Below are 125,611 nucleotides of genomic sequence, written 5' to 3'. Positions count from 1 at the left end.
TGTCTTCTTCATCTTCAGTCTTGCTCACCACCGCTGCAATCTGTGTTCTTGTACCAACCTAGCTCTGATACCATTTGTTGGGTGGATGTCTGGCCAGGACACCTCCTTCCAAGATCTTTTCAGTACCATGCGATGCAGCAGGAAGAAAGAAGAAACAAAATAAAATAATCAAAATACGTGAATCAGCCACAAAAGGGCTCGCCTCCACGGGGCATGCAAACTTCACTATGAAAAAAAAATTTACAAGAGGAGACTTCACCCTCAACTCTTGTACACCCAATTCTCCCTCACTAGAAATTTCCCTCTCAAAAGCTCTCTCTCTTGAAAGACCCTCTGAACCTCTGAAGTGATCGATGTCCGCTGTCCAGGAGCCTCCTGCTCCTTCTCTCACAGCATACAGCCTTCTCTCTCTCCTTCACAGGCCTCGATCTTCTTTGGTTTTCGTGCGAACACAGCCCTCACGGATTTTCGTGAGATAAAACCAAGCCGCCTACTCTCTATTTCATCGATCAATCCTATTTAAAGGGCTTAAACCTGATTAGAGAGGGATTAGGAGTCCTAAACAAAGCCAAATAACCCCCTGGACTGTCGGATCAAGACCGGAAGCCACCCACGCCGTCCGATCGCGCTCCGGTCTACAGAATAGTGCCGTGGACCATGAGAAACGTGTGAAAAATGCCCACGCAGTCCACAGGTCCAGTCATGGACCGCTCGGTCCACGGTGGATTGGGGTACAGGCCAGGCAAGGCGCCTGGGCCGGCCCGCACGCGCGGGCCTGCGCACGGGCTGGGCCGTGCGCCCGCTTGGGCCGCGCGCCTAGGCCGCGTGCCCGGCTGAGCCGCCCACTCGCCTGGGCCGTACGCCTGGGTCGCGTGTCCTGCGCATTGGCCCCGCCTGGGCCGTGCACCGCCGCCACTCTGCCGACCGCTGACGGTACTCCACTGTCTCAGATCTCGTGCCGATTTCAAAAGCTCATATCTCCTCCATCCGAACTCCATTTGGAGTGATCTTGATCTCGTTGGACTTCATTTTTCGCCGCGAATCTCGCTGTGGGCTCAATCATGTGGGTTGAATCTCGAGGTGTCAAATCCTAACATCATCATAATCAAAGAATGCCATATTTCATACAAAAACCATCATGTTATTGGATCCCCCTATGTGGACTTTCACAATGAAAATTCTCATAACTCTTGAGCCACCAATAAAACTTATTTACAATAAAAACATAAATAAGAAAAGGGATAAAAAAAACTAGCATCTTTTTATTCTTTTTATTCCAGTCGGGACCATGATTACATGCAATATCCAATTGATAATAAAACTAAATGATGATGACACAACGAAGTAGAGATATTATCTTCATCCCAATATACCCAAAGTAAGAACATTCAAAAGTACAACAATAACAAAATCTACATCAGGAGAGGCTCTAGAATCTCGACATCACTGGACATTTGAGGCCTGAATTTTGGGTTATGGCTCAAGCACTGGTCAACCACAGCAGGTTACTTATGAGCGCCTTTGGTGGAGCACTTGCCCTCGAGGCCTTAGGGCCCATCTTGAGGCCAGGCTCCTGAACTTACATGGTGAGGAAGAAGACAACGCCAGGGGAGGCGGGTACTGGAGGAATAGGGTTGCAAGGAGGGCCACACCGTGCTCCTAGGCTTTGGTGGTGAAGTGGTGGCAGAAAGGGCCACGCCCCACTCCGCTCTTTGCCTTAGCACTACACGGGACTAAGGCTTGGATGGCTACTAATGCTCGGTGTACAGCCAAGAAAGACGTGCCGGTGCTCGATGTTCCGCCGGAGAGACGGGCAACCAGAGGCATGCTGGTTCTCGGTGTATGGCCGTAGAGAGATGAGCATCTAAAGATGTGGGGGATTAGGGTCACACGAAGAGATAGGGCTTGGTCGAGGTTCATTTTTAATTCTTCCGACCAGAGCTAGAAATCGGTTGGGAGATTGGTTAAGAGGATGATGTGGCGATGTTTTATTGGCTTAATCTATAATTGACGTGGCATCTTTTTGTCCTGTCAAAAAATACACGTCTTCCGTGCAATTTCGTTTAGAGGTGCAAGTGGATTGAAAAAAATCTAAAATCTAAATCGATCCGAATCGAATCAGATGGATTTGAAGTCAATTTTTAATAATTTTAGATTTTTAACTTGAATTTAAATTTAATATTATAAAATTTAAATTCAACCCAAAATTGAAATTATGATCCAAATCAAATCTAACCTATTTTTCTAGTTTGAATTATATATATATATATATATATATATATATATATATATATATATATATATATATATATATATATATATATGCGTGCACGCTTCAAGTTTCGTTTCTTTTAAATGTCATAGAATTTATTATATTTTGACGATGTAATTTTTTTGAAAATATAGAACGTTATATTTTTGACATGATGCTATTATAACGTGACTTGTTGAGACCCTTAGTATTAAAATTTTTATTTTTTATTTTTTATTAATCACTATTATAATATTAGTTGTTAGATGTAGGATAATAGTGTAGAGTACCTATAAGTAATATATGTTTCGAATTCATATAATTTATTTTTGAATTATGATCCAAATTACATTCTGATGTATGTAAAAGTTCAAAAATTCAGGCCAATTCATTCTGAATTTTTTAGACTGAATTGGATTGGATTAGTAGAGTGTTTGGTTCGATTTTGGAGTCAGATTTTCAAATCCAAAATATTTCGGATTGGAGTTGAATTTAAGTATAATCTAATCTAATCCAGTCCATTTATATTCCTAATTCTATTTGAGTTAACGGCATTGAATTAATGGTGGTGGCTCGATCGAAATATTTTTATGATATCATATATAAGATTGCAACTTGCAAAAGCTTAGGGACTCAAATAATTTTGAAACCAATCGTTAGGGACGAAGTGAATAATTAAGCCATCCGATAACTATCACACATATATGTACGTAACATATTAAGCATTATCTGATATGACCGGATATTTAATGATCGTTTGAGATTATCTCTTTAATCACATGACACACATAAACTGTTACAACAATTTTACTATATATATATAATCATTTATCTTCCCCCAAAAAAAAACAATTTTAGACAATCTGCTCGATGTGCATCCACTGCTTCATAGGCCGTTATACCAGCTACCCACATTTTTTTTTTTTTTCTGAAAAAGTTTTCAGCCCAAGGCTTGGACAGCAGACAACCGCCATTATCTACCTTGGTTCAGCGGCCACTGGTTTTCCGCACATGCCATGCACTGCACGTGAGGAAGCATGGATGCCTGCGCAACTCCCTGAGCTAATTAAGGTTCAATTGTATCGCAACCCGAAACCACTCCAAAAGTCACTCGGCTATTTTAAAGCATTCTTTTTGCTGCATTGTGTTGCACAAACGATGAGGGAGAAATCAGATTACAACGTACCAGCTGATTGATTTTTTGAGTTACATTATTTGGGGCACTAAAGCTTTTCTATTAATCGATAGAGTTCCGAGCAGCCCAGCCCGCAGACCCAGATGACCAAATCAGTTAATTAACGGCTTCCGAATTCGAAAATTCTGGAACCTGAGTCGGCATTGAATCATCGGTACAAAAGGTTTCAAAAAAATCAGTAAATTACTATTATTCAAATTTTCTTGGTAACGACCTACCATAATTAGAATACACACACATACGAAGCCTATCCATCCTAGACGATCTTTTTTGGGTAAATCTATCATCATGGATGGTGAAGATATGTATGCGAAGCCCAAGCCGAGTAGGGTCAGGATTTCCAATTTTCCGCTCCAAAAGCTGCTCTCCAAGAGAAAGAAGGACTTCCAAAAACAGAGGGCCACAGCATTACATATATTCTCAAGAAGTTAGATAGGGTGCAGTAGCCGGAGGTCAAGATCAAGAAGAGAGATGACGTTCACGTGGGAGAGAGGAGCGATGTTGGGGAGAGGAAGCTCTGCTTCGGTTAGCTTGGGACTCCTCAGAGACGACGAATCCTCCTCCCTGGAGAAGATAATGGCAGTCAAGTCCGCACCAGTCTCCAATTCCTCCATCTTGAAGCACGAAAAAGAGATCCTCGATCTCTTACAAGGTTGCCCCGAGATCATCGGCTGCCTCGGCGACGACGACGGCGAGGCCACCTACAGCCTCTTCCTTGAGCTCGCAACCTTCGGCAGCCTCTTCGACATCCTCCGATCTTCCCACGGCCCCTTCTCGGAGCCCGAAGTCCGGCATTGCACCAGGTCCATCCTCAAAGGCCTCGCCCATATCCATGCGAAGGGGTACGTGCATTGCGACATCAAGCCACACAACATCCTCGTGTCCGGCTCCGGCGAGGTCAAGATAGCCGACTTCGGGCTTGCCAAGAAAGCCGCGGAGAGGTCCCAAGGGATCTTTATACGCGGCACACCACTGTACGTGGCGCCGGAGGGAGTGGCCCGGAACGAGTACGAGACGCCGTCGGATATATGGTCTCTCGGGTGTACATTGATCGAGTTGGTCACCGGCAAGCCGGCAAGAAGGTTCCCGGTCGACCTCGAGCTGCCGGCGTTGTTGTTTCGGATCGCTCGTGGCGATGTCTTGCCGGAGATACCGGAGAGCCTTTCAGCGGAGGGGAAGGATTTCTTGAACAGGTGCTTAGCGAAGGACCCAAAGAAGAGGTGGACGGCCGAGATGTTGCTGGATCATCCCTTCGTGTCAGATTTTGGGGAAGAAGATGATGGACACGGTGAAACACCATGCGGAGCCCAAGAAAGAGTTCTAGATTTTATTGTAGGGTTTGGAGATGTTTTGAATGTCGCTGCTGGGCAGCAAGCCCTTGTAAATTGACTTCCTCTTGTACACTCGCTCCAATCATATTTTATTATTACTTTACGATGAACATTTCTTGTTTAATTTGGTTGCACACGTATGGTGGGTCCACCAAGAGTTACGTAGCTCAGAGGCGCCGCGACAAAGCCACGTTGGACCATACCCTGGCTGGGCCCTAGCTCGAAGTCGATGTGGTTAAAGATTCTTGAACCGGTTCTTATCGATGGAAGAAACTAAGTTCTCAAGTACTTTTTCAAAAATAATAATGTTGGTAGATGAGGTTAGTTCGTAATTTTGTTAATGGTCCGGAACAGGGCAAGCACAACCCTCCCCAATAAATGATGCAGGATTCTTTCTCAGATACACTAGCAAAAGATTTAATTTGCCTGCAAGCTAGTTGGCAACTTTATTTTTTTTGAGTGCAAGAGCTCTTTGAAACTGCTAAGATAATATGAATCTTTGAAAAAAGTGAAGTAATCGCTGGTAATGTTACTAGTTACGAGTTTCAAAATTCTTCTGTGAAGCCCCCCTTGCAAAAAGTATTCTGCATATTTTTGACTAATTCTGACTAAACAGAAGCCCGCTTGGGTCCCACGAACTCCTACCATTTAAGCCCGGGCTTTGTTGTATGACGAGGATCCAAATTCATGGGTCATAGTTTTGCTGGACTATAGTTTAGATCCATAGGTGTTTTTCTTTTTTTTTTTTCCTTTTTTTTTTTTTTTTTTTTTTTTTTTTTTAATGTGTGTGTGTGTGTGTGAAAATTGCAAGGACACCTCCAACACTTTGGGTCAATCTCAAAGACATCCCTCTACTTTAAAAAGTTAAAAAAATATCCCTTAAATTTACAAACTATTCCGATCTAGTCCGGCCGTTAATCTTCTTTAACAAAATGAAGTTACATGACCATCACATGGTGATATAAAATTATTGTTTGATCAAAATATCCTTTGCATCTTAAAAGAATCCCATTGTACAGTGACGTCAGGACTTCCTTTCCTTTATACGAATCCACCATAAGATCATCCATCGCATTATCCAAGTGCGCTAAACTTCTTTACTCATCCATCTGCATAGATCATAAAGTAAACAGTACATGACCAAGATCATCCATTTATTGACACAACTGTCAAAGCGATTAATGAATGACTATAGATTATTTCATAAATTTGCATAAATTTTAAAGCAATCGCATAGATGATCCAGATTATCGATCCTTCTGCCAGGATCTCAAAGTGATCATTTGATGATCAACATATTCCCCTACCTCCATGGATCTCAAAGCAACCACTATGATCCAAATGTATGTCCTCTCATATCTCAAAGCAATTATGGGTGATCTAGATATTTATCTATCTTGACAGATCTCACAGCAATCATGGAGAATCCAGATATTCATCGATCTGCACAAATCTTAAAACAACCAAGGATAATGTGAAAATTCATCCTCAACCACATATGTCAAAGAAATGGTGGACAATCGAGATCATATTCATATCCACTTGCATAGATATCAAAGCAATCATGAATGACCCGAATATTCATTCACCAACATAGATCTTAAAGCAATCACGAATGATCCAAATATTTATTTACATACATAGATTTAAAAATAGCTATGAATGATCCGGATATTCATCTATTTACATAGATCCTAAAGCAACTATGAATGATCTAAATATTCATATATTTGTGCAGATATCAAAGTAATCATAGATAATCTACATATTTATCTACCTGCATAGATATCAAAGCAACTGTGAATTATCTAGATATTCATCGATCTATATAAACTCAAAGCAATCATAGATGATTCAAATATTCATCTGCTACAGATTTCAAACCAACCACGGATGATCCAAATATTCATCTATTAGCATAGATCTAAAAGTATCCACCGTTGATCCAGATGTTCATCAACATGAACGGATCTCAAAGCAACCATGAAGATCTTGATTCTCATTCAAGTGCATAATTCTCAAACTGATCGATAGATCATCAGGATTATTCATCTACCTACATAAATCTCAAAGCAACCATGCACGATCCAGTATTCATTTGTTGCTTTGAGATCTATATAGGTGGATAAATATTTGGGTCATCTATGGTTGCTTTAAGATCCATGTAGATGGATAAATATCTAGATCATCCATCTTTTCTTCGAGATCTGTGGAGATGAATGAATATCTGGATCGTCAGCGATTGCTTTGAGTTCTGTGTAGGAAAATGAATATCAAGATAATCTACGATTGTTTTGAGATCTATACAGGTAGATGGATATCTGCATCATCCATGGCAATTTTGAGATCTATACAAGTTATTGAATAAAATCTAAATCATCCGCTAATCACTTTAAGATTTGTGCAAATAGATAAACATTTGGATTATCATAGTTGCTTTGAGAGCTGTATAAGTGGATGAATAGCTAGATCATTTGTGATTGCTTAGACGTATATCCAGATAAAAGAATAATTGGATCACCTGTGATTGCTTTGAGATCTGTACAAATGGATAAATATTTAGATCATCCATAATTATTTTGTGATCTGCAAAGGAAGATTAATATCTAAATCATCCACATTTGTTTTGAGATCTGTGCAAATAGATAAACATTTGGAGCACCATAGTTGCTTTTTGAGATCCGAGCAAATGGAAGAAAATCCTGATCATCAATTGATTGCTTTGGGATCTGTGTAGAAGGATGAATAATCTGGACCATATATGCAATTGCTTTGAGATTTATGTAGATTGATGAATAATCTTGATCATCTATCAATTGCTTTTATATATATGTAGGTGGATGGATGAGCCTAGTCATGCATTGATTGCTTTGAAATCTATACAGATGGATGAATAAAGAAGTGTTGGGTGGATGTCTGGCCTGGACACCACCTTCCAAGACCTTTTCAGTACCACGCGATGCAGCAGGAAGAAAGAAGAAATAAAACAAAACAATCAAAATACGTGGATCAGCCACAAAAGAACTCGCCTCCACGGGACATGCAAACTTCACTATGAAAAAAAAATTTACAAGAGGAGATCTCACCCTCAACCCTCGTACACCCAATTTCTCTCTCACCTGAAGTTTTTCTCATAAAAGCTCTCTCTCTTGGAAGACCCCCCTGAAGTGCCCGATGACCGCTGTCCAAGAGCCTCCTGCTCCTATCTTAGCGCTTCCACCTCTCTCTTCTCTCGGGTTCTGTACGGCTCCGTACGGCGTATCCACGGAGAAAACTCGAACCACCACCACTCTCTATTTCACGTACAGGCCTTTTAAAGGCTTAAACAAGGTTTAAACCTAATTAGATTAGGTTTAAGAGTCCTTAATCAACCCAAATCAAGTCCCTGAACCGTCGGATCAAGACCGGGAGCTCCCTGAGCCCTCCGATCGCAATCGATCCACGAAATAGTACTGTAGACCGTGAGAAACGCGTGGGAAATGCCCACGCAGTCCACAGACCCAGCCGTGGACCTCCCGGTCCACCGTGGACCGAGGTAAAGGGCCCGGGTAGGGTGCCTGGGCCTGGGCCGGCCTGCACGTGGGGGCCTGGGCCGCGCCCGCATGCGGGCCCGCGCACGGGCTGGGCCGCGTGCCCGCCTGGGCCGCCCGCATGCTTGGGTCGCGCGTCCCGTGCTTCGTTGCATGCGGTCGCGCTGCTGCCGCCCGCCACCGACCGCTGGCGGTCCTCCATCATCTCGGATCTCGTGCTGACTTCAAAAGCTCGTATCTCCTCCATCCGAGCTCCGTTTGGGATGATTTTAGTCTCGTTGGACTCCATTTTTTATCGCGAACCTCGCTGTGAACTCAATATGGACTGAATCTTAAGACATCAAATCCTAACAATATCTATCTCGACTCGATATTCGACCTCCTCCACACTCCGAAAGCTTCTGGATCTCGCCCCCATGCCTTGGAACAATCACCTACTGATCATGGATGGGCAAACATGGGAGTCGAGCCAGGCTGCTCGATCCCATCTCCATCGTATGCTGTGCTCCTCCACCTTCTGGAGCTCCACCTCGTTCTGGGCTCCACCTAGCTCCTGAAGCTCCACCTCGCACTGGGCTCCCCGCCAGATAATAATATCCTCTGCTCCCCTTCTTCCCCTCCAGCATAATCCTATCGCTGCATAGCACCCTCAAGATTCCTCCACCAGCTACCGTCCTATAGCCTCTCGAATCCAGTCTGCTAAGTGAGATAAGATTTCGTCTGAAATTGAGAATATATCGAACCTTCCCCAATCTCCTCACTGTTCCGTCATATGTCCTCGAGCTGACCGTCCCAATGCCTCTAATCGCACAATTCGATCCATCCGGCAGATATACAGTGTCCTCACTGTTCTCTAGGGAGTCAAACTGCTCCTCTCTGCAACATACATGATAAGGGCATGCAGAATCTAATATCCACTGCTGTGAAGAAGTAGATACCTCATCAGATATCTCTAGGACATCTCCATCTGAGTCGCTGCCGGCCGTCGCTACAGCAGCCACCGTCCGATTTTTGAGTTGAGGACAATCTCTAGCTAGATGCCCCAACTCCTTACACCGGTAACATCTGATTTTGCTCAAGTCCCTCCTGGACTTAGACCACCCTCATTGCGATCTCCTGTCATTTCGTCTACCGCCTCCTGCTCCTTCAGAAGCCACCAAAGCTGAGCTACCGCCACCTGAGCTCAAAGCTGAGTTTTTCCTCCTAAGAACCTCATTCTGGAGTATTGCCGCGGTGACCTCGTCCATCTTGATAGTGCTCTTCCCCACAAGAAGAGCAGTCACCAAAGATTCGTATGAAGGAGGAAGCGACGCTAGCAAAACTAGCACCCTGATGTTCTCCTCAACATTCTCGCCAACGCTGAAGAGGTCGGTGAGGATCTTCTGAAAGTGGCTGAGATGCTCCTGCACGCTTTGTCCCTCAACCATCCACAGTTGGTAGAACTGCCTCCAAAGGAAAAGAGTGTTGGTGAGAGACTTTGCCATGTACAACTCCTCGAGCTTCGACCACAGCACCATCAAAAAAATCTCGCTTAACACATGGATCACCACCTCATCCGTCAAGTACATGCGGATGGTGCTCACCGCCTGCATCTGTAGCCATTTCCAATCTCGCACCTCCATGGTGGTCGGCTTCTCATCACACAAGAGAGCATCGATCAACCCCTGTTGGATGAGCACATCCTTCACCTTTGCCTGCCACAAGGAGAAATTGCTCTTACCATCAAACTTGTTGATCTCTATCTTGATTGTTCCTATCTTCTCCATCTTCAGTCTTGCTCATCACCGCTGTAATCTGCATCCTTGTACCATCTTGCTTTGATACCACTTGTTGAATGGATGTCTGGTCTGGACACCATCTTCTAAGACCTTTTCAGTACCACGCGATGCAGCAGGAAGAAAGAAGAAACAAAACAAAACAATCAAAATACGTGGATCAGCCACAAAAGGGCTCGCCTCCATGGGACATGCAAACTTCACTATGAAAAAAAAATTTTACAAGAGGAGATCTCATCCTCAACCCTCGTACATCCAATTTCTCTCTCACCTGAAGTTTCTCTCACAAAAGCTCTCTCTCTTGGAAGACCCCCCTGAAGTACCCGACGACCGCTGTCCAGGAGCCTCCTGCTCCTTCTCTCTTAGTGCTTCCACCTCTCTTTTCTCTCGGGTTCCGTACGGCGTATCCACGGAGAAAACTCGAACCACCACCGCTCTCTGTTTCACGTACAGGGCTTTTAAAGGCTTAAATGAGGTTTAAACCTAATTAGATTAGATTTAAGTGTCCCTAATCAACCCAAATCAAGTCCCTAAACCGTCGGATCAAGATCGAGAGTTCCTTGCGCCCTCCGATCACGATCGATCCACGAAATAGTACCGTGGACCGCAAGAAACGAGTGAAAAACGCCCACACGGTCCACAGGCCGAGTCGTGGACCGCCCGATCTACGATGGACCGGGGTAAAGGGCCCAAGCAGGGCGCCTGGGCCTGGGCCGGCCCGTGCATGCAGGCCTGGGATGCGCCCGCATACAGGTTGGGCCGCGTGCCCGGTTGGGTCGTCCGCCCGCCTTGGTCGCACACCTGGGTCGCACGCCGCTGCCGCCCGCCGCCGGCGGTCCTCCGCCACCTCAGGTCTTATGCCGACTTCAAAAGCTCGTATCTCCTCCATCCGAGTTCGATTTTGAATGATCTTGGTCTCGTTGGACTCCGTTTTTCGCCGCGAACCTCGCTGTGAACTCAATATAGGCTAAATCTCGAGGTATCAAATCCTTATAAGAAGTTTAGAGCATCTTGAGATTTGTACAATGGATGATCCAATTATTCATCCATCTATATAGATATCAAAGTAGCTACAAAACCGATCTGAATACTCATTTGCCTAGATAGATCTCAAAGTAGCTATATGGATGATCTGGATTATTTTGCATAGATCTTAAAGTTAGAATAGGCTAAAAGAGAGAGAAGATATTTTCATCAATTGAAATAAAAGATAAATGTGATCAACTGGTCAGAGAGCCAAAGGACCAATTTGCAACGATTTACAAACTTTAGAGATCTATTCGAAACGTTTAAAGCTAAGAGGTGTCTTAAAGATAAGCCTAAAGTTGAGGAGTGTTTATGTAACTTTCTCTTTTTTTCTTCAAATCAGATTTTTATCTTGCCTTTTTTTGGTTGGGGGGTTCGGGGGAGGGGGGGTGCGGGATGGAGGACGAGGGCCGGTTCGTGATCTAATTAATGATAATAATATAAAACATAATTTTAAATAAATACTGAGAAGATGCATTCTAGTATGAATTAATTGATATCTAAGCTTCCTACGGTGTATATTAATTGAGATCTAAGCTTTCTATATTTGTTAATTTTTTATATTTTTTATCATAAAAATTATTTTGATTGATTATTAATTAACTTACTAGTGTGTTTGGATTTATTCGTTGTATATCCAATAGTGACGCAGGTGAACGCCAACTATTTGCGCCTTTGAGTACAGTTTTTTTTTTTTAATTTTCTATATTTAATTTATCTCTCTTCCAAGTGTCCAATAATATGTACCATTTATGGATATTTGACTAGTTTAAAATTAGAAAAAATATTTGAAGGTCTATTTAAAAATTAATTATCTAGTTCTTTTTTGTTTGGTACTGCAGTAAACAAATCATTTTTGTCCATTTTTATACCATTTTGTAATTTTCAGGTTAAGTACGTCATTGGATGAAGTTAATTAGTGTTTGTCCTTTTCATACAACATTATACCTTATGATTAAGAACTTATTTTATTGGATAAAATTAGTGTTTGTCCTATTCCTACAATATTGTACCTTATTAAGAACTTATTACAGAGTAAACTATTTTACGTATGCTGTTGATTACAAAACATAAATTTGCAATTAGAACACCTTGAGCAATTTATATTTTATTGTTACTAGTGTTACATCTTTGCGCACATATGTGGACGCCCTTTCTTACAATAATGGATGAAGAACCAAAAAATTATCAACATTGGTGCATTATAGCATATCTTTCTAAATATAAAATAAGAACTTTGTTGTCTAATAGGATGTAGTGATTACATTTCTGATGAGTGATTGTAGTTGTTTATCTATGAGGGAAAATTTGTAAGTTGGGCCACTTAGGTAATGCTAATTTTTGTGGACAATGCATAAAAATGTTTATTTATATATTATTATTGTTGTTGTTTGCATTGTTGCCATCTCGTAGTTCTGTGGATTTACTTATCACAGCATGAGCACTCATGATCAATCCCACTCCGTGAGCATTTCTATGTGACAAAACTCATGATTTGTTTGACTGAACCTATTGTTATGAAAGTATCCGATTAAATTTTTGTCATATACCAGGGGGATGTCTTACATAGGTGAAATTAACTACTAAAAAAAGGTGATTTATCAAGAAAATTTATCGAAAAAAAAATTCCCTCACAATTCCGATCGATTTTCGAACAAAAAATATTAATTACAAAAGTTTTTGAAGAAAAAATTTTTTCTCTGAAAATCCCTCGCAAAAGTAATTTTCGAGGGATTTTTCCCTCGTAGATGAGTTCTTAGTGAAAAATTTTTGATGAAAAATATTCTATCAGAAAATCTCTCGAAAATTACTTTCGTGAAGAATTTTCTAAGGGATTTTTCCCTCACAAATCAGTTTTTAGTGAAAAATTTTTGATGAACAAATTTTTCTCGAAAAATCTTTCGCAAAAGTAATTTTGGAGGAATTTTTCCTTCATAAATGAGTACTTTGTGAAAAATTTTGGATGAAAAATATTTTCTCAAAAAATTTCTCGAAAATAATTTTTACGAGAAGTGTTCCAAGAGATTTTTTCCTCATAAATGAGTTCTTAGTGAAAAAAATTTAATAAAAAGAGTTTTCTCAAAAAATCTCTCGCAAAAGTAATTTTTGAGATATTTTTTTCTCATAAATTAATTTTTAATGAAAAATTTTTGATAAAAAATATTTTCTTGAAAAATTCTTGAAAATTACTGTTGCGAGGGATTTTCAAAGAAAAATTTTTTCCTCAAAAATTTTTTGCAGTTTATATCTTTTGTCAGAAAATTTGTCAGAATTACAAAACATTTTTTTCCTCAGCAAATTCTCTCAATAAATCACCTTTTTCTAGTAGTACAAGTTCAGATTCAAAGGAATTAAAAGATTTCGGCAATTTCGAAACTCTAAAGTAGTGATGATAAGAAATGAATGTTGGTTCGTTCAAGCTTTTATGAGCACGAGCAGATTAAAGTGTTCAAGGCCTTAATCAAAGAGAAATAGATGTCTTCAAATTTAAGTGATACATTTTTATATGCTTTGATCCAGTGTCATACAACACATTCTACCTGCAGTTTATCTCCCATTTTCTATATATCTTCTACTCTTTTTTTCTTTCTATTTTTTGAAATAAATGAAGTAAGTAAGGTACTTCCCATGAAGTTATAATTGGTAGTCTTTTAGATTGTGATTTTTGATTGTAAGAACTCGAGGGAGAATTTGACATTGTCTTCTAACGCATAATCGTATAGCTATGCAACTATAAGCCTTTTAAGAGGATCAAGGACTAGGTTAAAATGCACATGATCCCAACAAGAATGGTCCTGATCATAAATGGTTTGGCTGGAGTTTCTTTCATCCGTGCCAACGCAGAGAGAACGAAACTACATAGATTTGATCCTCATAATTCTTCTTTTAAGGTCAGTTACCGGAACATTAGCTTGCTTTTTTCTTTTTCTTTTTCTTTTTTTTTTAATGTTTTTTGCTGTTTGGTTCTTGGGATTGGTTTTAGGACATCCATTGCTGTTTGGAAAGTCAGGAAAATCACTCACAAAATAACTCTGCTGTACGTTTTCAGCCATTCACTTCGCTTCAATACGTGGCACAGACGATATCTCAATTCAAAGGGAACAAATAGAGTATAACGTAACAGCTGAGTTACTTCTTATTGAGTTATATTATTTGGGCCACTAAAGCTTTTCCATTAATCGATAGAGTTCCGTGCAGCCCCGCCCGCAGACCCAGATGACCAAATCAGTTAATTAACGGCTTCCGAATTCGAAAATTCTGGAACCTGAGTCGGCATTAAATCATCGGTACAAAAGGTTTCAAAAAAAATCAGTAAATTACTATTATTCAAATTTTCTTGGTAACGACCTACCATAATTAGAATACACACACATACGAAGCCTATCCATCTTAGACGATCTTTTTTGGGTAAATCTACCATCATGGATGGTGAAGATATGTATGCGAAGCCCAAGCCGAGTAGGGTCAGGATTTCCAATTTTGCACTCCAAAAGCTGCTCTCCAAGAGAAAGAAGGACTTCCAAAAACAGAGGGCCACAGCACTACATATATTCTCAAGAAGTTAGATAGGGTGCAGTAGCCGGAGGTCAAGATCAAGAAGAGAGATGACGTTCACGTGGGAGAGAGGAGCGATGTTGGGGAGAGGAAGCTCTGCTTCGGTTAGCTTGGGACTCCTCAGAGACGACGGATCCTCCTCCCTGGAGAAGATAATGGCAGTCAAGTCCGCACCAGTCTCCAATTCCTCCATCTTGAAGCACGAAAAAGAGATCCTCGATCTCTTACAAGGTTGCCCCGAGATCATCGGCTGCCTCGGCGACGACGTCGGCCCCGATGACGACGGCGAGGCCACCTACAGCCTCTTCCTTGAGCTCGCAACCTTCGGCAGCCTCTTCGACATCCTCCGATCTTCCCACGGCCCCTTCTCGGAGCCCGAAGTCCGGCATTGCACCAGGTCCATCCTCAAAGGCCTCGCCCATATCCATGCGAAGGGGTACGTGCATTGCGACATCAAGCCACACAACATCCTCGTGTCCGGCTCCGGCGAGGTCAAGATAGCCGACTTCGGACTTGCCAAGAAAGCCGCGGAGAGGTCCCAAGGGATCTTTATACGCGGCACACCACTGTACGTGGCGCCGGAGGGAGTGGCCCGGAACGAGTACGAGACGCCGTCGGATATATGGTCTCTCGGGTGTACATTGATCGAGTTGGTCACCGGCAAGCCGGCAAGAAGGTTCCCGGTCGACCTCGAGCTGCCGGCGTTGTTGTTTCGGATCGCTCGTGGCGATGTCTTGCCGGAGATACCGGAGAGCCTTTCAGCGGAGGGGAAGGATTTCTTGAACAGGTGCTTAGCGAAGGACCCAAAGAAGAGGTGGACGGCCGAGATGTTGCTGGATCATCCCTTCGTGTCAGATTTTGGGGAAGAAGATGATGGACACGGTGCGACACCGTGCGGAGCCCAAGAAAGAGTTCTAGATTTTATTGTAGGGTTGGGAGGAGTTTTGCATGTCGCTGCTGGGCAGCAAGCCCTTGTAAATTGACTTGCTCTCGTACACTCGATCCAATCATATTTTATTATTTCTTTACGATGATTATTTCATTATTTCTCGTTTGATTTGTTTGTTCACGTATGGTGGGTCCACCAAGAGCTACGTAGCTCAGAGGCGCCACGACAAAGCCACGTTGGATCACAGCCTAGTTGGAGCCCTATGTCGAAGTCAATGTAGTTAAAGATTCCTGAACCTGTTCTTCTCGATAGAAGAAACTAACTTCCCAAGTACTTTTTCCAAAATGGTAATGTTGGTGGATGAGGTTGGTTTGTAATTTTGTTCATGGTCTAGAACGGAGCATGCACAACACTCCCTAATAAGTGATGCCGGATTCCTTCTCAGATACACCAGCAAAAGATCTAATTTCTCTGCAAGCTTGTTGGCAACTTTATTTTTCTTGAGTGCAAGAGCTCTTTGAAAATATTGGGGGTATGAATCTTTGGAAAAAGTGAAGTAATCACTGATAATGTTCTTAATAGGCAGTTTTCCTTTATTGTTTTTTTTTTTTATAGGTCATCCATTTTTTTTACTTTTATGATGCATGCTTTCTAATTTCATTTATATTTTATTTTGTATAACAATTTTGTGTTTTATTCTAATCTGTTTTTGTTATTTTCATTTTCATTTTTGATTTCTTATTATTTTTATCTTTTCTTATTTATATATCTATTCCAGATAAAATAAAAATATAACAAATAACTTATTATCTTTTTTCGTTATTATTTGTCAAGCACACATTGCACATGTCTATTTGTCAGTTCTTATATATTGCTTAAATAAATTGAAGAGTTTTAAAGTTATGGTAGGATGCATTTGCTTGTAATGAAACCTGCAAAAAAGGGAAAGGGAAATTAAAAATTTTTTGTCAAGAGAAAATTTTTTTGAAGATGCAATCATAAACTTTCCAAATTATCAATTTTTTGTTGGAATATAGAAAGATAACTTTCTAAGGAGAATAAGTTTTTCACAAAATATCTCATGCAACCAAACATATCCTTATTGCAAAATCAAGCAATTAAAAAGAATTAAAAAATTCTTTATATAAGATATTTTTTACATTCCAATTTTTACCAAACTGTGTACACACTTGTATTGTTACTTGCTTAATCGCTTTTATTTGCACAACTATCGTCAATCAACAGGTATCATCTAACACCAATTCTATGCTATTGGATCACCCACTATGGATTTTCTGTCATTTGATCACCCATTTTTGATTGTAAGGCTCCTTCAAAGTATAGCAACCTAAGATTGTATGGTGACATTACATGACTAGAATAATTACTTAGCGTTAGCTCGGATAGTATACCATCTTGCCTCTAAAGCCACACGTTGGATATTCTGGTCTTCAAAGTGGTGGTATCCCTCGAGATTCAACCATGCTTGGGAAAGTACTACCGTCATAAAAATATCCCGACCATCGGGCCATGTGGAGAGGAGTCTTAGGCAACGCAGGTACATTACCCTTTCTGCGGGTTGGCTCTTCCTCGAGCTCACAAAAAAAAAAAAAAAAAAAAAAAATTATGTGTATATTTTTATAAATATTTAAATTTATATAAATATTATTTTAAAATTAATATTTATATATATATATTTTCATAAAATATTTATTATATATATATTATTTTTTATTTATATATATATATTATTTAATATTATTAAAAAATTAATAATTTAAAATTTAAATGACTTAAATATTCTTATGGATAGATATATAAAAAAAAATTATAATGATACATATATAAATAATAATTTCATAAAAATATTTATATAAATTTAAATATTTAAAAAAATATATGTATAAAAAATTTTAATTTAATTTTTATCTATTTCATCTAGATAGATTTAGGTCCTTTTGCTCTATAATATAGTAACATATTACATAATATAACAATACGATGACGATATTATATAATATTTTATATATTAAAATATTATATTATATTTTATTTTTATGCAAGATGGGACGATTACGTCCATCTTATAGCAATATAATATACTTTATATATTTCATAAAGATATTTTAATAAAAAAATTTAAAATAAAATATAATAAGATCATAAATTCTTATTATTACAGTTCTCAAATCCATAACTATATCCATTCGATGCAAATGTACAAGCTATTTATATCAAATTTAGATATTTTTTTAAAAAGTATATTATTATATATTAGAGAAAATATAAATGGTTACGATCTATTTATTTTTTAGATAAAATTATTTTAATCTATCATTTGATAAAATAATTATTTTATCTATATAAATTAATAAATTAAATAAATTTATTATTTTAATTGTACATATTAATTTTTTTATTAAAATTAAAAAAAATTTAACAAACAAAGAGAGATATATTTATGCTAAAGATTTTTTGCGTGTATAGCCTTTCAAATATTCAAATTTGTATGAATGCCTCTATAAAATTACTATTTACGTATATATCCTTATAAATTTTTCTTTTTGCATATCTATTCATAAAGATATTTTAATTTTTTTAATTTTAAATTATTAAATTAATATAGGTACATATGTAAAAAAAATATTTTATGAAGGTATACATATAGATATCAATTTTAAAAAGATATTTATATAAATTTAAATATTTAAAAATATATATATATAAAAAAATTAATTTAATTTTTTAAAAAGATATTTATATTTTTTTTCTTTTATCTCTTTATGTACGATCCAATCATCGCACGTGGCGCATAAAGAATTGCTCTCTTTTAACAGGATTTGGGCTCAGGAGATATTGGATTGATGTGGGCCTACTCAAATAGAGTTCACACTCTATGAATCCAAAGGAAAATCTAATCCAATGCTGTTCCATTTTCCAAACAAGCTCTTTGGAGGATTGAAAATAAATGCATACATACGATGATGGCCAATTATATAAAATACATTTTTATGGTACAAGACTGTGCAAGTATAGATAGAATGCTTCCAGACACTGTAAATCTGATTGCAGCACATATAGTGCAATTTATATGCCAGTCTTGGGCTTGTTCTCCCATTCATTTTTAGAAAATATCCTCCATCTGAAAATAGTTGCTGCAAAACTTGAAAATGATTTTGTTATGTCTTGTATATACAGAATTTACTTGATCTTAAATAGAGTTTAAATTCTCTCCCATTGAGGTTTAAACCAAGAATTTTAGTTTATTAATTACAAATGCTCGTATATTGTGCAATGACCTTGATTAGGAGGGTTCCTTGAATGCATGATGGACTGCATGATGTTGCATGTGTCCCTTCCAATTATGATTGCAAGAATAAGACTGGTAATGATAATTGATCGATTGGACCAACCTAAACTAGATAGGATACTTATTCATATTGATCTTTTCTTCTTTTGAGAATATGGAAGAGCTAAGATGCCTCCCCGATGCTATATTAAATAACTAAATAGTACAAGCATAAAATAACGATACAGCTGAGCATCCTCCTGCACTCTCTCCGTAGTGCATCTTAAAATAAAGCCTTAAAATAGAAATTCTTATCTGGTCAGAAGGAAGATATTTTAATCCATCAAAGCTTAAACCAAAAAAATCAGGCCTATATCACCAGGCCAATAAGGAACAAAAACATCACATAGATTTTATTAACTAAATCGCCCATGAACGATGTCTTACTGTTTAGCTGTTCTGAACACCTAACCCTACTGACCACTCTCATAAAGAAAATTTATCAGAAGGCCTCTTTAATCTTTAACGTCCTGAAGTTTCTTAATAGTCAACATAGTGTAATCTGCAACGAAAGTTGCTTGCAAGGGCATAGAAACGAAGCGACACCACGAAGCCGACGTCCACTCAATGAAATGAGAGACAATCATCTTAAACACCACTAGATGACCAATATGTGCTACAAATTGAAAAACATCTCTATTCATATAGATCTCGACATACTAGCAATTTTGACCATTCATTTCTATGTGTCCATATAAACAATCATGGAATGATGTATATATAAGGGCATATTTAAATGAATGGAGTTAGACTCTATAATCAAGTAATTTTTATTTTAATTATTTGGTTGGAAGGAGTTCAATTTATTTTTTAATTTAAAAAAATAAAAATATTTTAATTATTTAAAATTTAATTTTTTTTTTATAATTTAAATTTTATTCTGATTTTATAATTCTAATTGGATCGAACAAATTCGAAGATATGGCATTTCAGTTTTTATTCCAACCTATTCCTTCCGATTGCTGCAACACGTATAATCAAAATTTATGCCAGAGACACGGCAAAAGTATTTATAAATTTACACAAAGGACCGGCTTCAATTTTCCCATGGTGGATTGGTGGCATGCGGATTGCTACGTCATATCTAACATTTCACATTTTTATCATTGATATTTTAATAATAAAACTTCCTACGTGATTGCCGTCCCTGATGGTCCAACCTTTCCGCAACTAATCCAAGCACAACGTATATAATATCCTTCCTTTCTTGGGGTTTTCCCGTTATCCAGAATCTCGATGGATATCGCCCTTCGCGTTCGATACACGCCATGGTCTCGGATCCCGAATATGTCCGTCCATTAAATCACCTTCTGTGCCGGGCTCCACTGTAATACTCTAACGGGCGGCTGGTGATCGAGGAAGAGCACGTACAAAATATCCATCGTCACTCTGATTTAACCGTTATTCAGAATATCCGTGGACAACGCGCCCGCGTTTAAGCCACGCCATCGGCCGGCGCGATCTGATTAGATCACCTACCGTCCAACCAGTTTGGCTCCACCGTGACAGCGAAGGGACGGGTTTGAGAGCCTCGACTTCTATAAACTCAGGTTAAACGGCGCACTGGAGAAAGAAAACGACAAGGACTTTCTCTGCCCTCCCGTGTTTGGTTCTTCCCTTCGTAAGGGAACCCCAAAAAAGAATTATAGTAGTACCCAACGTTTGTCGCCATGGTCGCTCTCCTCCACTTCAAATACTCCACTAACCCTCTTCCCTTCCTCTCCGGTGCTCCCCAACACCACCTCAACGCCAAAGAAACCCTATCTCTTGGAGAATTCTCCTCCCATGGCGTGGTCCCTCTGCGTGCCTCCCCGCGTCTCCGGCGTCGCCCTCGACGCCTTCGACCTCAAGAGGAACGCCTCCAATTGGAGGGAAGTTCCATGGACTGCGCCGCTGAGGTGCAGGAGCGGTTCTTGTTTCCCGTATCTTGCGGGTTTGAAGAGAGTCTTGGAGACTCATCGATCGGCGAAGCCGGGTTTGGGGTCTTGGGTTCCTAGAGCGTCGGTTGGTGCTGGGGCTGCGGTAGAAGAGAAGAGGAGGGAGGAAGAAGAGGCGGAGGGGAGGCCGTTGAGGGTTGGGCTGGTGTGTGGGGGTCCGTCGGCGGAGCGTGGGATTTCCTTGAACTCCGCAAGATCCGTTCTTGATCACATACAGGTGTGTTTTTTTTTTTTTTTTCCTGCGATCAAGATTCTAGCTTAGTTGATTTCGTTCGTTTTGGATTCTGATTTTTGTTTTCAGGAATCGAGGATAGTGTTAAAGAATAATGAAATTGCTGATAATTGTCAAAAAGTTAGAATATTGTCTTTACATAAAATATTTTCTAGTAATATATGTGAACTCGATTGTATTCCTTGGTTTCGCGTTGAAAACAGAGGTCTTTTTCAAGATTATATTGCTTTATTTCTGGAATTATTGTCGGTTAGGATGCCAACATTTAGGAGGTTAGAATTTCTGATTTTGAGTTTGATATGTTAAATTAGAGTTTGGTTGATGCGCTTTATGGTGTTGGTTAATGGGAGTCCCGTTGCATGTCTGTAGTCTGCAAAACGTTGGTAGTGAGTCCCAGTTTCAGATATTTGACAAGACAGAAGCAAGATTCTGGTGGTGGCAGAAACATAGTCAACTATGGTCAATCGTGGTCTGAACATGTCAGTTATAGTTGATGATATGGATAGTCTAAAAATGATTATTGCTGTAAAACAGGCTTGCAAATACCCAACATTATCATTTTTAACTTGTGAGCAGTGACACCAAATACTTACTGAGGAAGGAAAGCTCGAGTTACCATACTGGCTTGGTTGCACATGTTTAATTCCCGGGAAATGGGTTACCAATATGACTTACATGACTTCCAGCTCCACTTCCTTGCGATCAGACAATTAGCATAAGATTGATCTAGAGAATGCTTTAAATGGTTGCCTTCATCTACCTTCTAATGATTCATCTCAATTTGGTGATCTCACTGGAGATTATGCATTGGTTACTCTTCTGACGAAGGTAATAGTTATCATTATGAAACATAACATGTGACTGTGACTGAATATGCTCTCTCTAAAAATGGCTGTGAAATTTCTGCTTTGTGTATTCTTTAGAGAATTTTGTGGGGTTTGCATTTATATTGCTTTCTCTTTCAGTTGTTTTAACTATAATACCTATGCCTATTTTGACAAATATTATTTTCTCTGTGCATATACAATAATCTGGTATCATTTTTCACTTCTTTAGGCTTTTATTGAATCGAGAAAAAGGTTTGATTTTGCATCTTTTTGATATATATAAGGTATCCCCCAAGAATTCTTATTATTTTGAGTAAATTATAAAAACCTTCTTGAGATTGGGGGTAAATTACACTTATACCCATTGGTTTGAAAAACCTATGCTTACCCTCCTAATATCTATTTTTATCCAACACTTTAACCCATAACTTAATGCTAGTCAAACCATTAACCTTAGATAGGACTGAAATGTCACATCAGAAAAAATTTCAAAAACGACCGAAATAACCTTAAGTGACATAATAGCTATTCAAGGACATAAGAAAACATATGTATCCTCTTCTCCACCCAAGGGCAATTTCGACTTTTCATATAAGCAAACAGTTTTACCAACGCCATTAATTTAATTGGGTGTAAGTGTAATTTTACAAACTATTGGATATAAGTATAATAAAATTAAACTCTGGGAGGATTTGTAATTTACTCTATTATTTTTTGTAAATAATATTGAAATTCATGTTCACATTACATGACAGGGAGAAGATTTGCATGTCAGCTGCTATTACATTGACTGTGATCTCAATGCATATGCAATATCACCTGCCCAGGTTGGTATACTAAATCCCAAGTTTCTAAGTATTTAGTCACTTTATAATGTCCTTTGTAATTTGGCTGATAATGGCTGTGCACTGTTGAATACTGTATTTGGTAATAAAATTTCCTTGTATACAATGTGAATCTATTGTATAAGGGTATTCTCTAGCTTTGGTGAACATGTGGGCCAGTCTCCCAAATCCCATTGGTCATTGCATTAACTTGAATTATTATTACTTAAGTTCCTTGGAATTGTAACATTATATATGAATCATCACATATTTTCAGTGTTCATAATGCCTGGTCATTTCGCTTAGTTTTATTATCTAGCATAGTTATGCCAATTTGTAGCTAGTTCTATCAGCCATGGAAGTTGGATAAGTTTGATGTCTGATTGTTCAAGGGTACCTGTAAATTGTTTTTACTTTTGTCATGAGTACTTTAAAACTGTTTTTGCACATAGATGTCTGATAACTTAGCTGTACAGATGATTTAAATGACCAAGGTACTTGGCATATTTTATCATATTTTCTTTCTGAACCACTTGTAGATCCAAAACCATGTATTTCACTGCATATTTTTCCTGTTATGTCTCTCATGCAAGTCAGTAATATGATATTATTCCTGTTTTACCTTTTTCACAGTTGTATTCAAATACTCCTGCAGATTTTGATTTCAAACTAGAGAGGTTAGCCTTTTGACTTCAGTATGTTTCCTTCTTTGATCAAATTAGTATATTTTGGATGATACTTTTTTCTGGTTGATTTTTTGCAGCCTTGCCCAAGGTTTTCAGTCATTATCCGACTTTGCAGCCCATCTTGCTGTCTCTGTGGATATAGTGTTCCCAGTTATTCATGGTCGTTTTGGTGAAGATGGTGGCATCCAGGTTTGCATTATGAATGAACAAAACTCAACTCAACAAAATGATACAAAGCCTTAATCCTAGACTAGTTGTGGTCGGCTACATGAATCCTTTTTCTCCATTTGCCTTTGTTTAGGGCCACACTTTGAAAGATGTAGTAGTGTTATGAATGAAATGAGAGACGATATAACAGTATGCCTCATTAAAGTTAAATGCTACTCCTAGGGGTTGTGTGGTTGACAAGCTTTAGAAAATTGGTTTATTACAATATAAAAAATGAATGAGTCTTATGAAATCATTTGTTGGTTGTTCTTCGTAAAATAAGTTTAATACAAATTTATGGGTCCTAAAATCTCAAAAATGTGAAAAACATCCTCTCCTGTGCTCTTTTTAGATAGAATTGGGTTTAATTATCTGTATTTTTTTTTTTTTGGGGGGGGGGGGGGAGCGGGGGTGCGAGGAATCACATACTATCGAACAGCCCATTAAGAGGAGAGTTAAAGTGCCATGATTGTCAATGCCCTTTGCCTTCATACACCTAGCACTACATAACTCTCCTTATGTTGGTGATTTCTGTTGTGGAACCTATGCACACAACAGGCAACTTTGTTTGGCTTCACATATACTAACTTTTAGCTCCTTTTTTTTTTTTGTGCAATCAAATGATCAAATTAACATCTCCACCACTCATGTTTAATTTTCCAGGAGCTGTTTGAGAAAGCAAATGTGCCATTTGTTGGTACTTCATCATATGAGTGTTGCCAGGCATTTGACAAGGTAATCCATCAACCTTTACTTCTAGATCATAACAATTTTAGGTATTGTCTTGCTGCTTCTCTTGTAAGCAACTATGCATGCTTGTTCAGCACTTGATTCATTGGCAGAAAGGTGGAAATTGCCATCTCTATTCCATGTTAATGGGTCTTCTTGGTAAAACAAGGGGTGTGTGTGTGTGTGTACACTTATGTACATATAATATAGGTAAGCTAGGATACACTCAAGTGTATCTCCACTCAAATCTGGCCAGATCATCATTGGAGGATGGAGGTCCAACATTGATGATTTGGGCTATTAGATGTAATATACTACATGTAAACTACTTCGATACCAATGATCATATGATTTGGGGATCCTTAGTTTACGCATCAAGTGGTCAAAAAATATTATGTAGACTATCCATTTTTTGACCACTTGATGCAAATGCTAGAAATTTTCAAATTACATGATTTTTTTGGTGTGTAAGCAATTTAGAGGTTGTAGATCACATTCAATGGCTTAGGTCATCGACTTTGAACCCTCATCATCCAATCATATGTTTTTATCCTAGTCTGCCTCTCTCTGTGTCTCTATATGCGCGCGCGTGTGTGTGTTTGTGTGCGCAATCTAGACTCCATTAACAACCAATCATTGTAGAATGAATATATATTAGTTATTGGAAAATATTAGATATTGTACTTATATTAGAAACAAAATAATAACTCGTTACATGAACGCTTGAATTGGTACATCATAGGATTTCTATGATGGAGTGTAGCTTGATTTGGATGCGCCAAGTCTAGAATTGATTTTTAGACCTTGGGAGGGGTGTGGTTCGCAGAAGTTTAATCGATCATATGGACCATACATGGTTAATAGTTGAAATTTAAAAGGCTAGAAGAGCTTGTTAAGACCATCTAGATCAGCTTTTCAAGTCCTGATCTGTCAATTGTTCTTGTTAGGGGAAGCCTCTGCTTTTAAAGGTTAAAATGTCATGTATGGCTCATAATACAAACTTTATCAAAATATAGGTCCCGGTTCATATCCCAAATTTGAAGCTAATTAGATCAAGTTTAGCTTAAACCAGACGTAGACATTTTTTGTTTCCCCTATTTTCGCTACTAATAGAGGGTGAATTTATTGAGAAAGGGTCTATTGTTACTTTTTCTATCAGGGAAAGAGATAATAAATGGTATTCAGATAACAAAATCCAAATATCATGAGGTCTGAGCTAAAACTATTTAGTTAGGCTTTGGGGCTATAGATGCAGAATCAAGAACTAGTTAGTGTTGTCTCCATATAAGACCTGAACCCAACCTGATACATTGCACACCTATCTTTTCCCAAAAGCAGAAGGCAAATGTAAAAGGGAAAAGAGATCACTGCTACATTTTGCCAAAGAGAGGTAGTGAAACCAAGAAATTAAGGTTCCTTTTTCTCTCATGGAAAATCTTTGATAGCCTGTAACAAGTATAGGTATGGTTCAGACTTCAGAAGACAAGCTTCAAGCCTATGTTGTGTTGAAAATTAGCACATGTTTCAAGCCCAGGGTTGTCTTCTTATGATTATGGAAATAGTACAATGGATTTTTTTTTTTTTTTTACATGGAAAGATCTTTTTTATATCAAATAATAAATTGGGTGATTGTGTCTAAACATGCACAAGCATGCATATCAGTGTAGAAATTAATAAGGTACTTTATGTCAAGGTAGAATTATCATTCTAATAATATAAGTGATTATTCTTAACTATGGTGCTGACATGGTTCCTTCAAAAATTATTATGTACTATAGAACATTAACAAATCAAATAATACCTGGTAAATCCCCTATTCTAGTTAGTCAAAAGTATAGTTCTCATTCATTATTATATCCAAGGTTTTAAATTCTGTGGGACAGGGCTGTCCTGGTTTTCTCATGGAACAGGATGCGCTGTCATCCCATCCCATCCTGACACTTGGGATAGAGGATGTCTTAAGACGTCCCGATTGAGATGTTAGGACGTTGGCGGGATGGTCCTGTCCTGACACATGGGACGGTATCCCATCCTGGTGTCCCGTGGACGTTCTGTTGGGACCTGAATCATTAGTTATATCTACTTGCTTCGTTGTTTAAAATACTTGCAACATTTACAGGCATCTTAGTTTGTCGATTGAGTATTGTAGTACTAAAAGAACAGGAGATCTTTGGTTAAACTGGTTTAAGCCTATTTAATAAAATTATAAAAAAACTGAGGAAATGCTAGATGGTTGGAGGAGAAGCATATAACTGTTCATAAGAATAAAGGTGATGTGCAAGACGATTTAACTATCAGGGAATCAAACTTATAGAGCAACATTAAGGCCTGCAACATTGTATAGCTCAGAGTATTGAACAATAAAGAAAACTTATGAAAATGAATTGAGTACAATAGAAATGAGACTTAAGATGGATGGGTGGTAAAACTAATAAGTATGGATTAAGAAATAAATATATTAGAGGAGCTGTAGGAGTTGTACAAATTGAGGACAAAATGATGGAAAATCAGTTGAGATGTTATGTACATGTACAACAAAGATCTAATGAGGGCTCTTGTAAGGAGAGGTACTTTAGTTTGTATTAAAGGTTGTAAGAAAAGAATAGGAAGACCTAAATTAACATGGATGGAGGTTGTGAGGAGGGATATGGAGAAACTTGGAATAAGATCACGGGTGGCTCCATATAGGAATAATTGGCGAATGAAGATCTATGAAGCAGACCCCAAATAGTTGGGTAGAGGCTAGATGATTATGATTACGATTAGTTTGTTAATTGAGAAACAAGATAGACATGGGCAGCAGCTTTATATGACTTAATGATCAATGTGTACAATTCATTTGATGCATATAACATCCATAAATAATTCTGTGTGTACTTTGGCTTAAACTAAATCTAATTTCTTCTTAATATAATATCTAATGGTATCTTTTATTTTTGTTTCCATTTCATTGGCAGTACAATGCATCCTTGGAGCTCAGCAATCAAGGATTTGTGACGGTACCAAGTTTTCTCGTACAGGTGTAACTCTTAATTAACTACTTTATTTAATACTTGTTATATTGTCATCCTTATTGTTGTATTACATAGTATATGATTGGTTACGATTGGATTTTCTTGCCTGCTGCATATAATTAATTAAAAAATCATTGTATTTTTGTATTGTTCATTCATAACTTTTTTGTATAATAATATGTTCGTGATTGGTATTATATTTTGAAAGTTGAAGGAAAGAAAAATAAAGCATAGGCCAAATCAGACACATAAGGTCTATCCCAATGCCAAGAATGCTAAGGAAAGATGGAGATGATGCTTCTGAAATTGTACGAGGATTATGCTTGATTGCTTTGACAGTGTACCCGATCATATAGGATGCCTATACCAGCATGACATGTGCTTTTAATTGGGTTTGTTTGGTTTACATATCTCTTGATGATAATCCAATGCTAGTGATAATGTTGGTTGTTTGTGTAGTCCATATAGTTCGAAGCCTGGCACACGGTAGCCATGATACGGATGCAGATACATGGTTGATGCCTATCAGCCATAATGGGTTCTGACGAGCTATTGTAATGGTCCTCAATCTGCGTAACCGACCATGGCTGAGCATTTGAATATCTAGGATGACAAACCTTGTGGAGAGCAAGCGTGAATGTCCTCAAAGAGCTCACACCTGAAACCAACACACCCCCCCGACACCCAACAACTCCTTGTCTGCCCCCCACCCCCCGAACCCCGGCCTCAACCAAAAAAAAGAAAGGAAAAAAAAAAAAGAAAAAGGAAAAAGAATATTTGTTCATTCCTATTTTCTGCTACAGTATTCAGAGAGTGATGAGGAGAACAAAATGGAGACAGATAAGATATTCGACTAGGATATCATACTATGGCACTAGACAGAAGCTCCATGGACCTCCAAAGCAAGCATATATGATCTGTCTGCCCTGTGGAGTTCAGATCTGCATGAATTCAGAGGTGGAAAGCAAAAGGGAATGATAAAATAGTATTTGTATAAATATTGGAATTAAGAAGTAGAAACAAGGGAGAGAGTAAGCATTGATGTCCTCAAAGAGCTCCCACCTGGCAACCAACCACACCCCATCCCCTGCACGCCAACCAAAAAAAGATAAAGAATAATTTTCAGATTGGTTCACCCCTAGTTTCCTGCTACAGTATTCTAAGAGTGATGAGGACAACACAGTGGAGAGATATATGACGTTCGACTGGACTCTCATACTGTGGCACTAGACAGAAACTCTGTGGACCTCTAAAGCATCAGATCAAGTATGTATGACCTGCCTGTCCTGTGGAATTCAGATCTGCATGCACTCCTTTAAAGGTGTAAAACCAAAGAAAGGGAATGATGCAAAGTATTTGTCTGGATATTGGAACTAAGAAATATAAACAAGGGAAGAGACGAGATAGAACACATTTGTAAACTTGCAATACTTGTTTAGCAAGCATGCTTGCCCAAAATACGTGCAGAGTGTAGTGGTGCTGGTTTCTAATGACTTAATTACAATACGTCGGCAATGTTTCCAAATTTGCATGTGGTAACTAATGTGCATAAAAACCATCTGACTGATAACACTTGATGAACACACTTAGCAGCATGTGAAAGTTGGTAAATGTTTAGTAGGACCTGCATGTAGTGCTATGAACTACATGAAGAGCTCTTTTCTTTGCTAAATGTACCATCAGCATTTTTCTGAAACCATCAAAACCAGCTTCTCTTGTTCTGTGGATCAATGCATCAGGATTGCAGAAACTTCCAAGCTACGGATGTTGCCACAATAGTAATTTCAAAGAAATACTGAGATTATGCTAGGGTTTGTCCAATGTACTAGTGATAGTGATATCTTGTTCGACGTGGTCTCATTTTAGCTTATTCTATTATCAGATTATGACATTATTAATTTTTCTATTTGTCTCATTTCCATACATCAAAACAGTTTCAGGATATAAAATTTTATCCTGGTCATCAGCTTGCTCTTCTGTTGTCTCTTAGGTGAAATTCTACCTTTGATGGGTTTCTACCATTGATAATACAACGACAGTTTCAAGAGTCCTGAACATAGTTCTGTATTTGGATTTCCTGTTTTAATCTAGAAAATTGATTCTTCCACATATGCAATGTGTAAATTTACTCTTCTGCATTTTCCTAACATTGAAACAATATGAATTATGAAGCATTTGATTTTTTTTCTTTCCTCATTGTCATTTTAAAACCTTGCTTCTAGGGGTGTGCATGGTTCAAGTAGGGTCGGTTTAGGGGTATTTTTGAAACCGAACTAACTTAAATTGGTTTTCCAAAACTGAAACTGAAATTGGACTCACCTAATATGAAAACTGGTTCAAACTAACCAGAAAAATTCAGTTTGGTTTATCAGGTTAAATTATAATAACAAGGGAGCCATAAATAGACCAAAAAAGTGTTCAACCAGATGGGAGAAAAATCTAAAATAGACAGAATCATAAGAAAGGTATTCCAGATTTGGGGGTTGGGGGACGGCAGTCTCGGACATCCAAGGAAGGATTGAGCAGCGTAGGCTCGTAAGCTTGGCAGGGCGAAAGCTCACAAGCACCCACTGCGAATGTTTTGAGAAACAAGCCTTTGGATTTATCATCATCAGCACAGGCATCCACTACGAATGTTTTGAGAAAGAAGCCTTTGGATTTATCATCATCAGCAACCAGTAACTAGTAAAAAAACTCTATAACAATAAGAAGAGAAAAAGAGAAAAGACAACACCATAAATACATAAAGAAGTAAAGTTTCAACCAAATGGGAAAAATATAGAGCTACATGATGGAATCGTGAGAAAGGAATTTCAACTGAAGGCAATCTTAGACATCTGAGAAAGGATTGAGCAGCAAAGGCTCTCAAGCCCGGCGAGGCGAAAACCCTCAGGTGGCCACTGCAAATGTTTTGAGAAACAAGCCTTTGGATTTGTCATCTTCGATGCGCCTAGAGAAAACCCATCTCACAATCCATAAAGAATCCTAGGATGAAGAAAGCAATGAGTAAACAGACAAGAAAAATAGAAGACCTTTTACAGACTCCAGCAGTGGAGGCGTTTGAAGGGAGAGGAGGATTTCTAGCTGCTGCTATTGTGATGGACAGCGGAGGACAGGATTTAGGGTTTCAGAGGATCAGAAGAGAAAAAAATAGGGCACACCATGGCCATTGTGTTGGGTGTGATGGGCTATATACAGTGCTTCTTAATAGGCTTGGGTGATGGTTGGCTGTTGATATTTGATCGAATGAAGAATCCTTCCTAGTTAAAGCGCGAGAACTTATAACTCGAGCAGGGTTTGCCGGTTTGGATCTCAGGCCATGCTGGATTTGGGTGCAACTGGTGTGCTGGGTTGGCTCACCTATTCCAAGTAAGATAGTATATATGCTAGTCAGTTCCTAAAAAAAAAAAAAAAAAAAAAAAAAAAAAAAAAAAAAAACTGAAACTGAATCCATTTTCTGGTTCCAAAAATTTCCAAACCAAAATCAGACTGTATGTTGAAAACCCAATCTAAACTGAACTGAAATAACCATTTCGGATTGGTTTTGTGGTTTGATTGGTTTTGTTGCACACCCCTACTTGCTTCTTTGCGTATGCAGCATATGGCATTACAATTCCATGTAGCATGAATAGAATGAAGCATTATGCATATGCAAACATTAATGCTCGATCTTCATGTCAGTAAATGTGTTGTTAAATCCACTTCACCATGATCTTTTGTTCTACTAACTTGCTCTGTGTTTGCAAGTCTGACTATCTTGTCTAGGTTGTTAATATGCTAAGCAACAATGTATGTCTCAGATGCTATCTCTGTATCTTTGTTGTCTCTACTATGGATTTCTTGGGTGGAAAGCAGCATCTATCTTTTTTGCTCCATTGGAATTAATTTTGTATTTGTGAAAATTAGGACAATCAACCAGACAAGTCTGAATTAATAAAGTGGTTCCAGAGCAATCATCTGGACCAAGAAAGAGGAAAAGTTGTGGTGAGGCACCATTTGGTCTTTGTTAAAATGTTGTGAAATGAATATCAGTATAGTCATGCTTGACATTTTTGGTTTTGCAGGTCAAGCCAACAAGAGCAGGATCAAGTATTGGTGTTGCGGTTGCTTATGGTATTGATGATGCCATTGGAAAAGCTACTGATATAATATCAGAGGTAATTACTTTCACTGATTTTCTAATAAAATACATTAGAAAGGAAAATAATGAAAAAGTTCTGCATTCGACTGAATGTTTCCTATGATCTGCAGGGCATTGATGATAAAGTTCTTGTTGAAGTTTTTCTAGAAGGTGGGAGTGAATTTACAGCCATTGTGATTGATGTTGGGACAGATACTGATTGCCGTCCTGTTGTTCTACTTCCAACTGAAGTTGGTTCCATCATCTTTTTTCATGTTATATTTTTCGGAAACATGAATACTTTTCCTATTGCATGAAATCATTTGATTGGTTCTGGCATATTATTTCATATTGCTCATGATATCTTGGTATGCATTCTAAGATATTTTGTATAGAACCAACCAGCTTCAAATAGTTGACTTAAGGATTCCTTTGTTATGCATATATCGTGGCTATATATTATGTAGTTAGAAGATGCCAGCACTGATGTTCATGATTTTGAAGCTAGGTTGTGGACCTCATTTGCCGTGGATTAGTGAATCCTATGATTCGAGGTCCCCTTACTAGGTCAATTCAGAAGCTCCAACTGAAAATCTGAAATTGCTTGTAAGACCCATTAACCGACTCCCAAAATGAATTACATTTGTCAACTGAAAACATTTACCTAGAAAGAAATCCTACTTGGCATAATAAATTGATGTGTCATAGGCTACAATACACTGCAAGATCTGAGGGGACTGGATTTGATGACAGCCTTGCATCTTTGTCTGGTCAGTTTCTCTCCATGGAGCACCTTAGAATAATGGAATTCCTTAAACTGGACTAAATTGGCTTTAAATAAACTGTTGTGTCCAAGGGGAGAAAAGATTCTTATAATATTCAAGCACAATTTCAGCTGAACCAAGTTGGTAAAGACTATTGGTGGTTGTACCAGAGATCTGGGTTCAAATCCTGCCTTCCCTAGGGTTTGCAGGGTTAGGGGTATTTGGGGAGGGGTATCCTCTACTGTGCCTAGGTCCCTGCTATCAAAAGAAGAAAAGGACATAATTCCAGCTGTTTGTTAGAGGGTTTATTTTTACTTTTTTTATTTTCATCTTGGTGATTGTTGATGTCTTGCATCACTTACATCTAAGGCACTTTTGTTATGACAAGCCAATATTTCTGTTCCATCAGTTAATATTGTCAAGTTCATATCCTTTGAAATGAGCTCTATCATATCCTTTCACTATTTTTTGCCTTGTTTTCTACTTTGCATAGGCCTCTCTTTTCTGTTATTAGGAGTGGACAGTTTAAAAATTTGCAAGCCAGAAACTAGCAGGATCACCACTAATATATGCTCCCTCAATCTTAATGAAAAAGATAATCACCAGGGTGTAGTAGAAAATTGAGTTGATCAATTTTGAACATTTAACTTCATTGCTGGGTCTAAACTAGTGTATTTTCACTTTGTAAATAGGCTTCTTGAGGAAATTTATTTCTGATCTCTAGATGGATCTACAAGCAATATTGCAGGTGAATGAATGCCCAGATGTTGGAGTTTTATACTTACAAGGTCAACTTTGAGTGTTACTGTTGATTGGTGTTTCATGATACAGTGACAGAAGTTTTTAGGATCTGGTATAAAGGTACAATTGATAATCATTTTATCTCATCCAATGGCAGGTTGAGCTTCAATATTCTAGCAAAAATGATGCAGAAGATACAATATTTAATTACAGAAGGAAGTATCTTCCAACAAGACAGGTACGAAAAAGGTGCATCAGTATATGTATGCCTTTCTGGATATATGGTCAGATATTTGCTGAAGATCCTAGATATATGCTGCCTTCTGTTACCTGAGTACTTGCAGCTATACCGCTGCAACATGGAAACATTAACATGCACCGTAGAGTTTGAAATGTATAGCATTATGAAACGGAACTCGTGGACTTTGGCATTACAAGGAAAACCCTCATCTTGTGACACATAGCTCAAGAGATTGTTCTTAGTACTCACAAAATTGTGCACGTTTGAACACACACACACAGGTTTATAGACATGTATGTTGTAGACACATAAAACAAGTACATTAACCAAAAGTGGAAGAGCAATTAACAAATAGCATAAATTAGACATGGAAGAGTATCTGATCCCAAACATTTCAGCATCGGTTAATTGCCATCCAACAAATTATTGAATAGTCGCCTGTATTCTATCTGCCAAGTACCCAGGATTGTCGACTCAGAACTGGATCCTGTGCTAGCTGGCTGGTGGTACAAGTTGGTATGCCCCGATATAGGACCATACCGGGCCCGAACCGATACGGAAATGGGGGATGAACCAAGGAGGAAAAGAGAGAGAAAGAGAGAGTGGGGGAGGGAGCAGGTGGCCAGCAGAGATGCCTGCAGTGGCCACCAAGGCCTCCTAGGCTCGGTGGTCCTCCACGAGAGAAACTGAGAATAGAGTGAGAGATAGAGAGAAGGGGGGAGGGGGGGGAGAGAGGGAAGAGGAGGGAGGGGAAGGCGGTGGGGAGGTTGCTGGAGGGTCACCGTGGCTGCCGGGCAGCCCAAAACCCACCCTTTGTGGCCACCGCAGGTTCAAAAATGGGGCTTTGACATGTTTCATCGGGTTTTAAAAAAATCTGACATAGTGAAGCCGGCAATGGGTCGGATTTTGAGCCGCAAGGGGTTTCCTCCCTGCCATCTTCCCCTCCCTTCCCCCCCTCTCTCTCGTCTTAGTTTCTTATGGAGGACTGCAAAGCCTTGGAGTCTCGGCAGCCTCAGCGGGCCACTATATGACTTTCATAATACTTAAAATGTTGAGATAAATAATAAACACTGAAAATCCAACTCTAAGTTTTAAGTCTTTGTGTAGGCATTAGTTTTCAAGCCACTAAGACTGAATGACATGTAGGTTGCCAAATAGTTGAGTTGGTTAAATCTCTTGTCTTGATAATAGATGTGGGTCTGATTCACACCCTCATCCAATGGAAATGGAGGGTTTTGCACCTCTCGCAATCTCAAAAAGAGAAGGAAAAAAATCAAAAGAAAGACAAGAAGCCCATGTAGGCATGGAAGAACAAAATACATGAAGATCTTTTACTAATTTTTAGAAGTAACTTATATGCTTACTGAATGACAGTTTGGTCATAAGTGAAGTAGCTTCATGTAGTGATTTCAGAAACTCCTAATCACAATATTATATTATCTCAGTAGTAGCAACTAAAATTTTAGCAGTGTTAAGCGGTATTCACCATATAATAAAGTCAGTCTTGAGCTTTATTTATAAAACATGAACCATGAATGGAAGTGTAAGAAAATAGTTTAAAGAACATAAATATACAATCAAAAGCTTTTTGCTATAATCTTGATTTGAACATTTATATGGTACTTCTTTGCTGATGGGAAGAACTGTACAAATTTATCCTTTTTATAATTTTTCTAATTTCTTAGTTTAATAATGTTTAGTAGTTAAGATCCTGAAAAGTCTATTTTTGTGTTTATTACTCATTTTGTACCAGAAACTGGACTATATGTACCAATATTTTGCAGTACTAGCAGCTATATTTCCTTGAAATGCTTATTCATGTTCTTTTGTGTTTAGCTGCATCCTTGTTATGATGGCTGTAACTCAAATGGGCAAGTCCGGTCATTGTTTTCGGTTCCTTTTTCTTGAAAGCCATTACTAAATTATGTTTAGGAATCCTGGCCAGGCATACAGACATGTCCACGTGTTCTACCTAAACTCGCAATATGGTTTTCTAAACTTTATATAAAGTTTACCATCATATTTTTCACAGGTTGCTTACCACACTCCTCCACGCTTTCCAATTGAAGTAATTGAATGTATCAGACAAGGAGCATCTTTGTTATTTCAACGTCTCCATTTGCGTGACTTTGCCAGGATTGATGGCTGGTTTTTACCTGATCATGTTGATGTGCTATCATCAGCGGACAACCATAATAAGTTCGGATTTACTAAGTCGGGTGCAATCATATTTACTGATATCAACTTGGTAAGAGACAGGTTTGGTTATCTGCAGCGTTCTTATTAATTGTTATCTGTTTGATTTACCCTCATTAATTTTTATACGATGCTTACAAATTTCTTTGGCTACTATGCTGTTGTTGCCATTTATTTGACCTAGATAAGTGGGATGGAGCAAACCAGCTTTTTATTTCAGCAAGCCTCAAAGGTACCTTTATCTATTACTGTTGATATCTGTCAACATCCACTTTGGTATTACTAGTGATATTATGGTGATATGTTTACAGCGATAGATTTTTCTGAAATTGCAAAGCCTCAATCTTATACATATATATGGTGTTGTTATATATAAATTTTTTTCCATAGACACAATGGAACTGTACTTCAGGCGATCTTGATCTGTGGGTGGCTGGGTGCTGAAGCTCCAGTGATGATCTATATATGTATGTGAGAGAGAGAGAGAGAGAGAGCTTGTGCTGTTGGTTATATTTAATAAGATAGAACCTTTGTACACGGGAGAATGAGCGTTCTGGCTTGTGTGATATAAATTGCTGATTGATTCAAAAAATTTTCAGTTGTGGGAATGCAGGCTGACATTAACACCCATAATTTCACTTTTCGTGATGCAGTGTCTATTAAAGAAGCAAAATTTAGGTCTTGCATTATTAAAATTAAATTTGGAAGAGAAGGGTAACATTATTAATTATCTTTGTCGAAGTATTTATTTTACTATCTCATGACGGTGTATATGAAGCTGGGGCTTCATTGATTGCAATGTGATGCTTTAAAGAAATACTTTTTGTTAGCTTAGCAACATTGAGACTAGGATACTAATAATAAAGCTAGCCAAGTAGTTGAGAGCAGAGTTGATCATAAGCCGAACCTCAGACCTAGACTATATTCATTTTTTATCAGGTTCCAGGCTGGGCCTTTTTAAAATTTGATATTTTTTGTCCCCAAGCCTGGCCCATGATCAACTATAGTTGAGAGTTATATTGAGCTGTTACTGAGATGATGGAAGATCTTGTATTAACATTTAATCAGGGAATGGGTGGACGGTGAATGGGTTAAAACACCACTTAACATAATGGAAAGCATTACCAACTTGAACCGCTTAGTTCAAGGGGTACTGACTTGAACCGGTATGGTGTCGGGTCGATTTGGCTGTTCGGTCCGGTAAAGGGCCCGAATTAGTCCCAACCAAGTGAAACCGCCACTAATTTTGGAGTAGTTCGGACACTTATTTTTCTCTCCCTTTTTCTTACTTTCCATGTTTCTTTTGTTCCTTCCTTTCTTTTCCTTCTCCCTTCCTTTCTTTCCTTTTTCTTCTCTTTCCTCACTTTCTTTATTTCTTTTTTCTTTGCTTCCATTTTCTTTCTTTTCTTTTTGTTTTTTGCCCTTCCTTTCTTTCTTTCTTTCCTTTTTCTTTCCTTTCTTTATTTCTTTTTCTCCTTCTTTCCCTTCTTTCCTTTTTCTCCTTTTTCCCTATGTGGATGGATAAAATTACTTACATCCACAAACCTAACTAGGTCCTTTGAACAGTAACCAAGTCTTACTTGGGTACCCTAGAAGTACACTACAGTACTTTTAAACATCCATAAAGCTTAAAATAATCCTTAAAAACAAAAAAAAAAGTCAAAGAAATGCTGTAGCCGTACCAAACTGGTACAGATTTGTGTATTGAGTGTCGGTATGGTATAGTTTAGTATCATACCAGTACAGTGCCTGATGCCACTACGGCACCTTGCTTAACATTAACATAGCAACGTTGAGAATGTTAAGCTATTGTTGCAAAAATTTTGGAAGAATGCATTTTTAACTTGTAATCGTGGAGTGGGTATTTAAGACTAGAAATAGCTGGTGATCTGAAGCTTGCTTATTTGATATTCTTGCCCAAAATGTCCATCGGTTCATCGAGTTATTATGACCAAATTCGGCAAGATAATCACTACAAGAACCAACCAACCTTAGCCTTGTCTTAAGTAGCTATGCCTCTCTCCACTTGGGGGTGGTCTAGAGTTCAATCCTTGGTGGTGTCCCCAATGTATTTCTTCTTTTTGTTTAGAAAAGGACTGCAAGAATTTACCCTTTTAAGTGATTAATAAGAAGTATATGTTCTTTTCAGAATGCAGAGAACGTATGAGTGCTGAGAGAAGTGCTCAAATGGTTAATATTATGTTGGAGAGTGGATATCATTTGGGATCTAAAATGAAGCTTTTCTAAGGTCCTTCTAGGATCTTGAACTTTGACAGCCTAAAACTGTTGAGGCAAGTGTTTTGGTACATGTAATGTATCCAACAATCTACTCAAGGTTCATCAAATTGGTATCGGAGGGGGTACTAGCCAATGATTGGTTCAGCTCAGTCCGGACTCAAGTATTTTGGTGGATGCGGTGAATCCAAGAATCTACTCAAGGTTCATCAAATTGGTACCTAAAGGCAAATTGGCCTACAATCATTCTGGCATAGTAGGCATTGGTATTGTGCCATTCCAGAGTGTACCGAAAAAGGTAGAACCTAGAGAGGGAGGGGGAGAAGCAGAGGGAATGAGGAAGAGGGAGGGACGGAAGGGCTGCCTTAGCAAAACCTAACCCTAACCCAAGCGAGAGAGGGGGTGGGAGGGAGGGACAAAGGGGGTGGGTGAGGGAAATCTTAACCCTAACCTGAGCAAGAGTGAGGGAGGGAAGAAGGGACTTACACTGGACCCTCAAGCGTGGGCGGCAGTGGGGTAGACCATCACAAGCAGTCGGAGGGGTTTTTTTTTGGGGGGAGGGGAATGTAATTGTGAGTTGGCGGAAGGGGGTTTAAGTGAACCGTGTGGGCAGAGGTTCCCCTCTCAGTTTAATAGCTTGAAGTGTGCTAGTCCCCGACTGGTCTGATTTGATATGCCCCAAAGTGCTAGTTCAGCATGGTTCTGCAAACCGTGAATCTACTGATAAGGGGGTTGTCTAATGTATACAATTAGAAGGGGGTTGTCTAATGTATACAATTAGAATCAGCTCTTATCTCCTCAATTCCTCATACTTAGCAGGCACGCCTATTATACAAGCATATCATGCATCTCCATACTCCATATGACTACGTAAAATCTCCAATGTTTCAAGATTCTTAATTTGCTAGTATCGTGCACAATTTAAACAAAGAGCAATCTGCTTCATTTAGGACATCGTACACCATTGCTGGAACTATTTAATTCAAATGCTACATATATTACAGTATGCATTCATATCACCTGTTATTTGGATCACATTTTTCTGTTCTTAAAGCTAAATCATCTGTGAAAGGGAAAAAAATATCTCCATTTTGATTCAGATAATGAAGTCAGTCTCCACATTCATAGTCTATATTTAATAACGATATCTGTTTGTGGCAGATATTAATTGTAGAATAGTTCTTTGTAATTTTTAAAATTGATTAACTGCTTTCTGCATTTTGTACAGTTGCTATATAAGCCCTCTTTCAGTGTGCTGAAGTAATACAGAGATAGACACCAACAATTCTTGCCCGTATTCCATCTGTTTTTATCTCTCCTTCTTATCGGTGTTTAAGGCTATTTTTGGATGCTTGAAATTCAAAAATCAGGAATTTATTTTCTAATGATTCAAAATGTTTGAATTTTAAAAAGTTAATTTTTTTAGGCAATGCTTGTTTGTTGGATAGAGAGTTCACAACTGGAAAGCTTTGAAGACAAGAATGAGAGAAACATGAATGTTGAAAATTGTACTCAAAGTAGAAGTTTTTAATTTCATGATTATAGGTGTTTTTGAAAATTTATCTGACAACCATACATTTCACATTACAAATTACTATTAGTAATTTCAAAAATCTAAAATATCATGATTTTGAAGGACATCCAAATGCACCATTAGTGTTGTATTGAGCAAAGACACTTTTTTTTGTACAGGTTGGATTTTCTCATTCAAACATCCTTCGTACCATTATCCAGCATGCTTGCGTGCGGCTCCCTTCTCTTGTACCATGCAGAAATTCATGGAATGCATCTTTTAGAAGATTGCAATCTGAACATCGTGCAAACATCAATAGAGAAAACAGAGAAGCTCAAAAGGTTTTTGTTATCTTCGGAGGAGAAACCTCAGAACGCCAAGTATCTCTCATGAGTGGGACAAATGTCTGGCTTAACTTGCAACATTTTGATGATGTAAATCCCACAAGCTTATTAATAATTGAATCTAATTAATGTGCAATGTTGGATGTTAAAATTTGTGGTGTTAATTGTTGAAAATATTCTTTTTCAACTACTTTTCATTTTGATATTGTTAAAAAGTTCAAAACCATCTCTACATGAAAGTTTGACCAAGATTTCTTCTATTTACCTGGACTCTGTGAAATAGTCTCCATTTGCATCATCTAAGAAATTTTTATACTTTATAAAATTTTTTTTTGAACCCGTAGAATTCATTTTTTTAATTATATTGAGATATTCGTTCCTCATCATCATCTGTTGGTGATGGTACTTGTTCTATTTATTTCGATTGTATGTGATTTTTTTTTTTTCTCTTTCAGTCACCAATTTAACATTTTAGCCTGAAGTACATAAAAATGTAGTTTTCTTTGTAGTATAACATAAAACATCAATTTACATGCATACATTCATTTATGTATGTCAATTTTCATGTAATTGCAATGTATGTATGTTAATGTTCATGTAATTGCAACCATGAATCCTCTTTTGGAGTCTGAAGCATCAAGTTCGGCACACACCCAAACTGGTATCTAAGCAACTTGATTTGCATGCAGCATACCAGTTCATGATATCTTCAAATAAGCACGTAAATTTTAAGTGACAGCCATGCCTTCTTTTGGACATTGACGTCAGTGTATGTAGAGTTCTCCCCCTTATCTTGGCTTCTTCATTTTGTGAATTTTTTCCCCTTATGATCATGTATTTAGAGTATAATTCATTGATTCAAAGTAGGTTACATGTTACCTTTCTGGCCTTCGAATTTTCCACAGGGTCCTTTTATATATTCCTATCTGTTCTAGTGATAGTATCCGTGCTTGCCTCTAGAATTTTCTTTGCTCCAAAGGATATGGATATTAGAAATTATAACTTTGAGATTTACATGAAATTCTGTCATTGTTGTTGCTTGCTCTCTAATTGTTTCGGTAGTTTCAGGTTGATGTACTTCCATGTCTACTTGCTCCTGCAAATGGATATTTGTCTACCCAGAACCAGGATGAAGATAATGATGCCAATTCAAGAATTGTTTGGTCTTTACCGTAAGTGTTCTTTTTTACATATATCTACATGATTCATGACAAGTAAACACTTGCTACTTAAATATTGAAACCTTTAACTTTAGGCCAAAGTGTCATGCTTGTTTTTACTGCAAGTTGTATAACCTTGACTCTTCTTGTTATTGTCACCATTTTAAACCAATAATGTCAGAGCTCTCATATCATGTATTCAATGTGTTCATTGGAAGTATTGATATATAAAAATTATGATATTTGATCAGGGGGTCTGTTTGGTAGCATATCTTTGTGCATCATTATTTTTTAGGTTGTTTCAACATATATTACTCAAACCCATTTTTCTGCTACAGTTATTCCCTAGTTCTGCGCCATACAACAGAGGAGGTTTTTGCTGCTTGTGTTGAGGCAATTGAACCAAGAAGAGCTGCACTGACATCTCATTTACGCGAGCATGTCATGACTGAACTTGCAGAAGCTCTAAATAAACATAGTTGGTTCACAGGTTTTGACATTGTTGATGAACCTCCTGTGAAATATTCACTGGAACAGTGGATTGAGTATGCTAAAGAAGCTCAAGCAGTAGTGTTTATTGCAGGTTCCTCCTCAATGATACCATATTCAGTAAATTTATGTTTTGTGATTTGTTTAATTTTTGTTTGTTTACAATTTTAGTTAGTGATGCTTGCTTCTTTTTTTATGGCTGTGGAGTATGCGTATCCACATGAGCATGTAGATTGAGACACACACACACACACATGGTTTGCTATACTGCTCCATACTGCCCGGTACGAGGCGTATCATATCATACTGGTCACGTACCATACCGACACTGGGTAGGTATCTTGTATTGTGTCAAACCACATACAAACATTGTAATAGGATAGTACTTGTTGGGGTCTGGTACTAAGTTGGCAGACCTTTCACACACGCATATATGCACTCGTGCGTGCATATGTATATATGTGTGTGTGTGTGTGACATGTGCGAATGCATGTGAATTCTCACATGCATGTGTTTTGTTTGTTTATTTGTTTATTACATCTATTCTCCCAGTTGGTAAATTGGGCAGAGAGAGAGAGGGGTGGGGTGGGGTGGGGTGGGGAGGGGGGAAGAGTGTGTGTGTGTACATGCATGTGTTTTGTTTGTTTATTTGTTTATTACATCTATTCTCCCAGTTGGTAAATTGGACAGAGAGAGAGGGGTTGGGTTGGGGGGGTGGGGGGGGAGTGTGTGTGTGTTCGGCATGGAGCATGCTGGCTACTGGCCAGCAGCCAAGCATTGCATGTGCTGTCTGTTCAGAGACAAAAATAATGATTTGATAGGCCTTTTTCTAGCTAAAAATATCTCAAAAAAATGCCCTAGGAGGTGCTGTGCTGACTTGTGCTGGGTCCTGGTATTTGCCTTGTACTGGCACAGGCCGGCATTTGAGATGACAATGGTATAATATAATTTCCTGACTAGGTTAATATCCATTTCCCTTACGTATGGCAAAATAAGCTAGTGCATTAGTCTATCTTAAAGTAAGATCAATCAATGATAGGCACGTGGTCAATAGTTTTGTTTGCATACTGCTGATCAACGAGTGTGACTCTGTTGATTTGGTTATAGTTTATAATCAGAATAAATTCAAAGAAACTGAACTTCTGCTGTGTATTTTGATGCCTTATTTTTTGAAGGGTTACTTTAGATCTTTTGATTATCATTATTTGCCATTATCTACAGTGCATGGTGGTATTGGTGAGGATGGTACCCTTCAAGCTTTATTGGAGGCTGCAGGAGTTCCTTACACAGGTTTGAGCTTTCATGATCATTTTCTATCATCTAACTTACAATCTTTTGCTAAATAGCTGGGCTTTTGTCATAACCGTTCATTTTGCAGGTCCTGGACCCATGGCTTCCAAAATTTGTATGGACAAAGTGTCAACATCTCTAGCCCTTAGCCATGTATGTTTGCAATACTTTTTAAGAATGAATATGCATAACCATTAATTTGTTCTAATTGAATGGTTTTATGTTTCTCAACATTTAATATTGACATGAAAATGGCTTTGGTGTCAAGTACATTCATTATGAGTTGAAATAGCCCTATTTATGATGCTGAATCATAGAATAACTTGCACAAGCTACTTTATGTAGGTGTCTTGTTTCGATGTTTATGTTAAATGCAATGATTCAAGTTTTAATATGGGACGAACTGTTAAACTCTTAAAAATTTGTAAGAACAAGATTATTAAGCTCAAGATAGTGTTGTGAGTAGCTCATGTTCCACCCTGCTTCTTCATATAGGTTTTCAATAACGAAGGCTTGAGGCATGTTTCAAGCTGCATACTTTGCTCTTAGCCTCTTGCAATGAGTCACACCAGAAAGCAATGCACATACTTGATTTGACAACACACATACTTTAAAGTAGTGCCTAGGAAACAACAAATCTCAGGTTGTAGTGTTTCTTCTGGGTCTGCCTATGAGTCACATCAGAAAATCTTTGAGTTTCCTTTATATGTGTATGAAGGACTTAAGAACCATGTGGCATGCGCACGCCATATTATATCATGCCAACTTTTGGCATGAACCAGTATGCTTTGTTGGTCAGCCCTATTTATTTCTTTTGGATAATGCTGTTCTTTTATGGATTTATGCCCATCAACTATGTGAATGAGACCTGAGATTATGAATTTATGATTTGGCTAAACAGCTATCTAGATTAATCTTTTATTTTATTATATGACATTTATTATTTACATGATCAATATGCTAGAGTTTGTGATTCTCTCCACTTCTGAATACAGCTGACAAGCTTGGGAGTGCTTACCATACCTAAGGATGTAAGGAGTAAAGAGGAGCTACTAAATTCATCTCCTCTTGATATTTGGCACAACTTGACAACAAAGCTCAAAGCTGAAACATTATGTGTGAAACCAGCTCGTGATGGATGCTCGACTGGCGTTGCTAGACTACGGTATGTCAATGGTCACATCATTGTGACTCTCCATATGTGCTTTTGTTTGCCTGAGATAAGCATGTTGTTTAAATAGTCTGCATCTGCATGAGTTTTGATGCACCAATCACACTGTTTTGCAGCACCGTGGAGGATTTGAAAGTATACATAAATGCATTGCGGAACTTTCTTCCACGACTTCCAGCTAATAGTTTGTCAAAGGTCTGCAAACTCCTACATTTAGGTTTTTGAGACATTGTGGGTAGGAATTTGTCTTGTAAGTAGGCCCTTTGGTTAAAGGCAGAAATATAATGCCAATGGAACTTAAGTTTTCTCCAGTCATTCATTTGGCTCCTTATGGTCAACTCATGAAATGGATATTAGTCAGAATATGCATAATCATACCCATATCTGTCTTTTGTTTTAATGTTTACAAGTACAAATGGAGATATCAGTTGAATTATGATCTTAATTAAGCATTCAAATTTGGCATAAAAATGCACAAATGCATATCAGATATGAAGAACACATCCCTTTTATCAGGAATACAAGGTTCAAGTGTCTGCTCATGCCATTATGTGCTGGGCCAGTATCAACATTTTGCACTAGGTTGGCACTGGGGTACCAGGCAAGCTGCTTGTTATGGGGTTGATACTGCTCGGTATCGGTCATTGCCCAGCCTAAAGGGCTCTTACATCCTCTTTTTTCTTGGCGCATGGCATATATCATGCATGCAGGTGGTATACTTAAATCCTCAGTAGCATCATAATATGTTTGCTAGTTTATTTATAGTTCTTTCACTTAGATTAATCTGCATTTGGGTTTTAAATTAACATAATGCACAGTGCATAAATCTCTCTTATCTTCAGGATTTATAAGTTTATTTGTCATGATACGAGACACATTAAGATGATCTACCTTTCAATTTAACCCTGGCAGGGAAAGCTATGTTATAGAATACAGGGCAAGGTGTTGTTTCCTCATGGCAGTTCATGATATTTATATATGTTGAAAATATTTATCATCCCGCACATGACCTCTAGATATTGAAAAGAGTTTATCATCAAGTGCATCTTTTTAGACTAAAATTTGCTTATCAACTTCTTTTTTATTTGTTGGAAATACTTAAGAAGTTATTCTTGGATAAATACATGGCACACTATGATAATAAAATTAAAATATATTCTTCTTGTCCAATCAAATGCAATTTTCAAAAGTTCCTGTTCAATTGTATGTGCTAGGCACACGGGGTGATTGAGATGCCAAATCCTCCTCCACAATCATTAGTTTTTGAGCCTTTCATTGAGACGGATGAAATAATTGTTTGTTCCAAATCAGCAAATGATGGTGCTCATAGTCTAATATGGGAAGGATGCAACGAATGGATTGAAATAACAGTTGGTGTCATAGGTAAACGTGGAGAAATGCACTCACTGAGTCCTAGCATTACTGTTAAAGAAACTGGTGACATCTTATCGCTTGAGGAGAAATTTCAAGGTATGTTTTCCTATGCCTAATCAGACAGACAATCATGGTTCCACAGATGTGGTCTGCTATTTTTAGCTGGTCAGTTTAATTTTATAGAGCAGCATTATATATGTAAATTGTACGTTTTTCACATTGCCCATTCGTTGAATGCTTTGCTTTCTTTTATTTTTTTTATTCTTATTGACAACTGTGCTATAATAAAAATAACTAGGGCATTTCCTGTGCATCAGACCATTAGTTCTAGGACCTCATTTTAGTTTATGTACCCTGTAAGCTATATTTCAGTTCAATAAAGTGGGAATAGCAACGAAGATGCGGGACCACATATATAGGTCTCTGTATGCATAAATACATTTTAAGTATTCCACTTGAATTGGACATGTAGGCCTTCAATTGAATTTAAATATTCTATATATAGTACAGGTGTGGAATGATGTGTGTTATGTCATGCTTGCAAGTTGCAATTGCTACTATAATTTGTATTGACTGGGTCCTCAGTAGAATATGATATTAACAATATTACTAGGTAATTTTTCATCTCAGAAAAAGTACTTTTTTTTTTTTTTTTTTATGGAGCTTGGGTTGAAGTATAAGATCTCAGGGAGCACATGTTAATGTTGTAATGAGATATTCATTTATTTGTTATAAGAAAAAATTATAGGAGAACACTTATGGACATATTTTTCAGGCCTTGAATTGGAATAAGTGATGAAATGTCATCATTATCGATTCCTATGTGTGTGTATATTGTGCATATCCTGGATATATTATGTATATATAGTATAAATAAGTGTTATGTATATTAATCCAAATACATATACATCTAACATGAGGATTTGGAGAATGAGTCTTGAAATATTGCACCCACTGGTTGTGATTTGCTGGGTACATAGCCTTCATAAGTTTCAATGATAAGTTATGAAAGCGGAAAGCTGGAAGTCATTCTGTTAAGGAGGTTGGTGTACTTCATTTGAGTGCTCAGCAACAACAACTTGGTCCATATTGTGAGTGCTTGAAGCATAGCTTATGTGGATTACTTTAGGAGGAATATGGTCTGGTGACAGGGATTTTCCAAGCCTATCACCATATTATTATTCTAGGTGGGAATATTGAGCGACAAATATTAGGCTATAACTGATTCTATTGTGATAATGTAGTGTGACTGTATGTAAGTTGGTATTAGTAACCATATTATAATCCTTTCACCATCTCATCAGATTTTTTTCTAAAAAAAATTAGCCCTTCAATATAGGATTTTTTTTTCATTGAAGGACCATTTAACTACAACTAATATTAGGGGGGAAAGTAGACAAATTTGATAAAAAGCCATCTGTTTGAGCATAAATAGGTGACTAATAGATTCAAGTGAGCCTTTAGTTCACCCTGGGCATGCATATTGAGATCCCAAACCCCCACCATACAACCAGGCAGTTGAACTGATTTTCTGTCTGAATTTGCCTTGCTTTCTTTTATCCTTAGTGTACACAAGGTTCTCTTCCACCTTTGTCATCAACAAGACTTAAAAACTAGACTCTGCTACTAAACCTATCACCTGGGATCTTGACCAAAATTTAATTAGATGAACACTTTAAATCATGTAAATTCATGATTATAAAACTTAATTTCAAGTGGACAAACCGACAAAGTATCAGCAAGAAGGGTCTCAAATGTAGGTGACGGTGGCAAGCTAATAATTTGGTTATAGCCTGGTCATGAACTTTTCTGTAATATTGTTAGAGATGTACCATGCAATGTTATCATAGAGATTAGTTGCATGAATGACAAAACATAATATTCAACTATATATGTTTCCTTTAAGTTTAATGATATTGACTACGAAAACTGACTGTTTTGTAGGTGGAACTGGCATCAACTTGACACCACCTCCAGCAACAATTATGGGGTTTGTTTTAAAATCCTTTATCTTACCTATATTTTAATTGCTTCTAGAAGTCGGTTAAGTGGTTTGGGGGGCTGTACAAAAAAGTGGTTTGGATGGAGTTTTGTATCTCTAACTCATTTTCTAATTACTTTGAGGCATTGTATCTTTGTGTTCACTGGATGGTTAGGATGCATGACATTATGCAGGAATATGGCATTTGGTTTAATCTCTAGATACTATCACCCAAATGTAAGTCAAGGAAATCATCAATGAGTCAACTTTAGTTATTGAAGTCAGCGTGGATAGGTATTTCCTTACCAATATAGGTTGAGTAGGGTCCACAAAGGCAACTCAAAATATTTCGGACAAGGCTTGTAGATATACCATGTACATGCATGCATGTAGGCATGTATGTATAAGCAAATATGTGTGCATTACAAACCTTACTATTTTATTGTGCTTCCTTGCTAGTGTTTTAGCACTTCAGTCTAGTGAAATATCATCGGTCACGGAGAGTCTGCATTCCTTTGAAATCTACATATAAACAATTCAAAAACATCTTATCAAGTTCCCTGACTTGGACGTGAATGTATTCTGACAATATAAGAAATAATTTCTCCATCTTGAAATTTAATTGATAAGAACTTAACATAATCAAGAGATATTGATTTGAATACAGAGAGAATGGCTTGTATTGTGTGTATAAAATGTGGCTGTGCAGTTTTGATGGCAGTTTTGACACTGGATATAAAATGAACTAAGTTTGCCCACAATATTTGCGCTTTGCTGAGATGGAACCTTGATACATGATAAATGGCATGATCAATGTGCAAATTCTGTCTGAAGCTTTGACACGTGATGACGGAGTATAATATTTATCCTTGATTAAAAACTTTGGAAAATCTCAATTATGTCATATTATTGGGAAGAAACTCTGGACTATGTAACAGCAGGTAAGGAAATCTTTTCAGATGTGGTTAAGTAGGTGGGTTGAACATTCTTGATGTTTGACAATCAGAATCATGGTACTCCCTCTCGAATAATCACATTGGAGGCTTTTTAATTAACAGAAGTGCACTCTCTTGATGCTTCTAACCGATTTCTGCTTGTTGTGGGCATGAACTCACAGATTGTGTGCTAATATATTATATCATGAATTGTGTAACTAATACTCATTGCTGTAACAAATCTATCATGAAGTTTATTATTTTTATCTCTTTTAAATGGTGCAACTAATATGCTACTGACCAAAGGGAGCTTGATAAAGTAACATGCATTGAGACTTTCACTCACATGCACATTTTGTCTTCAAAAGAACCTGTACTGTATCATCCTTCTCAGGTGGTTGTTTGCTCATTTTCTTCAGTAGTGATGCCTTGCAAAGATGTAAACAGCGGATTGAGGCAATAGCAAATTCTTTGGGGTTGGAAGGTTTTTCACGAATTGATGCATTTGTGAATGCATATAGTGGGGAGGTAAGCTGATCTTCTCAATTAATGAAATATTCTATCCTCACTTTCTGACTTTTATTTTGGGTATGAACTACTTGGCTTTTCATATAGTGGTATTATGCTAATATTTAAAGAACCTAAGAAAAGGAGTTTCTTTCAAAATTAATAAGCTAAGTTATTGACTATATATAGGGCTAGAAGTGGGCTCGGGCCAGCTCGAGGCCCATTGAGCCTGGCCAGCTTCGGGCTCGGCCCGAAACCATTTAGGCCGGGCTCGAGCCCAAAAATTTGGTTTCGTTTTACTTTCGGGCTGGGCTCGGGCAGACCTTTGGCCCAGCCTGAGCTCGGCCCGGGCCCAAGCCCGAAGTCAGGCCCGACCCTTCCGCCCTCCACCTTTGCCTGGACTTCGATACAATCAAAAAGGATCGGAGTGGGAAGACGATGCGCCGGAGGGAGCCGCTGCTGGGAAAAGATGATGCGCCGATGCCGGAGGTGGAGGCGGCGGTGGACTTGGCTGCGGGAGACGGCTGCTATGGTGGAGGGGAGTCAGAGGCGTTGATGGTGGCGGAGCTCTTCGATCATCAGCCCCAGAGGTCCCAATCTCGGAGCGCCTTGCCTGGATCCTCTCGGAAGAGGTTCGGAAAGACGACCAACTTCAGATCGCTCACGATCTGCGACAGATCCTGTCGGAAGGTTGTCCCATATGGGTTCTGTCAGCATGTTGGGTGGCAATCCGAAGCCATCGGCCACGATGCCGCCGCGGGAGCTCTCGGCGAAGGGGATGCTCGGCGGCACGGCAGTGGGAGCTTTTTGGTAGGCGGCGTTCTCCGATACTCCATTCCCCCCGCCGATCTCCCTGTCCTCCGCTTCTCCCTCCTCTCCCTTGCCTCTGACTGCCCCCTCATTGGGAGGTCATCCCCTCCTTTCCTCCGCAACAAGCTTGCCTAGGCTTGGTTGGGTTTGGGCTTGATTCGGGTTTGACGTGGGCCGGCCTGATTGGGTTCGGGCCAGTCTCGGGCCCGGCTCAGGCCGGGCTGAGCTCGGGCTCGAGCCTGTATTTTTTCAAAAAAATTGGCCTAGCCCGGCCCAATTCCAGCCCTATCTATTTATGTTTTCTATGTCAGAAACAATTGGTCTTAATTGCAAGTGTACATGGCTTTTGTGCATGTGTCTGGTCGGCATTGGAATACTTATATATAAGTTAAACAACTTATTGTGATGACTCTACAGATTCAAGTTCATTCTGACCCACAAAAAATGAATCTAAAGTTAACACTCTTGTTATAACAGAATTATGATGCCATAAATGGATAGAATAGATGTTCAACAGTACGCTGGAGTACTGGTTATAGAATAGTTACTGTTAGTGTAGGAAGCTCAAACGCATGTGTACACAAGATATCAGTGTCCCAGGAATTTGGGATCGACTCTACTGGCTCTCCAATCCATGGTACTCTCTCTGCCAACTCGACCCACTGTTGTACTTGGAACTTCCAGTTACACTTCTTGCTTAACCTGGGCTAGCATGCTGGTAGTGTAGTAGTGCATCCAACACCTCTTAAAAAGATTTACATGATTTATAGTCATGGAAAATTCTGAAATAAATTAAGTTTCAACCAAGGTTTGTTTTAGTTAGAGAATACATGTATTCTCAAGTTTATTTACCAGTGCTTTTTCTTAATTAAAATCCAACAGTACAAGTATATAAAGTAGGTGGCTTTAGTGTAAACTGGAGACCACCAACTTAGTTATACCTGATGTGTGTGATAGGACATACAAATTAATGACCCATTGCACTCTTCATGATCAATAACATCCTAAATATCTAATTACCTATGAATCAAATGATCATTTTAAATGAACAGATTTCAACAATGGAACATGATTGTTTCAATTAGTGGTTGCCAAACAACCCGGCTCACTTGAATGTTGGTTGTCTTTCAAAATATGGGGAACAAGGGGAACCATGTGGATCATTGACCTGGACGATGCATCATGTGTTTGGCAAGGAACACAACTAAATTTGTTATCCCTGGAAAATGTGTCATGCACAAAAATGGACAAATGTATTATATCTGTTTATTAATTTATTTATATGTTAAATGTGGCTCTTTCCAGGTACTGGTGATAGAGGTTAACACGGTACCTGGGATGACTCCATCCACTGTCTTGATTCATCAGGTAATAGTGAAATCCTTAATAACACCAGCAGCATCCTGGATATAATGCTACCATCTGAGGTTCATTGGTTTCTGTTCTTTGCCATTTCAGGCGCTTGCGGAGGAACCACCAGTCTGTCCCCAACAATTTTTCAGGATGGTTCTCAACTTGGCCTTTCAAAGATCTAAATAGATTTTTAACATCTGCTCATCCCTTTATAAGAATAAGAAAAATGTATGTGAATAGATAAATACTTCAAGTGGTAAGCCAATAATGTGGTGCTAGAAAGACTGCCATTGTGATGTCCACTATAGTATGACGGCCAACTGATGCTTTGTTTTCGAAAGTATAGAACCTTCTCTCTCCAGGTATCATCATTTGAGTACCGTGGTATTCATCCCCAAAGTCAGTTGCGCCACAGCAAGTTGTCTGTCTGTGCTAATCATGGTGGCTGTTGTATAGACCTTCTGAAAATCTTTTATTTGCTATTTCTTTTTCCTCTGTTCCTGTTTGTTCCTTTCTGTAACAGGGTTATGGACTCTGAAGTTGCGGTCAAGACTTATTGACTGCCAAACAAAAGAAGCCTATGGCTTCCTCAGTTGTGACTGCATCAAATACAGATCAAGGTTTGTAAAGTGAAGTTGGGACATTGAAGAAGAAGCAGATATGGAAGCACATATAACTTACCTGGAAAGGCTAGTTCATGTTACAATTGTATGGAAGTGGGATTGGGCTAGGCTTGCTTTGAAATAGAAACTTCATTTCAGCATCAGGAATTATTGCAATACGATGTACATGCCCAAGGCTGAAATTATGTGGAGTGTGATTATTTTTTATGTTCTCATAGACAGGTTTATCACAATAGTGCTTCAAATGACTGGATCACATTCTGCCCTGAAACGGATGTCCTGCAACCCTGTGCACTGTCAGCTTAAAGTTCATTTTTACTTAGTCTGCTTTGTATGTTGTAATGTCAGGTTGTCATGGTGCAAGCTGCAGCTGAACGCCCAATAAATTGGTTAAAGTAGGTTATATGATCTTTGAAGATATATTTACCTCCCACTTGGTGCTCTTTATAGGCTTCTCTAGAGAGCAGCTCTGAGATTTGGGAAAGGTTCGGAGAGGAAGGGAGGGAGACTAAGACGCGTTCCGTTTGGCCCCCGCCCTGCAACTCTTTCCTCTGTGGCCTCTTCCTTCTCCCCTTTTCTTGGCGATTGGAATCTTTTGCCCTTCTATGCCAGCAACTATCAATGGGCACCATAGTGGACATGTAGTGGAGTAGAGCCCTCTTGATGAAGCTAAGTGGTGGCAGCAAACTCGGTCAATGGTGAGGAATAGACTGTCTTCATGCTGCAAGCAACAAAGTGGTGTGGGAGGCGGTGAGGATGAAGACCGGTGATAGAGGTGCTGTGTGGGTGGGGACAAAAATTGGTTGCCGTAGCTTTGGTGCTTGAGGGTGATAGTTAGAGGTGCAAATGAGAGTTGCTTGCGAGTTTTTCGAGTTCGGTTCTAAGTTTGATTTGATTTAATTATTTTCGAGCTCGATTAGCTTTTCAAGTTAAGTTGGAGTAGCAAGATACTTGTCTGAAAAATTTATCGGTCTATTCAAATTCATATATATTTTTAATAATATTATTTATATATATAATATATATATTAATATATATATATATTATTAATAAGTTAGTTTAATTTCGAGCTTGAACTCGAGTTCGAGTATAGTTCGATTAGTATTTAAGGTGATTTGATTTCAAATTTTATTTATTTTTTATCAAGTTGAGTTCGAGCTTGAAATATTAAGATTTGATCGATTTTGAGCCGAGTTTTGAATCTGAGTATTTTGAGTTGAGTTGAGCTTGAGTCTTTAGCTATTCGATTCGGTTCAGTTTGATTGCATTCAGGATTGGGTCTGATTTCAGATCAGATTTTGGGTTAGGTTCAATATAGTTCAGATCGAACTTGGGTTTATTTATAGAGTCTGTTTATTTTTCGGATTGGACTTCGATAGTCTGGCTCGGATTCGAGCCTAAAATTTAGCCTGCAAGAGTTCGGTCCAGTCTCCTCTCTCGAGCCTGTAATTGGAGCACATCAAATTTCACGGTGGGTAACATGCCACACTACCCCTTGTATTTCACTAATTCACAACTGTGCACTATCCATTGTGCGTATGTTTCGGGATTTGCCTTAGTTAATCACTTGCCATCCATCAATGACCCTGCATATGCCTTGGTTCACTTCAACCTGGATCTAGACCCGGTGTTGCCTTTTCGTAGACTCCAAGAGTCCCAATCCCTCTTGACCTGGTGCCTTAGCCACCCTAGGACCTCCTTAAAGGCTCTCATCAAGGAGGCAAGGTAGAGTGTGTCCGCTCGTGGTGCCCTCCATCTCACCTGCTTCGGCATTCTTGGAATCCCAAATTTCGCAAGCACGTCTTCCACCACCTAAAAATCATCCCCCATGATGACCCCGCACCTCCTACCTCCCCTGCACCCTTCGCCCATCCTCATTCTCTGGAAGAAAGACGATCATTCTGGACGTTGATGAGACCTTGATCCATGCCAAGACCAACCCTCCTCCCGAGAGGTATGACTTCACCGTCCACTCTGTAATCGATAGTCAGATCTCACCTTCTATGTTCTGAAGCGTCGGGGGATCGACGAGCTGCTTAAAGAGGCTGCCAAGGCCTTCGAGGTCATCATCTTCACCGTGGGGCTTAGGGAGTATGCATTCCTCATGCTCGGCCACCTCAACGCAGGAGGAGAGATTATATCCCACCGCCTCTATAGGGATTCCTGCAAGGAGATGGAGGGGAAGCTTGTGAAAGATCTGTCGATGATGGGGAGGGATTTGGATTGGGTGGTCATTGTGGATGACAACCCGAATGCTTATGCATTCTAGCTGGAGAATGCAGTCCTAATGGCCCCTTTTATCAATGCTTGGGCTAGCCCAATCGGATTCAGGCCCAAGCTTGGGCCTTAGTTTTTAAAAAACTTTCGAACTTAAGCCCGATTCGAAACCCAAAAAAAATCAAACTAGGCTCGAGTAAGGATGTGGCCCAGCCCGACCCACTTCCAGCCCTAATTACACCCCTAGCGGTAGTAGCCCAACCATAGAGTGGAGATAGCGATGAAGTTGAATCACATAGGTGTCTGAGGATGCTAAGAAAAGGCTGTGAAGAAGTTGCCTGAGAAGCAGAGCTCGACGAGGATGCTAACGTAAGAAAGGGATTGCGATGAAGTTGAATAATGAAGGTCGTGGGACAGTAGCACTGAACTGTTTAGCCTGGTTTAGGCTGGCTATGCTAATATATAGTATTGGACTGTTCCATGGGCTGGTTGGGCTTGTTGGTTCGCTCATTTATATCTTTATTTTTATTTTCTTTTTCTATTTGCTATATTTTTTTAAAAAAAAAAATTTCTCTACCACCCTCGATGGTGAATATGTGCACTATCCAATCACATTGGGCCACATAGCGTAATTAATAATGAGGTAGATATTTAATGTAACTCGATTTTTTTTCTCAAATTTTTTCTGATGAAAATATCCTTTCCCTCTATAGAACAGAGATATTATTATTTCTTGATGCCTTTATGACTTTCTATAAGTATATATGATATCTTAAATAATACATATTATTTTTTATATAATTTTTTATTAGTTATTATAACTTCTTATTATCTTGTATGATTTTTTAAACAATATATATGACTTTCTATGAATATATATGATATTCCGAACAATATATATGATTTTCTGTATCTTTATATGATATCATGTTGGTTATTATAACCAACAGAAAGTTATATAAGTATCAAGAAGTCATAACAACCATAAAAAATTATATATATTATTCAGAAAATTATATATATTGTTCATGATGTCATATATATTTACAGAAAGTCATATATATTACTCAAGATATTATATATATTTATAATAAGTCATATATATTATTCAAATTGTTAGATATATTCATAAAAAAATATATATATTATTCAGGATGTCATATATATTCATAGAAAATCATATAAGGCATCAGAAAGTTAAATATATCATTCAAAATATCATATATATTCATAGAAAGTCAGATATATTATTCAGGATGTCATATATATTCATAGAAAGTCATATATATTATTTAACATATCATATATATATTCACAGAAAATTATATATATTATTCAGAATGTCATATATATTTACAGAAAGTCATATAAGATATTAAAAAGTCTTATATATTATTCAGGATATCATATATATTCATAAGAAGTCATATATATTATTTAGAATATCATATATATTTACAGGAAGTCATATAAAGCATCAAGAAGTAATAATATTTTTTTGTCTTTGTTATATGGAGGGTAAGGATATTTTCATCAAAAGAAATTTGACAAAAAAAATTGAACAATATTAAATATCTATCCCATTATTAATTGTACGATGTGGTCCAATATAATCGGATGGTATATTTTTTCTCCACTGGAGGTGGTGGACAAAGAATTACTCTTTTTTCTAAATTTGGGTTAATCTAAAAAGACCTCCATTCTTCTCAGAAAGATTATTTACTTTTTAGGCCATGTAGCGCAATTAATAATGGGGTAGACATTTAATACAATTCAATTTTTTTCTTAATTTTTTTTCTAATAAAAATATTTTTTTTCTCTGTAGAATAAACAAAGAACAGTATTATTATTTTTTGAGGTCTTATATGACTTCTTATAAGTACATATGACATCCTAAATAATATATATGATTTTTTATATAATATTCTATTAGTTATTTGACTTTTGATATCTTGTATGACTTTCTGAATAATATATATAATTTTTTATGAATATATATTATATCTTGAATAATATCGATGACTTTTAGTATTTTTATATAATATCTTGTTGGTTATTATAACCAACAAGATGTCATATAAGATATCAAGAAGTCATAATAACTATAAGAAGTCATATATATTATTCAGAATATTATATATATTTACAAAAAATTATATATATTACTCAAGATGTTATATATATTCATGGAAAGTCATATATATTGTTCAAGATTTATATATACTTATAAGAAGTCAGATTAGATATCAAGAAGCCATATACATTGTTTAGGTTGTCATATATATTCATAAAAAATTATATATATTATTCAAGATATTATGTATATTCATATAAAGTCGTATAAAGCATCAAAAGGTCATATATATATATTTTATAGGATGTCATATATATTTACAAGAAGTCATATATATTGTTTATGATATTATATATATTCATAGGAAGTCATATATATTGTTCAAGATATCATATATATTTATCAAAAAATTATATATATTGTTTAAAATATTATATATATTTATAGAAAGTCATATAAAATATTAGAAAACTATATATATATTATTTAGGATATTATATATATTCATAAGAAACCATATATATTGTTTAAGATGTCATATATATATTTATAAGAAATCGTATAAAATATCTGAAAATAATAATATTATTCTATAGAAGAAAAAAATATTTTCATCAGAAAAGATTTGAGAAAAAAAATAAATAGCATTAAATATCTATTCTATTATTAATTGCATTAGTGACCCAATATGATTGAATGATGTATTTTTTGTTCATCAGAAGATGATGGACAAATAATTATTTTTTTTTTTAATTTGAATTAATCTAAAAAGACCTCCATTTTTCTCGAAAAGATTATTTACTTTTTAGGCCACAAAAAACAGCTCTTGGTCTGAATTTATGCTAGGGGATCTTGCAAAAGTAAGGACTCTATTTTCATTTTTGTGAGTAGATTTGGGAGGAGATTTTTTTTTTTTTTTGGTTTTTCTGGAGGCATTGGTGCCTTGGAAATATTTTATTTTATTTTTTTATTTTTTATAATGTGTCTTGTCCGGTCTTCGGAGCGCAAAGGCGCGGCAAGAGAACGAGTGGCCAACAAGGTCGGTCCAAATTCTTCCTTCTCTGGAAGCCCCGCCTACTGTTCAAAATTCTCATACTCCGTGCTTTTGACGCGGAGCGGAAGGTTCCCGTGGCTTCACCTTCATCTGTTTTCTTTCCGCCTTCACCCCAGTAGAAAAAAGGGAGAAGAAAATTAAACATGCGAAGCTTTTAACGCGCTCCCCCCAAAATTTTTCTTCCCTGTTTCCTTTTTTTTTTGCTCACCTTTACCCGCTTTTTATCCCTTTAAGCTTCTCTACACTTCAAGTGGAGGAAGATGAGGAGGGTCTTCCCTGGTTTCTCGCCTCTTTCCTGAAATTAGGGTGCGTATTCTTTTCTGCTTTTGAATTAGGCCTTCTTTTATTTACTATGGTTCGATATTCTCCAAGCTAGCTTTCCGCATCAAAATTTTAGCTAAAATACAGAACATTTTGAATTGTTGGGGATAATATGCTTGCTTGTTTCATGGTTTGTTGCTTGGTGGATGACTTAAAATATGGATCGTGCTGCACATCTGTACGCTTTGGTTACGAAGTGTAGAAGATCTGTTGTTCTTTTCATGTGCAAGTTGTTTAATTGGTGCTTCTAGCCTTAAGTCTAGGGCTTCCATTGTTTTAAGGTACCGAATTTGTGTATAGAACTATTGAATGCTACGGTTCTGTGTTCGATATAATTAGATCAAACCAAATAATATTCATGTCTTTTGTTTTGAGTTACCAGTATTATTAACTCTTTGCAAGCTTAGTTTGGGTTGTTGATGGTGAGTACCATGAAAGAACATTTTTAGTAGTTAATTTTTGACATATTCGTTCTTACAATGATAATAGTATAGCTAACAACGTGGGTGTATAATTTCTTTTTACGAAAAAATGGATGACATTTCGTATATTCATGTCGGTGTTATTCTCTTCATTACAGTTGACTTCTATAAGCATAGATTGCTGCAATCATCAAATCAAAATTTACTTTAGGATTCTATGATTTTTTTTCCCCCTTTTGATGTAAGACAGAACTACTTTAGGAATCTACGGTTAACTTTCTGAAGAAAATTCAGTTGATGGCTGATAATTTGGTAGCCTTGGTTGATGATCTTAAGAACAAAGATTTATGAAGCCTTGCACTGATTAGGAAGTTACCAATTGCTAGTTTGAATGGTTCAGTTCTGGTTATTCTCTCATGAAGGGAAAGATAATAAAGGATAAATGAAAATATGATATACTTCTTCTGTTTTTACACTGAGATTAAAGAGCAGGTAAATATATTGCAGATCTTATAGTCAGAAGGTCTAGTTATTGTCAAGCCACAGAAAATCCCCAGAAAACATTCACCAGAAATCAGGCTTTCTGTTACCAAACAAGAGAATGGTTTCAAGTGGTTATGTGAAGCGCACAGATGAAATTCAGGAAGAATTTGAACCAGCAAAAACACCCAGTGATTATGAGACAAAGGATCATACCTCTATTCACATTAGTACATCTCGAAGAGGACTTTTGGATGAGAAAAGACACGGGAATAAATTTCTGAGTGCGGTAGCAGCTTTTCCAGGTAAATCCATGTTTGTGAAACTTGGATCTTCCAGTAGGTTATCTTCTTCTTCATCCAAATTCCGGCGGATTGCAGAGGAAAGAGATGATATTCCACATTCTGTTCCTTCTCCTGTTTATCATAGTCGTTCCAAACGTTTCCCTGTGCCCTTTGCCAAGAAAATCAACTGGGTTTCTCTATGGAGAATGTGTAAGGAATGGATAAGAGATCCCCTGAACATGGCACTGTTTGTTTGGATTGCCTGTGTTGCCATCTCAGGTGCTATCTTGTTCCTTGTCATGACTGGAATGTTGAATGGTGTTTTACCAAGAAAATCCCAGCGAGACACCTGGTTCGAAGTCAATAATCAAATCCTCAATGCACTATTTACCCTTATGTGCCTCTACCAACATCCCAAACGATTTCACCATCTTGTGCTTTTGTGCCGATGGAGACCAGAAGATGTTCTAACGCTTCAAAAAATATACTGCAAAAATGGAACATACAAGCCTAATGAACGGAAGCATATGATGATCGTAGTGATTCTTCTTCATATCAATTGTTTCGCTCAGTATGCCTTGTGTGGTCTTAACTTAGGATACCCCAGATCCAAAAGACCTGCTATTGGAGTTGGTTTGTGCATTTCTGTTGCAATTGGTGCACCAGCAATTGCCAGTGTGTACAACATTCTTAGCCCCCTCGGGAAGGAATATGAGACAGAAACAGATCAGGAAGCACAGGGTCAGACTAGTTCTGCTGTGGATCACAGACCTGCTCATCTTCGGCTGAAATCCTTAGAAAAGAGATATTCTTTTACAGTAAGTAATGGAAACAGGGTCGCAGAAAGTAGTCCACGATGGGTAGGGGGACTGTTTGATTTCTGGGATGATATTTCTCTGGCGTATCTCTCAGTGTTCTGCAGCTGCTGTGTTTTTGGATGGAATATGGATAGGCTTGGATTTGGTAACATGTTTGTTCATATAACAACTTTCCTTCTGTTTTGTCTGGCTCCTTTCTTTATCTTCAACTTGGCAGCTGTCAATATCAACAATGAGGCTATTCGAGAAGCATTGGGAATCACAGGCTTTGTGCTCTGTATCTTTGGTTTGTTGTATGGTGGTTTTTGGAGGATTCAGATGAGGAAGAAATTTAACCTTCCTGGAAATACCTTCTGCTGTGGTAAACCAGCAATTACAGATTGTTTTCAATGGCTTTGCTGTTGCTCGTGTTCTCTTGCTCAGGAGCTGAGGACAGCAGACTACTACGATGTTGTGGAAGATAAATTATACTTGAAGGAAATGAATAATAGCACTCCACTCATGCTGTTCCCTCTGCCTCGTGAAGCTGGGTTTACTGCCCTCAGATCAAGCCCTAGCTCTTCACAGGGCAATTCCAATCGATCCCTCTTCAGGGTGGACAATTTAACAAGTCCTATCAGATCTTCAGGTGTTTTAGCTCCGGAACAGCATTTGCCTATTGTCAAGGACTCATCAGTATGAGGTAAAGATGCAACAATGAAGCCACCTGTCCTATCTGTGATACAAAGAGAAGATAATATGTTATCATGATGTATGGTGTGCTATCCTAGCCAACATATTCATTTTTTGATGTCTCCACTTGTGTTCACAGAAATTGATGTTGATATAATTTTTTTCTACTCCTGTCCTTGGTGTAGGGATGGGTGATATCCAATTTGTGCATGCAATTATCATCTTTTATGTGAATGCATCCATAATTACCTTCCTTTCATGCGAGCAGAGCCAAATCTTTTGAGGATCTTATCTTCTCCATATCCACCATCAATGAAGTTTGGTGCCTCGCTTGTCAAATGTATATTATGCTGAAATGAATGTCAAAATTCTTCAGCACCTTAATCACCTGCAAATGAAGTTTAAATGCTGAATCAGCTGTGCAAACAATGCTTATGAGATGATCTTAACTTCATGTTCAAGATCTCTCATTTTTGCAGGAGCTGCTACATTTGGATGAAATTTAACTAGCTTTGCTGGTAAAAACTTATCATATCTTTCTCCTCTTGTTTGTATTATAATGAGTATTATCACTGTCATTTCTGGAGTCGGGAGGTCCAAGCCAACTGATTATCTGGGGTAATGATTGTGAGCATTGTGGCTTCAAATTCTTCCAAGTACTTCCGGAAATATTACCCAAAATAGTGTTGTATCACATGCATTTTCTTGAAGGACTGGTCCATGTGCTGTTTGCTTCTCAAATTTGATATCCGGGACAAGATTCTATTTGAGTTGCATCCTATCTTGTTACATCCCTGTATTATGCAGCATTACAATGGCGTGCAACCAAAAGGAAGCTGTTCGAAGAGGTATCATATTCTTGCACCAATTTTCCGGTTTTTCATGTCAGATTGGTGGAGTTCCATTTCTTGTTTGAATTCTTGCCTGATGAGCTGCAAGGCATGATCCCAATTCGGTTGTTACGGGACCCAACACATGGACTTCAGAAACACAACTAATTGTCTAAAACTTGCAGCTAGAGATGGGCAATGGCCGTGCCTGGCACAGCACGGCCTAGGGCCATCGGGCCACAGCCACAGATTTAATGGGCCGTGCCAAGCACGGCCCATGTAGTAAACGAGCCATGCCTGCCGCAATCCGTTTAAATAAAACCTCAGGTCTGATACGGCCTTAGGCCCAAAGCGGTGGGCCGTGCCTGGCACGGCCCATTAGCTTGTTAGGCTTGCGGGCCTGATGGGCCTAACGGGCCTTTTTTTTTAATTTTTTTTAAAAAGAATTAGCCGTTACAGATCGTATTAGGCATGGTCCGTTTGGAGCTATTAGGGATCTGTATTTGATTCACGTGTTAAATTGAATAATGTGCAGATTTTACTTGATGCATATGATGAAAACATGCTTCAAGATGCCGAACCCGCTAAAGTTAAGGTAACTTTTTTTTTTGATATTTATGCTTTATATGATGAAAATGTTCGTGGATCTAGATTGCCCATGTTATCTTCACAAAGCTCCATCGGTAGTTCTTATTCATCATCTATTTTCTCATTCATTGCACATAGAAAACATGCACATGCTTTAAGTTCATCTACATCTTTATCTTTAGGTAGTGAACTTGAATTTTATTTACGAAATGATCTTTAATCTGCATACGATGAAAATCAAATAGAGTCTGGATGTGTTGCCTAATGGAAGTGTTAAAAATTAATATCCTGTTATATCTATCATTGCATGTGATATCTTAGCTGTGCTGATGTCCATAATAGCATCAGAATCCACTTTTAGTGCAGGTCAATGTATTCTTGATGAAAAGAGAAGTAGGATGACCGGCGACACAATTGAGATGTTTCTCTGCTTCAAAGACTGATTGGATGTCGAGGCGTGACTTCAAGATAAAGGTAAACATAATATAATATCCGATGATGACAACATAAATACTATCGACGATTAGTAAGATTTTTATCAATTTTTTCAATTCATAATTTTTTATAATTGTAGCTTTTTACATTTTAATTGTTGAGGTAAGACACATCTATTTTTTTTCTTTCCGTCATTATATTCTGGAGGTCAGGCCTAGCCCCCCTCCTTTTCTTATACTATTTTAATTTTTATTAATAAACCAGTAAGAGTCCACATCAAACCCTCTACCATTACAAGGTGGTTTTTTATTTTTACAAAAAAAATCCACTATCCCCACATCTTTTATATATTTACTCTCTAACTTTTTTTAATTTATAAAAAAATATTTTTTTAAATTAAAAAAATCAGGATATAAATCGGTTGTGCTAAGGCAGAACCTATCTTAAGGGCGTTGCACTATCACGCGGCTTGGCTGTGCCTGGCCCATGGGTTGTCCCAGTCCAGGCCCTTATGGGCCGTACCAAGCCTGGCCGCAGGCCTCAAAACTCCCAACCAAGTCTAGTTCGGCCCTCTTATATGTGTCATGCTCGGCATGATCTGTTATTATAGCAAGTGGGCTGTGCCTGCCGAGCCAAACTGTGTAATGGGCGGTCCGATTCGATGCCTATGTCTACTCAAAATAGTGTTGTATCACATGTATTTTCTTAAAGGACCGGTCCATGTGCTGTTTGCTTCTCAAATTTGATATCCAGGACCAGATTCTATTTGAGTTGCATCCTATTCTGTTACATCCCGGTATTATGCAGCATTACTATGGCGTGCACCCAAAAGGAAGCTGTTCGAAGAGGTATCATATTCTTGCACCAAATTTTCAGGTTTTCCATGTCAGATTGGTGGAGTTCCATTATTTGTTTGAATTCTTACCTGATGAGCTGCAAGGCATGGTCCCAATTCGATTGCTACAGGACCCAACACTTGGACTTCAGAAACACAGCCAATTGTCTAAAATTTGCAGCCTCAGGTCAAAGCCACCTCGTGTACCACTTCCTAATTACTGAACCATTGAGACAAGGACTTTGGAGCTCTCAAATTAATTTTTTTATATAAAGCCTAGCAACCAACACGAGTTACGTGTTCTGCTCCTACCACTTTACTGTGTTGCTTGAATGGGCTATGACTACATGGTGCCTGCTGACTGGAAGCTTCTGCTCTAAAACCTATGGTTTTGTGCAACGACTAACCCGAGTCTCTGAATGAATTAGACGGCAGCGGTTTCTTAAACGAAGGAACCAGTGATAGAAAAGGAAAAATGGTTGGCGTTTCCAAGTCAAGTATTGCAAACAGGACCAAACTGATGCTGATGTCCTACAATATCTTATTCCGGGTTTGACATGGTCATGATTTGCTATTCCCCGTTCCCAAATTCCAAAGGTGGATTCCAACGTTCCCATTTGTTTGTCTCAAGGGCGTCTGGGACCATACGACGACTACGGAGCAGGCATGGGAGGGCATTGCCGTAATACTGGGGAAAGTGGTGACCGAGCTCTCTTTTGGACCCGACGTCAGTTGGAGCGTCTGCTGAGCTGGACTTGACCGTTTCTTGCCGCAAAGGTGATGTTGAAGTCTTCTCTTCCCAATTCAAGGGCCACCAAGAAGGAAATTTCTCTCTTTCTACAGCTCCTTGCTGTGTGATTTGCTTTCATGCCGGGAAGACCGGAGGAGTTCCGATGCTCGGTTCTCTTGCCGGAACCATGGAAAGTAAGCTCTGTCATCTTTTGTAAGGATCTCTGCGGGTATGTTTTTAGCCCCAGATTGGTTATTTATTGGATAGATCTTGATCCAAACTTCAATAATACTTCTTTTTTTTTTTTTTGTTCCCTTAAATTCAACTCATCTTCTGGGTGATTCGAAGATCTCCGATTTTTTCCAAGAAAATAGAAATCTTACAACATAACAAAATGATTTTTCACTATTGCAAAGTATTTTTTCATGAAATCGGAAAAATTTGCGACCTCATGCTGATCTATTGAACTTCATAAATCAGAGAGTTATATTTTAGAATAAGATCTCTGTCGAATTCTGTGTTATGAGAGAGGTGGTGATGATAACTTCATAAGTGCTTTTTTTTTTTTCCGGGAAATTTTGATGCGAGCCCGACTCAGGTTGTCGAAATCCTCTGCAGTATTCGTGGAATAGTCGCTTGTTCACTTCTTTAGAGGGGACTCGACAACAGTGGCTAAGGATTCGTGGGTGTTTTGTGTAATTGAACAGAGAGATGTTATCAAATGGCAACAAGTCCACCAAAGAAATCCTCACTGAACTTGAGTTGGATATGGATCCGAATGCCACCGAACTCATTGAAAGCATTCATATTTCCATTCCATCAATTGAAACAGAGCTAACATATCCAAAAAATCATAAGAGGTTATTTCTTGATTTCTTGAAAGCTGATCTCTCAAGAGCCTGGTTTAAGAAACTAAGATTCTCTTCCCCGTTAACTATCTTCCAGCGAACTGTGGATGAAAGAGAGGAGATTTCACTTTCAGTCTCTTCTCATGTTGGTATGCAACAGCATTTCCATATCAACTTTATCAGGAAAATCAAATGGGCTTCTCTTGTGGATATCTTCCAGGAATGGATAAAACATCCCATGAACATTGCTTTTCTTATTTGGTTAGTATGTGTTACCATCTCTGCCTCTATGCTGGGTCTACTCCTGCTTGGACTACTAGATAAAGCATTCCCCACAAAATCCTCAAGAAATCATTGGATCGAAATCAACAACCAAGTTCTCAATGCTCTCTTCACGCTCATGAGTCTATATCAACATCCAAATCTGTTCCACCACTTTGTTCTTCTATGCAGATGGAGATCAGAAGACATCATAAAACTTCGAAGAATATATTGCAAGAGTGGAGCTTACCGACCTCATGAGTGGGCTCATATGATGGTGGTTCTTGTGCTCCTCCACATCACCTGTTTCACTCAGTATGCCTTGTGTGGACTCTACTGGGGTTATACGAGAACACAACGACCAGAGTTTGCCGAAAATTTCTTCGCTGTTCTTGGGACTGCAACGCCTATCTTTGCAGGTGCCTACACTGTTTATAGTCCTCTTGGCAGGGAATACAATTCTGATTCGGATGAAGAATCACCGGGTCGGAATTCTAATGCTGATGTCCAGCACCATAACATGGTCGGTTTGATGTTGAATGATCGAAGGGTTGTGGTGAGCAAACCCGAGTGGGCAGGGGGACTATTTGATTGCAGGGATGATATTACTGTGGGCTGCCTTTCCTTGTTCTGTACATTTTGTGTCTTTGGTTGGAACATGGAAAGGCTTGGATTTGGAAACATGTATGTTCATGTTGTTACCTTCCTTCTCCTGTGTGTTGCTCCATTCTGGATTTTCAACATTTCGGCGCTGAAAATTCATGACAAAGTTGTTGGTGATATGGTGGGGATTGCAGGGATCGTTCTCTGCGCCTTTGGTTTGGTCTATGGTGGTTTCTGGAGGATCCAGATGAGGAAAAGATTCAAACTTCCTGCGACTACTCATTGTCTTGGCTCCGCCTCGCTGACCGATTATGCCCAGTGGATGTTTTGCTGGGCTTGTTCTCTAGCTCAGGAAGTGCGTACAGGAAATTTATATGATGTGGAGGATGACAGCCTCTACAGAAAGCACTTGGAAGGTGACGAAGAGAGTAGTCCTTTTCTATCTCCTCTACCTCGTGAGAGTGGGTTAGGTACAAAGTTTAAAACAGATGGTAGCTCTCAGTTTCCAATCTCCTTCCCTGCTAAGTCGCCAAATTTGACGGGGTTGGGAGAGGAGCATGGTATTCAAGAGAATGAGTTGCATGGGAGACATGTGGAGTCTTCTATATTAGCTTCTGATGATGCAATGAGACCACCTGTTCGGCCATTAATACAGTTGTCGCATAAAGTCAGTGATGGTGGTTCGATTGCACCACCACATTAATTATCCCCATTTACAGGCACCGGCTGATGCATGAGCTTCCACTCAGAATGGCTGACTGATGTTTTTCAGGATTATGTTCATAAAATCTTTAGGCACTTGGTGCCTATTGCATTCTCAAAGAAAATTTTTTGTGGTGTAGCTTCTTTGGTATCACTTGCTCAAACTTATAAAGGAAAAGTTTCTCTGTATATATTATCCTTTCCAAATTATTCAGAGACAAGTTTGTCTTCTAGATACACTAGTACCAGATTAACAATTCCTCCTATGAAAATAGTTATATTGACCAAAAATATCAGTATCTATACATTTTAGATTTCTTCTGGGTGATCGGTTAGTATCATAATTCATACTTGGACCATCGAGAAAGGGAAAACTTTTAGAACAAATTATGCAGTTTGTTTTGTTATACCTAATTCTTTAGTCCCACATTGCCAACAAAATGTTGTCTTGGAAGAATACCAGAACTTTACAGATAAAATGAAAATCAATTGGTACGGGTCAACCTTGACATTATGTAATATATTTGAAACGAGGGAACTTTTTCTTTTCAGGCAATTTGGCTTTTGGGATGGATATCAATTTGTAAATAGGACGGATAAAATGATACAATCCAATATGCAGATAAAGACTTTTATTTTTAAGGCAGAAGATCTGTCAGGTTTTATTTTTTTAAAAAAAAAAGGTGACTGGATGAAGATAGAAAGATAAAAAAGCTGATATTTTTCATGGAGACAGACTTTCTTTTTTTTTTTTAAAGAAACATGAAAATTGAATTTACTAAGTAACACTATCAGAAATCTATTTTTTTGTGATGAAATTTTAATGGTGAAAAAATTTTTCATTGCAAAAAAGTATATTTTTACGATGAAAAAAAAATTTGTTGCCAAAAATTACGTATGCGATGAAAAAATTTTCGTTGTAAAAAATTGAATCTTTTGCGATGAAATATTAATTTTCGTTGCTAGAAGTAAATTTTTAACAACGAATTTTTTTTTATCACTAGAGTTTTTATTTTTTTACGATGAAATAAATTTTTTATCATCAAAAATTAATTATTTACGATGAAAAAAAATTTTCGTCACTAAATTAATAATTTGCGATGAAAAAATTTTTATTTTTTTGCGACAAAATTTTTTATGTTTGGAGACGAAAATATTTCGTCGCTAAAGTATTTTTTGTTGAAAAAAAAGAATTTTAGGGTAATAAAAATTTTTTATTAAATTTTTTTTGATAAAATATTAATTTTTGTTGCTAGAAATAAATTTTTAATGATAAATTTTTCATCATTAGAATTTTTATTTTTTTGAGATGAAATAAATTTTTCATCATCAAAAATTAATTATTTGTGATGAAATAAATTTTTCATCGCTAAAAATCAATTATTTACGATGAAAAAATTTTCATTACAAAAAAATATTTTTTTACGATAAAATTTTTTATGTTTGGCGATGAAAATATTTCATCGTTAAAATATTTTTTGTTGAAAAAAAAGGAGTTTTAGGGCAAAATCGTGCCTTAAAACCCTTCATGCAGTCTCTCTCTCGCTCTCTCACGTCGTCGAGCGTGCCATCGACCGATCGATTGAAACCATCCCTTGGTCGGTGTTGTCCCTCCATGCCATCAATCGATCGATTGAGCCCTCCCCAGTCATCATCCTCCCTCCATGCCACCGCACCGATCATCGTCCTCCCTCCCCAATTTCTCCCTCTCCCTCCCTCACTTTTTCTCTCTCTCTCTCTCTCCATCTCTTATGGTTTTTGCTTCCCCTAAGACCGCCACAGTCGTTGTCGCTCCATCTCTGCCACCGTCATTGTCGCTCCGCCTCTGCCACCATCCCTCTTTGAAGTCTGCTGGGATCTCTCCCTCTCCCTCAGGTACGACTCTCTCTGGTTCTCTCTCTGGCACTCTCTCTAGCTCTCTCTTTCTCTCTCACAGTCTATCTGCAGGTCACCGCCATCACCATCACCGTCACCGTCACTGCACAGCCACCGGCATCTGCTTCCATCTCGGTGCCTATCTCTCTCTCTATTTGTGTGGGATTTATAGGAGAGTTGGAAGATCAACAGGCCATAATTTTTAATTTTTATAATTTTTTTAATTTTTGTTCTCCTTTTTGTAATTGATTCTGTCGGTCTACTCTTTATATGAAGCATAGTTCACAATCTAAAAATAGTTTAAAAATAAAAATAATTATAATAATAATATATTAATCTTAGCATAACAAATATATAACCTTAGAATTTTCGTTCGAGGATAGCGTGCATGAACCAATATTTATCTTTTAATAAAAAAAAATATCAATATTGTACACGCTATCCTCGAATTATCCTTATGGACAGTTTGGGCACGTGAGTGAATTTTATATTACATATAATATGTTTCTACATTGGAGAGTTTCGTCGGTATTTTCGGTCATATTCTCTGGGTACATAGCACAATTTTAGTGTTTGTGTATCTGGAGAACTGCGTCGAAATGCTGCCAAAATTTTTTTGATGTAGAAGACATGTATGACAATGTTAAATTCTTGCGTTCCTGAATAGGATAGGACCACCATCCTATAGGTAGGGGATATAAGGCGTTAGTCAACTATTATTACATAAGATTGACTGTATAGTTTGCATCATAAACATGTAGGCATGGATCGTAGTTGGATGTCATTGTGCGATAAATTCTGTCCTGAGTATATTGCGGGGGTGACGTCTTTCATGAATGTGGCATCCAATCACACTAGAGAAGATGGAAAAGCTCATTGTCCATGTTGTTGATGTAGGAATTTATTTTGGTGTACCTTATCAGACATTCAAAATTATTTATACGAACATGATATAGATGTGACTTACAAGAAATGAACTTGTTATGGTGAAGATTTGCCGACTGACTCGAGCATGTTGCTCAGAAGTCCCATAAATGCATTGTCAGTAGGTGGATGATTCAGTCATGAAAGGCAAACACTCGGTGCAGAAGATAGAAAAATTCTGGAGGATCTCCATCCAGAGTTATTTGAAGCAAATGTAGAAGCGAGATCAGAACATCAGCATCTCATCCCGAGATAAGAAGCTGAGGAGGACAGTAACATGCCTGTGAACGATAGATTCGAGCATCTATTAAGAGATGCGCAAAGTGACGTTTATCCTGATTGTAAGAAGTACTCTCTGTTGTCCGTCATAATAAAGTTATTACATATGAAGATACTTGGTAAGTAGTCAAACAACTCATTTAATTGGTTGCTCAAATTTTTGAAGGACCTACTGCTTGAGAGAGAGTTACTTTCGTCAAGTCATTACGAAGCCGAAAAATTATTGAAAGGACTCAAGTTGGGAGTTGATAACTTGGGCCTATGTTGCAAAAAGATACATGCATATCTGAATGATTGTATTCTATTTCGAAAGGACAAAAAAATCTACAAGCATGTCTGATTTGTCATTCAAGCAGATGAAAAGAAAGTCATGGTAAGGATAAAAAAGAATATTGTGCAAGATTTTGCAGTACTTTGCAATTACACCATGATTGCGTCGATTGTTCATGTCAAGGTATACTACCTGTGATATGTGATGGCATAAGGAGGAAAATAACATCGACGATGATGTCATGAGACATCCATCAGATGGAGATGCGTAGAAACATTTCGATCATGAACATCCATGGTTTGTAGCTGAATCACGAAATGTCAGGCTAGGGTTGGCAACAGACAGATTTAATCCATATGGTAATCTTAGCACTACATATAGTATGTGGCCTGTTATGGTGTTTTCTTATAATTTACTACCTTAAAAGTGCATGAAATCACTTTTTAATCTGCTGGCTTTATTGATCTCCGATCTCCGTGCCCCTGGAAGAGACAGATATATTTTTAGAACCATTGATCGAAGAGTTGCAATACTTGTGGGAAGAAAGGTGTGAAACGTATGATCATATCGCAAGAAGCATCTTTCGTATGCATGCTGAACTACTTTGGACAGTTAATAATTTTTTCGTATATGGCGATATTTTTGGGTGGTGTACCAAAGGGTATAAAACATGCCCAATTTATAACAATGATATTACATCGGACTGTATTCGTGAAAAGATTTATTTCACCGACCATCGATATTTTTTACCGGATGATCATAGATAGAGGAGAAGTCTTAAGTTCAATGGTAAGCATGAACGACATGCCCAGCCAAGGTTCTGGTCTACAGATAACATTTTAAATCAACTACCTGACCCACAGGATATCATATTTGGTAAAGGTCCGGCCAGCCAAGTAGGCGTGCGAATAAGTATTGAAAATTAGAGAAAAAGGAGCAAATTGTTCGATCTTCCATATTGAAAAATGCTTCTTCTTTGATACAATCTTGACGTCATGCACATTGAAAAGAATATATTTGATAATGTATTTTATACCATCCTCAATATCGAAGGAAGAACGAAGGATACCATGAAGGTTCGTTTTGACTTGGAGGATATATGGATTAGAAAGAAATTACATTTGATTCGACAGGGAGATAGACTGGTGAAGCCATTAGCATGTTATGTACTGAACCGAAGAGAGAGAAATCAATTTCTCACATATCTGAAATCAGTGAGGTTTCCCAATGGATAAGCCTCAAACTTGAAATGGTGCATCAAGTCGAAAGATGGAAAGATCGTTGGGATGAAAAGTCACGATTGCCATATACTTCTACAACATGTGCTCCCAGTTGGTTTGTGTGGATTGTTGCCGGATAATGTGTGCGATGCATTACTTGATTTGAAAACTTATTTTCGGAACTTATGTGTGAAGATGTTAAAGTGAAGTCAAATCGACATATTAGAGAAGAAGATTATTATTACTCTATGCAAGCTCGAGATGATATTCTCTCCCACCTTCTTTGATATCATGGTGCATCTTTTAATTCATCTTCCACATGAGGCTAGACTGGGTGGGCCAGTACATACAAGATGGATGTACCCAATTGAAAGGTAATTGCATGATATTGTAAAATTTATTATTCATTTTTGTAAAACTTATTATGTATGTATATCAATTGATAATTTATTGGATAGGAAGATGCGAGAATATAAGAGTACCGTTGCTAACAAAGTACGGTCCGAAGGTTCAATAGCAGAGGCACATATAATGAATGAATGTCTGATATTCTACTCTATGTACCTTCAGAGAGTGGAGACCAAATTTATGAAGCTGCAACGGAATGTCGATGTTGACGATATTCTCACCGATGGATTGTCCGTGTTCTTCAATATTGCCCGATCATATGGTAAGACAGATTTTCGAATGTTGATACCACAGAAAATGGAGGACATGCATTGGTATGTGCTAAACAATTGCAAGGAGCTGGAAGCATACATGATGTGAGTATACATTTAATTTTTGCAATGTTGATATTGCATGAATGTACGTACTCATAAATTCTAAATTAAAATATACATATTATTACTGTATCACTTCAGTGAGCACGAAAGTGAGCTCAGAAGAATCAATCCTACATCAGCAGCGGCACGACATAGGAATCAATTCGCATCATAGTTTGACGAACAGATAAGCTATGTTAATGTTCACCATGACTTAAAGGTTTATTTATATAGTATTTATTTTGTCAAACTTAACCTGCTTATTATTTTTTTAATTGTAAGTAGCTCAGCTACGTATAGATAATTCTAACTGTATCAGTGATGACTTAGCCGCATTTGCACAAAAATCTGACAGACATATATCGGTATATTCAGCATGCATAGTCAATGGTGTACGGTTCTTAACAAACAATCGCAATCGAACCATACAGAATTATGGAATAAGCGTGGAGGACGAGCACAAGGATGAAATAATGAATTTTTTCGATGTTCTGTATGAAGTTATAAAGCTGAGATATAGTGATCTTCGGCGGGTCGTGTTATTCAAGTATTGATGGTATGATTTAGGATGACACAAGCCAATTGTTATGACCCTCAGCTCGTCAGTGTCCACACTAGTCACATGTGGTACGAAAGTGATTCTTATATTTTTGTAAAGTAAGCAAGACTAGTGTGGTATGTTGATGATACCAAAATGAAAGAGCCTTAACGAGTTACAATAAGGACTCAGCATAGATATTTGTTCGATCCCGCACTTTTCACATGCTCGAATGATGAAGGTCTAGAGAATGAAATCCGTGCAACTTTTGAAAATGAAGCATATCAAATGCAAGCACCAAATAACATATTAGTGTTAGATGATACGGTCGACATAGGACAATTGCAATGAGATAACTGCGAACCTGAGGATGTTCTTATTCTTGGAACATCGGTAAGAGCATGGGCACAGGCACGATCTAACAATAATTTGGGATCACATTCACATGTGGATGATGACTTCATCAACGACGATGATGATAGCACTTCAGGATCGATGCCTTCTACGAGTCCTGTTGAGGACGACTATATGGATATGAGTTCAGATTTTGAGAATAATAATTAATATGAATAAGTCATTTAAATTTTTTTATTACATCATGTAGTATTTGAGTTTTTTTGATTACATACTGATTTGAATTATCTTAATCATTACAGTATCATGGCTGGTCCTGCATGTGGACGTTTGTGGGATAGACAGTAAGCTCTACTTGATGATACAGATCCTCATTTTAGCATTTTGCACGATAAGTCAGAGGACTTAGATGGGACTCAGCTATCTAAGTCCATGGAGCAGACTAGTGCTCAGCCAGAGCCTGCCCAACCGAAGGTCATGGCACCGCAGCATCATCTCCCTGTAGGTACATCTCTATCAAATTTATAAACTATATACATTTTTTAATTATACACATCCACTGGTAGATAATATATGTTTATTTCATGAATTTTCGTATGCAGGAACAAAACAGTGACACACAGTGTGTGGTTCTAATAGGGGCCTCATTTTGAAAAAATACGTGCATACGCACAATGAAAAGCCAAAAGTATATATATATATTTTGAGATCATCTGGTTGGCACAGAGGCTAATATAATCGTCAACGAGATTAGTCTGTATACGTGGAATCATTTTTTGTGGGCCATCAAAAGTTTCAAGCATGTCATCCCTCGATACCACGATACCCTTATCTCTCACATCAAGGTAAGAATTAACTTCGAATGTCTTGCACATCATTACATGATCCATATTATCTTTTCTCTAGTCTCTTTTGTTACACTTCAAGAATGTTACACGAATAATTTTTTGTTATATGGATAATTCTTTATTACATGAATAATTCTATATTTTTGCTTCTTGTTATGATGAATGTTCATATGTGCATGATAATATTAACTTCGAGAATTATACCGACGAACAAGTAACGGCATGTATTCGCAAAATGACTGCAAACAGATATAGAGATCGATGATGTAGGCTTCATAGGTACTGCAATCAGCTGCAAGCAAAGGGGATTGACCCTATGACCTAGTCTTATAGAAATTGGACTGGGTCTAGTGACGATTGGCAGTGGTTATGCAAACATTTTGAGAGTGAGGCATACAAGGTATGTTTAGTATTTCAAGTTATTTTAATATTGTCATGCCCTCTATTGGTTATAATTGTATATATTTTTTAGCGACGATCGGAGGTGAATAAGGTGAATAGGAGTAAGATTGATTCTATTCACATACAAAGAAGTGCTTCTTTTGCCTAAGGAATGAAAAGGATGGTACGTAATTACATTTACAATTGCATGCTGTAAGTTCTTATTGAATATTTAAATTACTTTGATGTCTTTTTTTTTTTTTGTTTGTTTGAATAGGGACTATCTGGGATCGACACCTATGGTAAATTCTATCAGAACAAGAGTGGCGAGTTTGTGACTGAGGAGGCAAGCTGCGTCGTGTAAGTATGGTACTACATTTTGAATGCTTTTAAAGCCTTTGAAATAAATTTATGATATTATTTGGTTTATTGTGAAGAAAAAATATTACAATTGAGAGAGCAGACGTCGAGGGAGGTTGGATCTGACAGCGATGCTGGATCACAGTCCGTTTGTTCGATGATAGATGATGCGATCCTGGATGCCATCTTCAGATGATAGCTAGGGTCTGGGTATAGCATGCGCTCAAAAAAATTTCGTAGTTCGTCATCTGGCCGGTTTGATGATACACGGTGCTAGAGGCAGTCAAGACATCAATGAGCATGATGCAGGATCAAATTATTTATTGGATGAATCGCAGTTAGACGCTCGAGAGGATAGTGATTGCGATGGCAGGATGGCTTGATATCGATGCCTCTAAGTTAGCACCTCTATAGCCGCATGATGCCACCTCTGCACAACCATCGCGACACACATCGGGCCAGGGTTCAACGTCTGGAGGAGGGAACGAGGCCAACGACTTTGATGATGAATAGTTTGTAGTTTTTTTTAATTTTAAATGGCATATGAACTCATACTTTTATATCTGATAATGATAGCTATAAAATTTATTGTTATTTAAAATTTGAATATTTTTATTGTGTTCCTATATTTTTATGTAAAATATATTTGATCTGATAAAAATTTACATTTAAATATGTGCTTTCATGGTAAAAATAGTAAAAATATTTTATTTCATTCATAACTTAATTTAATGATGAAATATTAATTTTATCATAAAAAATAATTAAAAAATTTTGTCACTCTAAAATATACGAATTTTCATTATATATTGTGACGAAATATATTATTTCGTTAATAAAATTATGATGAAATAAATTTTCATCACTAAAAATATTTTTTTCATCGTAAATTTTATTTTTTTTTATTTTTTTTAGCGATGAAATTTTTTTCATCGCAAAAATTACGACGAAAATTTTTTCGTCACAGATTTATCGACAAAATTTCATATTTCATCGCTAAATTAGTGATGAAATTTTTTTCGTCACTAAATTAGCGATGAAATTTTTTTTCGTCGCTAAATTTTACGATGAAATTTTATTTTTTATCGTTAAATTAAAAAAATTTAATAAAAATTTCAAACGAATAATATTTATGTTTGACGATGAAAATATTTTTTATCGTAATTTTAGCAACGAAAGTTTAAGTTTTTGAGATGAAAATATTTCGTCGCTGATGCTGCAAACTTTTTCATCTTGTGGTTGATTATTTTTTATGACGAAATAAAATTTTTTTCGTCACTAAGAGTTTTTGCTACGAGACTCTCTATAAATTTTTAGTAATAAAAATTTTCATTACTAATAATTTTAATGATAAAAATTTTATTTTTAATGATAAAAATATTTTATTATAAAAAATTAAATTTTTTATAATATAATTTAATTTTGACCGTTTTACACCAAAGAGATTAGCAACATTTATGAGGTAGCTTCTTTCCAGATGCATAAAACCTTATGTTGCTGGAGTAACTGGAGATTAGCAACATTTATGAGGTAGCTTTTTTTCCAGATGCATAAAACCTTATGTTGCTGGAGCAACTGTGGATGGTGAAAAGTTCTCTCCAGACAGTTCTGTGGTTAGTTCCTCTCATTATATTATGCGCTTCTCGTCTCGTTGTCTGTTGTTGAAAGGAGCTAAAACTGTGTTTGATTGAAATGAAGACCCAACCCTTGCTGCCCGTATCGTCCGATTCGACTTGTGCGACGTTTCCCAGGTCTGAACAACTGGACGACAATTATGTACCAAAAAAAAAAAAAAACAACTGGACAACAATTGCAATAATATCTAATCAAAAGTCAAGGTCAACCTTCTCTCGTCACCCATTCATAAGTCAAATTCTAACCGTTAATCCTGCCTTGATCTGCATTCCAGCAGATGGAGCCGGCCATTTTCATAATAAAATATTAACGGCTTTGTGGTAGAATAATAACGGTTTTTTTGGATCAATGAAAGGCGCGAAACAACACAAAAACAAGCATGATAGCCGTGTTTGCAAGCATTCTATGAATGGTTGAGAAATAATTTCATACAATAAAATTGGAGTGCTCAGTGACGAAAGAAACAACCCAACGCTTCATATTATTTTTTTTACGATAAGCACGGGAGATATGAAATCAAATTAATTAATGTTGCTATTAATATGTCAATCAAAATTTCTACTTGTTATTTTGTTATTTTAAATACATGTTAAATTAATAAACTTTAAATTATTTTTTTTCTTGACCCTTTTATTTGCCCTAGAAATGATAAATTGACCTTATGTGAGTGCAGCTCTTTCTGATCCACTGTTGAGCTCATCCTTGAAACGTTTTTTTTATTAAGATAGAGATCCTCTAAATCTGCCCAACCTGTGGTTCATGCCCCATTTGGCAAGTTCTTTTCTTGTAGCTTCAATACTTAATATGTTAAAAAAAGGTTTTAAAGAATGAGGTCAATCATTTTCTCATCAAATAGAATAAAATGCTATCATATTCTATCCTGAAACTTGGGCTAAGGATGTCTCAAAATACTTTGATCGAGATGTTAAGATGATAATGAGATGATTCTATCTTGAAACTTAGGATGGTAACCTATCAAAGTGTCTGATCGGATGTTTAACCTGAATATGAAATCATGCAATCATGTGTCAAAGAGTTCAAGTAACTACTTGGTGTTTTGATGGTTACATGGAATGGTTAAAGTCTTTTATGGTGACACTGCTCCCCTAAAACCTCAGTTTTGTGAATAAAAGTTGTGACATACTACAGTCTAAAAGATAGAAGTTAAAAACTAATGGCATGCTAGAGCTTAGAAGATACCTCTGTCCCAAACCTACCTCGCTAACCAAGGATCCAACAAAATTTTTAATCACTACTTTTAACCAAATAATTTGAGCATTAAATACAATAACTAAAGCCAAGTAGCAGCTATAGATAGTGGCTAATTCTATACACCTAGTGTAACTCTTAATGGAGTTATACTTTTTTTTTGAATTGAACAATGAAGGTTTCAACTAGAATTATTGAATATAATCTATTATTTTTAAGTTACTTACGTATCCAAAATTATATATTTAAAAATTTTTAGTCTATACAAAAAAAATTTGAATAGAAAATGAGCCCTCAATTTATCTATCTAGATTTCATGAATAAATATTATTTATAAAAAAATAATTTATTTATCTAAAAATATAAAAATATAAATAAATAAGTTTATAAAAAAAATAATTAATTTTTTTATAATATTTATTTATAACAAATAGATTCAGAGGTAAATAGAACAAATCAAACCAACCGTTGATTACGTCAAATTGTGCCGCCTTCCTTGACAGATGAGCCGGAAGGTCAGAAGTGGGTGGCGGTGAGGTTTGAAGTCTCCTTTCCGATAGCCAGCAGGATTAGACCTTGGAGTCTGGAGTTCGTTATGAAGACTTAAGCGCGACGCACGGGGCTCGATGGACAGCCAATGTAATAAATGTTTTCTGCTCGTCAATGGTCCAAAAGACATGAAAATTGCGCATCAAAACCGTGGCATGCATACAATTAATAATTTGGACACGGAACAAGCAATACCGTATTGCTATCCACCTCATCGATCACCTGTCACAAAGATCCAATCTTCAACTCACGAGAGAGCACATCTGCTCTAGGTCTAACGAAAAATCTTCAACTCACGAGAGAGCACATCTGCTCTAGGTCTAACGAAAAATTATTATATCACTTGTATTTGACTATTTTATTTCTTGTATAAATTTATTTTGTTCTTGGTTCGGTTGATCGGACCTTGCTCTAGTCTGTGAGATGTGTCTTTCCCTTAATCACCAAATTTCTCTATAAAAAAAAAATAAGTAAAAAAAAAAAAAAGAAAGGAAAAAGCAAGGTTGATATGACAAGAATAACAAGTTCTTTAGAAACTCCATGAATATATCTCCTATGGTAAACCTAACCTTAAAGCATAGTTACCAAGTCCAGATTGACCAATTAGACCAAAAGATTGGTAAACCAAAACTCTAGATAGTTCGTTTTTATAACAATATGAGAAATGCATTTGAACTGATAAATCGTCTAGTTTTAGAAGAAAATAGTGACTGAAGTGAGCATGAATTAGATGAATTGACTTTTATAGAGGTTGACTTATGCTCAACCTAGTCTTTAAAATATAGTCATTAAAATTGAATTAGATCAATATCGATGGGAGGGACCAAAAAACCGGTGAACTATCACCCTAGCCAATCCAATTTTCTTCCAAGATTGAAATTACATTTGCATTGATAAAAAACTATTGATGAAAATGTGTTTGAACCAGTCGGTGACCACTGGATTATCTGATCTTTGTCCAAATATATATAAATAATATCTCAAGCAGGCAAAAGTCGGTGAACTAAAATCGTAGCATATCCACTTTTTACTATAAGATTGAGAATGTATGTGAATTAGTTGAAAATCACCAAATTTAAGTTGAAAATACATGTGTACTCATCTTTTTTTTTGTATATTTTTAAATTTATTATTTATCATGTTGAAAAGTCAATAAGTTCCATTTATTATTCTTACATTATATATATATATATATTATAATTTTCAAAATTAAATGATTTATGATTATTTTCTATTTATGGTACAAGCAAAGAATATTATAGGATGCTGGCCATTATGACTTATAAAGTAGTATATATATTAAAATAAATAATAATTATATACTGGGTTTTATATTTTTATATATTTTATTATATATATATATATATATATATATATATCTAGTTTGATTAACCGATCTAATAGTTGGACCAATGACTTGATGATGCAGATCCTTGACCAAGTGATCCAATTACAAAGAAAGAAAAAATTTCTCCACCTATTCAATTCAAATCTTTCAAAAGAATTAAAAGAAATAAAAAAATTGGTGAAAGCAAAGTTTAAATTCTTTTTTCTTTCATCAATCATCATGACTTAGATGCATTACATATTTAAAAAAAATTGAGGTCCACCCCGACATAATTCATACAAAATATATCGAAGTAGACTATCACCTTATTCATAAGCAAGTTATATACAGTGATATTCAAATTTTTTTATTAATATAATTAATCAATTAGCTGATATATTTATCAAGAACTTCAAAGATCATCTCAACTTCAATCCAAACTTAACATCATTTATATATCATTTTGCTGGCATATATTTTTTTTATGATAAAAGATATAAATGATAGCATACAAAGAAATAAATTAATCATATATTTTTATTATATTACTATAATTGAGTTTATAATTATATAATCGGTTTATAATCAATTCTTTTTTAGATGCAATCGTAAAGCTTTCAATGCACATAATTCACCCATCATTTAATGCCCTTGACATATTTTTCTTCCTTCTCGTCTACTAACTCCTAACCTTCTCAGTGGTGAACACCTTTGTTTTTCCCCCTTTTTTTTTTTTTTCCTACGCTCGGACGGCTGCCATAATTGAGCGTCTGGAAGCTCCGGTTTGCGTGACCCACGTCATCATATGCCACAATTGGGCCGTGCGAAGAAATTATTGCATGGACCAGGTCCAGGTGGACCACGGCAAACCTCGGAGCATATATACGGTGGATAACGCGCAATCGGAAATTAGTGAGATGCAAGGGTAAATGCGGCGTGTCATCCACCGTGGGATTTGGCGTGGTCCATTGGACCTGGTCCAAGTAACAATATAACGTGTGATGGAGCGTCCCCGGCCCCAACGCGGCAGCTGACCGTGTGCGGCCGGTTAGAAGCTTACCCTGACGACCACGTCTGCTCCTCTTGTCAAACAACCAACTAACATTTGAACGCATTCCCTTTCGGCCTCTCTCTCTCTCTCTCTCTCTGGGGATCTCAACCGGCTTCTCTGACTTCTTCTGGTCTCCCTTCCCAGTCCAAAGTATTTTATGGTTTTCTCATCTCCAAGCACGAGGAACAAAGCAACATTTGACCAAATTATTGGATCTTACGATACTCTGTCAACAAAGTCATCCAGAGGCAGGGAAATGGAAACACAAATATAGAAATAGATATAGAATGGCCTTGAGACATCGGATGTCCCTCTCACCTCGTATCCTTTTCTGTGTTCATATACAGGTGGAAGAAATATCACTATTTTGAAACTTCTTCTCCACCATTTCTGTGGTCTCCTGGCACTCGAAACTTGGGAGCAAACGCAAGCGCAAGAGGATGGATTTCCTATCTACCCTCAACCTATGAAACGAGGTATTGCTTCTGGCTTATCCTCCTTCGATGAACATAAGAGCTGAATTCAAATGTTTTCTTTAGCAATTATGGTTCTTGTTATACGTCTTTCCTCAAACAAAAACAATTGTTTAGTTTGATCTGGTTACCTTTTGTTCCAACTAGCTTTTATGACAAATGCAGAGTTAGAATTTTGGCTTAGGATGCTGGAGGTTTTGGGTATCATAATATTATTGTGAGCTTGCCTTTCTTGTTTATGGAATTAAAACATATCTGTAGAAATCAAAACAGTGGTCATTTTTAACTTCTTCTCTTTTTTTTTTTCCTTAAAAAAAAGTAGATCTTGCAGTTAATCATCATGTAAACGTTCATTGGGTATGGTGATCTTGAGTCCAATTTGCTCTATATTTTTCTGTTTTACTTCATTGGGTAGATTTGGTCTTGAGCCATATAGATAGCGCTGAACGCAGGATACTCGGCTAGTGCGCATGAAACAAAAATTGAAGCGAGTTTCTCGTTGAGCGAATAGCTTTTATTCTGTAATTGTTGCTTGTTATGCATTAACAATCTAAAACGAGATCCAAGCAGAACAAAAAGGGTATCCAGAATATTGGATTTATGTCCTAGAAGTTGGATGATGGAAGACTCTATTGGAGATGAAGAGGAAAATGGAAAAATTAAATTTATAACGAGAAAGCGAGAATAGGATTGATGAACAGGGGAGGAGAAAGAAGAAATTATCTAATCGAAGAGGAAAAAGAAAGAAATCCAGTTATGAGAGAGAGACCCAGAAGGTGATGAAAAAGAGGAAAAACAGAGAAACTCCGTGTGGAGCAAGCAAGAAAATAGAAGGATGGCGAGCGAAGGGGATATAAAACATATGGAAACAATCATATGAAAGGAGGTGAAGACTGCATAGAACATTTATTCCCGGGGTTTCAATTATTCATAAACTAATTTTTAGCTGGCCGGAATTAAAAACTGGTGGAGTTTTTCTCAAATACTATGGATTGGTGGAATGAGGACTCTTGCCTTCTTTTGATTGAAACGGGATCAGAATGTTTTTTTTTTTATTAAAGTTGGATGATATTTGTGCTGAAAAAAAATGTGATGATGATTCTTGAAGGCTGGCGAAGTTTTACTTTGAATGTTGACCTCAAATGTTTCCAAGTAAAAAGAAAAAATGAATGTTGACTTGAACCAAATCTGGATCTTATTTTGTTCTCCTGATGTTGATTTTCTATAGTAGATAATCTAGCTTTGAAATTGTACTAATATAGATTCTATTATGGAGTTCCTGCAGGTAATTCAGGCACCAATCAGTTTATAGATTAAATCTATTGAGAGAACTAGGTAAACATTTGAAGGAGATCCAAGTATTGGGTATTAATTATAAACACACAATGACTTCAGCTGAGAATGGAGAGTCCAACTATGAAATCCAAGAGGATCTGGAGAGAGAAACAACAGGAACCAGAATGAGGCTTATGGATTACATCCCCATCTACATTCCAACAGTTGAAAAGGGACTCCTCAATCAAAGCCGGCATGAGAAAAGATTTCTAGATTTCCTAAGAGCCCATCCATCCAAAGATTGGTTCATTAGGTCTGGATTTGTTGGTAGACTGTCTCCTTTCTCCTTCTTAAGGCGAAATGGAAGTCCAGGAAATGAGTCCTCTCCTTCTGATCCAGCTCATGGCAGCACCCGACGACGTTTCCGTGTGCCATTCGTCAGAAAAATTAACTGGGCAGCTTTGATCGCATACTTCAAGAACTGGGTAAAGAATCCTGCGAACATGGCTCTTCTTGTTTGGTTGATCTTTGTTGCTGCAGGCCTCATCATGCTTGGTCTGCTCATGCTTGGAATACTAGATGGAGCAATACCAAGTAGCTCCCAAAGAAAGAGATGGACCGAAGTCGTCAATCAAATACTAAATGCACTCTTTACAATTATGTGTTTATATCAACATCCAAAATTGTTCCACCAGCTAGTTCTTCTGTTCAGGTGGAGAACGCCCGACAAGGTGGAGCTAAGGAGAGTCTACTGCAAGGATGGAGCACAGCGACCTCACGAAAGGGCTCATATGACGCTAGTTGTGATCCTCCTCCATATCACTTGCTTTGCTCAGTATGTCTTGTGTGGTCTTTACTGGGGATACACAAGAAAGACCCGACCGGACTGGGCTGAAAATCTCTGCATTGGTATAGGAATTGCAGCACCAGTTATTGCTGGTGTGTATACTGTTTTTAGCCCTTTAGGTCGAAGATATGATGAGTCCGAAACCGAAGAAGAATCGCAGCATCAGGCAGCCACCACTACCCAACCAAATGACACTGAGCTGAAGATATTTAACCGAAGGGTTGTGGTAACTAGTCCGGAGTGGATTGGGGGACTATTTGATTGCTGGGATGACCTCACTGTGTGTTATCTTTCCTTCTTCTGTACCTTCTGTGTCTTTGGGTGGAATATGGAAAGGCTGGGGTTTGGCAATATGTATGTTCATATGGTCACTTTTATATTACTCATCATTGCTCCTTTCTGGGTCTTTAATGTTTCTGCCCTCAATGTTGATGATGATACTATTAGATACATAGTGGCGATATCTGGCATCGTGCTGTGTTTCTTTGGGCTACTCTATGGAGGATTTTGGAGGATTCAGATGAGGAAGAGGTACAAACTTCCAGCCAATCCTTTCTGTTGTGGCTTTCCATCAGTGACAGATTGTATGCAGTGGCTCTTCTGCTGGTCATGCTCACTAGCTCAGGAGGTGAGGACAGGAAATTTTTATGATATTGAGGATGATAGCTTTTATCAGAAGGTCACCGATGAGGGCGGTCGGCCGGTCTTGGTTCCTTTGCCCCGGGAAGGAGGGTCCGGAATGTTGATCACATCGAGCATGGATTACCCTCTCCGTAGCTACTCTTGCCCACCCAAAATTGAGCCAGCTGATCTACAAATGTCTGGTGATATATTGAAGAATGGCAGTCAAGATGGGATTTCAATTACCATTGAGAGATCATCTACATGTGGGAAGGATTATGCAATGAGACCACCTCTTCCACCACTAATTCAACTGGAAGACAGCTAGCTTCAGAAGAAATAGTAGTATTGGAAGCAAATGGTTGCGCAAAAACATCAAAGTTAGCTCCTATTTGAGGTAGGAGAACGGATCTCCCTTTTCCCAGGAGAATTTTTTGAAGTTGAATAATCTCACAAATCTCAAAAACATTTCATGATTCCTTTATTAATATATTGATATAAGATGGATTTGTAAGGTGTTTTATGCATATAGTTGAAGACTATGCATGTAAAGTGTATTTTAGTTGCAAATCAATTATTATATATACTTCGTCTGATTTGGAATTTCTCTTTTTTTGGTAAATTATGGAAAGTTTATAATATGTATTTAGGCACATACACATGTATGTGTGTATAAACCTAGATTTATGTGTTGAGTTTGTATGGAAAATAATAATTATTATGCATAAAAATAGATCACTTTTTTTTGGGTGAAAAGCAGTGAATAGATCACTTGATCACAACTACACTTCTTTTGCTTGTAATAACCGTATACCATTATCAGACTGCTGGCACTCCATTTTTCAAAAATTCAACAGCTGGTGGAAGAAGTTTGAGAATTGATCTTTTTTTTTTTTCCTTTTAAAATCACTTGCTTTTATGTCTTCATTCATCATTATATAGTTCTAAATTTCTGTTGCAACTTCAAATAGATGCCCTGTTAAGAAGTTCAATTCATGAAACATAGCATTGCAGTATACTTAGTAGCTTACAGAAGCATAATTAATCCACAGCCTACATACCATGTATTGCTAAACCTAGTGTGTGCTGCTCATATTTTCAGCTGGTTGATATTTTAAACTCATTTCTTCATGTAATGTATCAAGAAATTATACCAAGGATAACTTCAGGCATCTATTCTTCTCTCTCATGCTGAAAATTTGGCTTATCTAATGACTAGCCTTTCCCTCATGCTTTGAGAGCAGGCAGTGGAAGAATTTCAGTAGTCATTTGGAGTAAAGAAACATGATAAATTGCTAGCAAAATATCGGATGGCACCCTCTTCTGCTCATGGTTTACGAAAATACTTGCCTGAATGATTTCAATAAAACCTAGTTTGGAAAAGCTGATAGGATAGAAAACCTAGTATGAGTTTTGAGATTTCATGTGATTTAATTAAATAAAACAGACAACAAAACAGCCCCACATCATGAAAATATTCCATCGGAAGTTCACATGAAAGAATAAAGAAGGGCACATGAAAGTATAAATATCCTGGTCTCTTTCTTCTTCTTCTTCTTCTTCTTCTTCTTCTTCTTCTTCTTTTTCCTTGGACCTGAGCAGGAACCAAATTCTTAAATGCACATAGATATGCCTCTAGTAACACATTAAAGAAGACACATGAAAGTGCAGGAGTTGCTTGTAGTTCATTGAAGTATCACATACACAGCTCTAATATCGAACCTCAATCCATGGCAGCATGTTGTCATAGAAATCAAAAACATAAATGGGCATAGATATACCTACGGTGATGCACTAAAGATGGCTCATCAAGGTATAGGAGACGATGTAGTTCATCAAAGTATAACACAACTTGATATCAAGCCATGATCCATGTCAGCGAGATTGCCAACAGAAATTTTCTTTTTCCTTTATTAAAGTTTTCCAAAAGAAATGAAATTAACGAAATATACATGGAAGGTAGAACATGGTAAAGAATATTAATTGCTAGAATATATTATGTTAACATATATGTATATATATCAATATCTACTTTTATATCATTTTGTATTAATCTAGGATATGATTAGATATGATTAGGATTTGATTTGATTTGATTTATTAGAATATATTATGTTAATATATATGTATATATATCAATATCTATTTTTATATCATTTGGTATCAATCTAGGATATGATTAGATATGATTAGGATTTGATTTGATTAGGATCTTCTCCCTTGTATAGTCTTCTCCTACCCCTATATATAGGCCTTGTATTCTCTTGTATTGTTGGTAAATAACACACAACTATTCTGTTTCTCTTTCTCTCTCACTCTCTTTTACTCTGTTATAATTCTGATATAGTATCAGAGCTTGTACACTTGAGGTTTCTTCATTGACAACCCCTTTGTACGTGGTTATTGGTGTTTCCTCCCTCTCCCACCTTCATATTGTTCTCAACTTTTGTCCTCTCTAATTGTGCTTTTTGATCAAAACCTGCCGTCGGCACATGTATCTAGTGCCCGTACGCAGCTCATGTGTTCCACATGCACCCGCTCGCACTGCACGTGCCCACACGTAGTCGGCATGTGGACCTGACGCGCCAGCCACCTCTCCGCATGTGCCAACACCCGCCTCGGCTTGGCTCCTGTCGCAGCTCCCGAAGCCACTCCTCTCCATACTGGCTCGGCTCGGCTCTCGCATTAGTCGGCTGGCTTCTGCATGAGCCGCTGCTTGTTTCTGAGTCGGATCAACCAAACTAACTTCTTAGACTAGTTTTCAACAGCCAAACTTACCGTAGGCCTTCTCCCAATTGGTTCCCATGCTTTCAAACCGATTTCAGCTGATTCTTTTTTATTCTCTTGGTGGTTTCCTCGATTTTTGGATGGATTCTCTACTTGGTGGTCTCTTCTTCACTCTACCAATATTATAGACAAGTCTGAGCCCACTCACCCTATTGCTACCATTCTAGATTGCTCCAACTATATTCTCTAGAGTCAGGAGATGTCTAGTTTTTTCAAAAGATGTCAAGTATGGGAGTATGTCATCGGTGATGAACCTGCACCCATCCAACTTAAGGATGAAACTGATAGAGCACTCCTTAAGCATAAACATGAATGAGTTGGGAAGAATCACTAAATCATTATTTGGATTCACAACATCTGCACCCTCACTGTTCGCACTCAACTTGGCACTTATGCTATAGCTAAAGCAATATGGGATTTTCTTGCCACTCGTTTCGTTATCATTGATCTGTCTCATCCTCTATCGAACTTTTCATTATCTTCACTAAGCACCCAATCAAACTATTAATGCTTTTCTTGCTGAGATTCATCCCCTTTGGGCTCAACTTGATCTGGTTTTACCTAAGAATGATATACATACTATTCTCTAACATTATTTGCAAAATCATCTTATTCACTTCTAGATAGCGCTTTCTGATGACTATGAGCCAGTTCGAGCCTATTTGCTCAACCACAGCCCTCTCCCTACCTTAGAGACTGCCATTACTGAATTTTTATTGGAGGAGACACGTCTTGGTACTCCTTGGGCCTGTCCTACTAATCCTTCACTTGCTGCACCTATTCATGATATGGTGGCCCCCGGCTCCCGCTCTTCATCTGGGCCTCTTAAGTGCGACTATTGCAACGAGATCGGCCACACTCTTTGGACCTGCCCTACTCGTAAGTGTCGCCACTACTACAAGGTTGGCTCTGGGCATTATCAAAATGAATGCCCGAAGGCTCCTCCTCCTCAGCCTTCCAGCCCCACACCACCTCTTGGACGGCCTCCTAGATCACATGCTCCATCCGGCTCCAAGGCCTCTACTGCCGCTCTGTCACTGATGAGTTCTCTCCATCTTCATATGTCACTCTTTCTCTGTCTGATCTACAGGCACTCTTTGACCAATACAAATTTTAATCCAACACATCTCTTTTCACTGTTATGTCTACTATATCAAATACTTCTGATTTATATTTGATTTTGTTTTTAGTAATTATATGACATTTGATCCACGTCTCTTTCATATTAAGACTCTTACTCCTTATGCCCCTTTGATACACACTGCTGATGGCACCACTTTATCTGTCACTCAAATTGGTTATGTCACTATCTCTATCTATCCTTTCCTTACATATTTTTGCTTCCTAACCTTACTCTCAATCTCATTTCTGTTGGACAACTTTGTGAACTTGACTATGATGTTTTCTTTTCTCACTCTAGTTGTCGTGTGTAGGATTCTCGAACAGGACAGGTTCTTAGGACAGAACGTAGGGATAATCGCCTATTTGCTCTCACTTGCCTCGATGTACCCTTGTTTGTGCCTCCAGTTGTCTCTGCTGCATCTACTACCTCCACATCCCTCAATCGCTGGCATTCTTGCTTTGGTCATGTCTCTTTTAGTTTTCTTCGTTCTTTGATTTCTAACGGTCAATTATGATCTGTCCACAATGATACTACTCAATGTATGTTTTGTCAATTATCAAAACAACCTGCTTTATCTTTTAATAACAGTGATTCGTATGCTAGTACCTTTAATCTTGTTCACTCTAATGTTTGGGACCCTGCCCCTCACCCCACCAGCGGTTGGTCCCACTATTTTGTTATCACTATTGATGATTAACTTTGCTTTAGTTGGCCTTATCTGTTTAAAAATCGATCTGAACTTTATCAAATTTACTCAGATTTTGCGGCAATGGTTCACACACAATTCTCTTGCCACATCAAACATCTCCATTCTGATAATGATGGAATATAGGGACTCCTTCTTTCATCTCTTACGCCAACATGGCACCCTTTTCTAGTATTCTTGTTCAGGCACCTTTGCGCAGATGGTCGGGCAAAGTGCAAGCATTGTCACATTCTCGATATTACTTATGCTCTATTTCTCTCTACCTCTTATCCTGAATAGTTCTGGGGTGAGGCTGCCCTCACTGCTATCTATACTATCAATCATCTTCCCTCCCCTGTCACTATTCATCAATCTCTGTATGAGCATCTCCATGGTTGAGCCCTTGATTATTCTACATTCTGGATCTTTGGTTATGCTTGCTTTATCCTTCTCATGTCTATGAGCGCAATAAGCTTTAGAGTCACTCTCGGCTCTGTTGCTTCTTGGGCTATAGTCTAGAGTACAAGGGCTATCGCTGTTGGGATCCTATGTCACAGCATCTTCATATCTCTCGTCATATTATTTTTTGAGAATATGCGATATTTGTTTTATTGTCTCAGTTCCACCCCTCTATCATTTGCTCCCCTCCCTACTTCACTTCTTGTCTCCTTGATCTTTTTCCTCCTGAGTCTCCCGAGTCTCTCGAGTCTCCATCATCTTTTTCACAAGTCCCCTTACGTCCTTTCCACACTGACTTCATCATTGAGCCTTTTTCTCCTTACAGTGCTGTCACCCCTACACCACCGCCTCCTCCCCCCGTGGGCTAGCCTCTCCTCAGGGATTCAAGCTCCATACTGTTCGTCGATCCACTCATCCCATTGAGAGTAATCCTTCCTCTTATCTCTAGAAAAACTTTCATTATTATTCCACTATTTTGATCTTTCATGAGCCTCGCACCTATCGTAAGGCTTGTTTTGACCCACGTTGGCAGCAAGCTAAGCTATGCAGGAGGAACTTCAGGCCTTAACTCATACTCACATTTGGATAGTTGATCTACCTATAGAAAAGTCCACTGTTAGATGCAAATAAATCTACAGGGTCAAAACCCACTCAGATGGGTCTCTTGAGTGATATAAGGCTTATCTTGTGGCCAAGGGCTTCACACAGGAATATGGTGTAGACTTTGATAAAATATTTGCCCCTATTACTTGTCTTACTTTAGTTTGCTCTCTCATTGCCATTGCTGCACTTCATCGTTGGCCCTTTTTTCAAATAGATGTCAAGAATGCCTTTCTCAATGGTAATCTTGAGGAAGAAATCTACGTACAACTACCTCCTGATCTTGATGTCCCCTTCAGGCTTTCTATAGGCTCAAACAGGCTCTTCGGACATAGTTTGCTAAGTTCAGCAGTATTGTTCATAATCTTAGTTTCTCCTTCAGCCCTCAGGATCCTGCTCTCTTCGTCTGGCACTCTTCACATAGCACTGTCTTACTTCTTCTGTATGTTGATCATATAATTATCCTTGGTGATGATGCTGATGGTATTTCTGATCTTAAAGGGCATCTCCAACATCAGTTTGAGATGAAAGATTTAGGCCACTTATACTACTTCCTTGGCCTTGAGATCACTTCTGACTCTACTGGTTATTCTCTCTCTTAAACCAAGTATGCCTCTGATCTTCTTATCATGCCGGCATCACCGATACCAAGGTTGTCTCCACTCCACTAGAACCACATAGTCATCTCAATTCTACTGATGGGATGCCTTTTTTCGACCCTACTCGATATCACCAGCTGGTTGGAGGATCGGTATATTTGACTTTCACCCATCCTGACATTGCATATGCAATTCATTTGGTTAGTTAGTTCCTTGCTGCCCCTCATACTTATTATGCTGCTATCCTCTGGATTCTTCGTTATGTATGAGGCATCCTACACTATGGTCTTCATTAATCTGCCCAATCTCCATTTGTGCTTGTTGCCTACTCTGATGCTGATTGGGCTAGTGATCCTACTGGTTGAAAATCTATCATTGATTTTTGCTTGTTTTTGGACACCTCTCTTATCTCTTGACGGAGTAAGAAATAGATGAAGGTTATCCATTCCAATGCCGAGGCGAAATATCGAGCTCTTGCTAATATAGTGGGAGAGTTGATTTGGCTTCGGTGGCTTCTCACTGATATGAGTGTGGTTCATGATGGCTCCACTATTCTTCATTGTGACAATCGCAGTGCTATTGAGATTGCCCATAATGATATCTATCATGAGCACACCAAACACATTGAGATCGACTGTCATTTTATTCATGGTGAAATCATTCATCATACAGTTCATCTTCATCATATTTTCTTTGGGGATCAAATTGCAGATATCTTCATCAAATCTCATCCTCCAAGTCGATTTCGAGAGTTAGACATCAAACTCAAATTGTCATCTTCCGTGATTACTTGAGTTTGCAAAGAAGTGTTAGAATATATTATATTAGAATATATGTATATATATCAATATCTACTTCTATATCATTTTGTATCAATTTAGGATATGATTTGGATTTGATTTGACTTGATTTGTTAGAATGTATTTTATTAACATATATGTATATACATATCAATATCTATTTTTTATATCATTTTGTATCAATCTAGGATATGATTAGAATTTGATTTGACTTGATTTAATTAGATTAGATTAGGATCTCCTTGTATAGTCTTCTCCTATGCCTATATATAAGCCTTGTATTCTCTTATATTGTTGGTAAAATAACATACAGTTATTTTGTTCTCTCTCTGTCCCGCACTCTCTCACTCTCTATTATAATTCTGACATTAATTAACTAACAAACTGAGTTGTTCACTTGAAACCGAACAGATTGGATAATGAAAACCAATCTGAGAGGCAGAGGCCGCACGAATGCTTCGTCGAAGTAGTGTCAGAAAACACACGTCTCCTCTGGTACGTTATATGCATCACAGCAAGTCGGCCCTAAATGGCCCCATGCAACCATGCTTTTGATGGGCTCTTTGAGGCCCAAGACTTAGTCCTCAAGCTACAGGGCCTCACTGGCGTCCATGTTGGAACGAGAACCACCTGGGCAACCAAGGGTCAAGATATGATACATACTTCCACCCTGGAACATAACTTCAAACTAATTTAGAACCCATGCGTGGGATGCAATTTTTCTAAATAATATTTAATTTTATTTATTTATTTTATTATATCTATTCTATAAATATTTTAAAAATATCTCATATATCTTATATATATAATAGTATATATTAGATAGTAGATTAGATTAATAAATAGTGAATCATTGATTATAGGGTGACTCGCGAAAATTTTTCATTTAAATTTAAACTTAAAAGTATCTCTCCATTTAAGTTTCACTTAAAAATAACTTCCCAAATGACATGAAATGATTATATTGCCTCTGCAGTTATAAAAATAACACCAAAACAATGCTGTGATATTATAAAACAGTACAGTCTTATTATAATATAATATTATTTTATTATAAAAAAATACTATCTTACTATAATGTAAGGATATTATAAAATAGTATTATCTTATTATAAAACGATACTGTTTAATTATAAAACGGTACTGTCTTGTTATAAAAGAATACTGTCTTATTATGATATAATAGTAGTATTGTCTTATTATAAAACAGTACTGTCTTATTTTAAAATAGTATTATCTTATTGTAATGTAATGGTATCATAAAATAGTACCATCTTATTATAAAATAATACTAACTTATTACAAATAATATTATTTTATTGTAAAAAAATATTATCTTGTTATATAAGCATCATTTTAATTAAAAATAAAAAATTATTTTTAATTTATATTTAGAATAAAAAATTATTTTTACGTATTCTAAGCGGAGATCTGTTTTTAATTTGCAAGTGGGAATGGAGAGTTTTCATTAGTTTACCATTGATTATATATATATACACATATGCTCCTTGCTGGTGATCCTCAAAGTACGCGACATATTCATACATTTATCAATTTTCTTAATAATGAAACCCAATTTCTTTTCTTATCGATTTTCGAGTACAAACCGAAGTAATTCCAGCGGCAAAGAATGGCATCGGCCCGGCCCTCCACCACCAGCATCGGGCTACCCCTGGGCAGCACTGTAAGCCTCCGGAGGCATGACACCATACACCACCGACACATTAACCCCAGCCTTCTCCCAAACCCCACCATCCTGCAGCAACCGGCGGATGCCACTGCCTACTCCCGACCTCGACCACAAGTCCTCCTTGAACCTCCCTCCGCCGTCGGCCGCCTCAATGGCGGTGTAGACCTCGTCCTGTGCCTCCCAGATCATCCTCTCAAAGCGGGCCCGGACAGAGGGTGGGGTAGCGAAGACCGAGGAGGAGGGATCATCGGCGGCCCGGAGGAAGCTCTCCGGTCGCTCGTTCTCCGGGGTCTCCTTCTCGATGGCGACAGCGGCGTGGACGGAAAGGGCCCAGGCGAGCCGCAAACGGAAAGGCCCCGGGCGAGCCGCGGACAGGGCGGTGCCCAGAGAGAGACGGAATGGCAAGTGATTAGGGTTTGGAAGGGGAGAAACACAGCCGAAGGGAGAAGCTCCAGTTTCCGCCGGAAGACGCTCCGCGACCCACCTCCTTACTGTTGCTCCACGATGCCAACATCGCTTCGCGGTTCTACCCCACCAACACCCTCACTTCCTTCCTTCCGGCCTCTTCCTCCGCTTCATCCCCATCTTCCTGTACCCTAATATTCTCAAGACTCTAACCGGGCTTCGTCCTTGTTGACGGGCCAAGTCGGAGATAAAACTCCCTTAGGTGGGCCTATCAGGGAAAGAATTGTGATCAGACATACTTCGAAAATATTCACGATGATATATATATATATATATATATATATATATATATATATATATATATATATATATATATATATATATATATATATATATATATATATATATATATATTAAAATATTAAAATAAATAGATAAATAAATTTTTAAAAATATTTAAATAATTTAGATAAACATCACATAACCGTTTTTTTTTTTTTTATGGAGTTCCAATATATGCAGATGATAACGATCCGACCATAATTTTTTTCATAATTGATCCGACTATAAATATTTTTTTCTCAAGTCGGAGCATGTGGGATTTAAATTTTTTTTTTTTCTGTTACTTTGCGATTTGTGCTATAGATTTCTCAATGCATTGGCAAGTAGAGATGGCAATCAGATCGGATCAGATATAAACGCGTCGGGTCAGAAATGGGTTGACTCAAAAAATTATGAATCCGAACCCGACCTATTTAAATAAACAGGTCAAATTTTAAAACCCAAACCCGACCTACCTAATAAATGGGTTATCCGATCCGATTTGTTTACTACCCATTTATAATAATTTATTAAAAAAAAATCAATCGGATCAAGACTAATCTGGCAACCCATTTAAAAAGAAAATAAAAAATAAAAACCTGAGAGCTTTGCCCTGCCGAATCTCCACCCGACCGTCCTCTCGCTCTGCGCCTCCGTCCGACTACCGTACTGTCCCCTGCCTCCATCTCCGTCCGACCACTGCGTTGTCAACCATCGTTGAAGCTTAAGCTGAGCCCTTCTATCTTGATGCCCGAAGACAAGTTCCTGATGGCCGACAACGATGAGGCCATGGCCAATCTCCTCGAGCTCTAGATCTGGCTCTGGTAATCAGAGGAGGACGAATAGGAGCATGAGGAGAAAGCGAGGATGAGCAGTACTGTCATGGTGGAGGAGCAAGGTGGCGATGAGAAGGTCTAGAGAACGACTGACGGAGGAACGGGGGGCCATCATTGTCGCGGGCTTTCTCTAAGGAAGAGGAGGAGAGAGGGAAGGAAGGGGACATCATGATCATCGTCACCGGTGCGAGTGGTGGAGTGAGCAACTGCAGGGGCGGCTCAGGCATTGCAAGGGCGACTGCGTGAAGGAACTCGCCCGCCGGCACGGAAGAGGGAGGCGATGGAGGGTGAGGCAGTGGGAATTGAGAAGTATTTAAGGATTTTAAGTTTTTTGGAGAAGAAGAAGATAAAAGGGAAAGCACGCTGGGCCATTCAAAATTTTTGGAAAAGGAGATCAAACTTGAAGCGGACCGTCCAAATTTTATCAAAATTTAAATATTTTAAATAAAAAATATAAACAGATTAAATAGGTTGGATAGGTTGGAAACTTTAAACCCAAATTCGATCCATTTAATAAATAGATTAAACAGGTCGATCTATTTACGATCTAAATCCGTTTAATATCAAATTTAAATCTGTTTATAATAGATCGAACATAAATCAGATTGATGGATCAGATCATATTTTACCATCTCTATTAGCAAGTTAGAATGTTGTCTCGAGCACTATTCATGGAGCGTAGGGTGGAGCTCTTTTTTTCACTTTCCCAAGGCCCCATGCGCTGCCTCCCCACTTTCCCATGACCCCAAGCGTCAAACTGAAAAACTTTTATTTTAATATATATATATATATTAATTATTACTTAATGACTTAATCAGGAATTAATCAGGAATAAGCAAGCTGGTCGTGAAGGAAGATGGGTAATTATGGAGTCATCCCTTGAGGCAAAATTATTTAAGAATGGATAAATCCCTTCAGTCTTTTGAGGCTAAACATATATTTTTAAAGAAGCTAATAATGCTGCCGACCGGATGATATCGTATGCTGCTGTTTATAGAATATTGAGATTAGTTTTTAATGTTTGTATATACAAAGGGTTTAGTAAGGTAAGGTGTGTAGTGAGTCATCTTATCCCATTTTTGTAAGCAGCTCATGTTACAACATTCCGGTAATTGCCTGTATTAGGTGGCGCATGTTATAACATTCCCATTTTTGTAAGCAGCTCATGTCACGACACAACGAGGTGGCGCATCACCGACCCACTTGGATTACCGTATTGGGAGAAAGACAACCGCTCTATCCTTCCACTGACAATCGTGCCTCTTGATCGATATTTTCTAATCTTGATAATTTGAGTCCGCTGATCAAGTGGACGTTCTTTTCCAAACTTTTACTCTGGTGTGCTCCGAAATCTGTTAGTCCCAACCGCTCCCACCATACCATCCCATATTGGCAGACAAGCCGTTGACTTTACAAGAGAAAAAATGGAAAGGATGATTTGCTGAACCAGCACTGCATAAAGATGAATCAAGGTATCTAGATCTCTATGTAGTGGTGGGGTGGGGGGGATCTAGATCTCTATGTAGTTGGAGGGGGGGGGGGGGGGGGGGGGAAGAAATGGATCGAATCGGTCATAAATAGATCGGGTCATAAACGGATCGGATCAGAAAATAGCCAACTCAAATCCGATCGATTTATTAAACATGTCAAAAATTCAAACATGAATCCGATCTATTTATTAAACAGGCAACCCGATCCGACCCGTTTATTAAACAGGTTAAATTAGGTTAAACGGATTAAACAGGTTAAACGAGTTAAACAGATTAAACGGATCAAGTTAAATAAGTCAGAAACTGGTTAAATAGGTTTTAAACAGGTTAAACGGGTCTTAAATGAGTTAAACAGGTGAAACAGGCCGGGTTAAATGGATCAGAAATAGGTTAAACAGGTTAAATGGATTATCTGACTCAATCCAACCTAAATATTAAACGGGTTAAACGAGTCAGATATCTAAAATCTATATCCGATCCACTTATTAAATGGGTTAAACGGGTCGACCTGTTTATGATCCGAACCCGTTTAGCCTAAACTCAAACTTGTTTATGGCAGATCGAGTACGGTTCGGATTGGTGGGTCGAATCATATTTTGCCAGCCCTATCTCTATAGTGAGAAGTCAAGACCAAGATGTACGAAGGTCTTCATTTAGCTCGACCAATATGATAAAGGAAAAATTAGAAAGTCTCTATCAAAGAAGAAAGAAAGAACGAGCGAACCAAGATTTTTAAAAATCTTATTTGATATTTTCAAGATCTTGGACAACATGAATAAATCTAAATTAAAAACTACCTGTTGCGGCCAAATGCTCATGGCTCAGCATATGATGTATTATCTGTTTGGATCTATGGATTTCATAGTTTTGTCTTTCAAAAGATACCTCACGTAGGAAGAATAGTCCTTTTCTATATAAACCAGAGTCTCTTTTGACTCATCACTAATGTGAGACTAATGATATCATTTTTTTTACACCACAATATATTCCCTCAGTCAAGAGAAGTCTATATATAGATGGGAGGTGCCCTCATCTTTATTTTCACTACAGATTGGTGTATGGGCGTCAAGAGCTTCACAGTTACAGGGATAGTCCTCTTCATGGCATGTCATTATTGCAACCAAAGGCTAATGGCTCGATACGTAAAATGTTGTTTACTCTAGCCTATGAGTCTTACGGTTTCTAGCCTATGAGCCTTACAGTTTTGCCTTCAAAATACGTCTCATGTGGAAAGAATGGTCTCTTTCTTTATAAGTCAAAGTTCCTCTTAAGACTCAATCAGTGTGGAAATAATGATGCCTTTCTTTTTACATCATAACACTAGCTATATGGCCATGAACGTTCCTTTCTCCTTTGCTGTAGGACACTTGAGAGTTGGCTAGTGAAGGTACTGCCTTCATGGCCATATATGTCTACCGAGAGACAAACATAATGGCAAATTAGGTTGCTTCTATTTTCGTGGAGCCTTATGGACTAATTGGATGTCAACCTAGAGGATATGAGGAATATTTTGTTTTTCAATTTTCTTGGATACTATTGCAGTAAAGGGTACTTCTATTCAGATGGATGGGTTGGTCTTCACTCCCACATGCATGAGATATTGTCCCCTTTGATCTGCGCCCTACAGCCCAGGTGTTATATGGGTTGTCTTGGGCCTTACGACTTTGCTCTTTAAAAGACTCTCATAGGGAAGAGAATGTTTCATTCCATATGAGCCATACTCTCTCTTAACTCACAATCAATATGGGACTAAAGCTATATCCTCTCACAACCGTAGCCTTTCCTTTAGTTAAGGGAGAGTATGTGTGGGGTAAGAGGTGAAAGCTCCGACCCTTCCTCTAGATCAAATATTGCAATCCAAGATACTCCTGGCTTGGATGGATCGATCTTCACTTCCATATGCATGAAGTATTGTTTGCTTTGATCTACGGCCTACAGCTTAGGGGCTGTATGAGTTATTTTGGATCTTACAGTTTTGTTTGTTAAAAGACACCTCATGGGAGAGAGAAGGTCACATTTCATATAAGCCATACTCCTCTTGACTCATAAGTAATATGGGACTAAAGCTACACTCCCACAACAGATATACTCATATTAGATTGGTATGAATAACCATCATAGCTAAAAAAAACAGAAAAAAATATTTTTAAGATTTATTTGACTAACAAATCTTATTTAGGGAAGTAAAAAAAATAACCTTTATGAATATATCACTTCAACTTCAACCAGTATCTTGGATTTTATCTATCTACATCAGCTTAGATAATTGAGCCAAAGATTTTTACTTCTATCACACTTGGATGTGCCTAATACGAATACAAAAATGAAGATTTTAATCAAGATAAAAATCTTGAGATGAATGTGTAGATTGTCCATGCACTTACGATATATCCCTTAAAAGAAGTTGAAACTAATTTGCTGTTTGGAGGGTATGACTAAGTACACGTCAAACATTCAAAAAATTGACACAATCTATTCAACATAATTTGAACTACGCAAATGTTTATAAATATAAAATTTCAAATATTTCAGAAATAATTATCTGTGTATTAAGTGATCACTAAATGAAAGATTCAGACATTGTAGAAAAAGGTTTTGATATATCATTGGAGATTAAACAATATGTAATTTCATTTTTATATTTTTTTTAAACTATGTAAAATAGAATGAATAGCATGGATCAACAACTTGGATGGGCCTCCAATCTCATTGAAATGACGAATACATAAGTAGAGAAAATCACTGGTCATACACAAATAAGTCAAACCAATACACTTACCTAATCACCAACCAGTAGTAGCCGAGGAAATGATAATTTCTCTTATGCTCTTCCACTCATAACGGATACTGACATGCTACATAGGCATGGAAAAATAAACTCCCTATGAGTAGCTTCTTTCATTAGTTTTTGGACGTTATTAAAATAAGATTTGCTATGGAGACGATGTCTTGAACTCCTTTGCCGGCCCACTAACAACCATGACGCTGCCCATGTTTCCAACCATTTGATACAATTAATAATTTGCTTCGGCTCATCAAAAAGTGATAATATATGTCTATATCCCAATTTTCAATCCATCGTTTTAGTAGGAACCGAACTCTAGCTTAGGCTCTGGCACAAGTGGAGATGGGAGGTTTACCTAAAATTTGAAAAAAAAAATAGTTGGACCAAATCCACCGTAGACGAATCCAACCAGAAAGCAACATATGATAATAATCTTATTATTATTATTATGTGCAATAACAATATTTTGTTAGGATGAATTTATTAGTGGTTCATAATGATCTTGGTCCAACTAATAATTTCCTCTGAAATTGACTTGTTGGACCTGACAGCAAAGGTAATCTTGGGTAGAATGAAACGGAAGTTACACGGCTTAACCTGTCAGTGGTTGGTCATTGTGGACATCCATAACTTTTCTTTTGAGAAAAGACATCCATAAGTTTCCCAGGCACAACTTTTCCAAAAGAAAAAGAAAAACTTTTCTAATCAGATGGAATCAATTTCGCACTTAGAAGATTTTGTCTTCGCATTATCCGTCTAAGAGCATTCTGTCTTCTTAAAACACTGAATTGACTTTGAAAATATGGAAAGCAAAGATTCCCTCAGCGATAAGAATCTACTAGTAGATGCGTTATCCAATTCCCTGTAGTAATTGGGAATGCATTATAGTAGTAGAATTTTCTAATCGCCTGGTAATTAAGAAGATATGATTTTGGCGTATACGTCGAGTTAGACGAAAGACCAGCTAGAAGTAACGTAACCCCTAGCAGTCCAGCAGTCCGAAGACTAGACCCTACTGGGATATGACCGAAACAACTGGAAGGCCATAATGGAAAGGATGGGCATGGCCAAGTCTTAGCAATGCTGGACCAGAAAGCTTAATGAAGTGGACCACAAGACCCTGCTCCACATATCTATATGTTATTGGAGCTTAATCTCATCAGATTCTACGAAGAGCGGAGATCGTTCGAAAGCAAAATCCAACCATTTGATAAACCTTCTTTTTCTTTTTTAATGATAACCGTTTGATCCTGTAAATTTTAATCAAGGAAGAGCTCATGTTCAACGTAGCTTTTGCTTACCCTAGGATCCCAAGGATAAGGAGGGGGTTCCATCAATGGAGGTCCCTGATTGCTTGATTTGAGTAGACTGACAAGGTGTGCCATCACATTGGTTGGAGGAGCCCAGTATGGGCTGGGAAAATAAATTGGAAAATGACCGTATGCAATGAATTGAAAAAGGTGGAAAATACGGACAATCTCATACCAATTTTCCTAGTTAGGGATGGCAATCGGGTTGAGTAAAATAAGATACGGCTTAGATCAGATATATTATAGATCAAAAATATGTCAATTCAAATCTAATATCTTTATATGTCACATAATTAAATTGCTGGGCTACACAACGTCAATGGGACCTACATGGACGGCAATATCCTCCGTTAGTCATGCATGAATTTTGGATGTTGTTATCTGCAAGACTATGACCATACAAATATGGCATGACTTCTTGTGATCTTAAATTTCTACCAACTTATCTTCAACGGAAGAGCTTTGGTGCTTCTCTCGAACTCATTTTTAATCTTGCATTGCGTATTTTGCCCTCTAAGATTCGTAAATCTGGCGACCCTTTTATCGTTTCAGTTTTGCCACCATCATTATTTATTTCTCTTCAACCAAAGCAAACTTCCACAACTTTTTCTACTGATGATTTTTTTCTAGTTGTGTTGACATCATCACTCTCTTTTGTTCAATTGTTCTTATCGCTCCATATTATGCTGAAGAAAAATTTAATTATGATGTTATTATACTAGAATGTGCAGTTATAATCTCATCCATCTATTCCAATCGTACTATATATTTCTATTCATGTCGTTTTGCTTCCCCTATAATGCATTATGCAATAAAAGGGTTTTTTTTTTCTTTTTTTTCTTTTTTTTTTTTTCCTGAGGGAAGCATTATGCAACAAAAGTTATGGAAATCAACCGACCTTTATAGATAAAACTGGATGATAAAAGATGTCTTCCACCTTAAGTGCATGCAATACAGATAAAGAATAGCACCAGTCCAATTTTTGTGCAATGAGGAATATATCTGGTGCAACCAGCTAATAATATTATATATATTGTGGGATCTTATCATCTCAGCCAATGTCTTTAGAACTTATGCTCAAGAACTATCGAATTGACAAAAATATCGATGTGAATCTTGAAGGCCAACCTCATCAGAAGGCCAACTTCATCAGAAAATCAAGATTGTCAGAAAGCCGACCTCATCAGAAGACTGAGATCATCATCATCTGGACACGTAGCAGTAGATCATTATCTAAGTTAATGACACTCTCTGATTACATCAGACTCTAGCCGACCTGACTCTTCAGTATTATTTGCTAAGTCAGCTTATTCCAGAACTACTAGTAAGCAAGACGCTCACCTCGATTATCTGTCGATCTCCTTCAACTGAATCAGCTTACGTCAGTTTTTGATCGACCTAATTGCTAATATTCAGGCATGGCACCCAGTTCATTTACTTATATCAGTTATTCCACATCGATCTCTTACCGATGTGCCACTACATCTATATATGGTTATCTGACAGCTGTCATACAGCTCAATCATAACTACCTTTCAGTTGTATTCCAGCTTATTGGCCATTTAAGTAGCTGCCGCACAATCTCTACACAGCTAGTTATTCTGTTACAACAACCCAACAACCTAACAGATTTCTAACGGCCTAACAGATCTCCAATCGCCTAACAGTCTAATAAATTTCTAATGGCATAACAGTTTTTTCTTAAGGCCTAAGCAAGTTCTCTCTATAAAAAGGACAAGGTGCTCTTCGAAAGATAAGTCCAAATCAAATCAAGTGAGGTCAAGTCCAAACTAAGTCTGAACTCATAGAGACAAGATTATGCTAAAATTTTCACTGAGGAACCAGAGTTCTCTCTATTTAGAGTTTATTCTACTTCTCTCCACTCACAAACCTTCATCTCATGCTTTCTACTTTTCCATTTTCACTGTCTGTTTTCAAGATCTCGGCTAATTTAAGTATCGAAAGATCTAAATTCGGAGGGCATCCTATGGTTTTGGAATTTCTTTTGCAGATTTTGCTCACAATTCACATCGACATAATTCTCAGCTCTCCAGCTAGGTTTAACACCGACCTCACCTCCAAAGCTTTGCAGCAATATTGTATATAATTACTTGCCCCATGTCAATGGACGAACAAAAACTTTCTTTGGGTGGCCTCTCCTGGCCTCCTGGTCTTTCCAAAAATAGCAATGGACAAACTAAGATTTTCTAATAAGCAACGGATGCCACTAGAGAGAGGATACCGTATTTTAATACCAATGAATCAATGCAACTACGTATGGACCATTTCATAAGCAGAATGCACTAGTAGATAAACTAGTCAGTAGAATGCACTAGTTGATAAACTAGTCAGTAGAATGCACCAGTCGCTTTCTTATATGCGAATTAAATTGCGATCTACCTTCCCTGCTTAGCATGGCTCAGGTTTGCACTGCAAGTGATAACAAGGACAATAACAATAATTTGTGGCATGATGTCTATTCATTCAACCAAAAGTTAGGTACAGATTAAAACATTAGTGCCTTTCCTAGTTTTTCATTTTTAAAAAAGCTTTTCCCAAATCAACTCCTCAGGAGGGTTAAGAAGTGGCCAACATCAAAGAAAAGCAGTCAAGCCGATGATGGTGACACGCTAGTGCAGTATGCATCAGCAAATACACATGCAAGCCAAACGATAACGAGGACAACATGCTGAAACCAATCGCCACCTCTACGTCGGACACCGCAGGGATACACTGCCCAATATCTTGTACAAATCACTTTTATCCTGTATAAGAACGGGTTCGAGCTGCATCTTTCTTGATCTTCTTTCGTAATCTCAATTATTGGATCATATTTTGGATATCCTTGAAAACATTATAATTTTTTCCAATCCATCTGCAGATCACAAAACCTATGTCATGCTTTAAAAGATATATAAAATATAATTCAATAATTGAGATCGATCACTAAAAAAGATTAATCATTTTTCCGCACGAAAGATACAACCGGAGTCCCATAAGAACCGCACACTAAGCTGCCTTCCCCGCATGGCACAGCCCAGATACGCACAAAAGCCGACCCACGAGCGCAAGCAATGGGTTCCACGCCAGCTCACACATATCATCAAACACCTTGTAACACCTAACGCAAACCAGTAATTGGCCAAACTAAACCGGCTCTACTTTGGTGTGGGCCTCACGGAACCGACCCCGGGTCCCACAATCCACACGCTTGCCCTCTGCCCTGCGTTCCATGCCCCACACCCCACATCCCACACCCCATCCAGGGATCGACCCCACGCTCTTTCATTTTTTGCTCTATAAAAGCCCATCCCCACCACCCCTCTTCCTCGTCCCTCATTCGTTTCTTGCTCCCTTCTCCTCTCTCGACCGAAGCCTAAACGCTTCCATACCTCTCTTTTCCTTTACACTTCGTCTGTGGTTGTTGGTGAAGCTAGAGCCGAGGGGCTCGTTCGGAGCTGGCTAATCAACACGAGATAGAAGTTGTAGAGACGGAGGAGGAGAGGAACAAGTGGAAGGTGCGAGCCCTGTATGAGGCCTTGAACTCGTGGGACGTGGAGAAGGTGCAGGAGCTGTTGGCTCCGGACATCGAGTGGTGGTTCCATGGCCCCCCTTCTCACCAGCACATGATGCGCCTCCTCACCGGCGCCTCTCCCGCGGAGACATTCAAGTTCGTTCCCCTGTCCATCGAGGCCTTGGGCTCGACCGTCCTCGTCGAGGGCACCGACCCCGCCCGCTCCGTCTACTGGGTCCACGCCTGGACCGTCAGCGCGGATGGGATAATCACCCAGGTGAGGGAGTACTTCAACACCTCCGTCACCGTCACCCGCGTCGGCTCCGGCGACTCTTCTTCTTCGACTTCCAAGGTGCCCAAGACTCACTGCCTGCCCGTCTGGCAGAGCAGGCTTCCCGACCAGGCCCGCAAGTCCCTCCCTGGCCTCGTCCTTGCCATCTAATCACGATAATATCATCATAACTAGTTAAGCTGGTGGAATAATAATAATAATAAATAATAAATAAGAGCTGGGTGAAGCCCTGATTCTGGTGGTTTTTTTTTTTTTTTTTTTTGGGTGAAAGCCTTGATTCTGGTGGCTGCTGGATGGGCTGAGGTCTGGGTGTGTCTCCCCACTTTCTGGCTTTAAATCACGGGTTTGGTTAGATTTGGGAGTGCCTGAGAGCTTAAAGTGCCGAGTTTGTATCTTGTGTATGTGTTTCTAGAGATGAGGAAGAGAGATTGTTTCTCTTCTTCCTCTGCTGTTGATGCCTGCTGGTTTGATTTCGTCTTCAATAAAAGAGGCTTGTGTCGTCATTTTGATAAACAAACTGGAGTTTTCATCAAAAAAAAAAAAAAAAACAAAGTGGAGTTGTTTAATTGTTTAAATATGAATAACTTTGAGAGGCCTTGGCTGGACGGCAAAGCTCCTAAGTGAGCTGGGAAGCCGCTAGAAGCGGTTTCTTTTAATACAAATTTGGTAGAAGTAGGTGATGGTTTTGGAATCGGAAATCTGATGTTTATTTTTTGCATTATGCCGAATCGGACGGGAGGAGAACGTGATAAGTCCAGAGAGGAGAAAATTGTAACTCCGTACGTCAACCGGCGGTAAGTCGGAACCCCTGCCCCTGGGAGGGGTCCTGGTCCAAGTGATCATTAGGACCTCCGAAGTGATCTGACACCTATGGGACACGTGCACGGTAATGACTCGACCGCACGCCAGCTGTCGAATTTATGGTTAATCGTGTGAACAGTAGAAGACAAGACGAGTCACACTTTTACGACGAAAAGTTCAACCAAACCACCAGCTCCTGCTATCACCCACCAAGCGACCCACTCACGAACATGTGGGGTCGGGGCGGGAGGGGGGTGGTGGGGGGGGGAGGATAAAAAGAGTGAAAACTGAAAACTGAAAGGCTGTGTGCCAGCTGGATGTTTCTTTGAAGCTACGTGCGAAGGGACCCACAGAAAAGACGAACAGACGATGTTCTTGGATGTTTCGGGAAGCTAAATATATCAAATACTTGGGCCGAGCACGTGCGCCACATTGGAATGGGTGTGATTATATTAGATAAAGAATAAATGATTATAAATATATATTAAGATGTCTTAAATCAATATCTACATCCATGGTTGATTATTTGGTACAGATAATTACGTCGGAGTGTGTAAATGGGCCGTCACGTCACTGACTAAACTCCAATTCCTGGCGTTGCCATTCTCAAAAGACAATCATGTGTTGCGAATAATTTTAGTTTATTAATTATTTGTCACATTATGGTTTGGAGCATCAAAACACCACGACGCTGTTAGTGTTACAAATCTACTTTATTTATGGCATACTTATCCAAGAACCTATTGATAGCTTGCTCCGCACCCAGAACTGTGATGCGAATGCCGATGCTAGAATGACAGCATTCTCTACGTTGGTGGGGTGGAGGGATCATAGAGATGGCTGAGAAAGAGGATACAAAAGGTGGAGTCTATAGCATTAGAGACGTTGGGATAAGTCAATCGATTTTTGATTTAAATCAATTGATTACTGGCTTCGATTTAACCAAAGTCGATCGATTAAACATATAATTTCAACTCTACATCGACTAAATATTCTATTCCGATTCTTCATCAATCAACTGAGCGAACCACACCGATTTATTGTCGGCTGACCGACTAACGATTCGACTATTACCGATCGACAGCGAACGACTTAGACTATCGGTATAACAGAACTATTAGTCGACGGTCACGCATGGATTCTACCAATATATGATCAGTTCTACCAACATATGGTCAGCTAATCTACTCAACATACCATAACCATTACGAATGGTTATCGGCCGCACATCACGATGCGATCAGTGGGAATTAACGATCAACTACATGATTATGGTCCGATGATTTAGTGCCATAAAATACGGAACCACGTCTGACAGTTACGAAAACCTCATCTATAAAAAGAGAATAAGGGAACAGAGCTGGAAAGTTTACGCTGGGCTAAAACTCTGCTACTATTTACATTCAACTCCTGTTCACCAACTTTCCTCTTCGACTTAAGCATCGGAGGGTCTCCGTTGGACACAAATCCGATCTGTGCGGATGTTGTTTTGCAGGTATTCATTCCTGACGACAGACGATGGAAAATTGGGCGTAACAAATAATTCGATGTACAAATCCGACCAAATGTCGGGCACGAAATATTCAACTTACAATTGTTATCCTAATTTCTATTAAGTACGTCAAAATGACTATACAACTAACGAATATTCTACAAGTTCTACCAAATGATCGGATCACTGATTAATGTTCGGTGACTATTTTACATTGTAGACAATATTCCAGACGAATAAAGTTCAAACTTAGAAGAAAAATGCTTTCACTCATTGCTAAAATAAGAAGTTACAAAAATTAGATCGAAGTCCGATTATAGATATCTGATTATAAAAAAATAAAATAAAATACACTGACTAAATTTCATCATCATTCCTTTGCTCGGGTGTAGCATCGTCAACTTGAACAACTTCAGGCACAGTCGGTGCTTCATCTTGAGTCGACACAACTTCCTCTTCGGCAATCTGCCTTCCGACCTCGGAGGGATGATGCCGCTCAAGTTGAGATCTGGACACAACTCTCCGACCACCTCACTTGGCCGATCACATCAACAGCCTGACCCACTCATACGGAAATAAAGAGGTGCTTCAGATTTTCGTCCACCATCATTAGCATCTTTAGTTGCGTAGCTTAGACGAGGATATGAAGCACATAATGGTAGCTTATTCACCCGACCATCAGCCTCAGAGGCAAAAAGTTAAAACTGCTCTGGGATACAAAACTACTCCCGGAGCCGTTCGACATTCGATCCCGAAAGTGAAGAGGACTCCACATCCGGACTCAACTGGAATTCATCAGTCGGATTCTCCAACCGATCTTTTTGAGAAGGAGAAGCCCTAGCCATGAGAATAACTCTGAAGAAGATAGAAGACTTTAGAGAAAAGAAGAAAGGACTTGAAAGAAAGGCAAAGTTGACATGAAAGTTACGAGCGATAACCTTAGACGTTGGGGCAACAATCCGATAGAATCTCAGCATCAAAAGCAGTGAAAAGTAAAAATTTGACTGAGAGTGACCTTATATATATAAGATCCCTCAACGGTCAAGACAAAGACGGTCAAATCGAAGATCTACCAGATGACGATATGTGGCAATATCTGGACCGACCATTGATCGGACGGTTCGACGCACCTGCCCCAGATTGAGCCACGTCACCTCTATCCGCGTGAACAATTCCAACCCAATAACATTCGGACACATGAAATAAATCTAGTTGTCAGAATCATATCGTCAGACACCGAATGACTTTCCAAAATAATGCCTAACACTGACAACTGATACTGAATCATTCGATCAGTGTGACAGATGGCTGTACCTACCAACACGATAAAATAGCCGATCACCCATATCTCGAAGAAAACGGTAGCAAAATCGGGATTTGATATGACTAAAAAAATAATAACTCCCTTCGTCCAACGTGACAAACTACGTGGTAATATACACGTCGACTCACCTTAAACTTGGGAGTGGAGGGCAACTGTTGAGATAAGTCAATCAACCTCCGACTCAAATCAACCGACTACCGACTTCGATTCAACCAAAGCCGACCGATCGGACATACAACCCCGACTCTACATCGGCTAAATATGCAGTTTCGACTTTTCATCAACCAACTGAGTGAACCGCACTGACTAATTACCTGCTGACTGACTAATGATTCGACTACTATCGATCGACAGTGGACGACTTAGACCATCGACATAATAGAACTACTAGTCGACGGTCACGTATGGATTCTACTAATATATGATCGGTTCTACCGATATATGGTCAGCTAATCTGTTCAACATACCATAACTGTCACGAACGATTATCGACCGCATATCACAACGCGATCAGTGAAAATTAACGATCCACTACGTGATTATGGCCCGATGATTTACTTCTATAAAATACGGGACCACATCCGATGGTTACAAAAACCTCATATATAAAAAGGAGATAAGGGAATAGGGCTGGTAAGTTTACACTGGGCCAAAACTCTTACATTCAACTCCTGTTCACTAACTTTCCTTTCTGACTTAAGCATCGAAGGATTTTCTTCGGATACAAATTCGGTCTGTGTGGATGTAATTTTACAAGTGTTCATTTCCGATAATAGACAATAGAGAGTTGGCCGCAATAAGAGACGAACCTCAATGTTACTCACAACATGGAGAAAGGCCAATTTTGTCAGCTAGGGGATAACCTATGAGGGCACATTCTCAAATTTCCAATTGAAAGATCCAATTGACAACATGAGAGCTCATTTTGATATTAACTACGGAATATAAGTCATGATGTGATGAAAAAAAGATGCCAACTGAGAAGTTGATGATAAAAAAGAGATCGTATCAAAAAAGATGATAAAAAAAGAGATGCACAGCAAAACAAGCCTTGGAGAGAATAAATCAAGCGTGCAAAGAGCCATAAGATGGGGCCCTATTTCTTACATTCGCTGTCAACCTTGATCTTGACGGAATGTGAGATAACTTAGAGACGGCTACTAGGTTTGTCCCTTTTTTTTTTTCTTTTTATTTTTTTTGGTAAAACAGATAAATTAAACCATATGAGTATAAGTATACTAGGTTTGCCATTAAGTTGGGCAGATCCTTCTAAATGCCTTTATACGCTTGATGCAGCTGCTGCGCCAAACAAGTTAGGTACTCTAAAGTCGACAGACATTTAAATTTGGACTCAGTTGTTCTCAAGGCCTGCGATTAATTACTCTTTCACAAAAAGGAAAAACAATTAAATTTTTCAACAAATAATATATATGTGGAATATCATTTACTCAACCATCATCCTCAATAGTGTCCTTGCTCTGGCTCATTCTATTGTGGCTGACCGGTTTGACAATCTCATTTGCACAACTTGAAATTTGTTCTACTACCAAAGGAATTATATCTATACTGCATGTACCAATATGATCGTGCATCATGTCAATCATCTCATCTTTTTATTGTGAATTAATTTTCAAAATAAATATATGATAAATAGAGTCTATAAAAAAAAACAAGATGATTGGCATAGTGCACAATCACATAGTACATATGATACATATAGTATACTTTTTTCTACATACTATTGGATCATCTAGTTTGATGGATTCTATTTGTCTTTCAGTTAGATCCTTTTTTTTATTTTATTTCTATTGCGCGCGCGCGCATACACACATATATATATATATATATATATCCTTCTTCCTCCTCTTTGTGCAATACTTCGCTTTCTTTGGATAACAAATTTTGATGTGGGAGGCCACCTTACATCCTTTTTGTTCTTAAGAAAAAGAAAAGTATTCGATGAACGAATTAATGTTTCGTTGCAATGCATTCATCCAGGCATGGAATGTTAAGCCCAAATACGAACTTCATGAACTTGAGAAACTAAGACTATTTTCACGTACCTTTTTTTTCTAAAAAAATAAAATAGTTTTTTTTTTATTTTTCTTAAGAAAAAAGAGGGTTATAGAGAGTATCTCTCCATTAGCCACCAATTAGATATGGACAATGGGCCGAACCGCCCATTACACGGCCCAACCCGATACGAAATGGGCCATGCAAGACACGACCCATTATAAGGGGCCAGATGAGGATGGGTTGAGAGTTTGCGACCTGCGATCGATGTCTGACATGGTCCATAAGGACCTGGACTGGCACGGCCCACGGGCCAGTTGTGTCAGATTGGGTTGAGCATTTGCGACCTATGGTCCAAGCCCGACATGGTCCATAAAGGCCTGAGCTGGCACGGCCCACAGGCTAGGCACGGCACGGGTCTGACACAGCCCACGTGCTGACCTAGTATCTTTTTTTAAATCTAAAAAATATTTTTTTTATAAATTATAAAAAATTAAGAAGTAAAATTAAAAATAGATGTGTGATTTTTTTGTAAAAATAAAAAAATCATTTTGTAATGGTGGAGGGTTTAGCGTAGATCCCTACCGATTTATTAATAACAATCATAATGGTACAAAGGAAGGAGGGAGACTAGGTCTGACCTCCGAATGTAATGAGGAAGAGAGAAAAAATTAAGGTGACTTACCTCAATAATTAAAAGCTAAATCTAAAAAGTTACAAAGATAAATCTAATTATGAAGATGTGCCCACCTCTATAAGGGATTTGTTTGCATAGTTTATTGAGCTCAATCAACCAATAGCTATATACAATCCCGAGATTTTAACAACTTTAGTTGATACTAACCCCGATGATTTCTTGCTATCCTATAAATCTTTTAAATTCACCTATTTGGTTATAAAAAATTTTGATGATCTCAAAAGAATTAGCCACAATAAGTTAATCACACATTAAACTTAACTCAATTCATCTATAACTATACTCGATCTCTTTCAAGATATTAGACAAATCTAATAATATATAATTTTTTTCTTAATATATAATTTAAGTAATAGAAGAACTCATCAAACTCATAGAAAAGTTTATAAAGGACACGTGAGTAGATCTAATCGTTATTAGCCTTTGGAGCTGTCGCTGAATATTTTAAGAACACCTAACAGCTAGTTAGGGCATAACAGCTGGTATGGAATCTGTATAATGATTTATATGCGTGCGCTGGCACGCCTAAAAGTAGAGACTGACATCAGTTTAGAGAGATTTTTTTATTATTTTTTTAATATAAAAATAATGTTTGCTCTAAATTCATATAACTCATTTACCGATCATACTTTACTATCTATTTATCTATATATATATAGAGAAAAAGAGAGAGAGAAGAAATTAAGGACTTCTAGACCGATAAAAATAAATAATGTAGAACTGTAGAATCCTAATATTTTTATTTTTTTCAAATTATCTCTAACTATTTTATGACTGTTAGGAGGTTAAAATGATAAAAAATTAAAAATTAGCCGTTATCCAACATAAAAAATTAAAAAAAAATAAATTAGCCGTTACGGGCCGTGTCTGGCCCGTAACAACCTTAAACGGATGGTGCTGGGCACGATCTGTAACAGCCTTAAACAGATTGTACCTGACACGATCCATTTGTACTACTTTAAAAAAAAAAAAAAAAAAAAACTATCCATTGGACCAGCATACTGTCCATCAGGCCCGCAGGCCTAACAGGCCACGGGCCGTGCCTGGTGCGGCCAGCCAGACCCCGGGCCTAGGCCGTGCCAGGTCGGGGTTCAGAGTAAACATGCCGTGCCTTGGAAGGTTCGTTTGGACCTAGGCACGATAGACTTGGGTCGGGCCGTGTCAGGTGCGGCTCAGTGCCCATGTATACCACCAATTTTATTAAAGAATGTGTAAAATAGAGAACGTATAAGAATATGACAACAGAGCAGTAGAGAAAATATATTATCAAAACTGTTAGTAGGCAATAAGATCAAACAATGGCGGAGAAAAGACAACAATCAGAAGGCTTCAATTGTCGATGGAACAGAAAAGGAGGATGAGGCAATGTGATCAAGATGGCTGTAAGGACACCCAGCCAGAAGATGTCGCAGAAGTAGGAGTTCCTATGACCAAGCCTAAGTAGAAGGCCGTAAAGAGGTTAACGATATGCTTTTTAATTTTTTTCCTAGATCTTATCAAAATTGGGCAACTCCTTCAGCTCGCAAAGGATGGACCAGTCATTCAGGAGAAGCACAATTTTTGAAGCGATGGTGGAAGGCTAGGAGCTTCTATTGAGGAAGATGCATGTATTCTTCTCTTGCCAACAGCAGCAACAAGCGTGCAAGTAACTAGCAGCAAATCTTTTGAAAAGAAGGTAGGTCTCCACTTGGAACAAAGATAGTGAATATCACCATCTGTTAAGGGGACTAAAAGAAAAGAGGTAAATATAGAATAAAATAAAATAAAAAGAAAAGAGGTAAAAATATTCCAAAGATAAGCAGCAAAAGGGCATGATAAGAAGAGGTAAGAAACAGATTCTACTGGACCACCATAGTGGATAGCCACCACGATACTTCTCCATCCTTATCAACAAATTATCTCTAATATTAAGCTGATTGAAAAGACAGAGCCAGCACTTAACTTTTGATGGAGCTTTAATTTTTTCAAAGTGCATTTGCAAGGTCCCAGTTAACACCTCTAGAGTTTAGAAGACAACAAAGAGATGCAAAGGAAAATTCACCTCCACTTGGAAACCTGGCCAAATAATGGCATGAAGATGGGATCGAACCTAGGTATTTTATATAAATACAAAAAATTTTACCTACTTGGCAATTTGACATCCTTTTCCTGACATATTGACTGGTCTATCTTGCTATGCGGTGATGCCTTTGAAATAATAGCGGTCCAATAAGAACCATTTTGACCATTAAATACCAAGATATAATATGTATAGCATCTTAATAGACACTTCATCCAAACACCTAGATAAACTTAAACTAGCAATATCCCAACAAAACCATTATGACACTACCAACCCATAAGACCATCACAAGACACCTAAGCGTATTTCACATTTGAAAAACCTTTCCGCTGTTTAACAACTTAACACATCTGGAACGAGTCAAAAAAATAACCTAACGCAAGATGCAACCTCTTGGGAGGTGTCTTTTCTTCTTCTTCTTCCTTCTTTTCTCTTTTTTTTTTTTTTTTTTTTTTTTTTTTTTTTTTTTTTGAGGTTTATGGGAGGCACATATATATAGTCATCCTGCATTTATTCAATAATCAGATATTTACAGAGTGAGATGTGGGAAGAATAATAAAAAAAAAATAGAGTGAAGTAAGAGTACAGATCTAGAAGTGAAGAGAGTAAAGGAATAAACAAGAAAAAGAAAGACCCATAATCAGCCACAACAGTCTAGTGGGTTACCTAGATAAGAAATGTTCAGCTTCAGATGAACAAAACAGATCAACAACTACCAAGCTTTTTCTACACTTCAGTAATCTGTAATATGAGAGCAATATTCAAGGGCAAAGGCCTTGAACAAGTATTGGTACAAACTTGACTTTTGATCAGATTTTTTTCATACTTCAGACTTGAGTTTTTTTCATGTAAATTAGACCAAAAGTTAAACATGTTGATGCATTCATAAACTACAGAATCGAGAGAAAAGCATTTGCTGAGAAAAGTTTTTGCATTCTTTTCTTTCCAACAGCTCCAAGTAATTGCCCTAATAAGAGACAGGATTATAGGCCGAGTGGCAGAGAAGATATATTTTCTAATTCAGTACCAGCAGAGGCCTTCAAAATTTGCAGTGACATTGAGAAACTCCCAATTGATTGCAGATCATCTTCCATAAGATAGCAAAGAAAGGACAATCAGAAAATAAATGATCAACTATTTTAATTGGATTTTGGCACAGCACACAACCCCCTAAATTTTTTCTAATTTTTCCGTCAATGAAGTGCTTAGTGTTGGTTCTATTCTTCCAACATAATCATAGAAAGCACTTCACCTTTAGGAAAACTTTGATGCTCCACAAGGCGGAGCTAAATCTGTATTTCACCCCCGTAGAATTAATAAAGTTATATAGAGAAGCTGAAGAAAATTCATTTTTGATGCTTGATGTCCATTCAATCTTATCATCTTCATTAGTAAGTGTTGTCAAGAACATAGAATACAATATCAGATAATACATAGGCATGTATTCTTTTTTTTTTTTGGTACACAAAAGGAATGGGGGCGACCCGCATAGCAATCCTTTTTGGGCGTGACCATAAGGGCTCCTTTCCATCGAGGAATGTTCGATTCGAATGACTTTTATTTTACGGCCGACTCATCCAAGTCACAACATCCCACCACAGGATATTCAAAGTAGCTAGTTCTCCCCAGCCAGATCGAAGGGATTCCTCTTCTTCATGTGAGTACGTCACCCTGGTGCCAACCGGACCACCAAGTGGACCCACAAGCATGTATTCTTTAAGCCATATCTACCATATTGGTTGCCTTCCAGGACCTAACACATCACATTAGGGTGGACCATGTCACATCCACAAATCATCCAAGACCGGCCAGAACCACAAGCACAAGTTTTTTAGGTATGAAAAATGACTCGCTTATCATTTCTATATAAAATTAGGAACATGATATGCCATCGTTTGGCCTACCCTTCCACAGCCTAATTAGTATAACATTGAGGCTATGAGACCTGAGAGACGAGCACGTAACGCACCAGGGTGTCTTGAATCATACAAAGCATACGCATGCCATCACACCTGCTAAGGTCCACAAATCACATTGTTCATTAAATTCTCTCTAATTATTGGTATTTAGTAGGTGATTCTGTAAATAAATGTTTGCTCATCGAGGGTCTATTTTTACTAGCACCCATCTTACTTTCTAGCACTGATTTGATAAGTATCATCCATTAAACGAAAGCCACAGCCCACAGTTAGAGGGTCGACCTGAAACCTATTGAGACGTCGAATAATGCAGTGTTGTAAGCCCTGCCTGTAGGAATGGGTTGGTTGTGTTCCACCCTCCATTTTGTTCACGCCACTGCTCTGTCTCTCCATTGCATTATTGGTGTCACCCACCGGCTCGCCCAGGGAAAGAGAAAAGGCCCACAGCATAAAATCTTCACCAATAACTATAGCAACAAGCTGTACTGAAGCTAAAATTTAGAGTATGGATCCTCTTTGGTACTTGGAGGTTGTGGGTGTTTGAACTGGACCCTTTACCTCAAATACAAACCGAATGAAGAGTTCCGATGTATATACAGGTGTTTCTTGGCTCTTCAATTTCACTTGACTGGATTGTCCTTTTCCTCTTCCACTTTTACGTCAGCTCTTTTTTTTTTTCAAAGTCTCAGCTTTAACTTTAGGCAGTGCCAATGACCTAAATTGCCACGTCAACCGCATCTGCAAGGCAGTCACAGACACAAAGAATATGGGCTGCATAATTCACATAATAAATCATGAGAAGCATTTGTCATTGTGCTAATTTAAATTAGATGCATAGCATGTGATAGATTCATAACCATCATTGAAATCAATTACAGGCATTGCACGTTCTGAACCATTGATTGTCAGAGAGTAGCCTCTTCTAATAAAAAGATCGATCCTTCAACTGGGAGACAGGTGCTTGGGGGACCCTATCTCCAAAACTTCATGTTATTACATCCTGTGGTTTTCTAAGGGTGAGACATGAACTAATAACATAGGGACGAATGCCATCCTTTGCATGCAAGTTTATAACCCCAACTTTTATTTAATCACTGATTTTTTTCATATAGATATTAACATTTTTTTGAGAAAGCTTATTAAAATATAAGCTGTTTCACAGCATCAGGTTATTTTTCTATTCTTGTGCTCTAGTCATTCCATATACACCATCCACTAGCACACTATTCTTTTTTTCTCTTTTTTGAGCGAAAGATTGAGCGTTATTCATTAAGTTTATATACATTTGGCCATCCCAATCTGGACAAGAAATTCAAATATATATTCCTCAAAATACCACATGTTGAGAACGACACACATCTCTTCTTGGAAACTAAACTTTTGACAACACTCCACATGCATGGTGCGTGCAAAACTCGGAAGTTCAAATATGTTTACATGCAGATGTTCTCTCTGAAATCTGAATCACTACAAGAAATATAGTAATTAACGACATTCTTTTTTTCCAGTGATTTTGACCGCTACTATATCCCGTATTTCTTGCAGTAAAGTCGAACACATTCGAGTGCTGGCACATAAATCAAATAGCCAGTACCAGCCCTGGCATGGTGCGTTCCATGTGTACCCGGGCCTCACTCTGCCACACGGCCAGGCCGTCCCGGCTCCTCCGGCTGTTGCGCCCGGCACCAGGCGCCGTCGGCCCGACCTCCGTCACGGTCACCCAGGTGTTAAAGTACTCCCTAAACCGGGTGATGACTCCGTCCTCCACGGCCCAGGCATGGACCAGTAGGCCTGGTCCCCCTCCCAGCCCTCCGCCACCACCCATCCCCCTTCCCCACCTCCACCACCCGCCGCGGCTCGAAGTGGAAATGATCGCCATGGCCCGCTTCCCCAATCAGCATGCGCCGCATGTGCTGGCACCACCGCAGCCCGTGGGTTCAAGAAGAGGGGGAGAAAGGGGTGGGAAGGTAAAGAGCTCGACGAGGAAGGAAGATTCGAGCTTTTTATTTTTTGATTTGGACGTGTGGAGGTAAAAAAAAAAAATTTAAAAAATAAAAAATTTTTATTTTATATATAAAATAATTATTTTGATTTTTTAATTTTTAATTTTATTTTTTATGATATTATCAAATATTATTTTTTGATTTTTATTTTTTAAAAATTAAAAAATAAAAAAAATATTTTTTTAATGATTAACCAAATGCATCCCAAATGAAAAACAGAATGTCAATTTGAAAAATTTCATATATGACTACAAATATTTTTTCAAGAATATAAGTAGTACCAAAATGATGGCAGAAAAATGCATCATAAATTATTATTCAAAAAAATTATTTAATTTAGAGAAAAAATTGATAAGAGTCTGACAAAAGAAATTGCACAGATTGGTAGCCAGAAAGCATCATGATACTTATCTACCATCGAGTTAGGATAAGCTGTATGGTATATTAATTGCAATTGCGTCAAGAAGCATTTTTTTCTTACAAAATATCTATGATGGTGGGTAAACAATAGAAGCTGATGTAGATAAGAATTGTTTGATATGTTCCCACCTTTAGATGAGCAAATTTAAAGCCCAGAAAAACATAAATCTAAAAATTAGAAATTATTAGATTTCTTATTGATTTATCATGAGGAGGAGGTTGAGGTGCTTTGACTGGTTTCTTTCATCTTTCATTTGTCGCATCCGGGGATGGCTTCAATCCATCGCTTTCTCCGTTCGTGCGAGCCGACAGGAGTATCTTTATACAACTGGCCACTTTTCTAGGTAAGATATCAAATTTGTTCTTGCCAAGGGAATTAATCATAGCCATCACATAAAACTAGCACATAATTGTGTACTTGCAACACATAATACGTGTCGCCTTTTTGGTGTAGGCCCATAAAAAATGAATGGCTTTGCTTCAAAAAGGAACCAACGGCTCAAATACTGGATTAATCATCCAAAGACTTTAACGTCTATTGCGCAAGTGGTAGCCCGCCAGGAATGACTCATGATGGTTGAGGTTTCATCGGAAAAAAGAAAAAGACTCATGATGGTTGAAGCGTGATTGGATCCCATTTTCATCAGGGATGATTCTTATTATGTCCATATAAATAAGTCTAGTGTTTGGTGCAAATCATGAATTTATTGTCAAACATGAGACTTGATTGCTAAATCACCAATTTGTGGATCCAATAAATCTCTCGTGCAACAGGTACCTCAAAACATTTCTAGTCCAAAGGTACCATAAGGAACAAAATTCTAAAAAATGAATATTTTTTTTTCATTAAACAAAAGCTTTCACCCCATTGATCATGTGAAGGCAATTATTTGAAAAGAAAAAAGAAAAATATATATTATTGTGATCATAAAGTTATTTGTTGCACCACATTGTCACAGAGTCCAGTACCATGGATTAGTCCTAATAATTTTTGGAAAATGGAAATGAACATGGAATTTTTATTAATTTTTATTCCAGTTAAGTCTGCTTATGATAGAACAAACTATTTCAAGAAAAAATTTGCAAAATTTTATTCTTAACATAAAGCTCATATTCATTCCTATGCCATTTTCAATGCACAAAACACCATCACCAAGATTGGAAAGATAAAAGGAAGGAGAGACGGGTTAAGAGGGAGAGACCAACCAGATATGAGGTCTGCCTCATTAACAGGAGGAAAAATTACACCAAAATATTAATAAGAATACGAAAGAATCATAGATAGCACGACAAATCCCTCATAGTTAGGCTGCCAGAGATAAGTTAGAGCTTCGAGTTGGCATCCATCAATAGCTCCACATACACTGCAATCTGATGCTTTGAGCATCCTCCCATGTAGCCCACCACATTATTATAGAATATGTACCTCTGGGTCCAATGTAGATCAGATCTAAAACATCTTTGTTCCATACTTCAATCATTAATGTACTCAACTACGTGATTTGGAGGACCACATGAAAAAGATAAGCCTGAACTAGCTCCCCACCTCTTTCAGTACCTGATACATCTCTCCTTGATGGAGTGGCTTGCTACTCGCCTCTTTCCATATCTGATGCATCTCTCCTTGACAGAGATCCACTCCGACGCATTGCACCACCTGCCTGTAACCCTAGAGGGGGACCCATGCAGACTAGTTATATCAACAAACACACTAGAGTGACTTGACCTCAGGGTAGCTGGTTTTGTTTGTCATGCGTGGTGCGAGTATGTCGAACAGTTGTCGTGTTCATTCCTACCTTTCTACAAATCATGCCTGCTTGATTGAGGTTTGGATGTATGCTGGATCATCAGTTACCAATGAAGTAGCTGGAAAGGGACATGCACTTGCAAATTGACATATGCTCCTGGAGATTGTAGAGCTCACAGAAGTTGGTGGTCTTATGCATTTGATTAATTACCAAGGTCTAGTCATCCAACAAATTATGGGTGTTTGATCAATGATTCTGATTCTAGCAATGAATGGGATTCTTGTGTAGCATGTCAGGCATCAAACATTCCCAATCCACTGATAGGAGTCAAGAAGCACTCATTGCAAGAATGAAAAACATCATGCATGTGAAAAAAATTATCAGATTCTGTAAGCATGATATAATGAGTGGGACAATCTTAAAACATAAAGTATAATAAATGAATACATGGTTGACTGATATAATAAGTTTGGATCAACCATTCCTAAAAGTTCCAGCCAGCCTGTGCTTGATAAATGGCCATAATTTAAGATTATGATTATTTAACTTAAAAGCAGGTGCAAGAATGGATGCAGATTTCGGAGGGTTAGCAAGGCTCTCAAAGAAACTTTGAGTTAAGAAAGCATCTTAGGCAGAGGTGCAAGATCGCAAGAGAGAGAGAGAGAGAGAGAAAGAGGCAAGAGCAACATGACAGGCAGAAGATTTTGGCTACTAGTTGAGTTGTTTCACACTGCTTACATCAATTAACCAACACCCAAACTCCTCTCTTTCAGCATAAACTGACTTGTCGGTAATTTGAGAACCACCATGCCATCAGTATAGAAATTTCTCGCTATAATGGTTAAAATATCTGATGTGAGAGTAACAGATAAGCCATGAAATATGTAGACATTTAAAGTTCTTGATAAAGTCTGATAAGTAAGAGCATCGTGTTCTTGTCTTCTCCCTTTTTTTTTTTTTTTTTTTTTTTTTTTTGTAATCTGAGACAGACCATTGTGTTCTTGTCAACAGAGAATCATACTAAACCATTAGACAAATTATTGGACAGCTAATATGGTATAAAGCCAGTCAAATAAGATTAAAAAAAAAAAAACCCTATCCCGGAGGTTATGAAAAGTAAGATGACGATTGACAACACTAACAAGAATAGCAAATTGACCAAATGTGCGCTAGATTTGTTTAGTTTCTTGTTAAGTGTATCAAACACAAATTTTAAGTCAGATACATCACCAGTACTTTTCAAAAAAAAATCAGATACATGATCATTATTTTTTCTTTTCTTAAGCCATGCATGGTATTCAACTTGGCAGACTTCTTCATAATATAATCATACCCATCTAAATTTGTCCTAACTATTTGGCATTGGCATACTTAATTTGCAAGACATTCCATATCGAGGGCATGCAACATCTTTTCAGAACCATATTAAACTTCTTGTCCCCTGATTGCTGAAACTTTCTACACCATCTATCCCCCTCTATACGTGCTGAAAAACCAGCCAACACTGTTCTAGTGACAGAAGAACAAGCCAGAAGCACAATCTCGATGAAAATTCCTAATCACATAGCCAATTTAAATTTGCTTGAGTAAAATCACCTAAAGAAAATATTCTGGACTCATTCTAGTTATTTAACTCCTTATAAAACCCAAAAGAACATAGAAGTGCAAATGACTGAGAATATGCGCATGGAACAACTCCATCAGCCATATAACTGCTGCAACATAATTTCACTTCAGAACAAATAGGCTACAATGAAGTTTAGTTGGTACTTTACATACATGCAAGTCACCAAATTTCCGCTATGTCTTCTATATATATTCAAATAGGACACTGTAGATCTCTCAAAATCACACAATTTTGTAATAATGAATAGGCCACTTTTAAATGGGGCTAGGAACATAGCATAATTGCGAGACTGACAAGAAGGACCCACATTGTACACCCTGCACAATCACTTGCATGCAAAATATCACTAATTCACTAATCTAATTATACTCATAGCCTTTTTGGTAACCAAAATCTAAAGAAGTTCTTTGACTTCTGACTGAGCTTGTCCACGGTTGCATAGGTCAAGTCTGACAGAGTTTTAGGTGTACAAGCATCTCTAGTAGCTTAAAACCTAGATATACAAGAACACATATATGAACCATGATGGCAGCACTATTAACATCTTAGTTGCAAGTATCGCACACTATAGATGTAGGAAGCCTAACCATACAATGTTAAACTACACCAAATCACAAGACAAGCTATCCACATGAAATCTATATTACAACTGTCTATGTATTAATGCCCTTTGCTAGAAAAACCATATACTTTAAAACCTTTCACTAATGGGGCACATAAAATGAACACAGTGAGAAAAGTTATCCAAATGAAAGAAGTGGAATAAAATTCCAAAAGCATCTGAGGGACCAAGTAATTTATTGAATAGCCCTTAGGCTACAATTTTATGTCAATCATTCATTTCAAATATCAAATCCTTCTGCAGATCCTTCTTTTCCCATGAAGACTGAAATTGGGATTCAATTTTGACATATTCAGTTCAATACTGTCACAATGAATTGAACCAATGATAAACAAGGAATTAAATGAACTAAGCATTTCTGTTAACATTGACATTGTGCAGAGATATCTAATAATACCTGCACACATATTTCAACAGAACCATTGGACTAGTTACCATTTATTACCACTGTCATATAACTTACGTTACAAAAAGTCTTGCATCCATACATAAATTGTACTTGAACCATGATTTCATGTCTATTTCCTGTCGCCATGCATTTTTGGATTTGGATGGCAGTGTGCATGAAGCACCACTGTATGTGCCTTTTCTAGAAACAAGAGACATAACACAAGCTTTTATATTCTCCATCTTTTAGCAGGGTTGAGATAATTAAAGATTATTTCCTGTCACCTCAAACTTGTCGATGCTAAAAGAATTTTAAATGGTTAAGAAAATCTTTATAAGATATTCTGAGTGACTTTATTCTCCAAATATAGATCAACAGTTTCTCCTGCATTGCCCGCTAAATAAAAGAATAGGAAAAAAAAAATCAAGATACTTATGAGCCTCTTTAATTATCACCAAAATTCTATAAAGTGGTGATTATTTGCTCCATGAAAACTTTAGAGCTATAGCTTAATCTGCTGAAATTTTCTCCACATGCAACTGACAACATAAAATCTGCCTCTTTATTGCATCCTCTTGATAGAACTTTAAAACATTACAGCCGAATAGATAAGGTGCTAAACAAAAATACACCGAAAGGATCATTAAACTTAGAAAAAAGGTGGAGAAAAATCAATTCTGTTGTTCACTGTAAATCTGTTCTTTGTAAATTCCATTTTGGATAAAGCAATTTAATAGCTGGTTATAAAAACAGGAGGCCTTTATTTTGTGTGAAAAGGTGACCAATAGTCAGAGAAAAGGCATGTTGATTTTCTTTATGGTCATGTAAATAATCAAGCTCGCATGGTACTTGTTGAAATATAGATCTACCATCCATTCAGTAGAAGAAGATGATATTGTTTCTTATTCTTCTGTCGTCGATGCTGTATCTTGCTAACCACTGATAGTAAGCCTGAAGAATACCAAAGCTCTCTCCCTCTCTCTTCAATTATCACTGAGTTGCCCAGGCTCTTCTAATTCTCACTTGCTGAGTAGCTTACAAGAAGGGATGGTCACCCCCCTGTTTGACAGTATCATTTCAATATCTAGCTAACACGAGTATATTTTTTAATAAACACAGTCTTTTGTTGCCATGGACGCTGATATCAATGAACTACCTTAGCAACTCAATGGCTGTAACCAAGACCAACTTGGAGCGTCACATACAAAATACATCCAGGATCTACTGAAAAAGCAACACACACACACACACACAGAAAAAAAAGAAAGAAAGAGAGAAAGAAAGAAAAAGGTTTTAGGACATAAAGCAGCTGATACATGCAGGATCAAGCAACGTGACAATTAAAGCTAAAGAAAATACGATATGCAATCTCAACAATGTCATATTGCACTTTAATTTTTTGTCCAGATCAATCAAATGCATCAAGCCATTTAGATTTGTTGGAGTCCTGGGCAAAGGGTCACGTAACCATAGGACTAAGATTGTAGATTAAGCAACCAAAGAAACAAACTTCATGAACCAAAGAATGTCAAAAGCTTAATTAAGATACATGGCACCAGCATGCTATGACGCAAACTGGAAAAAGAGTAGAAGAATTGCACGACTTCCTTGAGAATTATTTTCATATAGCAAAAAGAACTATGGTGAATGACGCCTTTGCTGCAAAATCCAATGTATTGTCAAGGCTACAAATAATATTGCTGCAACACAAGTGCAAACATGATGATACCTCCATTTTGTTGATCTATGGAAGTAGGAAGTTCTAGGCATATCATTCCACTCCAACATGAAGTCAGAGTCTCCCACTCCGGTAACATTTCTTGCAACTACACCACAAATTTCACAAACTCTGCATAATCATCCAGGGTTAGACATACTTGATATTGCTTTCTATATCACAATGTTCTGTTGATTTTCATCGTAAATGTCAAGAAAGAAGGAAACAACCATTACAGAAGAGGGATATCCCGGTCTTGTGAAAAATTGAAAATTATATAATACTATCTTGGAAACTGTTAGCCTTGCATCACCTTCTTGTTTTAGAATTTCAAGCAAATAATGCTAATAGTGGTTCCAAGCCTAAATGCAAACATTGGACAGTGGACACTTCTTCAGCCAGATACATATCTAGTTACAGTGTTAGGCTAAACAGCACAGACAATAAAATGAGTAAAATAGTTTCATGCCTTCTTCCCATTTTAATAATTCACATGCCTTCTCTCATTCAATGCATCACATACAAGTGCATTTTACCTTGTAATAGTACATATTTCCAATATCTAACAACAACACCATGTTTAAACTGGGAATTTTTCCATATTTTAAGGTGAAAGACAGCTAAATGACGTATTTGAGTGATTTTTGTGTTTTATCAAGCATAGCTCTTTATGTATCTTTCGTTGCCTTCCTCCTTTAAGTGCCCCATGCATGAACAGCAAACGAGCTACTGATTTTTCACACTAAAAACGCTAAACAATCGATCTTCGATATAAAAAGTTATAAACAAAAATCTTATTTAGCTATCCGATTCGTCAGGTACCTACTAAAAGAGACTACCTTTTGCTACTTCTACCAGTAAAGAGAGCAAACCACCTTGTACCAAAAAAATAAAAAAAGAAAACAAACCACCATTATAAAGAATAAATGCATTTGCACAGAGACTACGTTATTAACAACAGAAGCAACGGCTAAAATAAACACTGACCTGTTCCCTTTCATAGCAAACCAGAGCTCAGCACAGTTGCGGTGAGCCGTCCCGAGATCATTCCTACACCGACAACCAAGCTGAATCAGATCTCCAGACTGCGACACGCAGTCTGAACTCATTTGACAAACCCTGCATATCTTCTCCTCCTTTTCGGCACCACCAGAGCTTCCGACATCACTTCTCCCTCCTCCACAGCACCCAACATTGATCACAAAATCTCCATTGTTCTCCAAACCGGTCTTGCCATGAATGCCATCATTCTTCCCATCAGATGAATCCATTGAAGACTCTCTCTTCTCATGCAATTAACAATGTGAGCCACATTAAACCACCGATCACTTCCAAAACCTCTATATTTAAAAAAACGAAAATTCTTCAATTTCTAAGCCACCGTGATCCAAGCAACAGTTTCACCAATAAAAATCGAATCTTTCCCAAAACCTGACACACAAACCCTCTGAACAAAGAATTCCCGATCGAAAATGGTAAAATTTAAGAATCCCATATTCCGGAAGGTAGATATTGCTGAGAGTAACCCATCAACCCCATATCTTCCAGGGTTTGATGCGAGAATTATAGGGAACAAGAGTGGAAATTTTCTAGAAGCGGAGACGAGGCGAAACCCTTGAGCTCGGCGTCGGGAATATCGGATCTTCCATGGGAACTACGCATCAGGGCGTACTTTGAGGTGGAACACGATATGGTTAACGGCGAATTTGGAATTCGGGATTTGGAATTCGGGATTGAGAGCGGTGAGAGGAGCGGTCAGTGCGAAAAGAATGACCGTGGTCGTATCTTTGACGCGAATGAAGGATTCATCTTCCTTCTCGCGAATCCACCGTTGGATAGCACAATACTGGCTTTGAGAGCCGTGCAGAGGTGAAATCGTTCGGAGTGCTTTGCGATCTGTGTGGGGTGTGATCCAACGGTTGACGTCGCCAAAGAACCTTGGTCATCCTGTTGCGCGAAAGATACAACCCGAACGCCGAAAGGAATAGCGGTTGGTGGGCTGCCCAGCTTGGAGGGACCGGAAGCATGCGTGTCGTCCTCGGGATATCCTCTCTTGCTATCTTATCCGTCTGATTCCGTGATGCTCTCCGGCCCATCTGACGACTAACAATATTTGGCTGACACGTGGATTCAGGTTACTTTGCCGGATGGCATGAGGAAATGGATGCATGTGGTTTCATATCTAATTTAATCTTTTATATATATATATATATATATATATATATATATATATATATATATATATTAAAATAGAGGTACTTCCGTTTAACACTTAGGTGTTAGAAAAAAATGAGAGAGAGTCACGTGGAGAAAATTCTACGCCCCTTGCTTAAGAATGCCCGCAGCATATCGTTATCATCCTTGAGGCTCGATTGGAGACCCACCCGCTTCATCTCCTGGAAGATGGCGTCGGCCTCTGGAGTCTGGCCGATGCTCTTGAGTGCGTGGACGACACAGACGTAAGATGTGGTACTGGAGAAAAAGATTGGCTCTTGAGGCTGCATGACAAGCGCCTAATCGTGAAGATCTACGAGGAAGAAGGCATGTGGTGGACGATCTTTTGGGGGCCTAGATGTAGTCCGGATGATAGCGCATCCCCCTCATCTTCTTCGTGTTCCCCTCTCCATGCTCCCTATCTGCTCTTGAGGGAGGGCTGCGGCATCTGTCAAAAGGACGCAACAAAGCTGCTTCTTCAAAAAGGAGATGAGTGCACCAAGGGAGGGGAGGAAAGACACCAGCAACGACTGCGGTGGCCTACAACCTCCACCACCGCCATAAGGGGGGACACGAGGGACACTGGATGGGTTCGCAATCACGGGCGAGGGAGGAGAGGGGTAGGGGAAGGGGAAGCAGAAATGGAAGTGGAAGGGGGAGGAAGAAAGCATGATATATAATATGGTATTAGTATTAGTTATTTGCCACTCGACAGATAAGATTTTAAAGGCCTCGAAAGATCTCTCGGATGCTCCGTACTAAGAGAAGTTGAAGAGATTGCTCCAGTTATGTAAGCCTGTATTCTTAGCATCCTTCGATTTCCCTGAGTCCTCTCAAAGTTTTTCTGGGTGAGCGCAATGGGAGAGTGGCAAGGATTAACTAGAGCAAGAATAAACATGGAATCAGGAGTTCGAATAAAAATAGTTGCAGAGGGATGGGATAAAAAAGCGAGAACCAGCTGAGAGGTACAAGAGATAAGCATGCAAATAGATTAGATCAGATTGGGTCATAAATGACTTTATCCCACTCCAATTTCTTGATCGAGTTTTAATATTAGATCTAGAGTTAACCTAATAACAGATTAGATTGGATCCATATTCAAAATTTTTGACTCAATAGATCATTCAAGTTGGATCAGATTCATTATCATCCAGCCTTGATAGAAAAATTTGGATCACAATGGAGTCCAGATCAAAAGTAGCCCACTATATCACAAGAACAGAACCCCATAAATTGAAAATTTTGACTGCAGCTATAGTCGCCTCCTCTTCTCCCGCCGTTGCTATCGTCACCTTCTCCCCCACCGCGACTGCCACTATCGCCGCTGCATGTCTGATGCTAAGCCAAAATTTAAAAGTAGAAACTTTAATTTATAGAACCCTCGATTTATATTGTTATAGTGTAAATGTTTGATAATATGTGTAACTGCTTCAGTTGAAGAAAACTTCCTCACTATCAATAAATACATAGCACAGTTAAAGATAGGCAACAAAAAAATCCTACTTTTTCTCTATTTTTTTGGTAGAGTACTTTTTTTTGTTAATAATTTTTTTCATTAAAATCTTTTTATGCTAAAGTTTGATAGTTTTACCTATTAAATTTTGCCAAACAAAATTTAAGATAATATATTTCTTTGTTATATAATAATTGTAACAACCCAGATTTAAAAAAAAATAATAAATAAAAAAAACAGAGGAGGAAGACTCCTAGCCGGAGTCTTCTTCCTTCCCATCTCCGACAAAATCGGATCGATAAAGTCCGATTAGGGGTAGAAAATCACCTCTATAAAACCCCCTTCCCTCCCTTATGTCTCTGCAATTGGTTTTGGAGAGATTTTTTTTAGAAATTGAGGGATTCTTCCAAGAGGATCCGTGGGTTCTTGATGGGAAAAAGGGGTTCGTCGGAGCTTTTCTCAACCGCCGGAGCAAGGTAAGCCCCTCCCCTTCTTCCTCTCCCTCTTTTCTTTCTCCCCTGGCCCAAAGCCTCACCGTCGGCCACCGTCTTCGCCGAAAAATCCATGAACAAGAAATCCCCTGTTTTCCGATCTCTTTTTGATTTTTGCCGGCCGAACCTTGCCGCCGGCCGTCCATTGCTCACCGCCGCCTCCACCTGTTGCCGGATCTCCGGCCAAGCCGCCGGAGCCCGAGCCACCGAGGGGGGGGACCTCACGGTCCTCCCCTGTTTCAGCCAAGGAAGGCCGCGGGAAGAAAAGAAGAAAGGAAGAAGAAGAAGAAAAGAAAAAGAAAAGAAAAAGGAAAAAAGAAAAAGAAAAGAAAAAGGAAAAAGAAAAAGAAAAGAAAAAAAAAAAGGAAAAGAGAAAGAGAAAAATAAAAATAAAAATAAAATAAAATAAAATAAAGAAGAAGAAGAAGGAGAGAATTTTCCTCTCTCTCCTTTCTCTCTTCTTTCTCTCTCTTTCCTCTCTCCTCTCTCTACCTTCTCTCTCTACATTTTCTCTCTCTAGATTCTCTCTCTAGACTTTTCTCTCTCTTTACGGATTTTGTCTCTTTAGGATCTTTTCTTTTTCTCTGATTGCATCATGAACCCTAGAATAAACTTGAAGATGAAAATAAGATGATTTGAGATTGCTCCGAAATTCGTGCGGTAGATCTGATCTCAGTCCGATCCTATTCGAAATTTGTAACACTTGATTCATATTGAGTCACCCTGATAGGACCTCTGATGATCT

General features: G+C 38.0%; 8 protein-coding genes, 1 non-coding gene and 1 pseudogene across 22 annotated transcripts; 8 read left to right on the top strand and 2 right to left on the bottom strand.

Moving 5' to 3' along the window:
• The first annotated feature begins 3,944 nt into the window (after positions 1 to 3,944).
• LOC140857918 (mitogen-activated protein kinase kinase kinase 20-like) lies at positions 3,945 to 4,835 on the top strand. The gene has a single exon (XM_073257328.1). It carries the CDS (start codon positions 3,945 to 3,947, stop codon positions 4,833 to 4,835), a length of 891 nt encoding a protein of 296 aa, XP_073113429.1.
• A 9,905-nt stretch (positions 4,836 to 14,740) lies between these two features.
• LOC140857917 (mitogen-activated protein kinase kinase kinase 20-like) lies at positions 14,741 to 15,646 on the top strand. Its single transcript, XM_073257327.1, has one exon. The coding sequence runs from the start codon at positions 14,741 to 14,743 to the stop codon at positions 15,644 to 15,646; it is 906 nt and encodes a 301-aa protein (XP_073113428.1).
• Positions 15,647 to 20,423: 4,777 nt separating this feature from the next.
• Positions 20,424 to 51,076, top strand: LOC105044770 (uncharacterized). 3 transcript variants are annotated; one of them, XM_010922775.4, is made up of 24 exons: positions 20,424 to 21,055; positions 22,653 to 22,724; positions 23,355 to 23,398; positions 23,485 to 23,596; positions 24,278 to 24,349; positions 27,301 to 27,363; positions 31,264 to 31,341; positions 31,422 to 31,514; positions 31,609 to 31,728; positions 33,140 to 33,220; positions 35,256 to 35,471; positions 35,604 to 35,651; positions 39,347 to 39,601; positions 40,574 to 40,683; positions 41,010 to 41,254; positions 42,382 to 42,450; positions 42,539 to 42,603; positions 43,446 to 43,615; positions 43,738 to 43,816; positions 44,836 to 45,091; positions 46,940 to 46,985; positions 48,331 to 48,439; positions 50,534 to 50,596; positions 50,687 to 51,036. In XM_010922775.4, the coding sequence occupies exons 1-24, from the start codon at positions 20,687 to 20,689 to the stop codon at positions 50,765 to 50,767; spliced, it is 2,916 nt and encodes a 971-aa protein (XP_010921077.1). In that variant the 5' UTR covers positions 20,424 to 20,686; the 3' UTR covers positions 50,768 to 51,036. The 3 variants fall into 3 exon arrangements, 2 of the variants coding, with proteins under 2 accessions (XP_010921077.1, XP_010921078.1); XM_010922776.4 differs by having other exon boundaries at positions 20,538 to 21,055; positions 40,580 to 40,683; positions 50,687 to 51,076; XR_012141353.1 differs by lacking the exons at positions 46,940 to 46,985; positions 48,331 to 48,439; positions 50,534 to 50,596; positions 50,687 to 51,036 and adding an exon at positions 44,138 to 44,331 and having other exon boundaries at positions 20,538 to 21,055; positions 44,836 to 44,972.
• LOC114914245 (small nucleolar RNA SNORD14) lies at positions 30,183 to 30,304 on the bottom strand. Its single transcript, XR_003801033.1, has one exon. It is a non-coding gene; the product is annotated as a small nucleolar RNA SNORD14 (small nucleolar RNA).
• A 1,608-nt stretch (positions 51,077 to 52,684) lies between the features above and the next one.
• Positions 52,685 to 53,689, top strand: LOC114914180 (uncharacterized; annotated as a pseudogene).
• Positions 53,690 to 56,586: 2,897 nt separating this feature from the next.
• Positions 56,587 to 59,805, top strand: LOC105044769 (uncharacterized). 2 transcript variants are annotated; one of them, XM_019850305.3, is made up of 2 exons: positions 56,587 to 56,855; positions 57,800 to 59,805. In XM_019850305.3, exon 2 carries the CDS (start codon positions 57,894 to 57,896, stop codon positions 59,553 to 59,555), a length of 1,662 nt encoding a protein of 553 aa, XP_019705864.1. In that variant the 5' UTR covers positions 56,587 to 56,855; positions 57,800 to 57,893; the 3' UTR covers positions 59,556 to 59,805. The 2 variants fall into 2 exon arrangements, with proteins under 2 accessions (XP_019705864.1, XP_019705865.1); XM_019850306.3 differs by having other exon boundaries at positions 57,543 to 59,805.
• A 142-nt stretch (positions 59,806 to 59,947) lies between these two features.
• On the top strand, positions 59,948 to 65,613 carry LOC105044768 (uncharacterized). 9 transcript variants are annotated; one of them, XM_073257308.1, is made up of 3 exons: positions 59,948 to 60,394; positions 60,912 to 62,247; positions 62,366 to 65,613. In XM_073257308.1, the coding sequence occupies exon 3, from the start codon at positions 63,676 to 63,678 to the stop codon at positions 65,377 to 65,379; it is 1,704 nt and encodes a 567-aa protein (XP_073113409.1). In that variant the 5' UTR covers positions 59,948 to 60,394; positions 60,912 to 62,247; positions 62,366 to 63,675; the 3' UTR covers positions 65,380 to 65,613. The 9 variants fall into 9 exon arrangements, with proteins under 9 accessions (XP_073113409.1, XP_010921073.1, XP_010921071.1 ...); XM_010922771.4 differs by having other exon boundaries at positions 60,912 to 63,158; positions 63,583 to 65,613; XM_010922769.4 differs by having other exon boundaries at positions 60,912 to 63,158; positions 63,563 to 65,613.
• A 13,511-nt stretch (positions 65,614 to 79,124) lies between these two features.
• LOC105044767 (uncharacterized) lies at positions 79,125 to 90,169 on the top strand. 3 transcript variants are annotated; one of them, XR_003800850.2, is made up of 3 exons: positions 79,125 to 79,439; positions 80,722 to 82,576; positions 89,644 to 90,169. XR_003800850.2 is itself a non-coding variant. In XM_019850523.3 (2 exons), the coding sequence occupies exon 2, from the start codon at positions 80,822 to 80,824 to the stop codon at positions 82,505 to 82,507; it is 1,686 nt and encodes a 561-aa protein (XP_019706082.1). In that variant the 5' UTR covers positions 79,126 to 79,439; positions 80,722 to 80,821; the 3' UTR covers positions 82,508 to 83,016. The 3 variants fall into 3 exon arrangements, 1 of the variants encoding a protein (XP_019706082.1); XR_002164722.3 differs by lacking the exon at positions 89,644 to 90,169 and adding an exon at positions 86,400 to 86,658; XM_019850523.3 differs by lacking the exon at positions 89,644 to 90,169 and having other exon boundaries at positions 79,126 to 79,439; positions 80,722 to 83,016.
• Positions 90,170 to 101,391: 11,222 nt separating this feature from the next.
• Positions 101,392 to 102,392, top strand: LOC105044766 (wound-induced protein 1). The gene has a single exon (XM_010922767.3). It carries the CDS (start codon positions 101,696 to 101,698, stop codon positions 102,023 to 102,025), a length of 330 nt encoding a protein of 109 aa, XP_010921069.1. The 5' UTR covers positions 101,392 to 101,695; the 3' UTR covers positions 102,026 to 102,392.
• A 13,332-nt stretch (positions 102,393 to 115,724) lies between these two features.
• LOC140857905 (uncharacterized) lies at positions 115,725 to 122,480 on the bottom strand. The gene is made up of 2 exons (XM_073257305.1): positions 121,696 to 122,480; positions 115,725 to 120,840 (listed from the first exon to the last, which is right to left on the bottom strand). Exons 1-2 carry the CDS (start codon positions 121,977 to 121,979, stop codon positions 120,630 to 120,632), a joined length of 495 nt encoding a protein of 164 aa, XP_073113406.1. The 5' UTR covers positions 121,980 to 122,480; the 3' UTR covers positions 115,725 to 120,629.
• Positions 122,481 to 125,611: the final 3,131 nt, after the last annotated feature.

This window comes from Elaeis guineensis, chromosome 5 (genome assembly GCF_000442705.2).
Source record: "Elaeis guineensis isolate ETL-2024a chromosome 5, EG11, whole genome shotgun sequence".
NCBI classification, from domain to species: domain Eukaryota; kingdom Viridiplantae; phylum Streptophyta; class Magnoliopsida; order Arecales; family Arecaceae; genus Elaeis; species Elaeis guineensis.
Note: the sequence above shows the minus strand (reverse complement) of the source record. Positions and strands in the feature narration are given on the sequence as shown.

Coding starts and splice junctions, on each gene's coding strand:
- LOC140857918 (XM_073257328.1), top strand. CDS start 3,945: ATGTTGGGGAGAGGAAGCTCTGCTTCGGTTAGCTTGGGACTCCTCAGA.
- LOC140857917 (XM_073257327.1), top strand. CDS start 14,741: ATGTTGGGGAGAGGAAGCTCTGCTTCGGTTAGCTTGGGACTCCTCAGA.
- LOC105044770 (XM_010922775.4), top strand. CDS start 20,687: ATGGCGTGGTCCCTCTGCGTGCCTCCCCGCGTCTCCGGCGTCGCCCTC. Junction 40,684..41,009: donor AGAATTGTTTGGTCTTTACC/GTAAGTGTTCTT, acceptor TTTCTGCTACAG/TTATTCCCTAGTTCTGCGCC. Junction 45,092..46,939: donor GCTTGAGGAGAAATTTCAAG/GTATGTTTTCCT, acceptor ACTGTTTTGTAG/GTGGAACTGGCATCAACTTG.
- LOC105044769 (XM_019850305.3), top strand. CDS start 57,894: ATGGTTTCAAGTGGTTATGTGAAGCGCACAGATGAAATTCAGGAAGAA.
- LOC105044768 (XM_073257307.1), top strand. CDS start 63,676: ATGTTATCAAATGGCAACAAGTCCACCAAAGAAATCCTCACTGAACTT.
- LOC105044767 (XM_019850523.3), top strand. CDS start 80,822: ATGACTTCAGCTGAGAATGGAGAGTCCAACTATGAAATCCAAGAGGAT.
- LOC105044766 (XM_010922767.3), top strand. CDS start 101,696: ATGATGCGCCTCCTCACCGGCGCCTCTCCCGCGGAGACATTCAAGTTC.
- LOC140857905 (XM_073257305.1), bottom strand. CDS start 121,979: ATGGATTCATCTGATGGGAAGAATGATGGCATTCATGGCAAGACCGGT. Junction 120,841..121,695: donor TTTGCTATGAAAGGGAACAG/GTCAGTGTTTAT, acceptor ATGATTATGCAG/AGTTTGTGAAATTTGTGGTG.